This window comes from Chelon labrosus, assembly GCF_963514085.1.
Source record: "Chelon labrosus genome assembly, chromosome: 5".
NCBI classification, from domain to species: Eukaryota; Metazoa; Chordata; class Actinopteri; order Mugiliformes; family Mugilidae; genus Chelon; species Chelon labrosus.
Window position 1 is genome coordinate 28,514,601 of NC_140341.1, and position 144,179 is coordinate 28,658,779.

General features: G+C 41.3%; 4 protein-coding genes across 6 annotated transcripts in view; 1 reads left to right on the plus strand and 3 right to left on the minus strand.

Moving 5' to 3' along the window:
* Nucleotides 1-14,458: 14,458 nt before the first annotated feature.
* Nucleotides 14,459-87,871, plus strand: gli2a (GLI family zinc finger 2a). Of its 2 annotated transcripts, XM_084545160.1 has the most exons (14): nt 14,459-14,892; nt 29,707-29,846; nt 55,998-56,103; nt 63,969-64,174; nt 67,454-67,666; nt 74,290-74,491; nt 75,128-75,323; nt 76,762-76,872; nt 77,348-77,488; nt 80,142-80,291; nt 81,215-81,379; nt 81,635-81,913; nt 82,973-83,339; nt 83,537-87,871. In XM_084545160.1, exons 2-14 carry the CDS (start codon nt 29,732-29,734, stop codon nt 85,840-85,842), a joined length of 4,557 nt encoding a protein of 1,518 aa, XP_084401286.1. In that variant the 5' UTR covers nt 14,459-14,892; nt 29,707-29,731; the 3' UTR covers nt 85,843-87,871. The 2 variants fall into 2 exon arrangements, with proteins under 2 accessions (XP_084401286.1, XP_084401287.1); XM_084545161.1 differs by lacking the exon at nt 14,459-14,892 and having other exon boundaries at nt 29,667-29,846.
* Nucleotides 87,872-104,548: 16,677 nt separating this feature from the next.
* Nucleotides 104,549-112,021, minus strand: LOC311488696 (sterile alpha motif domain-containing protein 9-like). Of its 2 annotated transcripts, XM_084545551.1 has the most exons (4): nt 111,874-112,021; nt 110,538-110,599; nt 110,395-110,459; nt 104,549-110,292 (listed from the first exon to the last, which is right to left on the minus strand). In XM_084545551.1, the coding sequence occupies exons 3-4, from the start codon at nt 110,416-110,418 to the stop codon at nt 105,778-105,780; spliced, it is 4,539 nt and encodes a 1,512-aa protein (XP_084401677.1). In that variant the 5' UTR covers nt 110,419-110,459; nt 110,538-110,599; nt 111,874-112,021; the 3' UTR covers nt 104,549-105,777. The 2 variants fall into 2 exon arrangements, with proteins under 2 accessions (XP_084401677.1, XP_084401676.1); XM_084545550.1 differs by having other exon boundaries at nt 110,395-110,599.
* A 1,871-nt stretch (nt 112,022-113,892) lies between these two features.
* tfcp2l1 (transcription factor CP2-like 1) lies at nt 113,893-125,089 on the minus strand. Its single transcript, XM_084544364.1, has 15 exons — nt 124,831-125,089; nt 124,234-124,382; nt 122,733-122,806; nt 121,376-121,481; nt 119,632-119,738; nt 119,401-119,553; nt 119,175-119,285; nt 118,164-118,294; nt 117,676-117,727; nt 117,449-117,542; nt 117,216-117,306; nt 116,889-116,971; nt 116,307-116,449; nt 115,668-115,719; nt 113,893-115,573 (listed from the first exon to the last, which is right to left on the minus strand). The coding sequence occupies exons 1-15, from the start codon at nt 124,887-124,889 to the stop codon at nt 115,536-115,538; spliced, it is 1,443 nt and encodes a 480-aa protein (XP_084400490.1). The 5' UTR covers nt 124,890-125,089; the 3' UTR covers nt 113,893-115,535.
* Nucleotides 125,090-125,788: 699 nt separating this feature from the next.
* Nucleotides 125,789-144,179, minus strand: part of clasp1a (cytoplasmic linker associated protein 1a) — a 71,998-nt gene continuing 53,607 nt past the window's right edge. The window contains exons 23-40 of the mRNA XM_084545277.1: nt 143,742-143,804; nt 142,791-142,894; nt 142,280-142,303; nt 141,416-141,660; nt 140,663-140,726; nt 140,167-140,330; nt 139,839-139,917; nt 139,597-139,740; nt 137,197-137,346; nt 136,931-137,037; nt 135,437-135,584; nt 134,776-135,022; nt 134,178-134,234; nt 132,983-133,176; nt 132,663-132,791; nt 131,637-131,843; nt 131,020-131,136; nt 125,789-128,440 (exon numbers count right to left, since the gene is read on the minus strand). Coding sequence (XP_084401403.1) covers nt 128,354-128,440; nt 131,020-131,136; nt 131,637-131,843; nt 132,663-132,791; nt 132,983-133,176; nt 134,178-134,234; nt 134,776-135,022; nt 135,437-135,584; nt 136,931-137,037; nt 137,197-137,346; nt 139,597-139,740; nt 139,839-139,917; nt 140,167-140,330; nt 140,663-140,726; nt 141,416-141,660; nt 142,280-142,303; nt 142,791-142,894; nt 143,742-143,804 — 2,330 coding nt within the window. The 3' untranslated portion in view covers nt 125,789-128,353. The remainder of the gene's footprint in view (nt 128,441-131,019; nt 131,137-131,636; nt 131,844-132,662; nt 132,792-132,982; nt 133,177-134,177; nt 134,235-134,775; nt 135,023-135,436; nt 135,585-136,930; nt 137,038-137,196; nt 137,347-139,596; nt 139,741-139,838; nt 139,918-140,166; nt 140,331-140,662; nt 140,727-141,415; nt 141,661-142,279; nt 142,304-142,790; nt 142,895-143,741; nt 143,805-144,179) is intronic.

Consider the following 144,179-nt stretch of genomic DNA (forward strand, 5'->3'; position numbering starts at 1 on the left):
ACCTATGAGCCTCAGCTGCTCTTGTTGTTAAGATGCCAGTCAGAGGCATTTAATTAAAGCTATGTTGTGTTTGTGAAAGAAACCACACCATAACCACTGAAGCTGTTTTAAGTTGATCCAGAATTCGGAAGTGAACTGATTTAGACAAATAGTGCAGGATTTTAACATATATTTCAAGCTCTTGCCTAATGAGTTCACGCAAGAGGATTCTAACAATCTCTAGGAATATTTCTCTGTATTTTGCAGTTTCAAATCTGGTGTCTCGGACGACACTGGCCATAATTTGTTTAGTGATGAGGACTGTGGTCGACAAGTTCAAGAAATGTTCAAGAAACTCCAGATAAAAAAGATACTTGCCATTCAGAAGAAGGATTACAATCTGAAAACCCGAATACCCGGCTGGCCTTAGGCAGATGGGTCCCTCCATATGAGCTGGGTTCTGCTCAAGGTTTCTTCCTGTTAAAAGGGAGTTTTTCCTTGCCACCGTTGCCTTCAGGCTTGCTCTGGGAGTTTCAGGCCGGGTTTTGTAAAGCGTCTTGAGACGATTTGTATTGTTATTGACGCTATATAAATAAAATTGAATTGAATTGAATTGAAAAAGAAAGCAAAAGTGAGGACAAATGCTCTGGGAAGCCACAGGCTGTGATCTGAAATAGTGATAGTTGCAATAGTTGCAGAGCTATAGTAGCTGTAAAAGCTACACAACTCCAAATATTTTACCATAACCAACCTACCCAAAGGCACTAAGGCAATATCCATGTCTGTACTAAGTCACTATGTAGCTCTTACATTTGTTCTGCCTAAATAATAAACCTCTCTGCTAATGTGTGACATGGGCTGGTGCATAATCAAACTCTCCTTTTATTGTTTGCTCCAAGCTAGGTTGGACAGTCCCACAGACAAACCTCGTGTCACAACATATACTGAACTGAGTTCACTTGCATACTGTACGTGATATGTATGTGTTGACAGTGCAATCACTCTCACAGCAGGAAGTATTTTCAGTTCTCAACAGAGCAATCTTTCCTGAGCTTCCACCCGCTGTTAGGAGCGCACTTAAGCATATTTCAAACTCAATAACTGCGCCTTGAGAGTTTTAATTGCCACCCCCCTTTGAGATATTTCGTCCGGTCTTGAGCCTCAATGAGCCAAATATCTTCTAATGTCGACGTTCATCTTTTGAACTGATGATTTACACTTCATGCTTTATGCCTTATGCCAGATCAAGCTGTAGAAGGGTTCCAACAGTCATGTAATATTGTATATGTCGGGAAATGATCAGGAGCAAATGCTTTTCTCATTTAGTTTGCCACTGCAGCATATGGAGTTGTATGCAATTGGTCCCGACTTGGGTTCACGACCTTAAAGGAAATCAAACACACCATTGCTCAATGCAGTACTTTTTGAAAATTAGGTAATAACTTCACTGTATCTGGTACAACCAAAAGCTTATGATGACTCATGTGGGCTAACTTTAGACGGATATACCTGGGTAACTTCTGCTACTGAGTTGGTTTGCTAACTTTTTTGACTCACATGTACTGTAGCACAACGTAGGCAAGGGTTAGGGTTACAGTCTTTTGGTGGATTTGAAGTGAAACAAGAAGGAGACGGAGTGTGCCTCACTGGAAATAATATGTGTTTCCTGTTTGGAGCCTTGTTCACTCACTCTCATTCTGCTCTTTTGAATCTGATATCTTTAAATTGGTTGACCCTTGAGTGAATTCAGCGAAATTTGCATAGTTTTTCTTAAAAACTCTATGCAGGAAGTGCTTAAGCTACTCCAGATGATCTAGAAACCTTACTGTCAACACTTTCTGCTGATGAAACAGTCCTCATAAAACCTTCTGACGCTTAGGTCTGTGGATTATCCTGCCATTAGGGGAACATTTAATTTCTTTGACATCCATAAATAAGTAGCTGTCTCCAGTGTATTGGGTGTCAGGAAAAAATATCAGAGACAGGTATGTCCAAACCTCTACAATGAGATCTGCATGGCTAGGCAGCAGGAGAGGCAAGTCAGAAAATACTTACTGACACTTTCAGGTTAAACACAACCTTGAGCTACAGCTGGCATCAAGCCAGACACACATGCACCCATGGCACTCAGGTGAGCGACTTAAGGTGACTACTGCCAAGTAAAAGTCTTAAGACTTTTAAATGAGGCCATCCAGCTTCCCATGTCCTCCTACATGTTTACTGGCCAGTCCGTCTTCCACGGCAAAGATGAGGTAAACCAATTTAAGACAGTCCAGACGGTCACTTGGGAAATGACATAAAGTCCCAGACAGTGCCCCAGTCTGCTTGATTCACATTAGAGATGTCTATGTCCTACATGTCATGTTCTGGTGTGAGACCTGTTTACAGTATTTCAATAGCTTCCCATAGGCTATGGCTTCATACTTTAAGGGGAATAATACAGTATGTCTTTGCTTTCCAAAGCAACTGCTTGGCCAATATAAAAGATCTTTTGTTCTCACTTTTTTGTCCTTAAAATACCCAGTAACACACAACAAGGTAGATATGGGCTTAGGTAATGTGATAGTAGGCTTGTGTTTGCTTTGTGTACATGTATCAGATACCAATAGGGACTGCTTCAGTCAGTGCAGGCTGATCTCTCTCAGCCATCAATCAAAACGAGCCCTCGAGATATTTTTTCCACCTACATACTTCAATTGTTCCTCAAACAACATTGGTTAAATAACATGTCTGTACAGGTGTGCATAACACACCGAGTGACTTAAAGCGTGGTCATTTGGGACCTCAACTTAGGAGGTTTTAAGTGCACTCTTGAAGCAAATCCCCTTTGTTACTCCTCCAGATACTGAAGGATGTTTTTACAGTAGGTCTGAGACTGTTGACAACACAAGGGCTGTTGTCTTTCATCGTCACTCACCTGTCTGAGAGTGATACCCCCCCCCCCCGTCACCCTATGTCTATTCCTCACACATCTAATAGCAGATCAAAGCACCTTTACTTAATCACCAAAGCTGCAGCAAGAGACCACAACAAAAGCCAAGAACAGTGGGGAAACTCCCCAACCTCTGACCCTTTCCCTTATGAGACTCCCTATGAGGAATTAAAGCTCTCAGATGTGGCACACATGAACCCCTTATTTCAATCCCCAGCCACTGAGCTCTTGCCCCATGAGCCATACTTGCATTTAACTGTAGCCACCCCCTATGACAAGACCTGCAGCAGGAACCAAGGTGGGGTCAGTCATGGTAACTGGATCATATCTGCGAGAGAACAAATGGACCCTCTGGAGACAAGGGGACACAGATTTCACAGAGAACTTGGACGCATTAAGTTAAAGTCCAATTTCCTTGTCTGTCTTGACGCTTGAGGTTCCCAGACGATTTGGTCATATGAGAAAAACGACAAGGTCTTTCTCTTGAGAGGAAGCAACGAGCCAGCCAGTCATGGGGGTTACTATGTAATATATCACAGGCTGCCTATAATAAAACCAGAGAGAGGAAGACATGTCAGAAAAGAATGGGCTTGATCTTATACATCTGCACAGCGTTTCAGTAACTTTATTTGGACAGGTGTCTGAAAGCTTTCAGATGACGTTCACATTGGAAAAGTAGACGCTCTTGTGTGTGTCTTGTGTGTTATTGACATCACCCTTGCGAGATTTTTTTTAAACAGTTATACCAAACATGTATTGGTATCAGCTTTTAACTATAAGGGCAGCTGACCCTTTTTCTTTGTTGCGTATCATTATAAACTGAAGCTTTTTGACATTTGGACAGTTGGCTGGAACATTAAGCTTAGGGAGTATGTAATTTGGGAACCTTGTGATATTTTGGAGGGCATGTTTGACTCAGCGGACAGAGAATGTACAGCTGACTGATCTGAGCTTGCCAAACTAAATGGTCAGTGATTGAAAACCCTAAGCTTTGACTGAACTAAATGAGTAAGTCGACTGAAAACCTATGCTGATTATCAAAATAATTAGAAATTCTACAATAAATATGTGGCACACTTTAGAGCTCATAAAGGATGAGGCCATTGCAGAGGCAGAAAAGTCACAGGGTAACCAGAGAACTGAAAGAGTCACAAAAGGAAGACTGAAAGCAAGCAACGTGGGAGAGAGATATAGAGATGAGGGAGATTTTATGCCTTTCCCCTCATCTGCTGTCCTTTTCTTCCCTGTGGCACAGATCAGAGATGTGTATCTGGATCTGGGCTGCATATTTTGGACTGATCCCTCCCTGGGGTTCCTCAAACTGCTCCTCTGTGTTTGGGCAAGCTTGAAAGAGAGTTGATAGTATTCAAAGTGCCATGAAAAAGAGAGTGACGCACACAGTCACTGAGTTTTATCTTGACATCGGCAGCTGGGAGCGCAGCTTCAACGCATGCCCGTCGTCTCACGTTTCTGAGGCAGCAGTCGCATAACGAACCATGAAAGGCCCTTCATAGGTCAATGGCTTGGTGATTAATGAGACAGTGAAGTACCACACAGTGACAATACACTGCACTGTGTCACCTGAAGTGATGCCTCGAAGTCCTCAAATTTCATCCGCTGCATTTCTGCCATACATCCTAGCCATGGGTAGATAAAAAGACTTGACTACAAATCGCCAACTCTTGCAGCTGATACGTCAATTATGTTAATGTGGCCAAGAGGTTGGTCTAATTTCTAACAGACTGTTCTGTTCATAGAACAACAGGATGTAAGTTGTAATTTGGACCAACCAATGCCTTCCTGCTTTGCTGTCAGGAAAGCTGGCAGAGAACCACTGCCATGTTGGAATCAAAGAAGTGAGCGGATGTCACTAAAAAGGCCTTAAGTAAAGATGTGTGTTCTCTTCCTGGTTCATATCAGCACCACAGATCAGAAGATTGCTGGGAGGTCTTTCACATACAAGTTAGGCTATTGCTTCACTTGCTGCAGATTTGATGAACGGTTTGTTTGATAAGCTCATCTACACTGTAAGCATAATAATAAGATTATTCATGTCTATATATAATGGTTTAGTAGTTATTTTAGGGTTGCTTGCAGTTGTTTTTTTAGTTGCTTTGTCTCTCTTTGTGGTCAGTTTGTACCTCTGTAGTTGTTCTCTGTAGTTGTGATTTTTTTCTGTGCGGTTATTTTACATGTCATGGACGTTTTCCTCTATTTTGGGTTGTTTTGTGTCTGTCACAATTTAAACGTGAATCCTGAGTCATTGCTTGTACAGGGTAAGCCCCTTCCAGTGCTCTGTTTTAATGTAAATGTTAACAGTGCTCTTGAAACTAATAACTTCTCCAGACACTGACATCATTTAGACAAGAACTGGAGTTTCATATTCTAGTTTATTTTAGTGCAGGATATCCTAGCAGGTTAATCAAACCTTTAATTGGTATGACTGAGAAAACATACAACGTCACATTATTCAGTTTGTGGAGTAAAACCTCTCTTCCAGGATATCAGCATAGCCTAGGGGCCTGATACGATATATGTGTATCTCACTCTATTATATTATTATTATCCTCTTAGCCTTCATCCACACTGCCTGTATGGCCCCAATAATATCTAGGGGAACATAGTGCACACTGCAGTTAGCTCAAAAAGGTGAATATATAAAACTTGTGTCTCAAGTATGGTATAATACAGCTGATCTTAATTTGGCTTCCCGTTTTCATTACTCTCCAGGTGATGCTTTAAAAAATGCAGAAGATATGAATGATTGAGCAGTTGTATATTTACTACGGAGCATTTATGTACAAAATGAAACATTAATCCCATGCAGAGACTGGTCCACAGACTGGTCTGATTATATTAAAATCGTGTTGGGTTTAAAAGTTTCATTTCTCATTGTAATACTCTTAAATCCAAATGGTTTATTGATACCCTTCTATAATTTTCGGGACTCCGCTGGAATTTGTTCCTTAAGTACGTCACTGTGCTTTTGGGCAATAAGACAGAAAACCTGGCATGTCTTTATCTTTTTAAACCTCATAAAAGTTGCTGAAAAAAAAATAATAATAATCACCAGAACATTGAAAACAACGGGCAGATTATTATTGGAATTCTTTAAAATGTTGCCATCGAAGGACTGCTGGCAAAAACAGATCACTGGTTCCTCCTAGTGGTCACTACTGGTAATGCACCTGACCCTTGTATACAACTTTAAAGTGAGCATCTAACTCAGCACGAACAGTAAATCGCATTTACTACTTCTATAAAAAAAAAACACTGGCTCCAGCGGTGAACCTTTCTCCAACGTGAGATTTTGTTATTCCTCTTTACCGTAACAGCAGGGGAACTTTTTACAGGATCATTTGGAGACATCACAGAACTCCCTCACTGATTCCTCCCCTGAGAGAGACTGTTAATGTGTGATTAGTGGTCAGGGTGTGTGTTCATGTCTGATTCTCTTCCACAGGCTCTTCGCCGCACGCTACCATGAGCCAGACTGGGCCGTGAGTCAGAGAAGACGGGGCACTTGCGGCCTGCTGCGCTGCCAGCTCGCTCAGCCAGCTGTGACTCCTGTGGTGGGGCCTTGCCTGACAACTGCTGTATCTGCAGCAATCCGCGGTCACCGGTTTGCATCTCAAGTGACCAGAACTACTTTCTCATGGGCCGCAGAGGGGGGATGAAGGAAAGTCCCAGACAAAGTCATATCCGAAAGGAGCAGTCTTGTAATGTTTCCTGTTAACGAAAGTAAAGTAGGATCCGCTCGGTTGCCATTTGAAGTCTTAAAACTTAGAAATGACTTGTTCCCACCTGCTGAACTCTCAAACCTCAAACAATGACAGCTCCTTGACCACTTCTCCCACTTACGCCAACAAAATGCCTGGGCCGGATGTTATAGAGCGGGTCCTTTGAGGTTGACCATGAGTCACTGAAAGGGGACAACACCCCCCCATGCCCCCCCTTCTCCGTCCCCTCCCACGGCTTTGAAGTGGTGGCAGATTGTGCACAAACAACATAAACCTCCCTGCGACAAACGCTGTGATTTACCACCCAAGGCAAGGAAATGGCCACTAAGACAGTTCCATTCAGTTTATAGGGCTGTTTTGTAGCTTTCGTACCTCCGGACGGACGCTCTTTTGTGATAGCCACTTTGAGAATGCTGGAAAAGAGGATTCCCAAAGAGGAGCCAGAACAAATGCCTGGACAGGCACCTAACTGAGGCTAACAAGCTTTAGGACAACTTTGCCACAACTGAACTCACACTCTCACTGCTGTGGTCAAAGCATCCAAAGGCCAAATGTCAGTGAATCATGGAGTTAGAGGCTGCCCTTTAAGCTTTAGGATTATCACATCACTTGGAGTGCAACACTGGAGTCTTCTACAACTCTTATACTGTAACGCTTGTCAGTTATTGGACATATTTTGGACATTATGACAGGCAAAGACTTTTTAAATGACCATTGAATTTTTACTTTTATACTCTTTTGTTTGTTCTTGTCTATCTGTGTGTACATACCACACGTCATTCAGTGCCTACCAGTGTTAATACAATTCCTCATTGTTATATTTCAGTAATACAGAGTTACTGACCACTTTCATATTATATATAACATATATTATTAATACTGTTTCCACCATGTCCACCACTATTACCATAATCGCCATAATTATCATTAGGATTAATATTACAATCCACAAAATACCCAATCAGCATGTTGTCTCTTTCTATTTTTGTCTTCCATCTCCCCTTTTCTTCTTTACATTCTTCTAGACTCAATATACACCCACACAGCACAGCACACCCTTACACCCACATCATTTATAACCTCCTATGTTTAGTAGGTGTCCTGTACTAATGGTTTTGAAAGGAAGAAGAAGGCTGCTTTTTGTCATCAGAAAGTGTTTTTACAGTGTGATAAAATTACTATTACAGTTGTTTTCAAGGGTAGGCTATCACTAATTGTGTAATACAAACATTTTTATACATATTTTTTTTAAAAAGATAGAGGAAGAAAGAACAGTTTTGACCCAATGCTATGTAGCATTTAAGTACATAAATGAGAAACTTTGTACTTATGCTATTTTGCACTTCTCTCAGAGACAACTGTTGTACTCTACAATAATAAGAATTACATTTTAATAATATCATTCATTCATTCATTCATCTTCTGTAACCGCTTGTCCTGTGAGGGGTGGCAGGGGCTGCTGGAGCCTATCCCAGCTGTTGTCGGGCGAGAGGCGGGGTGCACCCTGGACAGGTCTCCAGTCTATCACAGGGCTCACACAGAGAGACAGACAACCATTCACACTCACATGCACACCTACGGCCAATTTAGAATCACCAATAAACCTAACCAGCATGTCTTTGGACGGCGGGAGGAAATTTTAATAATATCTTCAGGTGTTATGAATAACTATACTGTTGATACAGTGAAAACAGTGTGCACAACATATTGACTGAAGTATGTTCCCTTTTAGATGACAGATAACTGTATCCTAATGCCTCCTAATACAAAGTAATGAACTATTGTTGCTGTAGAGTATCATATATTGATTTACGCTAGTTCAATTGTGAAACATAATGATTTCAAACTCTCATTCAAAACGCAGCTGAGGATTTTCCCCTGGCCCATATTCAGACAGGTGGATGTTAAGGTACTGAGTGTAATTTGACAATAATAACTTATACGTCAGTGGATTTTAAATGCAGGCCTTTTACTTGTAATGGATTTTCTTGCCAGACATTCTGACTATCAGGGAAAGCAAAGGTGAAACTAATTTCATTAACAAAGTGTTCCAGTATGCCACGACATAGCACTGGCGTACACAAACAGGACCCTGGAACTAAACTGAATGAAATTTGAATGTTATCTGTCACGCTTTTACTGCTGTGACACGCTAAAACGCCTGCTGGGGAAACATTCGACATTTAAATTGTTGTGCTGCTGCTGAATGTTTTCACTGCTGCGGCTTGACCAGGTTTATTAAAATACCACCCATGAATGTGACACACCGAATAGAGAGGCTAACTTGACTAGAAGAGCTGTATGACTTTGGTAAATTTCAGCTGCATCAAATTGGGTAGAGTTGCAGCTGAGAACAGGTTAGCATTAGCATTAGCATGTACAAAATGTCTTTCCGGTGGTGGGGGTCACGACTGAAGACTGGTTCTGTCTCCAATCCGTAATGCTATGATGAACTTAAAGATTAGGGGCTGTTTGTAACAGAATGTGGGATGTTTTTTTCAAGTGGAAATTTTAAATAATAGCAGAAGATTTAAGGGCCACAAGCTGGGAATGAAAGTGATGTGTCAACAAATCAAGTCAGTCAGTCAAATCTGTCAGTGTGAACTTGAACTAAGGCAGCCTTAATACAATCCTGAATGCATCTGACTATAGTGTTTCCAGACTAGTGACACAAATGATAAAAAATGAGAAACTGAAGAGAAATGAAAAAACACCATAAATCATGGGCTGTATTGTGTAGTGATCCAAAGGGATATACTGTACACAGTCACTGCAGAATAAAGTGACTTGATGAACTGGTTTACGTACAGTACATATGGCCTGATTAGCCTCACAAGCCTTAGTAAAAAGTAGACACGAAATTGTTCAGTGGGTGTTTCCTGAACACATATGTGCATATGAAGTGAGACCTTTTGGTTTTGAACAGGAACTGCTTTCTAACTTCTCCCATTGTAAACCAGAGCCACGTCACTCTTAGAATTCTGTATTTTTTCATTTTGGATCATTGCCATTAATTAAACTATTCAGTCATGACAATGGAAACACTGTTTGAGGCCAATAGAATAACACTGTAATGTTTTTATCTTGAAGTAAATTCCTCCTAAAGTACTTTTGTAAACTTTACCCATTTGACAAACAAATGGCAATGCTCTGAATGATCACTAGAGGGCAGCATTTTCAAAGAAATTCAAAGCATGGTTTATTCTCAACTCAACTCAACTCAACTTTATTTATAAAGCACTTTAACAACAACCACAGCTGAAACAAAGTGCTGTACATAGGTAGGACAAACTATTAAAAACAGTAAAATAATAAAAACAATAAAAACACTAAAAGGACTAAACAAAAGCACAAAAACAGGGTCTCATGCTGGGTTGAAAGCTGAGGAATGAAAATGGGTTTTAGAAAGTTTTAGAAACTAACACACTATGACTGAGCGCTCCTTTGTTAATGAGTAGAAGGTATGGAAGTGCATCACAAACGTAGCACTAGACTCTACACATTAATGACATGGTCTTTGATGAGGCAACACAAGTATATATTTTATGCACAGCATGCAAAATAAAGTATTTAATGTCTCCTTCTTCTTCTTCTTCTTCTTCTTATGCATGTGTGTGTGTCGGGGGGGGGGGGGGGGGGCAACCTTGTTTTATCAGGAGAGTATGGATAGAGTTTGATTGAGTTTTTCCCTGCCACCATCGCCTTCAGGCTTGTTCTGGGGGATTCAGACCAGGTTTCAGACTGGAAAAAAGCCTCTTGTGACAATTTGTATTGTTATTGATGCCGTATAAATAAAATTGAATTGAATGTTTTACATACTGTAAAGCCTTTAGAGACTGTTTTTTTGTGATGGTTCTCAGTCAACAAGCTCATGATATATCCAAATATACCATCTGAGTCTAATTTGTGATTTGAAGTACTGAAGTATAGCGTGTGTATATATGTTCCATTAATTTTATGAATTGTAAATGTTACTTCTGTTGGTGATACACACACACACACACACACACACACACACACACACACATATATATATATATATTCAACACATTAAATTTGAATTAAAATCAGTTCAACACATAGTATCCAAACTTTAAGGGTTCACATCTAATGAGTAACGATACAGCTGGAGCTAAACATAATTATGTAAGTTCTTTAACTTTTGGCATTCAGGTGACCTGAGGCTGTTCTCTGATTGGTTACCTTGGATACTTTGTTAATATTTATCTATTTTTAAGGTCAGGAAGCCTTGTCTTGATTATTGAGAAGGAAATGCCTACGTGCTGGAGATCATTCTTGACATCCCGTGTTCTGCAGCATTCAGATTTTCCCTCTACCGCTTTACTCCTTTAAAGCTGGCCTGTAAGCTTACATGGCTAAAAGATGAGAAATATTTTTTATTATTGCACATCAACAGCTTTAATAGTTTATGTCATGGGCCTTAATAAAGCTTTTATGTTGCGTGCAAGCTATAAAAAGCCAGGGGAAAAAAACATGACACAAGACACTAAGAATTCAAACCTTAGAATACAAAAAAAAATTAAAAAACAACTAATAATGAATGAACAATTACTCAAAATAGTTAAAACAGGAAAAATCCAGTCTGTTAGTGGATTCATCATACCAACATGATTCAGCAAAGTCACCAGTCTACCAATATATCTATAACAATGATAAACACAAGTTGATTTCCTGTCATTTAGATCATTACCACCAGAACAAATTGAACTTTGCTTCTAATTTTTCATTTAAACAATATCTGACCGATAAACATTTGGCTAAATTATGAGTTCCACTATCACATGCTGTAGATGTTATGACAAAAGAATGCATGAGGTAATACGACCAAACCATAAGTTCCAAATCCTTGGCATGTCTTCCCCTTACTTCTTTATCCCTTTTCGCTCTTTGATTCTTTCTCCAAAAGCTTTAGTGTCAGTACTTTGCAGTTACACTATTGCAATCAGAAAAAAAAAAAGCCCAACAAGCTCATTAACATTCCTGCCTGTAAGACTGTAGTAGCACGGGAGAGAGGGCCAGTGAGCCTGACACTGGCATTCACCCTCTTTTGAGGACATGCACAGGCACAGAGGCACAGGGAGAAGCAGAGGCCGCCTATGTGCAAAGGCTGGTTTTGAGAGTGGGCACTCAGGCATGATGCAAGCTCAGAGAGAGACAATAGGTGGCAGCACCTCGAGCCCTGAAACCATCCAGGCCTGACAATTCCTCTGTGACTCGCTCTTTTCATCCTCTTCATATCCACCTCTTTTTGTCTCATGTCTCTGCTGTGGAGCTGAACAGGTGGCATGGGCCAATCTGTGTGGGGTTTTACGTGTGATTTCCATGTTTGTGTGCAGTCCTCCCGCGTGTGAAAGAGGTCCTACAAAGATGTTGAACAGCCTCCTTCATAGTGCCCCTTTTTCTGTTTGTGTGGGTTTGTGATTGACAGGCCTTCTGAAACCACGGAAGCCTCACAAGGATGAGCAATGAAGAATTAATGAATGAGTCAGCTTCATGCACGCATGCTTTGTTCACTTTATGCTGCTAATTTGCACTATTTCAACTTTTGACATTATTTCCCAGTGGTATATAAAACACTTTAAATGAGCTCTGCCATGACCAAATACTGCTGACCAGTGAATGGACATGAGTTGAACATTGCAGGTACTGTTTGTATTGTCTCTCTATGTGAATCTTTCATTTTTTACTTTTGGTTTATTTATACCTCAGTCTTTATCGGGAATATGAATGCTCACTACTACAAATCCACCCCTTAGGTAGAAAGTGCAGATTGTATGGACCATAAAAGCTGAAAAAAATAATTTTCTTCATGCATTGTATACACCTCTTATACTGTAAAACACAGGACTTAAATGTCCTTGATGTGCATACAGTATATCAACGGTAGTATTGCAAAGCGGGGAGCCACTTAGCTTCTCGGGTGCAGGGGTCCCAAAAGCTCCAGTGTTTCAACTCAAATGAATTCAGCCACATATATTCATATACAATGGAGAATATTAGAGCAAGATTACAACCGGAACTAAATAAAGTTGTTTAAATATGGACACCAACTGAACTAAATTCTACTTTGTAAATTTATTTCTGAAGCTTCTGCAATGATTTTGGTTTTACCATTTTGTTTTCATTTTGCACCTGAACCATATTAATTTTAAACGGGTTGTACCATAGACTAAACAAATCAGTTCAGAAGTTGGTGAGGTAAATGTGAGGTAAAATTACCACACATTACATTTTGGGTCAGGCAGTATTCTAGTGTATAAAATCTCACATAGCACAGAGAGTAAGAGAAACGGGAGGTTCGACTTTTCCTCTTCCTTAAGCAAAGAATCCAAATACTTGCTGACAGCCAATACTAATAATATCTCATCACTATGATCCACACACAGTTGCTGTCTGGCTAAGTTCTTATCATGAAGTTACTAATAATTTCTGCAGCATAACACACATTTTTATTCATAATGATCGTTCGCCCTAATCACTTTATAGGTCTGCAATTACTTACAGCATGTCTTCTGAGAGATATGGATAAACCAGTGTAAAAGAGAGTATATAACACTGAAAAGAGTGTAATAACTGAGCATGATTTGAATCCTCCGAATAGACATTGGTCTGGTAAAAGATACTGTACACATGAGACAGCATGACAACATTGGAACGTAACATTTACTCAAGGGCTGTAAATTCGGATTGGATGGATTTACATTTTAATTCAGTATTGCCATTTTCAGTGTTTTCAAACTAGTAAAACTTTATATTGTTAGATATTAAACTACCAGGTAGTATCAAAGTAGATCAGTTTCCCAAGAGCCAGCACAGCGTGCTGAGCTGCCTTGCATTGATCGGCTATATTTTCTACTGAAATGCGTCATTCTGCTACATCTGGAGTACTTTTACTTTTGATAATTAAGTGTTTAAGTCATTTTTAAATGGTGGTTGGTGTTTTTCTATTTTGTTTTTAAATTTAATTTATTCCTTAGGTAGGTTTTTAAAGTCCGGCTGAGTGTGTATTTTATGCGACATGGACTTAGCTCCCCTCAATTTCTATCTTCTCTTTATATTTGTCCTTCTTCTCTCTCCTTAGAAATGACCATTAATTGCAAAAACATAAAACAGGCCTGTAAATACTGTACTTTCACTCAGACTGGAGTGTCTGAGGTGAAATCTATACATGCATCACATGTATACAAAAGGTTCCAGTGAAAGGGAAAAAACTTGGGCGGGTTTAAAAAAAAAAGCAAGAATTGTGATAGTTTGTTGACTAGACAGACAGATAGATAGCTTGGATGCATTATTGAGTATGCATTTGTTTTGGACAAGATAAGAGAGTTCTTTGATTATTCGTTCTCTGGCTTCTCATAAGAGAATTATTGCTCTTAAAAGGAAAAAAAAATACAACTGTAGCTCTAAGTGCTGTTTTAGCAACCATAAGAAACCTGATGAAATCATTTCAGCTAAAGCATTGATTGGTGCGCTGCAGCTGCTGCTGCTCTGTGTTTCATACTGATGACCACAAAATCCCGGACAAAACTGGCTCCAATTGACATCCTTAACTGTACTGGCCGTGAAAAATCGAACCATAAATGAAACTTTACCTAACTTTTTTCTCCCGACTACAACTGCTGGATTGAGTTAGCCCGGCCCATCTGGTGCAGCAAATGGCCCAACTCACCAGGGAGCAAGGGGAGTGAGAGAGGAGGAGATGGTAAAGTGGGGGAAGGAAAGGGGGGGTCGGATTGAAAACAGATCAGCAGCCTGAAGATCTCAACACCACCGCATGTCTCTGCAACAACTGCCGTGAGAGGCCGTACCGCTTTTAGTTCCAAACTTTTACGCGCACGACAGAGAAAGAAAAGAAAAGACTATAACGCATCATGTTAGTTTGCTGAAGAAAAAAAAAAAGCGCGCAAAGAACGCACACAAGAGCGCACCACTCGGAGAAGATGGATTTTAAGAAAAACTTAGACGCGACTCCAGCTTCGCACTGAGTCGCTCCCTGGGATAGAGGAGGTGTAATGCAAACTTTGCGCGTTTCAAAACTTTTCTTAACTCGGTACATGGCGTTTCGCGTCAACTCCGGAGAGGCTTGTTTGCGCGTTTTGCGTTCAGCGGCGGTGCCAGCTCAGTTCTAGTTTACGGGAATCAGACTCCTGGCAAAGTTTTCATCGGACAAAAAGACGGGAGCAGAAGAGGCTTCGGCTTCGAAAAGTGACGGCAGCGAAGGTAGGGAAACTTTGTGGTGATGCTGACAGCGGCGGCTTTGGGAGAGACCGCTTTAAATGTAACAGTGTTTGTGATTGTCCGTGTTAATGTCCTAACTCCAGGGTTGTTCAGATGTCTTTTACTGCTTAGTTTCTCCGCCTCTCATCTCTATTTTTTTCCCCCTGCTGCCTTGCGTGTCAGCGGCAGATGAGGCTTAGGGCAGCTTCACATCTCATTTGCACTTTGAACTTATCTGACACAGGAATCCAAAAAATTTTTTGTCCTGCAACTTGATCCATATGGGAAGAGATGTGATCAGAATACTCGGCGCCAATCCTTCCACATACCCTTTAATAGTTAATGTCTTCTTCTGAAACTTCTAAAACTGAATTGACATATTTTTTTGTTTGATTGTTCTATCCAATATAAAATTCACTTTGATAAAACTTGTGAAATTTAACTCAGAGTACATTTTCCAACACGAGGAGAGCATTTTCTACTTTATGTGAAAAACTACTTAAACAATTATTTTGTTCCACATCACTAAAGAAGCCACCTAAGCATTCCTTTTTAACCTTTGAACCGTCTCTGCTTTTTTAATCTCTTAATGCTACAAAGCAAAAGGACAAACATCAAGCAGAAAGTGTTAGGAATGCAGTAGCAGCATGGACACATTACTGTGACAGGGCTGTGGGAGATGTGTACTTAATGTTGAAAGATTCAGAGTTTACTGTTTGCTCTCCAGACTGAGCAGTCAACAAACACTTCACGCCTTTGTGGGGCCCTTTAGCGGCTATATTTGCTGTTGGCTTTTACTCCATCTAACAAGCGCTGCTAATGATCTCCAAACTTATGTGCGGACTTGAGTCCCACTTTTTTGTTAGTTTTCTGGCCTACATATTAGTGTAAAGGAAACTGCTTTTGGGGTTTTGTAATTTTTTTTTTCTCCCACCATATAAGTCGCATTTGAAAATCAAATGGGCTTTTTGAATGTTAATGAGACACAGACCTAGAAAAGTTGGAAAATACTTTCGGCTTTAGGGCCGAGACGGGATGATTTAAGGAATTATTCAAGTGTGTGAACAATTCAAGGTGTTAAAGCTTCGGATAATACCAATATTTGTGGTCCTTTTTTTTTCCGTGCCCGGTTTGTGCATGTGTGTTTTCTGCTTCACATGATGACAATGCCAGTCAGGGCCGAGGTGATTTGCATGAGAAAAAAAAAGAAAAAGTTTTAGTGCGTTTGCCCATTGTGAGGAATGAAGAGTTCCAACAGTTAGGGCCTACAGAGAGTGAAAGGAGTGAAGAATGGATGAGCCTATTCAGCTCATTCAGCCTCAGTTCGGGGGCTCCGCTCTGTAGCGTTCAGAGACCCTATAGTGGCCATGTCACTTTCATCTCCACAGCCCCTGCCCCTGTGTGCTGTTCTATGTATGCTTCTGTAGCCCCCATTTTCACACATAGCTTCTGTGCACAGGCCGCACTTTATTGATCTGGTTCTTTTTTTTTTTTTTTGAGCCTCTTTTCTGGAAGTCTGCAGAAAATTTAATGAACCAAATACTGGAAAAGGAGTGACTGCGCTGTGTGTGTGTGTTGGAGCAGCATAGGCCAAGGAGGAGGGGGTAAATATTTTTTTTTTAAAGCAAATACCGATGAAGTCTAGCGTACAGGAACGAAGAGGAGGGTTGGAGGAGAGGGTGAAGAGGGTGAAGTCTGAGTGACTCCGAGAAGGGGGAGGAGCACCGCCCCAGCACCCCCCAACACAACCCTGCTCCTCTCCACCACAACCACCCACTCCCGCTGAGTAAACTCAAAAGTTGAAAAGAGACCGAGAGAGAGAATGCCTTCAACCTCAGCCCATCCCGCTCAGAGCCTCATTTCGCCGAGCTCAGACACTGCACTGTACCAATGAAGCCATTCAGCGGCCTGTCACCTCGTGATGGCAGCCGTAAGAAAATGTGGCCTGCATGGGGATGCGGTCGGTGGGATGTGGGGTGTGGTGGGGGGCTTGTGGGGCCTCGGTGGTTCGGCGGAAAAATGTTTGCAGAAGAATTTAGCATCTGTGGATTGAGGGGTAGCTGGTGCTGTTTCCCTTAAGCACGTTTTAAACCTCTGATTTGCTGCTGTAGTCAAGAGTCATAAGCAAACATGGTTTCTACACTAGATGGGTGATTTTAAATCCTCATAACCATTTAGTGTTCTTTAGTGTGTGTGTGCCTGGAGATGTTTTGTTGCTTGTGTGACCTCCAATATTTCCTACACACCTTGATCAAGAGACTGTTTAGAAGATTGGATGCCTGGTTGATCAAGCTTTATTGTCAGTTTGACTAACATACATTTGTAATGCAGACAGATTGAAATGGGACTTCTCTCAGAGATCTGTGCACACTTAGTTGAATAAGCTGAATAAGTAAAAGAAATGTGTGTATTACACACTGATCCAGAATAAAGTATTGCATTCATTTTAAGGATGAGTGTAGCGGTTGCAGTTAAGATATAGAGCAATGTTTTCCTTAACAGTTTAGTCCATAGTCATTACGAGTATTAATTAATTTCACAGTTTTAGAATTAGCTGCTCGCTGCACATAAACCTTTATCTGAACCGAAGGTGATTCATTTTAAATTTGAAACACTTACATTTGGAAATGATAAAAAAACAGTGTGTGTGTGTGTGTCCAAGTTGCCCCAAGCAGAGAATGAATGAATCAGGTGCGGGGATGAATTGATGAGACTATAATGTCCATTTAGGCGGGCTGTAAAAGGCTGCTATGTGTTGAGCGACACCGCTGCGATCTTTCGCAGTCAGGCTGCACTTCACATAGAGGGGAAAGTGGGGAAACGTGAGAGAGATGGCCACTTGCATTCATCTGTAGAGCCCTTCACTGAATCCCGTCTCCTTTGCTTTTGGCATGAGGGACAGCACGGGACAATCGGCGCTTGTTTTAAACGCCTGTTGTTTCACTCCCCTCGAGGCGTCCTGTTCATTCTCCCTCAAGTGTGTGAGGTTAAAGAGGCTCACATCATATCCGGGTTGAAGGTGGCGGGGGCTGTAGCACATTTTGCCCTCTCCTGTTTCCCCCTCTTTACACTAGAGCAGCTATGAGTGGGTACTCGAATCCCGGCTCAGAAACCGAGGTCACACCGGATTGTAGTACCTTCGTCAAAAGGACACACACGGCCTCTTTACACATATGGGGGTGGAATAATACAGGAAAAGCTGATGGACATTTAACAAGCCATTTTGAGGCCTGTATGGTAAAATCGCAGACAAGCTCATTACAGGCCGGTTGACCTCATCAATCACTGTAGTCATATCCCTTCATCTTAAGCAAGAACTTACAACTGTTGCGGAAATAGGTTGTTTCAGGAAAACTGGATTTCCAAGCCGACAAGGTCTAACGATCCTCTTCCTATGCATGTGCCTTTGTCCTGTAATTTTACCTTGGATAGTTCCAGCATCACCTAAATCGAAGGAAACCTGAAACAGATTCGGCCTTGTATGCAGCATGCTTTATGCGATGCATGATGTGTCATTTTTTCCCAGCTTTTCCCATCACATCTTGGCCGAACTCTTGACACACTCCTTAACTGACTCATCGGAAACCCAGGTTCCCAAAAGCATTTTAGCAGTAACATCATCATTGTCTATCGGCTTACAAAGGAACAATGGTGGTTGCAGCTCTGGGGTCTTGTGGAGGAACCCTGCCCAGGTCGCAGGAGGTCAGTTTATTAGTAGGAGGGGGATGGTGAAACTGATTTCATTATCTCAACACAAGATAAACTCTGGACAATGGAAAGTGACAGGTTGGGTTTTTTTAAACACTTTTTTTTGGAATGCTTTTCTTTATCTTTGCATTTCACAACACATTTAGTCTTGGGGTGAGGTGTTGTGTTTGTTAAGCAGACGGACGTGTGTATTAAAGAGCATTAAAATAGTGTAAATCTTTGCTTGAAAACACAATAAAAGCTCAATTTATAAATTGGCTTGTACAACGAAAGGACAATCTTCAATTTAAAAGAAAAACAAGGAGAAAAATGATAAAAGTATAATAAGTACATAGAGTGTAATAGACTACTGAAACATCAGTTGTTGAAAATATGAATTGAAGACTTGATCAACTATGGTGTTTTTTAATCAAAGATGAACTGATGCCACACAACAAAGTCCATATCAAGGCCTTGTGGAGTACTTGCATATATATATTGTATTTGCAAAAACAGTATAAAGTCTATTATGTATCTTCTGTCTACTATTGTAACTAAACTGTTAGAAAGAAGTGAGCTTACCAGAGCTCTGCAGTCCACTGCTAATCTCTACTTGAGACTAGCAGCAGGCTGCATCAGCCAACAACATACCAGATACTCTAAACAAATTGCATTTGACAACATATTAATATGAGATAATATCTGGTCCATCTTATGTCCAACAGTGTTATTGGAACCCAAGCTAAATCAGTAGCGTACGGTTCTAGGATTCGTCTCAATTGTAAAGATTTCATTGCATTTCTTTCTTTGACGGTTGACGTCTTACTTTTTGATACAGTTAGTAACGTTTCTGGATTGTCACACACACACACACACAATCGGAACAGCATATACCAGACCATGGCTATTGCAGTTGTTCTTCATAGTGACTGGAAGGCGCAAAAACCACAGGCAGGCAGAAAGTAAAATAAAGCAGAATTTTATCCGAAGTCAAAGATGAATTTCTTGTTATGTAGTCACAAAAATGTCCAGGTTCTATGAAATGGATATCCAGCTTGGATCAAGACTAACAGCTTGTTGCCAAAATATGTAATTTTAAGACATCAGTTTAGTCTGTAGTAAGCCCCTTGGCTGGCTGTGAAAAAAAAGACTGTCAGATGAAAGTGTCATCTGAGAGAAGGATTATGATTTCTCTTCAGTATCACTTCCTTATCAGACACCCAAGAGGCTTTTCTGTGTGGCTGCAAGCTGTTGAGGTAGACTAACACAGTCTGCCAGACAATGGCATATTGTCTAGTGTGTTTGCCACCGGCCCTAATCTGATGCAGAGACAGAGGTTGGGGTCTATGCAGAGGCCACCAACAACAAAATGCAGCCATCGCAGAGCGAAGGAAGAGGGGTAGTGAAATTAGTTTCTGCTCTTAACTCTAGGGTTTGTGTTAGGATGAGGAAAGGGCAAATAGTTTTTAAGTTATGATTTACAATGGGCCCTCCCATAGCTACAAAGTTGACGCAACCTCAAGGGCTGGGCGGTTGGGTTTCTTTTCTTATGTTTCCATATGATGGGAGATATTAGATTCCAAATTGTGCTGACTCAATGCCAGGCCACTGTCTCCTCTAAGATAGAAGCCAGAGACAAGAGACAGAGAGTCAGAGAGACTATGAGCGGAGCTTGGATATAGAGACATGTGGTTGTCTTTAGCAACTTACTCTGAACCTCCCCTCCCTCACAACATGTTGCTGCCATCATCTCGCTCCCTCTCTTCTCTGTCTAAATCTCACCGTGGCTCTGAGCCAAAATGAGGTTTGCTCATGTTTTGTAATCAGCTCATTAGAGAGAAAGTAGGATGAAAACCATACTGGTTATGTGCAGGGCTCATCATTGTGCTCAGTTGTTTCACATGCGGGCTGCTCTCAGGGTGAACTCAGCGACGTCAACAGGTGGTCACATTGCAGCAACGCATTCCAGGAAAATAAAAAGAGCGGTGAAAGCGGCAGAAAATCCACATCAAGTCGGTTGTTAAGCAGCAAAGTACACATTAATGTTTGTACAGACTTATGTTGCACGATAAAGAGCACATCAATATGAGAGTTGTTTTAACACTGAAAGCTGTCTTTGTGTTCAGATGTGGGTAGGATTGCAGTATGGCTCTTGATTTTGTAAGTCACATTGAGATGCACATTTAGTACTTTTAATCCAGAACACACAATTAAAGGGACACGAAAGCTCAGTTGGCTCATGGCAAAGCACACTTCAGCTTGTAAAAAAATTCCTTCATTGGTGCAGTGGTGCATTGCAGTATTACAATGGCTTCTATGGCTCTAGAGGATCAGGAATATCTGATAAAAGTAACCCTGATGATGCCAGGAATGAGCATAACAGAGACATTTAACTGCAGCTCATACTACAGCGGCATGATCAAACCTCACATATTGTTTGATCCATGATAGGCGAATTTAAAGTGAGTCATCGCATAGGGGGTTTGACAGTCTGAATCTTACAGCCCGTTCAGACCTTGCGTTAAGATCCGATCTGGGCTATCCGGCTGCAAGTGGCCAGCTTTAGGTGCTCATATTCAGACCTGGCATTAACGTGCATCTCCTAAAGACATTGGTGATTAAAGAAATAGTAAGTTAACCACACATGGCTCCTTACACATCAACATGCCTGCGTCGATAATTAACACATAATCACACTCGTGTACTCATATTAAATACTTTCATTCGTAAATTCTTGGGGTCTTGGGGGTGTTCAGACCTGTCTTTTACGCCCAGATCAGATGTTAAGGCAAGGTCTGAACAGGCCCTTAAGGTCACGTTTGTTGAATACAAAGAATAGCAGCGTACATTTGACAGAGGGACATCTTGAAAACAACAACATTATATCTACTGATAGTTGTAAGTCATTTCACAGTTAACAGTTGTTACAATTAACACAAGACCTAACCTGGCGATGCGCTTTGACAGCTGCCATAGATGCATCCCCAGTGAACACACATACACCCCCGGCCAACTTCAAGGGGAGTCCCCCTTCTTGTCTGACATCTAACAAGGAGGTAGCAGCAGCTGGCTTGAACGAGCCAGCAATGCATACCCACAGACGCACAATGTCGGATATCCGAATCACTTCTACTGCCGTGGTGATTCGCCGCAACAATGTGGAAGTTGCACCACAACCGAACCCAACTGCAGCAAACGCCAGCCTTGATTTGGCCAAATCACTGGCTTGTGGGCATATCCGCTGTGACTGTGCACAGGAACACACATACACAGTGTCAGCTTTTCTTAAGTAGTTGTCGGGGTTATTGACAGCTGAAGCAGTTCAGAGTGAGTGCTAACAACACATTTAGGATGAATGACCCAGGCCAAATGCTTAAGAGAGGAAGCCGGCTCAACTCTGCAGCGGGCAATGCTGCACCAGTGACAGCTGTGAGTGTAACACACGCAGCCAAACTTTAACACAGTTACAGGGCCAGCTCAGCGATCATTTAGCTGTGATTTGCAAGTAACGAAAACTTCACAGATTGTAGTTTGAGAATTTCTTTTTGTAATTTAATCTGTTGGGCTTTGGTTAATTTTGTAAAATGTACAGTGTTTGAATGTCTTGAGAAACCCCCCTTTGGAATTTCCTAGTCGTGTAACATAGGCTACCCTGTCATTTCACAATTAAACATCTCAGAATGCTGAAACCAGCTTTGTTTAGCATGTCAGCAGCGCGTCTTCAGAGCCAGCAGTGTCGGATGATGTCCTGGCTGAAAGGTATTCATGTTCCCCCTCAGGATGAATTCTTATCATTTTGGCCATCCCCCCCCCCCCCTCCTCCACACTAAACAGAACACGTTTTTTCTACACATAACTTCATGATACTAAAACGACAACCTTGTAGTTGGGTTGCAAGTTTGCAAAGAAAAGGGATCACGACAGTAAAAATGACAGTATCTTTGGTTCTATACAGAAGACGTAGGTCAGTGTTATAGGCATGCAGTGGAATGTTTGTGGAGTACTATTCTTTACCCTTCATCAGTATCCAAGACAAAAACCCATGTTGCATCAATTCTAGATTCCTCCCACTTGGGGACTATGTACTGGTCATGAGCTCCACATCTGTTTTGTGTTGGTTGAGGGAGACAAAGAGATCAACCACAGGATATTGCCTTTACTAGCAGGAAAGGTCAGGTTCAGGGGTGGGGTAAGAACTCATCCGCGGAGCTTTTCTCTGCTGTTTTAGATGCCTTTTATATTACATCAGTTGTTAGTGTCTCATCTCTGTATCATCTGAAAACCACAGGTTGGTTGGGTTTTGATAAGGGACTAAAGTCCCCAAGTGCAGTCTGCAGATTATAACAGAACGGATAGATTTTTAAAAATAAAATAATTAAAAGATGGAGAAACAGTTTGAGAAAGAAAGCACTAATGTGCGTGGCTACACATATAATAAAGTTGCATACAAGTCAAATTGCTTAGAAAAGCTTCTCCCTGGTATGAGAAAGCCTACCGCGGCTTACATGCATGACAGCCTGTAGTGATGAGTGTTTCAACCTCTGAATCCGACTAATGGATAATGTTCTGCTGTCAAGCCTTTCACAGTCTACTTCATGACCTTTCCGACCTGAGCTTCAAATTTTCACAGGGAGACGTTTCTCCATAGACAAGTGATTCACCCACAGAGAATGCGCCCTGTCCTAGTCTAAACTTGTCTTCTCTCGGAGGTCTCTGAAGCTTGCCGTCCATTTTAGTGTATCATCTGTCAACAAAAACATTCCTAGTCTGATATTCATTGCCTTGCACTGATAACATACACATTTTTCCCACATAAGATAATTTTATGGAGTTGCTTATGCTGTAAGTGCCAGGTTTTTGAAATGTGCAGATCTTTAAATTTGCCCACCTTTTCTATCCCCAAAGGTGTTTCAGTCTGCAGTAATACATTTGTGGCTACATAGGGCCATTTTGGTCTCCCCCAACTACTTGAATGACATTTCTTGCTGTGGCTGAAAATCAGGCTGGTATGCTTAGACTCAACCAACACAGTAGTCGTTCGCTATAAAACCAAAACACTCTTCAGAGCTGACGGGGCCAGGATAATTGGGTTAATTATTTTTCTGTCACTCACGCACATTCTCATTTGTTCACACACTGTCTATTGTTATATATAACCCACATTTATAATTCCTGCTTTAAAAGTGCATAAGTTTAACAAATACTTATGTTGGCCACATAAATCCAAGATCTGGTACATAAAAATCCCATTTAGGTAAATATTGTTGAAGAAGTCCACATTATGAAGGTGATTCCAGAGTGATTAGAGCAGAGGTTTTCCGTGACTTTTATTTTACACTGCCATGACCCAAGGTGCCCATTAATATGTATTTATCCTGGCCCAAAATTCAGAGGAATTAAAAAGTTAAAACATTGTAATGATGGAAGTTGGCAGGAATACAGTCTCAAATGTAGTGAACCACCGCTGAACGCCTTAAAATCTGTTTTTTTATAGTGAATATTTGACTGCACCGCAGCAGCCAAGAGTAAAAATGAACTGAATAGTGTAAAGAAGGACACGTTTGTTAAGTTAAAAACACTTTCATGGAGAGAACATCTGGTAAGTCAAATTAAAGGTTCCCTATGAAACTGTTGCAGAGTACTGGGGAAGGGCCGGCCGAGGTGGTTAGGGCTGGCTATGTGAGGGGAAAACCATGTGTTCTTTTTGTGTAAATTATGCGAGGAACTCTGTGGATCCGGATATAGTAGAGGTACAACTGAAGCGTGGTGAAAGATGAAGCCTATGTGGAGCCCGTCACCACCATCTTCTACACCTGTCTACCTGTAAATTAGATCTGATGTTTGTAGCATTCCACCTTAGTGTATCATTGTGTTTAGCCTTTTGCCCGCTGGAGCGCAACGAGTTGTGTATACACTGGTTGGTTTTCTGTGAATAGGACAAAGCTTGAAGAACGGACTGGATTAACAGCTGAACTAAGCAGTAAACACATATAACATATAGAATTAACATGTTCAGTGCTCTGAAAGATCTCTCTTTTTTTCTGTCTCTACCCGGCTGGCCTCCAGCAGATGGGTCCCTCCATATGAGCTGGGCTCTGCTCAAGGTTTCTTCCAGTCAAAAGGGAGTTTGTCCTTCTCACCCTCGCCTTCAGGCTTGCTCTCTGGGTTTCAGGCTCTGGGTGCTCCTTGTTATTGATGCTACATATATAAATAAAATTGAATATTGACTGCAACACTCTCCGCTGTGTTCACAGGCAACCGCTAACTTTGTCTGCCGTTACAGTGTTTTTCGTTGTATGCTGTTTGGTGCATTTAGAGCTTTGCTGCAGCTATCTGCAATTCCTGAATCATGCTCAGAAGTGAGATTCTGTGTCAGTGTGTCCATATGAAGAGGTGTTTTCAGGTAGTTTATCATTTGAAGTACATTTAATATAAAAATCACAATTACAACAGCTTTGCTACTCACAGTTCAAAGGAAGTTGCTCAAATGGATCATTTTGGACAGGTTTAGTGCACTATATTATAATAGCATAAGGAGAAAATGCTACATGTCATTGGGTCATCTAAACAATGCATTATTCTGAAAATAATAAGTAATCAATTGAAGAAATGATTGAAAATGAAGAAATGATTGAAAGGCTCTTTCACCAGCATGCCTATAGCTGCCTATAGCAGGCTGGCGAAAGAGCAAATCAAAGTAACGTAACGTCTGTGATGAAGACAAAAATATGTAAAACAAGATGGTATTTTGGCTTTTGGTGGATGTTATGTTAACCTGCATGAGTGTCACCATCAGAAACCTGAGTAGAGAGGTCTGCAGGTGGCATAGGGGCAGAGACCTTACCTATCCATCTCTCTTGAGTCTGCCAAGTGAGCAGAGTGTGGGACAGCAGTGGGTGAGATTCTCATTGAGTGTGTGCAAAATGACTCTGTGCATCCGTGTGTGTGTGTGTGTTTGTCTGTGTGTGTGTGTGTGTGCTGCCAGGAAAGAGCGCCTACCAGCATACGGATCGCATTTACTGAAAGATAGGAAGGAAGAAAGTAAGAAGAGCAAAGCCTGGAAATCTTCAAAATGAGAGGGCCTCTTTTGATGTGTGTTTGCATTCCTTTCAGTGTTGGTGAAAGGGGAGCTGTTGAACGGTAGTGGAGGAGAGGAACACTTGAAACTGAACGAGGCGCTAAGAAAAACACACACTGGGTCTCATAACAAAAGTCCTGCGAGTGTGAGACAAAGGGGGTAGAAGCTAAATTAACAGAGAGAGGAAGAGGAGGTCAGAGAAGAGAAAAGACAAGATTTGAAAGAATCTGCAAATGGAGCAAGATAATGGCAGACCTAAAGTATAAACTCATTAGTCAAGTGATTTTTTTCGGACTCATTTCTTTCAAGATACCTGCTCTGTTTTTTTCTGCTCTGGATACAGTTGACTTTCCCCATTACCTCAGTGTTTTTTTCCGGGCGCCTCATGTGGTGAAGTGCCATGTCTGGATGGTCAGTGACAGAAAGAGCTCGGTGAAGGGAAATCTAGATGTAGTATCTCTTTTATAAACTGTATTTGCCACCCTGCTCACTATACCAGCCCAGGTCCCTTTATGCTACCTCTTGTAGCCATGAATCATTAAATAAGTCAATTTGATATTCAGCCAGAACATATTCAAAGTCCGGGTGTGGGCGGACTGTGATTGAAAATAGCGCTGAAGAATTTGTTGAATGCATTAAATACAAGTCATGTTTCTTGGCATCTGAGCTCACTTCAACAACAGTTAAACCCGCAGTCTTCCTCAGGGAAAAAGAAAAACACACAGTTTCTTTGCCCCAAAGCAGATTATTCACTAAAGGCAAAGACATTTCTCAGTGGAAAAAAACATCCAGTTTTGTGGCTGTGTGGCAGGAAGGAACAAGAACAAAGCAGCTTTAATGTAAAACTTTTAGGGTTAAGGTTTCGGATATGGTTAGTTCAGACTCACCAGTGAAAATGCAGCTTTGAATTGAAATGAACCAAATAAATCATTTACACCAGTAATCTGCCCAATTCTTATTTTTGGACTTTTCTGCTAGACAGCAATTTATGTGGAGCTTTTGTATTGGCACTTCCCAGAATATATATATTGTGGATCATCTGAATCCATTTATTCCAAAAATACCAGATGCAGAAGATTTAATGAGCGGATGTCGAGGTTAAAGATGTAATATAACGTGGTGATATAACATATTATAACATATTTCCAAAATGACAAATCATTATTTGACTACCCTGGATGTAGGTGCCTGTTTTAAGTGAGGGCAATGCTGCTCTGCTCTCTGAAATCTCCAAGCCTGCGGTCACATGGCACCAGAGGGTGGGGTAAGATCCCTTATCCCGTTCGTGCCGCAGTGGGCTGCCCAGCCAACCAGAAGATGAGAAAAGAAGTGCGCCCTTGTTGTTTGTTCGCCTTTGGCCCTTGCCATCTGTCCTCTTGGTTCTTGACACCTGTACTAGCCCGTCAGAGCTGGGCTTCCCTGTCATTGGGGGCAACACAGGTCTAGCCTTTCGGGAGACATTGGCTAACGGGGGTAATGTCACAGCTCCATGAAATTAAGGGAGGGGGTGAATTTGGGGCCACAAATGTACTAAAATATAGCTTTTCATTAATATGTTTAATCTTACAGCACCCTAAACTGAACCTGCTATTTTTTTAAGTGAATGACTTGTGCAGGTGCTTGTACCCAAACTCTTCTTCATCAGAATATTGGCTCAAGCTTCAGAGGCAATAGGAAAGCAAATAGCTGGCATGCTGTAAAAGCATCACAGCTATTAATGCGATGCCAGATGTTCATCAGATGGTGGTGTTAAGGGGAGGATTCTCAGTTATTTTTTAGGGGTCAGCCTGCTTGAAAAGCAAACACTGTTGCTCCAAGCGCCGGCGTGTTCATGGACACTTCTTATCTGAGCCAAAGGGGTTCAGCACCAAAAAAGAGTCTGCTTTCTGGCCAAGAGTGAACACGATAAAGGCCCATGAAAGAGCATGTTAAATTCTATCGCTAAGGTGATGTCAGAGTGACGGAGTTCTTCAGGACAAGACGGCTCGCTGGCTAGCTTGGGTACGTTTGGCAGGAGAAAAAAAGAAACAGATGCAGCCTAAACCTGTTAGTCGCCCACCTCTAATCGGCTTACATTGGCTCAGTGACAGGCGACTGGCACCTCCAAAGGGTCACAGACATGGTTGCTAGTACACACATCGCACAATAGAGGATGACATGTTGGAAATCCACATGAAACCAAAACCAGTACTTCACACATTCAGCTAGCAGTAACCAGATCACTGAACAATTACGTTTTCCTTTTAATGACAGTATCATTCTCAGCATGTGCAGTTGTGTGTTTGCATTTACATGGTCTCACACCATCCAGTACGGCAGGATTTTTAATAGGTTATTTAAATCCTTTGGACTTTGGTGCTTTTATGTCGAGCCAAAATTACATTTCCCTTAGTCAAGTGGAATTTAATTTCTGTTTCAGTCTCCTTTGGATACAAGTCAAGCCATAAACACATTTAGCTTATTATACCTTACAAGAAATCGGCCTTTGCTTCTTGTGTAAAGGTTTTAATCAACTTTTCATAGCTCAAACAGGTGTGAGGAGAAGACTAAAAAGCGTCATTTGGACACATGCCCCAAAGCTCTTGTAAAATATTGAGTTTTCTTAAACTTGCAGACCCTATATGGAAACATTTCTCTTCCTTGCACCTGTGAAATGTGAAGTCACCTCCTCAAATAACATGCAGTTGTTCAGTCTTGTAGTAACGTCCTCTCAGCATTCTGTCAAAGCACACACAACGTTTTCTCACCAGCGTCTGAAAGCAGGTGGAGAAGCGATGACCACAAGTTAGCCAGAGAGTGTGGAATGACTTTCCCCTTCCAGGCTGGTCAGGGAAACCGGCTCTTTATTTGCTCTCTGCACAGGATGATCTTGTAGGTCCCACCAAGTCAAACAAGTGGCATGTTGCCAAGTCATCGAGCCTTTCACGCAGACATAAGGGGGTATTGACACAGCGTTTGCAGCTAAAACCTAATAACCTCAGCGCTAAGAGCCACTCACATTTACAATTGGAAAAGAAGAGGCGCTGTTGACTCATTACATCAAACTGAGAAACCTCTGTGTGTGTTTAGGGCCCTGGCTGACAGAATAAAAACATGTGCACATCTGAAAAAACTGTAAATGCTGTGATACGACTCAGATGCTCATTCTTTTTCATTTAGGATGGTTATTTGACTCTAAAGTATAATATTTTTAATATTTTAAATTGTAGTCAGATTTAATGAGAACTACACGAAGACAACAGACAATAAATACTTATTTCAATTAATAATTTTACACCGTGGTATATTTTACTCTTATACCATGGTGTGTTTTTGCCCTGCAAATCAATGCCTGTGTAGTGCAGTCTGCAAGAGTCTGAGAATAGTCAAATTTCTCTTTTGTTTGGTTTTTGTTAATTCCACAAAAGTCGTGTTTTAATTTGTGGAAGCTTTTCAGTGAGAACTTAAATCCTGCTGTTCTACTGGCTTCTGTAACTTACCACAATTGCTGGGCTTTTCCTTTATTTGAAAAAGGTGAAACTTGGTATTGGGGTTTGCGTTGTGACAGCGTGCTGTAGCACTTGTGCCTGGACAAATCCGCTTGATTTGTTAATACACAAAAAACTACAGGTCCTAACATGTGTTGTATTAGGGTTTGTTTTTTTTGTTTTTTTTGCTCTGCTTGCTTGTTCCATAGTAACTTAAACCCTTTTCGAAATTATATCTATGTCTATGATAACTGGCACAATTTTACTCGTGTCTTTTTTTACTTTAACCATTTTTGGTTAGAAATATCCTTGAACTCTTACCAACATTATTAATAGACGGCTCTCATGACTAAAATAATGTTTGAAGGCTGGCTTTTCAAGAATTTGTTTTTCCTCTGGCACAGAACAGCTTTAACTTTCTGTAGGTGCAGTTTTTTTGTTCATCCATGTTTATCACTGCTAACTGTTCAGTACCAACATGCCACTGTTTTCACAGCTGTAAATGTTAAATGTACTGCTTCCTTCACATCCACATGATGTTTTCCCACATCAGATATTACATTATTGTCTCTCTTTTCTTTCCAGGTTGTGACGAAAATTGAAGAGCAGCATGGAAACTTCGGCTCCAACAGCCACTGACAAGAAGGAGTGTAAGAGCTCTGGCCTGGATGGAACCAGCTTCTCAGAACTCCCAAAGAAACCGTCGCCAACCACTCTGACCAGAGGTACAGCCCTTTTCAAATGCTCTTTTCTCGCTTACTTTTTACATTAGATGTTTGTCAGGATGGACATACAGCAGTAGGCATGGAACACGCTACAGTATAAAAGTAATTTGATGAGTAACTGGCAGTACCATAGCTGTATCCATTTCATATATTAGTATGATATCCTGATGTGTTTCTGTAGGATTTTGTACTCTGCAGTGCAATGAACTGTAACATTAGGGCTACTCTCATAAGTAGCTGGGTGGCACATGAAAAGAGTTAAAACCAGAGATGGGGGCTGCATGTTGCAGAGATGTCAGAGAATGGGTGATGAAAAAATGTTATAATGAGGTCGAAAGACCTTGTTCTCACCTCCCGAGTGTAAATTTCATGAATTACTAAAAAAGGCTGGCATAGCAGTGGACGACATGGTGTATCAGAGGCCTCGGATAAAGGCTGGGAGGAGGGAAGCACCTTTGAAATGCTAACAAGATGTCGTATGACATTGTGGCGTTAGCGCTATTTCTGCTTAATGATGGGCTTGGTGGCCTGCCATGAGAGGAGCCATGAGCATTAATTGTTTAGGGATGCGTGGCGAGAAACTAGGGCGTTTCTGTGCGTCCTCCCTGGCATCTCCACAAAGGGGCCACAAGTTTTTCGAACCAGCAAAAGAAAATATTGCTCTTGCCATGACATGAATTATTCAGCCACTTACACAGTTATGACCCTTGTGTGCCATGTAGGCTGTGCGGGTTGAATTTTCATAACCTTGCCCTGCTGAAAAACAGTAGTCTGCACCCATCAGAGGATATTTGTGCTTGTGAGGTAACAACGAGGGAGCAGGATGTGCAAGATTCCCTCTATGAAGGAGTCATAATTAAAAGATGAGAGCTCATGTTTTCATTAGTGAATGTGTGATGAAAACTCCTCATAACGAGGTTGGAGGACCTTGTTGGGGCCTCTGTGGTACCAGTGTTATAAATTACTAACGCCTGTTGGTGGAGTCGGCTGATGGACACTGAAACCCCTCAGGAAGACGCGCTGGCATCAAGTGAGGGCCCACTGCAGGAACGTATCATTCAAGTGGTTTTACTGTTTAATGAAGGGCCTGGTGGCCTGCCATCACAAAGCTTACTTTGTCATGCAGGAAAACAGTGAAAGTAGGACATTAGTATGCCATTAGATCATTTTAATGCTCGGCTTCTGCTTGAAATTTTGATTATTCCTTATTTTTATTTCAGAAATCAGTATGCATGTGCGAACAAAATATGGGCCAAATGTGAATACATAAAGTAGCTTTGTAAGATGTCATGAGCTTGTTTACTTAAAGATCCTCATTTATTCGACTTACTTATGTTTGAAATGGAACTGTAAAGTACTCTGAACAATCCCGGCTACATAGTGGTGTCATTTAGGGAGAAACATTTTGAAAACATCTTGTTAATCATAATTCGTTGTGTCATCTGGTCACAAATCTCCTAACTTGTTTCATGAGTTCTCGCTTTGCTCTTCTTTCATGGAGACATGCTGCCCAGTTGAACTTGTCTGTGTGTGAGTGTAGAAACGCGACGTGTGTCTGATTTCTAATGGAGAGCGTATGTCAGGGTCCAAGGGGGAGTAGAGGAAGAAGAATAGACACTAGGGATGTTGGCACAAAGGCCTAAGCCATGTTCAGTTCATATGATAGGAATCAGGCTTGTTTCTCAATGCCTTGTTAATGGTTTTAAATGGGCGCCCACATTTTGTGTGACAGCCTGCATCTGTCTTGCTACAGGGTTTGCTTCCACAGGCCTGGCCTTTGCAACCTGACTCTGAGGCCCTTGGATTTATGAGTCTGTGTTGGCTTGTGCTTTACCATGTCAGAGTAACATGTGTTCAGATTAGGTGCCCGCTTCCAGGACTGTAAAACATCTCATGATTTCAAAGGAATACCTGTGATTGATGCACCCCCCTTCATTCCTACTTCACACCAAAGACTACAGGCGCTCAGATGCATGGTGTTTTGCTGCTTTCCCCTGGCCGCGGCTGAGGAAGAGTGACGGTTTAAACACAGATCTGCCAAACTTGTTTTACGGCCCTTATTATATCCTGCAAAAGTTTGCCAACGAGAATTTTTCCATCATCGCTCACTTTGGTGTTGACTGTACGAGGCCAGTGGGGCATACATGCTTAGTTATTTCTGCCTAACTGGTGTGTTATATTCATCTTTCTTAGAATTTGGCCATAGCTTGCGAAGTCTGGGCAAAGATTGATGTTCTTCAACATAAAAAACACACTGTCCACAGATAGTTATTCATGGCTTTGATGTATCTAAGGAGTGTCCCAATGAGAGAACAATATCCTCACCTTTCTCAAAACTTTCTGTCTCTAAATACGAATACAGTGTTAAATCATCCCACCTCCAGCATTTCCTCATGAAAATGTATCAGCTGCAAGTCTTACTTGTCTGACTCGATATTTTCATTGTGGTTCACTGTGGCATAGATGGATGATGAAGAGAGGTCTGGTATAATTAGTCTTTCTGGGAGTAGAGCGTGGATTTGCGATAAGGAGCTGGGTGTTAATCATGGCCATAGCAGGTAAGTCTTAGTTGCAGCTCGAGTCTGAAGGGTCTCCACCAGGGTCTCCCCACTGGCCCCTGAGCCTTTCTTGGGAAGGTCCTCTGGAGTGGGTCACAGCCCCCCTGGCAGAAAAAAAATAGACCCCCCCCCCCCCATCACTCCCCATCCATAGGCCTACTCCAAAGGGACAGCCACTAATCTTCCTGAGAAAGAGATTTCTGCCTTTCTTTCTATGCTCCTAAATGAGGCTCTTACGCCGCTGTGGTTCCACCGGTCGGCTAAAAGGTGGAGGAGGGGGTGGGGGCGTTCAGTGGCTAGGGTTATGCAGGGATGACTGCATTCAACCCTGTGCTCCCTTTGGATTTAACTCCACAGCCCTCATTTGAAAGAATCAGAGAATTCATCTCCTGATGCGTGAAGTGTTAGACTCAGCTAAAAAAAGAAAATGCCTTCCCTCACAATGATCTCGCATCCATGTGTCTTTCATTCATATGATATTCCATTGAGACTCCAAAATCAAAAAAATCAAAACATGGGAAGAATTACTTGTTTTTTCATGATTAAGTTATGAATGCGAATGTCTACTCTAAGCGTTACTTGGTAGTTCAGACTTGGTAAGTTTGACTCTGAAGTATAAAATCTGGAGGACTGGCGGTCACAGCACGGTCCTTCTGTAACTGGAACAGCAGGGTACTTGACGATGTCACCGCTTTAGCTCATCAAAAAAGGAGGAGGATAGAAAACAACCCTGTCTCTTTCCATTTTCATTTCTAAATAATTAAAACATCAAATTTTGTCATTTGAAGATCTGTAGCTCAATGAAGTTCAATGGAGTATAAAGTAATGAATGTTTTAGAGAGGTGTAGATTTATTTATTGCCTGCCCAACAATGAAACAAATAGAAACGTTCTCAAGCATCAGCACGCACTTGACGAAACGGCTCAGATGTTGGAGAAAAAATGTATTCTGGTAAACCTCACAAATGAACATCAGAGAATTGAAAACCAGCTGAATAAATTGTAAATGTTAAACCCAGCCTTCAGGCAGCTGCCACAGCGTTAAACCCCATGGATGTAGCCATAAAACCGTAAGCACTGACTGCAGCTAGCTGGCAAAGCATGCCAGGTCCTGAAAGAAAGACATTACATCTCTGAAAACATCAGAGCAAATCCTCAAGTAGCCACTATCTTGGTAAATTGATCTGCGCAATTAACATATTGCTAATCTTAAAGCTTAATCATTCAAAATGTAACCCACAGTTTTTGATTGAAGAGTTCTTTGACCAAGCCAAGCTAAGCGTGCAGCACAGTGCAGCTCAGTGTTATCTTTTTCATCCAAAGAAGTGCTTTAGCTCAAGTTACGTGGATGTACATACAAGAAACACCTCCCCTGGCTCCTAAAGCCACCAAACATGTCATGGATCTCAGTTTTAACAGTCCAAAGTATATATTCGGATCCCCAGTGTTGAGAGAGAATCAGCTCTATCAGGTGTCATCTGCAGTAACATTTTGTAACAGCATATCAATAATGCCTTTCCTGATACACGAGAAGACATGCAAGCAACAAGCTTACAGGAAGGCCTATTGACCAGGTCCCACTGTTGTTTATTTTCCTGTCAGGGTCTATAGCGGCACACTATCAGGAAGTCACTGCCGTCCAAGAATGACTTCAAAAGAGATCGTTTCTGTCCCGGAATGACTTTCAGTTTGTGGCCATGTATTCGCAAAAATATAGCTTCATCATCTGCAGAGTCAGTTTACATCTGGTTAGGTTTTGTGATATTGTCAGTATAGCCTTAAGTTGAGATGAGACACATTTAACCCACATTCGAAGGCACTACAGAGACTAATCTTTCTTGTTTTGAGAAGGAGAATATCACAAGACAAATGTTTATTTTAGTGATTGCTCAGCAGGATTCAAATTATATTTTCTTAGTTAATGTCTATTGTACATTGACTCAATGGAAGGCGACACCATTTGGCAGGTCTCTAATGTGGCGAGGAAACATAAATCAAACTCAAATGAAAGGACAATTCTGATATTGGTTGTTTCTTTGGAACACTCCGCCTCTGCTTCAAAGCCTCCAGAATTAAAAAAAGCAACATGGTATGCTTTGGGCCATGTCTGCGAATATAAATCTCTCTGTACCAGAGGCGTCTACACGCACAGGGCCCAAAGACAACATGTTACATTCCTCGCCATTTACAAGCAGTGGGAGAGGAGGTGGAGGCAATATATGGATGCTTTAGGGGATTAGCCAACACCCCGTCAACCAGATTTCTCTCCCTATCCCTCGAGTCTCTCCCTTCTCCCTTGCTTGTACTTCCCTTTCTCTTTTTGTGCTTCATCCTCTCTTAAACAGAAAGCCCTTTCCCAGCATGCACAGTGTAATCCATGCCCCCACCTCAAAGACACTTCCTGCCTGTTTTGTTTGTCGGACTGATGGGAATCGGACCAATAAAGTGCCAAACTCGTTCCACTTCTTTAAGGTGTCACACCAGGCAACCGCTTTCTTTTAACAGGAAGACGTTGCATGTTATGAAGGAGTTTGCTGAGAGCCCATGCCTGTGCATTTGCATGCTGTGAACTCTCAGTCCTTCCGACTCAGTGTAACCCTTGGTATCCATCAGACTTGAGCTCCCAGACTGCCAACCTCGACTACTTTCATCTGCTAATGTAGCCCTAACACTCACAGTTCAAGTGAAGCAAAATAAACGTCGGAGGAGTTTGGACGTGGTAAAACAAAAATGTGTGCTAGCTGTAAACACAGGCAGGAGGCGCTTATATAAACAGGCCGGGTTCCTATTGCTGAGTTGGTCTAGAGGCGGACAGTTTGTGGTCAGGCTCTTCCGGCTTGTCACCCCGAAACCCCTCCACCTCCCCTCCTCTCTCCTCTCGTGCAGACACAGCTGTGGTCCGCCCTCAGAGAAACACTGCTGGAGGAAAAGAATCAGTTACAGTGCTACACGAAGCAAGGAAGCCCACTCATCCATGATCAGACACGCATGTCTACATTTATGCAGGCCTCACTTGAATGCATACGGAACATACTGTAGACCTCCTCTGCACACCCAAATGTTTGTACCAACATCTACTTCTATAGGGACGGTATTAGCCCATTTTATGTTTTAGACGACTGCTCTAAAAACTCCTCAGAGAACGGGGTTTAGAGTTTCCACACAAAAACTCTTTCCAATTAATGCCTGATTTAACTGTGTTTTAAGTGCCTCAGATAGCTAGAGGAGTAAATTGATTTTTGCCATCGGTGAAATCCCTCCTGAGGGGAATATTGCTTCTTGTAATTACCGATCTAAGGTTTCAACACTGCTGCTCGTCCACCTCTGCTAGCGTTTAGCAATTAGCCTAATCACTCAGAGCTCAGGCACACAATGACTTGTTTTATACATATCACCTGGCAGTCTTTGGGTTCAAACTTTAAAAATAAAATGGACGGGCCCAACAATATCCAAGTATCCTGCCATTCAGCAGCTGGGTCTCAAGTGGAGGCAGAGGAATTCTATAAACATTTATGGAAAAATAAACTTTTACAATATGTTTTCGTGGTCACGTCCTCCAGCCACATCACCAACCTTCCCTAAAACTGATGATTCGCCCTAAACTAGATGACCAGCAGAATAAGCAGAGGAGGCTGCCTGAGTAAATAGTGGACAAAGGTATAACAAACAAAAGCTGTCCCGGCCACAATTCACCGCCTCTTGGACCATGTCCTACAAACAGGATCAGAAAGAAAAAACTGAAAGGCTTCCCAAACAAACATCACGTGTTGAACTTCCTGCAGTTTAATTTGAATTTCTTACTTAGCATTCAAAACTCAAATTTCAACACACTCAGAGCTTTTTGTAAGGGTAATAAAAAACATGGATATTAGTCTCATCTCTGCATAGTAAGCTAGGCGTTATTTAGCATAGCCTAGCATAAAGGCTGGAGACATGGGGAAAAGCTAGCCTGGTTCTATTCAAAATATACACTCACTAAAATGTAACAAAAACAACCTGTGTTTTTTCGGGGAGCTCTAAGTATTTTTTGGCTGCGGGGCACAGTAACTGCTGAGTGAGAGAAGACTTTGTCATCAGTTTGAGATAGCTTAGATGGAGAGAAGTACAAACTGTTGTTTGTCTTCAGGAAACAAATATATCTAACCTTGGGGGTGTCAGTGAGTGTAATTTGGGTTGCTGTAGAGGTCCAAGTCAACTGTTCTATGTCTCAACATGGAAAAGAAAAGTGGAAGAACTACAATTGTTGGTTGGTTTTCTCACACAGTTCCTCTTGCATCATTTGTTACCCCTGAATAAAAATAACTGTTATTTGGAGAAATTTCTTGACAGTTATCAGCAACATGGTGGTAAGAAGAAGACTGGAAACCAGACCAATTTTTTGTGGCAGAAAGTAGTGGTCTGGAACTGCGATTTTGCAACAAAATGTCTCTGATTGGTTGTAAGTCTAACGAAGTGTTTCCAGAGGTATTTGTTTCTCTGCATTGGTTGAAACTCTCCCCACAATGAAATTCAAATGGCTGGTCAGGCTAGGTAAGAAAAGGAGAACCATCTTTGTAAGGCATGCTAACATGTGATATTTGGTTAAAATACAGCTAAACAGAGAATTAATTCAGCTTCCAAACTAATGATGAATGAAAACCAATTCAAACCCACATCTGCCCAATAAACATCCATAACAGCTGAATTAAAGTAAAAACACTCTTACGACAAGGTTCACTGCTTCACTTAAAGCTTCTGACGTAAGTGCCACGATGCCGCTGTCTAATAAATAGTCTGCGAATGAAAGAGGTTTGTTGAATGAAAGCCTATAGGTGTTAGCATAGCGTGTAAGCCTGTTGTGTTTTGCTTGCCAGGTGATTTCCCCAATGGTCTTAGCTAAGCCTGAGAATTCCTGGCTTGGCTTCAAAGAAGAGCGCGGCCATCCAGTGACAGCAGCGAATACAGACATGTTCGTGGTAGACATGGATCTGATGTGCATCGTGCGGATAACAGTTTGTTTGTTTGCTTGACCACCTTCATCATGATCATGGTACATGTCCAATGATTTGTAAAAGAAGGACTGTGGATTTGTCTCAGCACAGTAATACTCCAGTTGAACTGAAAACTGTCCCAAGTGTCCATAATTACAGCCCATATAATCTGTTTACATTCTTACCTTTACTTTGTAAAACATCCATGGAGTTTATTACTGAGTAAGAGGTTGTTTCATGCACACTGCACCACTGTAGTATGCAAAACTACGCACAGTTATAAATCTATCTGAAGCAGGTTCAATTTGAATACATATCTTTTTCTCTAGATTTGGGAGTTATATTCACTCTAAGGCTGAAACTTCCTTCCTAATTTAACAAACGTAGACTCAGCAGAACTGAGGTGTTTTTATCAAAACAACCGCAAAGTTCTAGCGTGGACATGGAGTTTCAAATTTAGTTGTCTTAGTGTAGCCTTGCAATCACATCACGTCCCAGTTGGTTTAATACGGGCTGTCTCTTGATCATTGTCTAATCAGAGATTAGACAATCACCTGTGCCTGTGCTGTCTTGTTGTGGCATTGTGCTTCTTCATTACTGCAGCGATTTTCTTTCCAAAAGCACAGGAGTCAATCAGCTCCACTTTTTCAACCCATGAACATTCTGTGGATAACGCTAGGTTTGTTTTTTTTGGTCATCATCCTGGAGAGGTTCGTACAGGCAAGAATATATGTGTTTTTCGTAACAGTGCAGTGCAAATGCAGTGTTAGCTTTGGCAAAACAGGTTTGAGATGCTTAAGTGATAAAGGTACTGTAAATCCTCTTTATTCAGTGGAGTTCTAGTCTTAGAGAGAATCTGGCCCATCTGAAATTCCCACGGAGCAAGGCGGGGGAGAGAGCGAGAGAGAGAGACAGAGAGAGAGAGAGGGAGGCTACTCAGCTGAAGAGGGGGTATTGTTTACATATCAAGACGCTTCCTCTAACTCCCAGGAAAAGCTGTAATTTGCGTTGCGAGGTTTTACAGTTTAATTTCTCCATTGTGCAGGGGGATAACCCCTTAATTATAGAGGAGGAAGTAGCCCTAAGCCTCGGACAGAGGGTGAGGCCTCAGTGAGTTTTAGACCCCGTGTTCTCCTGCTCTCATTCCAGGTTTGCTGCGGCCATTTTGATTGTTCAAGAGCACACATGGGGTGTCTGGGGTCTAGCCAATTGGCACTCTGCTCCAGGTAATATTTCCGTTTGTGAGGCTATGCTTCAGTCCAGAGAAGGGTTGGGGATCCTTACCCGGAATGGGAACCACCTCATAAAATCATCCCAACTTTTGGAAAACTGAACGCAAAACTCTTTTTTATAACACGCAATGCAGTTGACATCCAGGCTGGGCGCTTACGTTGAAAGCCAGTGACAGACATGAGCAAATATTGACGTAAGTCATAAATGTTCCAAGAAGTACAGATGGTGAAATATATGGATACTGCAAAACTATCTATCAACACATCATTAAGCTGTGTATTTAGTCTGAGGAAATCGGCAGACAGTTTAGTTTTTTTCCTCCATATTTTAAAAGCAGTTTAACTTGAAGTGAAATGTTTTCCTGACTTTGATGGAAGTTTGTTTCTCAAGACATTTTCAGTTTAGGAAATCAGTTTGGGTTTATATTATCTGAACATGTTAGCTGAAACAATTAAGGGCTTCATCATTAATTAATTCATCTGTGTTCTAATATTTTATTCATAATGTGTAGTCATTCTTTGTTCTTTTGGCTTTTTCTGGCTATAGTTTAGCGTTCTGTTCCATATTACACAAATAAATGGCACGCATAACTGGCAGATTACCTAATAGTGAAAATAATCAGCGGTTACAACCAGGAGTAACCATTGCTTCATGTTTCACATATATCTGTCCTGAACCCTTAAAGAAGTACACATGTGACCATCCCAAATAATCTGACGTTTTGTAGAATCAGGCCATTTTGAGCATAAAACAACTGGGAACATTTTGCCATCTTGTTTTTGTGAAAGCCTTATTTAGTGTATTGTGAGCTCATCCTGTGGCTTCGTTTGGGTACACTGACTAACTCATTCAAAGGAAACTGCTGTAAAGCTGTTTTTACAGGTGTGCATTAAATTAGACTGAGACCTAGACTGATGGTGATTTTGTGAAATGGGTCTTGTACACATATCAGTGTGTGTGTTGTCCTGACTGTTTGGCTTAGGCAGCTTGTCCTAGCTGTGGAGACAGTGTAATTGCCCAGAACCTGGCCTCAGGGCAGATAGAGTAACAACAATAATAGTAGGCTTTCACTTTGGGTGACTCATTTCTTACACAAAAACAGGTAATCAGAGCAACTTTACAAAACGTGCCTAGTTATAAATATTTCTTGCTTTATGTTTTTGTATGGTAGAAATATTTTGAAAAAGTATGCTTGTGTCAACTTAAAGGTGACAGAGAATGAAAAAACGTTTTTACCTTGTCTTAGTTGAATAACGGTAGTCTGCCCGCATTCACGAACATACGAAAAGTGCTAGACATTCTGAACATCTCCGTTTCATAGAAATTCCTCCTTTAGAAATGTCAGCCAGAAAATGGCCCAATCTGAACAACGGATACATATTACGTAAAATGCATCTCACTGCCCCCCCACTCTCATTCAATTCCCTCCCCTTCAAAATAATTTGCATACATCCGCCCTCTCGCCTCCAAAGGGAAGTACATTGCAGCAGTGCTTGCGGAGTTCAAGGCGAAATGGCGAGTCGCGTTCCGAGGTGTGCTCTTCCAGGCTGTGCAAGCGGTGTGCAAACTTTCCATTACATTCCCACCGAAAGAAATGCACGAGATGCGTGGCTGCTGTTCATTTATAATCGGATTCCAACTACATTCAACCACAGACTGCTACTTCGTTTGTGTGTCACTCCGAACCTATTCCAACTTTTCTATACACTTTCAACTTTTAATACAAAACAAGCATCCGCCTTTGAGCGAGCCTCTGTCTATTTTGATGCTCCTATTGTTACAGTCCAGTTGAAACGGTTCTATTTTCGTTCTGCTCGAACGGTAGGCTACCGTCAGCCCAAGACCCAAACAGCCTCGGGCAGGTTTATGCAGTAGAGTAGAATTACTATTTATTCTCAATGTAATGCTGCAAAAGGATTAGGCTAATGTCCAAATGGTTAGCCCGTGCTATAACTTCGTTAGGACACTTTGGGCAAGGAATGTATTACGCTTGAAACAAACAAAAAAAACATTCAAATAGAAACGTTTAAATCCAGCCTTTGCTGGACTGGTTCTTCTTCCTCCGATTCAGTGTCCTCTTCGGATTCGGGCTCAAACATATAAGGCTGAATCTGTGAATGTGCCATATCTGTAAAATTTTGGTCTGTCCGTGTTCTGAAGATAGCGAAGTTTACATTCTTTGAGTGGCAGCAAATGCAGCCAATCAGCGTCAAGTGCTTGCATTTCATAATGAGGTTGCCAGTTAAGCCCGAAGGGGCGCCAAATAGGTGCAAAACCACGCGTTTAAAATCCCCCACCCTAATATAGCTTTCTGAGAGAGGTTTTTAGGAAGCTTCTAAGGCATTACAGACCCAACCAAAATTTTGTTGTCTACATGTCACATCACAGATCAAGGATAAATACCCCGTTCAATCATTTTATGTCACCTTTAATGTTACCTTACTATTACACACTGGTAACTTTGTGTTGGCCATTCTTAATTCTAAAAGTCTACACTGGAAGATGAAGGTGGAGGTTTTCTGTAGACACATGTTCAGCAAAAATTGGCACACACAAATATATATTTTGTTATTGGTGAATGTTAGACCTTAAACCCAAGACATTAAACTTATAGACTTAGAAACATCTGTTCTCCAGTCTTCAAGACATTTTAGGATAATTTCATTTAAAGGTCCCATACTTCGCAAACTGGTGAGAATTACCAGTTTCAGTGTAGAAAATGGACCAACAGTGTCCAGATAAAAATTAGCATGATCCTTCCCCCTCATTACCTGCTTCTTCTCAGGTGAGCAGAGTGCAAAGCAGAAATGGTAGCCATGTGGAGCAGCTTCTGCTTAATCTAAAATGTATACCAAATGGTCTGCAATGTGTGTGCAAAAGCGAATGCAAGAGTTTTTGTGCAACATCGGCGGAAGTGAAGACCCAGTGGATTTTTTATGGCAAAAATGTTGACGTCCCTACAACAGTAGGAAAATCTCTATATGTTTAGTAAGCACGCTGCACAGCTAATGTGGCTAACATTATTATTAACTTTGATTGTTTGCACACTGTAATGATTGGGATCAGCTTTATGCTTCAGCATACCTAAAATGAGCTCTTGCCAGCCTTGTACATCTGGGGAATTGGGCAGCAGCATCTCATTTACATTAAAGCTAAAGACATTGAAACAGATCTGTGTGTAACAGGGTTAAATCATTTCGGGAAAATGTTCTGTATAGTATTTTGAGCTGATGCTTGACACAGAAGTTTCAGCTCCCAGTCACAGAAACATTTACAATCTTACCTTTGTCCTTTGTTCAGTGTTTCAGCCTGGCTTGTAATAAACATTACAATAAGGCTTATCTTTGTCAAAGATGAGTGTCTGTATGCACATTCATCTCAGCCTTTCCCTTCCAGTCTCTAAATCTGTCCTCCTCCTCCTCCCTTCCTTCACTCTCCTGCCACGCAGTTACTAGCACCATTAGGCTGTCATAACACGGCACATATAACCTGAGGTGATCCCAGAACTGAGTGAACCAAGTGTCCCTTGGGGCCAGGCGTTGTAGCAGCCAAACAGGATCGCTACCTCATGGTCTGGGATGATGGGTACCACATGTAAGCAGGGGCAACTGCTGGCCTTAATAGGAGCTGACAAGTGGCGGTCTGACAGGGGGAGATCAGATGGCTTGGACTGGACTATTGCTCTATAGAAACCGAGCTCTGTTTCCATAGGTCCTGTGGCAGAGAGATTTGCTTTCAGTACTGCCTTGTAGAGGAGAAACACTCATCTCATGGCTTGCTTGGTCCCTCAGTTATTGTAAACCTACACTGGCCTGGTAGACATACATGCTCCTATTCACATGGTTTCTCTTCTGCTATTAATGGTTTCCACCATTTCAACAAAATGAAAAAATCTGCACCGGAGTGATCACAGCAAGTTTGAATGGAAATACAATCCCTGCTGTGCTGTGGCGTTAAATAACTGAGCTTTGCAGAGTTTCAACACACGATCCTCATCTCTACTTGAGACTAGAGGCTTGCAGCTAAATCATCTACCAATCTCTGAACTGCATAGTGGGTAATGCAGGTGACAGATTGTCATGGCTCTGTATGGATTTATTTCTCTTTCTTTAACTCTTTGGGGGACTAATTGTGCAGTTAAAGCGCTTCTGCGCAGCCATGGTTCAAAGTTAAACGTCAGACTGAACCCGAGCTACTTCATTTTCAAGACATAAGAGATCCTTGGCTGGGAAACGTAGCTCTCGTTGGACAATTTAGCAAGACTTTTGCTTTTACATTGAAGATCTGTCCATATAACGCCAATAAATGTTTCTTCTCAACCGCTGTGACACTTACAACACCGCACAAGAAGAAGCGCCATCACCAATACATGGGGGAAATATAAAAAAATCACAGCTTTTCTGAAGTGCCAAATTGGTGCTGGATGGACTGAAATAGGACAGTGGTGTTTCGCGTGTGACATGGTACATCTCAAGAATGTATGCCTCGACGTCACCGGTGTGTGTGCTCATGCCGAAAACACTCATATGTACAGCAGTGTGTAGGGTTAGGTATTATGAATACTGCAAATCCTACAAACCACTTTCTGTTTAGACTGCTGAGTCATGATTCTCTCCCCTCTCTGAAGCCACAGCAGACAGTGTAACTTCATATGGCAGTTGTTGTGAACGCTTAATGTGGTCCATGGAAAGAAAAGATTAAGAATAATACAGTGGCAACATGTGGTACCCTTTCCTCACACAAAGAACAAGAGTTGGTTGATGAAGATCACAACTGTGCCACATGTGGGTCATTACCAAGAGCCAGGAAGGGATTGTTAAAACTTCAATGTGCTCCGAGATTGGAGCTTTGAAGCGGGGCTAAGAGAAAAGAGTTAGGGTTGCTTCTAATCAAGGCGATGTCAAAAACAAAAGCCTCAATGACCAAATTCTAGGAAGACCATTTCTGACATAGCAAGAAGAAACAAACTAAATGGTAAAACAATATAACTGCTCCATCAGTTGTTGTTTTTGTTGTTGCTGTTGTGCTTTAGATCAAATCAAGATCAGTGTACATTACTCTGGATTTGGTCTGGAGTCTGGAGTTGAGTTTGGCATGAGTCCCCACTGTAATTGTTTCACTGTGTCGCTATTCGATTGCACCGTGTCTAAGATTGACATCCCATAAGCTCTCTACTTTAAGGGATCTTATTTTAGCCTTCAAAAATATCATATTTGAAGAAATCCCACTCTTATAATCAAAGTTGTACTCTAAGCAAAAACATATAACTGCCAGTGTCTTGATTTTTTCTCTGAACTATTTCTGTGGCAGTGATTCAGCTCAATGACTCCATGTTCAATGAGTACTCTCATATAATCACAACCTCAATAAAAGCATATGGCTACAGTGTTGTTCTGATTTTATTGATAGAATGTTACTATGGAGACAGTGCAAACCGGCTTTGCAGTTAGCTAACAATTCAGCTAACTAGGTAAGTAGGTAAAGTAAGTTGGCAATTTAACCAGCATGCTTAAACTTTAGCTGAATAAAAATAAAGCTTGTTTCTTAAAGTTAGAAGTGGTATCAATGAAACTGCATTCTCCTTAGCTTTCTGTGAGTGAACTTTGGAGCTTTGTTTTAAATCAGGAACATATAAAACTCTGGATACCATCTTAATTTTCAAGCAAATGATTTAAACTTTCAAGCATTCAGGTTAAACATGAAACTGTAGTGTGATTACCGCCACCTATTTGATTTGTAAATGTCACTAAATACCATTAAATTTGTTTTGCTACTCCCCAATAGTTCGTGTAGGTGTCGCTGCAACTGGGAAATTGGCTAATACGTAACACTGTATACGTGTATTACAGGGCACCTTTAACGAAGGGGTGGAAAGTTGGTCTTGAGTTGCTCTGTTGGGAACTGATTATGCCCTGGTAAAGATCTGCCAGGCCAGTCAAATAATTTGGTTCGGCTTTATGAGGTGATGATTAGTTTACAGCAAAATTATGTCATAAAACATATTGACAGTTAAATTTTACTTTAAAGGGCTGTTAACAGTGATTAAGGCATTTGTTGAGAATGATTGGCTCGGATTGGTTGTTGGCTTATCCACTTGCATGCAGAGGTATTTGTTTTCTATTCATCGGTTGAAACACATGCCATAATGAAATCACTACGGGGTGTTACCAGACTCGCATTCTAAGAAATGAGAATTGCTGCACCACCAAATTACCACACTCGCCTTATTAATTTCCCATTACTTACCGTTTTTATTGGGATTTTTGTAGAAACACCAAAATTGTGTTTTCAACCGTCTCTAAAAAGGATTTAACTCTGTAGTCACAGCTTGACAAGCGATACAAAAAGGTCCGCCCTTAATCAGAGCCTGCATGCTTTAGCTACTTTTTCAGCAGCTTGATTGTGTCACTGTCATTGCCAATTCTCTGTAGAACTGGATTCTTTTATTTTGACATATTCACTGCGCCTGTAGTTTACAGCAAATGAACGCGCAATGCAATCCAGATGCTGAGTGAAAGTATGGGCCTGTAGGAATTTAGTGGATCGATGTTAAAGTCATTTCTTTTTACTTTATACTTAGGAACAATGGGAGCTGTGAAGTTAGACGTAACTTTTAGATTTTTCTGGTGAGTAATTTCACCTGTCACTAATTGTTTAATCGCCATATTAAAGTGTCTGTTATAAAAAGATCTTTTGTGAACACTAATGGCCATACATACCATTGAAAGAATACGCTGAACGCTGAATAACACATGACACTTAGGAACACATTCATTTCCAGAAACCCAATCTAAGCATAGCCCATCTATGACGTGCCAATGCCCCAGTCTAGTAATTATCATAAATTGGGACATTATAATGAAGCTCTATTGGGAGAAATTTTACAGTTGAATTGCGTTCTTAGACTTCAAGGAGAAAATGTAGAATCACTCAGTCAAAGAAAATTGTATCTAAGAGTTGGCCATTTATAGCAAATGATTAAAAAGTTGTCAGGAAACGTCCTGCTCTGGCCTTGCTCTTAGAGGCAGAACTCAGGCAAAATTTAAGGAGCAAAGCTGGAGTTCTAGTGGGCGGACTAGTACCCTCTCAACAAACACATATATGATCAGATTTAATGTTGTAGATTTTCAAGAACGACGATTGAGTAAATGTGCTTTAAACTGCTGTTCATGATTTGAAGGGTGAACTTAAACTTTTGTGCATCTGTTGAGAAATAGTATCAAAATGGATTTGTGCCTGTTTGTTTGTTCAGACCTAAATTTCCAGTGTGTCTTAAACCACTATTACTCTTCGCTACCAAGAGAACGCAGTTCACCCTCTCTTCACCCTCTGTCATGATTTCTTTGGGATCAAGTTTAAATTGGTTCCTGGGCTTGTTCCTCCAAACATGGCAAGCATGGCCCTCGTGGTACACTTGCCAGGTTTGGAAGCGCGGTATCAGCAATTCCAACATGGCTTTGAATGGAGCTTCCTACTTTTAACATGATTTATTACTTTAGTTTGCTTGTTTTGTATTCATATATGTTTTTTCCTTGAAAAGATATTAAACGCTGTCTTCATTTTAACGTTTGAGTCCCGAGGCTTTCTGGTTAAACTTGCTGGAAAGCGATTTCTCTTTCACTCTTTCAACAGTTACTGCTGAAGAGGTTTTGAGCAAGGCATCCACTGAGGGCCAGCTGCTCCACTAGGGTTGCACCCTCAGCAGAGGCCTGTGGTTAAATTGGGCATATCCCGTGCGGCTATGTTTATAACTACGAACTGAGAAAACAGGGTTTACATGTCAAACTGAACAAAGAACAAAACTGATATCATAAAAATCTGGATTTGTGTAAAATGTGTAATTCTATTATTTAAAAGTTTAATGTAACATATATTGCAAAACCCTTATGAATGAAAGTGACATTACACAATTGCTGAGCAATTTCCTAATGATTGTAAAGCCTTTCCTGAGCGTATCCATAAAAGTGTGAGATAAAGGAGATTCCCCCACAGGCTTACCCCGCAGTGACTCAACCCTCGGAGTGTCACACAAGGGAAGTGGCGTGTCGGCTAATTTTATCACACAATGCATGCTGTTTGTCAGTGCAGCTCCAGTGACAAACGATTCCTTATCTTGAGGGCTGTTGTTTGTTGTTGCTGAGTAATGTCCTGGCCACTCGCACCATTCTCTGGAGCCTTCCGAGACTTCGTGAGCCCTGCTGCTAGCTGTCAGGAGCCATGCTCACATCACAGTCAAATGATTCCAAGTACATCTTCCCTTGATTTGTACACATCTCAATTGTCATTTCTCTCGTGGGCTAACTGTTCTCTGTGTTTCCCATTTCCTTTTCCTCTCTTAAGCTTTCCACCACTCTCTGCGATGGCCTTTCCATTTGCCTACATATTTTCTAATGAAAGCAAACATGTAGACTAACACAGATCAGGTTCCTTTTCTTTTTCAATGTTGCAAAACCCTCTCTGTAAACAGATCGACCCTGTTGGCATCGAAGGCCTGATGAAAGCGACATGTGTAGCTCATAGGGCGCCTTGTTTATTTGACTTCCATGCTTGCATTAAGGCAAAGTAAACATATCAATGGCACTCCAGGCTGCAGAACAAGCAGAAGGATGCAAGCGCTGGTTCACCGTTTGATCACTTTTGCAGCGCCATGCTTACTGCAAATTGTAGCTACAGGGAGGAGGGAGATCCCCCTCTTGGTAAGTGAACCAATGATTAATGTCATCCGGCACCGGTGGTGTTAAAACCTTTGTTTTTCACTTTTTAAATTCAAAATGTTTTTGTCTGTAGAAAGAAAGTATCCTAAAATCATATTGCCACATCTGGCCTTATTGCACATAGAGGATGATGTGCAGACTGTTACAAAAATAAATATTATATATATAGACAGTGTTGGAGTAAAATGAGGTTTCTCTGCCGTTGGGCCCTGTAGTAATTGTGTTACCTTCAGGCAGAGAAGCATTCGAACCATACAAGAGGTTACGGCCTCAGTATTAATACCCTCTTCTGCTTCTTCTTTCCTTTCCTTTTTACTACATGAGCCTACTTTCTTCCTTTAGTCTGAACCCACTGTGTTTTGTTTATTGTGTTCACTCAGTTAATCCAACTTTCTTAAGCAGCACTTAAACTGCTCCAACATCCAACAAACAGATTGAAGGCCATGGGAGCTTGGGGCCAGTGTGGTTGGGAGATGTTCTTTTGTCTACCTTTGACATCCATTTACTCTGTCCAGCTAGCTAAAACCTCATTAGACAGACAATAAGTCCGCAAGCGTGTCATAACTCACAGAGGAAACTTGCTGTAACAATGAATTTCATTTCATTAAAAAGAAAATGACCTGTGTGTCGCTCTCAGTTGACCAGTCATATTGCACATTATCTGTAATACTCTATTCAAAGCAGATGATGTGTGTACTATTTCATGAATGGCTCTAACTAAATTGCAAAATAAACTCCTGTTGAAAGGTAATTTAATCCAAGAGGGTGAGGAGATTTTTCTAAAACTGAGCCGACAAGACAGATCACTCTGTAAGGTCCAGAAACACTTAATCCAAGACGTCTTCTGAAACAAGATATTCTGTTTGTGTTTCGCTGATTATGCTATCCAGAGCAATTTACAAGTTTTCGAGAGAGCCGGCCAAGACATTTTTCATGGGGATGCAGGCATTCGGCTTTGTAAGGTTCAGTCAAACTAAGAGGGCTTTTAAAAATATCGGATTGATAAATATATTTCACATAAAACGGCCGACATCAGCTGCATTTTTTCCCCAAAATGTCGGCCACCTCGCGAAAAGAGAAAGAGCAGGTCAGCATGGGGAGCAAAAAAAATAAAAAATCACCTGAGAGCCAATCCATTTGGTTGAAGGCCCTCTGACCTGCTCCACAGCTGTTTCTTGTTAGCGGTTTAAAACCAATTCCCAGAGTTTCCACACTGAATCCTGCCCCGAAGAAAGAGGCCAGACAAGAAGGGGGTTTATGAGATCCTGCAAGTCTCTCTGTGTGTATATAAACAGTGCAGTCTTAATGTTTTATCTTATCGGGATAGCTGACCTGAGAGCGCAGGGGCCTGCACTTAAGATGCTCTGCCCTGTGTTATGAACACCACCAACAGTCAGCTGTGTTGGCCTCAGTTTCTTCACGGTCTTATTTTTCTTTAACATTATTAACCCTCAACTGAACCTCAGCGACACGCAGAGAAGGGTCATTTAGAGAGAGCCGACGTTTGTTTTAAATATTGCAGATAATTAAGTACAGGCTATTATACACTGTATACCACAATACAGTGTATTGTAATGTACTGGCTTCTCTGAATGCTTGTATACAGGCTAAAAAAAATAAAACGCCAGATTGCACTCAGGTTCAGAAATATGGTAGACTAAGTGTTTTTGTCAGTATGTTCTACATGCAAGCGCACAAAGTAGAAGAATATTTGCTGTGTCTGAATGCTAAATCTTATCTAATTAGTCATAATTAAACAAATGGATATCAGTTGTTTATTTAATCAAATTCCCACGCTGATAGGTAAAAAGATTTTTAGGAAGACAAATAGCTTAACACATTAATTATTTCCTCTCAGGATGAATTTATGCCCATAAGTCCATCTGTGTCTCAAATGTACCTTCATTGTTCAAAGGGGAAATGTTGTGTATCCCTCTGTTAATACCATAGACACATCTAACGGATTCAGTGTGGCAGTTTGATGGAGACCAGGCTAGGTCTGTCCACGAGATACTCCCCAGCTCCTCGTTGGGGCCTAGAGAGCCGTCTCCCCGGGGGGTGCCTCACCTCGGGGTGAACCCCAGCTGAGACGGCTTTAGATTGATGTGCGCTGCCTCCTTCTCCCACACATTGTGTGCTGTTTTGGGTACTTCCTCTGCCGTTCCCTTCTTCCCTTTAAAGAAAAACGCGCTGTTTACAAGTCGGCGGTGGTGGGGGGTGGTGGTGGGGGTGGGGGTGCTGAGCTTGCGCTACGAATGCCGTCATAGGGCGCTGAGGACGCTCTTTGTGTGAACTGGCAGCTTCTCCGTCAGCTGTGTCTGAGAGGTTAAAGGGCTCACGGGAGACAGAGGAAAGCTCTGAGTTCCCGCCGTTTGAAGTGACTTGGCTTGATTGGTGCATTTGCACTTGCCAGAAAGTGGCAAGCAAATGCAGTTCGGACCTGAGTGAAGAAAATGATGAGATTACACATAAACAAATCAGTTTTGTATTGTTGGGATGAGTGAGAATAACGCATAAGTTGCTGAGACAGCTCCCTAGATAATCCAGTACCCGTACGGTGTTCAGCACATCTACAGCTCAATGTAAACCCCAACTGGGCCCGTCCTATTTTCCCGTGCATCCTCATAACCAGCAGTTTTTCTTGTCGTAACCACAACAATAACAAACCCAGTGCATTAATTACTTGATCAGCCTCACACCTGTGCTCTAAAGTGGCCAGCCAATAAATCAGAAGTCTGCACAGGAAGCTGATTTTCCTGACACCTCATCAGTCTTCACAGAGAAGCCCACTGCCTGCCACATGGTGAGGCTCACTAAGCCAAGCTACCTGTACGTTTACACAGAATCACACAGAATACACCCCACCCAATTAGGCAATAATTCCCAGGTGCTTCAGCTGGATACTAGTGGTTGTATTACTACTTGAAATCTTGAAACTCTAATTTTGGCGTTTTTAGTTATTATTACGCAGTGGGGACAACATTCTGCTAGTGATATTTATCAAAAAGAATGACAGAAACATAAATGTATTAGCAGTTAAGTGAAAATGCCTGACAAAAGCAAAAGTCTCTAGTGCCTTTGAGTTTCCCTTGGTAGTTATTTTACACTGAGGGGTCGTTAGTACCACCAGCTAATGGCAACGTAGGTGAGATAAGGTCCTGGTAGCACTCAGTCCTTAGAACAATTATGGGAGGCGGTGCAGCACCTTGTAGCCCAGGTGATGGATAGTTTTGGTGGTGGGTTCAAGGGGTTGACGCTGAGAATAAGGAGTGATTGGCTGAGGCAGCCCTCCAAATTTGACATAGACAAATCACAGAAGAGAGAAGCCAGCTGCGTCTGAGTGGGATCTGTAAACACGCCGGGACAGGAACTGAGGCAGCAGAGGTCTGGGCAGCAACACAGCAGCTCTGCGAGATGATACAACACATATGGGGGTGTGGAGGTAGGAGGAATGAGGGTGTCATGGCAACAAGATATTGTAAACAGGCCCAAGGCCTTATACTTATAAGATTTTAATCATGCACTCGCGTATATTCATCAAGCATATCATGAAAAAATCTTACTCAATGTAGATCTTACCACAAAAAAAAAGACTGTGCAGAAAAGCTGTACTAATTTTTTTAAATTAACACATTTTCAATATGAAAATTCAAAAACAGAAGTTGGTGGAGACTAAAACAGAGCTAAAAGACAGCGAGTGCTCCTCACCTCGCCAGAATGTTTTTATTACCTAAAAAAAAAAAAGCATTTTTCCCCCCATATGTTCCATGTTATCAAAACCCAATCTGTAAATTAAACACTTGCAATTGCATGATCAAAATGCTACATTATGATAATCTGATCATGCATCCAAGCCGAGTTGATATTTAATACCATCTTCATTGGACACATTTTGGTTTGTACTCTAAATGTATTGAGTTCCAATACTGAGCTACATTAAAAATATAAATATCTGATTTCCTGACTTGCCAAATAAAGTTAAAAAGTTGAAGCACCATGCCGTCTTTCCAGTGCTCGCACAAAACCCCTGGAAAAAAAATCCTTTGTTAGTGTTCCCAGGCAGTGAGTGTTTGATGTGTACATCATAACATATACAGACTTAGCCGGAGTTCACAGGGACTAATGAATTTCCGCTCAAACCATCTTGTGTCATTACGAAGACCATTGCCCTAATCCACTTACCTTCTGCCCAGAATCCTCCTATCAATAAAAAAGGTATCATTTTACTCTCCCTGAGGGCTGTTAAAAGTAAAGAGCCATCCTGTTAAGACTTCCTTTCATAGAAGGCAGTGGTTTTGTGCTCTTTTGTAAGCCTCTAATCCCTCTGTCGCCATCACTCGCCCATGTACTGCCCTACAGGAAGCGACGTCTTGCAAACCAAACCTGCAGATTTCATGTTGTGAGTGTAGTGCAGGATTCCCGGATTAGTCTAAACACACGCTTGTTTTTTTTTTTTTTTTTTTTATTAACCTTGGGTATAGCACTTACTGTAGCGTGGTTTGTGTGTGTCTGTGTTTAAAAAGGCATTTCTGTTCAGCCTCCAAGTAACACGTTTGTGTTTGTCTGCGTTTCTCTTGATGGTTGCTAACTGAGACTGAACTGCAGAACAAATCAGTGTCTGTGTGTATAATTGTGAGTGTGAGTGTGTATGCAAGCACATGAGCATTTGTGTATAGCCGTTGGCACAGTGCTGTGTAGTTAGGACCCAGGCCAACTTCTTCTGGTGGAATTTCCTGTCTGAATCTTGCACCCCCACCTCTCCTACTCCTCTGCTCTTCACTTCCTTATTTTCCTCCGTGCCCCACAGCCCCCACCCTCATCTCTTTCACTGCCTCTTTCTTTCAAGGCACGACAAAGTCTTTTTTCCCTGAAAATTATTCCTGGCCTGGCCTCTTGGGGTATTATTATTATTATCATTGAGTACTTCCTCGAAGTCATGAGCCCACTCTGCTCTCCACTTTAGCATGGTCCTAATCTGGGCCTTCATTTGGACATAATGAGAGAGTGCTTTTCCTTCTTCTTTCTCTGAGTCATGAGACTCGAAGGGGCCTTTGTTAACATTGAACACCTGGCATTGTCTTTAGTGGGAGATCAAACTGGAGCGTTAAGATGCAAACTAAAAAGGATGAGATGTGGGACTCTTCCTGCTGCTTGGCAGGATGTTTGGCACGTCTGGTGCGCCTCATTATGGGGGCTAGGAGGCAAAGATATGTTCAGTCTTAAAACAAACATGTTACGGGAGATCTGAGCAGATAAAGTCCAAAAAAAGGACCAGTTAAAGGTCCCTTTTGACTGGACTGATTTATGATATAGGAGTTAATGATAAATACAGAGAACCAGTGGGCTTAATAAGTTAGTAATAGTTGACTAGTCTTTACAGGCTCTACAGGCTCAGTATACAGTATGTATTGTGTAAGATGTTTGTTCAGGTTCAAAATAGATAATAAAGAATATGTAATACAGTATATTATAATAATAATTACAATATTTAACTGCATGGTTTTCAAAGTTTAAGACTTCACCAGTAAGGGTGAGCTGTTTCAGGTATTTGAAGTATGTTTCAGGAAGTCAAGTTTGAGTAGTATATCCATGATTAAGGGCTTATCAGACAAGATTTTGCAACTTGTTAAAGCCGTAATGGTGACCATCCTATTCTGTGTTTTAATGCGCATTGCACTTGAGACAAGCTGTGCTAATACCATCCAACTGTTTTTGACATAAGAAGCCCAGGGTGGAGTAACCCTACATGCCAACGTACCCAAAGGGGGCGGACTGGCAGTAAATCAAGAAACCGAGGCGTGTGAATCTTCCCAGCCATGTACCTGTTGGTAGTTGTCCCTGCAGCCCACAAAACAATGCAGCTGTCTTGGTGATGGAAGGTCCTGCTCAGCCCTTATCACCCCCACATTCAGCAGCACCAACCTGGGAGGGAGCAAGGGGAGAATTCAGCCTCTGGAGCTTCTGCTTGGTACTGTTTGTTTTAGTGTGTTTGTGTATATGATTCACAAATCGATTGACCATCAGCCCTTATTGAAAAAACATTCACCCACTGTCTGCTGAGACTGGTCTTTTCATTATCCAAAAATACTTGGAAAATGAAAACGAAAAAAAAAAACATCAAGATGGAGCACTTAGCACAAAAACCTGAACTAAAGCAAAACAGCATGGTTTGAAGCTTTACTTTACTTTACGGTATGTCTTAAAAAAAACTATTGAGCTGGTCTGACTTCCAGCAGAACCTTGCTGTCTGGTCTAGTGTCCTTGTCCTGTACCCTTCCCTCCCTCTCTACCAGAGATGTGCCAAGCAGCACAAGCAGGGGCCACCCCTCAGACAAAGCCAGAACTTCTGGCTCCACTTGTGAAACAAAGCTCAAACTCCTTTTCCCAGCTCTCAGTGCCCCATACTCATTTACTGGGTGCCTCTTTTGGCTTTGCAACACACAAGCTGACTCCGAATTGGCGGTCTGTCGCACAGACAAAAGGGAGGGAGGGTCACTGGCTGAGTTCCAGCGGTGTAGATCTTGATAGAAACCCAGAGCATGGGCCTTCTGAGTTCAAAGGCGAGATGAGACAAGGAGAAAAAGGAGGCATGAGACCGATTTTTACAACTCACTTTGTCTTCATGGTCAGTTCTCACTGTTCTCATTGGGTTTTGTCAACCTTTTTGCTATCTTATTTTTCAGTTATTTGTAAAAATCTCAGAGTGTTTAATACCTACCATGCGAATGGGCAAATCTGCGTTATCTTCTGTAGTGCACATCCCTGTAAAAATGATCCCAGCAAGCCCTTTGGTGGCACAAATCGTGTTTTAAGCTGAATTTGAAATGTTGAGGTTTGATGGCTAGTGTGTTCTTTCAATTTGCAATCTAAATGAAAGTTTAAATAAATAAATAATTTTGTGGATGTAAAAACTGTAAAAACCTTCCAGAAGAATATTTTGAGTAATTCTGCCGCAAAAACCAACATAACAACATCTCAGCAAATGTTATGGCGATGCCAGGCCCATCTGAAGTCAGAGGTTTCAAAGGCAAAACAGTCATTGACGGGTAATGTCTGCTCTTAAACAAATTCCACACCAGTCAAATGTTTCACAGTTCAGAGCTGCCTTCAGGGAAACTCTTTTTCCCAAGTCACGTGTAATCCCATCAGAATTAGCTAAGGACAAGATTGTACAGCGTCATGGTGATTGCCCCAGTCACAGTAACAAAAGGCTCAATCAGGGTTAAGTAGCAGTAATGACTGTCTTTGTATCTGGCATCGCCTAAAAACAACATCCAGCATTCTATCATAGCCTGCAGGCACGGAGTCCTGTTACACCTTGTTTTCACGGGCCTGACTGCAGTGAATTAGACAGGACGCATTTCAAACAGGAAGGTGTTTTTAAAAATGCAAACATTAAAAGAAAATCCAATAACTAAGCTGTGTCCTAATTCCGTGTGCTGAAATTTATAACAATAAGTCATTTGATGTCTTGATGAATTCCATATAATTTTCCTTCTACTCAAACATAGCTTAATAAAAACAACATTTGATCCACTGCGTATTTTCACTTGCTTATACTTTTCCCCCCCATGTCATCAGTGAAACACACCACTTTCTACGCAAATGTTTCACATTTGAAGCCCCCCAGTGGCTGAATAGGCTTAATCAGTCCCTTTCCTGGCAAGCTTTTAATGTGAAAAAAACAAAACAAAACAGTAGATTGTGAGTTTGGTGTGGCGACAGGATAAAATGTAAAGTGGAATTTGTTTAAAACGTTTAGTAAATCAAACAGAAACTTAGGAAGGACTGTTGTTGCTCTGATTAAATCAGGGATTTAGAAATGTTTAGAAAAGGCTGGATTTAAATACTCTCAATATGTTGGCATCAAGTTGGTATGAAATAAGGAACCTACCACTCCCCCGATACCAAATGGTAGTGTTCCTCTCATATGGACCTAATGATCCATTCTCTCTGAGCTTTGACTTTCGACCTCCGTGGTCCCAGGTCTGCTGGTGTGTGTACGGTCAGAATAGAATAGAATCCTAATAGCAACTACAGATCAACCCAAGGGAGCTGCTTTGCTTTTCTCTCTCTGTCTCTGTACCCCCACAGTGAACACACACAACCAAATTTTCACCATCAAGACAACTGCAAAGTCATCTGAAGCAGTGGCTTGTGGTTTATTTTTCTGCATCAAGCATCACGAGAAACTGTGGAGAATTACCACACACTTCATCTATGATTACAGTTCTCCTCCTCCTTAAATCAAGACAATAAGGTCCCCCACTCACTCGCTGTAATGACAATAATTAATGATAATCCACTGTGTTGCACTAATGAGATATGCCTCAAGCCATCAGACTATTTATGACAGGAAATGGTGGATTTGGGCATTCTTTGTCTGGCACATAAAAAAACAAACAAAAAAAAAACATTCATGGTTGTGTAAAACCTGCTTTGGTCTCTTGGACACAGAGACCATTAATGAACATACAGTTCTTGGGGCAAAAGCCACAGACAGTGTAGGTTTCAATTACTGGTGGATTACGGGAACTGTAAAATGGTAGTTGGATCTCATACTGCGTTTAGGGCACTAGTCAGTAAACTACATTTAAAGTGTATTTGTCTGTCTTATACAACTCTAAACAATGCAGTTCTCAACGCTGAAACTTTTTTCTCTCCTTTGTACTTACAGGTGCCCACCATCTTTTCCCCACTTTTCACACACCTATCCCGATCGACATGCGGCACCATGAGGGCCGGTACCATTATGAGCCACACCCACTCCACTCAATGCATGGGTAAGTAGCCATAGCAATATTGCAATATTTTATATTATTATTTATATTATATTTCAGTTATTTAACAAGAAGTTGCCCAACAGTGGGTGACTTACATGATAAACTCATCCTGTGGAACAAAACATGAATCAAGCGGACAGGACTTTATTTTAAATTACCGGAGATCCAAAATGTGTAGAATTTGGGGGAAATTTATATACAGAGACAGAAGCCGTCTTGAATATTGGCATTTGATGGAATTTGGTGCTCGATATAAAATATGATGTGCATGACAATTATTACTATAGGACAGTCCTTTATTCATCACACAGTTATGTGAGAAAATTAGGAATCTGCATGTTTACAGGTTAATAAAATAAAAGAACATCAGCTACATTTCTGAGCATCAATACTCCAGAATTGAGTTTAGATGTGTAAATTAATTTGTAAATTTAAAACAGTACATTCACAAACTGTGCATTAGTAAATAATGTCTTAAACATGGAGACAAGTCATTGTGACTTGTCAGTTTCACTGGTTTCATTGGTTTGTCTCTCTGAGAATTCTCTCTGAGAATTCTGAGAATGTTTTGTCCTGTTGGTCAGCGCTCGAGGCTTTTTCTGAGGTTTTCTGAGGGAGTCTGATTTTGTGAATCCATTCCTTTCAAAAGACTGGCTCATTTTGATATTTGTTTGTTTTTGAGATGTCAGCCTGGGGGTAACTCATTTTATCTGTGAAATAATCACTGTGGGGAATGATAGGGTAAGATAAGATTTGGATCAGAATCATTCAAACTCCTTGCTCCTCCCCTCGTGACATCTCTCCGTCTTGTGTGTGAAACACAGCAAAAAAATTAAAAAGAACGGCTCGCAACTGCGACTCAGTTCCTATCATTCATTTTAAAGAGTTGATCAGTATATTCAGTTCATTCGTGAACGTCGCAACTCTAATAGACAGAGCAAGAGGCAGAATGAGATGAAGAGAGACAAGCCACATTTGTACCAGTACAAGAGGCTGTTAACATTACCGCTCCTATCTCCTTTCCAGATATTTCATGGTTTGGGCCTGCCAAGAAACATTGTCTGTAGTAGAACAACTCTGCTAAAAAAAGCCAGTCAATGTCGCAAGAAGTTTAAAAATTATCTGCTTGAGAATGAGTTACAGCAATAAATCTAAAATTCTTTTACGCCCTACAAGAGAATAATAAAGAACATCATCTTAATATATGGTTCGGATTAGCATGTTTGAAGTCCAGTGGTGCGCTTAGTTTTGCAACTTGTATCGTGACCTGACCTAAAAAGAACACATTAATTTGTTTTCTGACTTATTATTGTAGCATTACCATAAAAGACTGGCCTTCTTGACATAGCCAGACCTTCATATGCTTTTTTAAAATATTAGAACCCAGGAAAAGAACCAGGGAAAGAGATCAATAGAAGTTTGGTGAGAACTCTGCTGTTACATTTAAATTCAGCAAGATCAGGTGATACACAGTGCAGGCAGAGCTATTCATCACCGGCATAGCGAGGGAAAGGAGTGTGGGGGAGTGTGTGGCTGTGCACCCGGTTTGTTGTGATTAATGTGATGTGACTCTGACAGAGTGCTCCCCCTAATTCATCAAGGCCTTGATCTAGCTGTCTTTTACCCAGCGCGTGCCAAATTCACCTAATTACCGCGCCATCGCGTAGAAATGGAGCAGGGTGTCGGTGCGGGGCACTTGGTGGCAGCACTTTGTCAGTGGCTGGTTGCAGAATGCCAGGGTCGCCCTTCCTGTCTGAAGGATCGTGTTGACGCCTTACAGAGCCCGCTTCATTACTGTTTGCGTGTAACATAATACATTCTGCAGGTTATTCTATCACAGCTGTCATAATGCAGACAATGCAGCACTATTCTTTGTTACCCGCCGTGCTTCTTGGCAATATATCGCAGCAAGCTAGTGTGGCTCAATGGGCCAGGGTATCTCACTGGATTTTCATTTGGCATTAGCGGTTTGTGTCATTGCAAGCTCCATGGTGACAGTAAATACTCAAATAACCTTAGCTCTAGTCTTATGCTCTACATTGGCTACACTCCTGGTGGTTGCCATTGAAAACCTCTGGGAAACAGCTACATGCTGTGCAGTGCAGGTGAGTATAACCAGATGTACATTTGCAAAACAAACCTGAGTTGTTCTTACAGAAAGAGAAGGAACTGTGTGAAAAAAAAAAGGACTTGAGAGAGTTGTTTAGATCTTGGAGGATTTAGACACTGGCCATTTGGCACAAACGCAGCACCCAATATCAATGCTGGAACAATTTCATGGCAGGAAATGTCAGACACAATTTGATGATCGCTATCTAAAAGGGGGTTCCAGATCCTGACAAGTAATCTAAATATGAGGCCTTGAAGAACAAACTTGGAATGTTTAATGGTTCAGTATGCATTAACAATCTTGTCAGTGTGACTTGTACATGTTTTTTCAAACCTGACTGTGGAGAGGTGTTGGCTGAGAATGGCAACGCGTCTGTTCAGATTCAGTTCAAAATCACTGACACACATTGAATAAACTTTAGTTGCCCAGCTTTTACCAAGGTAAAACGGAGAATTTTTTGTCACATTTCAAAATGCTTGATCCAGGATCTCAAAGTAGCAACTTCCTGACTGTGAACCCCTAATCTTTCACAAATTTAGGTTTCCATTGAGGAGCAACATGTCATATCCAAACTGATTCTGCAACACATTAGAAAGAGCCTTTCATGTGATGACAGTAGAACTTAGACTAACATACTGTACTCATGCGCTGTCTGCTGAATATTGTGGAGTCGGACATTTTCTGTGTGAACCCACAAGCAAGGAAAGCCAGCCACTGTGCCAGCATGTTTGGCTGGGTAATTAGCATCCGAAATCCAACCTTCCGTTCCCAGAACCTCAATGACAACGCAACGGATGAGAAAAACAGATCCCCCGCTCATTCCGCAGCACGTATTTATGCTTTTTGGGAAGCAGTCGGGGGCAAATTGCAGCACTGAAAAGTTGAAATATGCCCAAGGTTTTTGTGTGGCAGAACTGTGGCCTACGCCGCCCCTGTACACAAACAGATGTGGTCCTGCTAACCAGGCAATCAGCCTGTTCAAGGCCCACAGCCCCACACCACAGAATGTGTTGATTAAACACAGTTTACAGATCTACCATTTGGGTTGATGTTGTTTTTTCCCTTCATTGTTTTGGTTTGGTTAAAATGGGGAGGGGAAGGGCGTGGAAACAGTGGAGGGTGGTAGGTAAGGGGGGGGGGGGGTTGATTTTTGAGCCTGACGATTCGTTGTCGTGGTTTGACATTCATGTTGTTATCGTACGTTCTTTCTTGTTGGCTGCAGCCACTACTCATCGTCACAGCTAATGTTTGAATTTGGATGCTCCCTTGAGTTACAGCCAGGAATGTGCTGCTCAAAAGACAAGGGACCTATCAATCAAAAGACTGGGATGTTGCAAATCAATGGCCTGAATTTTTCACGGTTTATCGCATGGTCTCCACGTAATTTTCTTGCACTCAAAAAGACCAAATGGTATGTGACAGCAGTGGAGCTGAATAATGCGTAATTACCCCCTGTATAATCCCATCTCATTTAAGTATATTATCCCATCGTCTGACACAGTTCTACTGGGCCCCTCCTTTGTACACAGTCCCTGCTTCTCAGGGAGTATAGTATCATATTGTGTCCAAATCCTCAGCATCCTGATCAGGGCCCCAAAAACAACTATGGCAGGATCTTAGCATATCCCATGTGGGGTAGCCTGGTGATTTATCTTGATCGCATTGGCTGCCCAGTAGTACAGAAGGGAATGTGTTATATCATAATTCATCCCACCACGAGCCAGTAGGGAAAAAGCCAGAGAGGCAAATACTAACTTGTTGGTCAGTGAGGAGGGCAGGGAAGCAGGCAAATAGGGAACTTGAAGTTGGAGTGTACCTATATGACCTCATCTTGAAAACATGTTAAGCAATTAAGATGGATCATAGATCAAGTTAGCACTTGCAGAAAGAAAAAGATAACTTGTGGAAAATTTAAATTTTCACATATAGTTTGAGGCATTCTTCCAGATATATTAGATGTCTAGAGCAGTTAGCAAAAAGGTTGCCGTGTGGATTACTGCACACTCTTTAAGTTTCGTTACAAAGAACACCCATTGCAAAATATGCTTGTGGAACTGGGTGGAACTGAACTGGAACTGAAAGTCCACCAAAGTAAAACTTGTTTTGTTTTTACAATTTCTACTGCCTTCATTTTTTGACTACGTATTGGTTGTGTTTGACATTGGCTTAGTCTTCCATTGACTAGAATCTAAAAAGAAACGGTCTATCACATTTTTCTTTGCCTCACCACTGAGTGTAATGCACTCTGCCTCACCAGCAGTCTAATATACATTCACTCTGGTATGCGCTTACTCATAGGGTTACTCATATGTTCAACAAGCTGCACCTTGTCCAAATCACTTTTTCTCACAGCAGCGTTTTAACAATGGAACAACAGCATGTAATCACACAGTACAGAACACAGAGACAAATAGCAATTACTTGACTGAAAGCACATACTATACACATATACTGGCGCATACTGGCTTCTTCTGCATTGGCTTATTTTCTCTCAGTCTATCTTTATTTCCCAAGTATTATCAAATGTCAAGGCACCTTTATCTGTACGGTTTCCCATGTCTTAGTCTATCTCCAACAGGACAGCCACCCATAGTGTTCAGGTTTGATGGAAGTTTCTTTAAATGGCAACTACTGATTAAGACACGGGGCTCTCACAGGGCTCAGAGCCCCTCCAAAAGCTTTCTATTCATCTTCAGTGACTGAAGCCTCTGGAAAACACACAGACTTCAAGTAACATCTTGTCAGTGAAAGGGTGGACCGACAAGGCTTCAATAATGGTACCTGCCAGACAGGACTGTTATTTGCAGCGCCCTGACAGGCAACAGCAGTAAATTTAACCTTATTATCACAGCTTCATATACAATGTTTGAGTGATTTACTGCAATTGGAGTGGTGTGCGTCAACAGGCTGGTTTGTTTGAAGCCAAGAAACAAATAACTGTTGTTGATGGATGTAGGTTTAAAGTAAAATGTTGTTAGGTTTGGTAGTTTCTTCTTAAAACTAGTTCACTCTGCATATTTTCCTCTTGGTGATCATTTAACATTTAAGGGAACTCATATTACCTTATGAGTAATGTATATATATATAGATATAGCATATATAGATATATATATATCTTTCTTATCTGTGCAGTAGAGCTAAACTCCTGTCCACAGACCATTAAAATGTGTAAATGAGACACGCACTGTGTTAAAATGTGGGAAACAGGAAAGCGCTGAGTGAGGGATGAGCAAAATTCTGGACTGGGATCTAAAGATAAAATACAATTTTAAAGTAAGTATCAGTATCCTTTGCAAAGTATTAGAACCATACTTATGAAACCTAAATGAAATCTTACATCCGCTGTGATTCATTGTGAAATCAGCATCAGTGCTGGATGGAAGTAAAGATGAAACATGCTACACAGATTCTTGAACTGCCTTACGCAGGTGTTTCTAGGCTGTTTAGTTCTTCTAAATGCTGGGAATCCTAATATGCAATCACTCTGATGAGCTTTAAGTCACCTAGACTAATAAGAACAGTACCGGTGCCAGCTTTCCCAGGTAGTTCATCAGTGAAGCACCCGAGCACTAATTCGAAGAGGCAGTGCCAACCTCTCTGTATGCTGCTTAGAGGCGGACCAAACGAAGCGTGTTTTTGTGTATGGAGCGTCTGTTTCTTCTCACTTTCCCCTCCTGCCCAGAACAGAGAGCTCTTTATAGTTGTTTGTAGGGGAAGAGTGGGCCCGACGGCAGAAAGTTGGCCCTCAGACAAGGCCAGCAGTCTGCAGGCGCTTACTGGAAATGGAGCGAGGGCCTGGGCAGGGCTGTGCCGGGTGCAGGTTGGCGTCCACACAGAAACAGAAAGAGAGAGAGTCTGAGCGGGGAAGCCTTAGATGATGAGGGTGGAGGGGGTACATCTGGGTCCTGCCAGGTCTCTGGCCTACCTTTCATAGCCACAGACTCCTGACAGAGTTTTCTTGAGACGTATCAACCACTCTTCTACACACAAACTTGTGCTTTATAAGCTTGTCCCAGAGTCATCTTTAACTGACTTTAACATAACCGTATTGGGTTGATTAACCATTCTTTACAGTTTTCTTACACATACACACATAGCGTATCCAAGCTACAGTTATTTCTGCCAGGAATTTAAACCACATGCATAAACACTCATTTGTTCATAGCGTCCATTGAGCTGCTAAAGTGTAAACTTAAACAGCATTTGCTCTGATCACTCACAAGAGAACTATGCCTTTGTTTTTTTTATTGCATTCTATGTGGCTGTTGTGGACAGATTCAAGTAAAGAAGTAAGACAAAGAAAAGTGCTAAAGCAATCTTTGACAGATTTCAAGGCAAGCATAAAGTCACTTTACTTTCTCACTTTACACTGTAAAGCCGTGCTAGCTGGAGTTAAATCACCGAAAAAAAGACAGTGAACTGACCTTAAGCCTGTATTCCATTTATGCGCCTGTAATGTTTTACTCATTTCTTACTCAGACTCATTGTGTGAGGCCTTTCTCCACCCCACTGAGAGGATTATAGTTAGTCACTAGTCTGGTAAGGCAGAACCCCTCAGCCTTCATAGCTGACCGTACGTTTTACAGTCATTTCCTTTTGACTACCTGTGACTAATTGATTAGCAGTTCCTTGTGATAACAGAGAATGAAAAATGTTGTATCATCCCGTTGGACTGTAATCCAGTAATCCACTTTCATGAAGACCATTCGCTAATAATCAAATATGTCTTGCATATGTTTAAACAAGTTTCTTTATCAGTTCATATCTAACTAAGTGTGGTGTTCTGGCCATGCCATCAACAGTATTTGCTCGACCAGAGTGCAGTCTTAACTAAAATTGCCTAAATACGATTCCTGTAGATGTGTTTTTTGACACAGTGTTCATTTATAACTAGTATAACTAGGCTCTATTATTCAATTTATACAGCTTAAGTTTCTTACTGATGGCTGAATTTCTTGAGGTTTTTGCACCACCCACCAAAGACCACTTATCAGAGCAACATAAGTACCACTGCCCGTTCAGAGGGTTGTGCCAAGGCCGGGAGACGTTTTTATCTAGAGCTCAGATCCTTGGAGTTATCAAGAACTACAACACTCACGTCTCTGTGTTTATGCAAGCAGTGTTGCCAATAACTGGCCAGAGGGGACAGATTTATTGCATATGCTGATTTGACAAGCAGGCTGACAGAGAACTTCAGACAAGGTTTGAGCCATAGGTGACCTTAGGCAGCTACGTAAGGTTTTGAGCACTCATCTGTGTTCTCTTATCATGCACCATGTAATACCTGAGTTAAGAGACCCTGCAGTTTTGCCCACCCAAAGAGACAGATACACTTTCTTGTAGCCTCACAGTTGAAATGTGGTCTTGACTTGTCTGTAGCTTTAGGGCTTAATAGAAGAAGGTGAACAAAAAGGGATTATTATGTACAGTATTAGCTGTGGGACTGGGGTAGGGGGAAGGGTGCAATTGGATTGTGTCTGCAGACACTTTTTTGGAACGACAGAAGTTAAGGCTTGTCTATGAACATACCACTGAAGAACAGTCACAATGATAATAATAATTGAGCACAATGCAAGTAATTAAAGTAAGGATGGCTGCCTCTACTGATCTCATACTGTCTGTTTTACTCTTCCCCTTAATCTTTGACCCTCCTCCTCCAAACCCTGCCCACTTATTTTTTTTTCCCACTGTCTGCTATCTCTCTACATTTGTACCATTTGTTGAATGGTTTCTAATTTTTACTCTCTCTCCACAGACCTCCAGGACTGACAGGCAGTCCAGTCATCTCTGATATTTCTCTGATCCGCCTATCGCCACACGCGGCGACTGGTACGGGTGAGTCGCCATTCAGCCCTCCACATCCTTACGTCAGCCCCCACATGGAGCACTACCTACGTTCGGTACACGGGAGTCCCACCCTCTCTATGATCTCAGCTGCCCGAGGACTGAGCCCCGCCGAAGGTAAGATGTCACGCACACACTTCACAGTAGCAGCACTAAGATGTTAGCTCGGGTGTAATATGTGCCATTATAAATTCATCAGTAATTGTAACTTATGGTTTGAGACATAATAGCATGGTGGCAACTTTGAACTTACTCTGTAAAGTACATTACGGCATCTCACTGGATTGCACTGTGGAGTCATTTTGTATTTTCCATTCTGGTGTGTCCAAAGGGTGGTTTAAGCCCAATAAGAAAAAGTTTATATGACATGTTGCCTGACAACATTAAAAGCAGCAAAAGCTTGAGAGAGAAGTTAAAACCCTGTGTCTTTCACACCTCAGCCAAGCACCTGGCCAATCACAGTGTGAAGTGGGTGTGAATGTCTTCTTGTCAGTTTCATTAAACTACAGAAGTGTTCGGACACAGCTCCCCAATCCACCAGAAAGAAAGAATGGGTTCCCCAAGATCTTTGACCATCTGACAAGCACTTAAGAAGAAGGATCCCAGTCCAGTAATTCAACCTCTCAAAGTAGAGGGCAAATTTTAGTTTAGAAACCTCTTGCAGTAGAATTACATATATACACAGACATGTAGGTACAGACATTTAAAGTACTCATCATTTGAAAGCTCTTGGAAAAAAAGTAGAAATAGACACAGATGTTTCTTACATGCCTATACAGATGGTTAACATGTAAACAACTTCCTGTTAGATTATAATCACCATTATCCATCTGCAAGATGGGAACACTCATGCCTTAGTCTTATTATGGTGTATGTAATGTATACAAACTGAAGGCTAAACTGCAAGTGATGTGGAAAATCTTTCAAATGGAAGCTATTCTGTAATCACTTTGACCAGCTAACATTAAGGAGGTGAGATCAGAGTTGAGTGAGTTTAGAATTTATGTATCCTGTGCACTATAAACCAACTCTGTATGCTTGGCTGCAGGTCACCTCAATTACACAGACTTCAGTTTACACAGCTGATTATTTAACCAACAGTGATAATTAGCCTTGCACCTTATACATTCCCCTGCTGGAGGTACTGAAGCATACCTTTCATCAAGCAAGTGATGGTGTTTTTGCATGTGTGCGCATGCTGGTGATTTGTGGCTGCATCAGGGACATGCTTTGCGGTGCAAGCAACTTGCCTGCGTGTTTGTAGTATTTGGATAGGGAAAACCATGAAAATTAGTACAGACAGACACTTGATGTGCATGAACTAAGTTCACACAATGTCCCAACTGTCCTCTCTACTACTGTTCGAACAAAAAGTTGAAGAGGAGAGGAGTCAAAGACCTGCCGTATGCACCAATAAATCACCAACAACACGCTGTTGGCAAGTAATGTCTCCTACCTTTCAAGAGAAGAAATGCGGAAGAGATGCTGTCACTGATAAAGTGGAAGGGCGTATGGCACCAAATGGAGGGCACTCTGCTGCACTGCAAAACATAAAGTCTGTGGAAGCATGGAGTTTAGTGGAGCATGTGTAAACTTCTGATAAGGATACCTGGGTGCCAGGCATGTGTTGAGGGTTATTTGTGAAACCCAAATTGCTTTATCTAAAACTTATTACAAAATAACTAAACTAAAACAAAAGCAACTGGACTTGTTGAAAGTTTTCTTGATGACATTTCCCACTCATTTAAGTGGCTTCCTCTGTTCAAAATGACTGGTGTGGACTTTAAGTTTTTCTGGATTGTGGGAGGAAGCAAAGGCATGGCACATGGATGAACTAAATTCTTACCAGCATAACGTTTTTCTGGTTTTACTGGGACAAATGAGAGTTTAGCTCCTATCTCTCAACCCTCTGTAGTCATAAGTAAGGTCACACATGCAACACTCACACACAAAATGCTTCTCCGCAGAGGTGGTAACGTGATTTGGCATCCATGGAGAGACCAAAGGAGCATGCCTGGGTCGCTGCTGCAGCAACACATAAAAAAACTGTCTGTGCTCTGTTACCGCAGCTATGGACTAATGGGTTCTGATGGATCCATAGTTTTGCTTTATGTGTGTGATTGTGTTCGCGGATATGTGTGCAGAAGGTGGTTGGCTGTAGTATTGCTCCCCAATTGTCCACAGTGATCCCAACCCCCACTCGCTCATGGAAACCACCATGCATATTAATCCACCATCAGCCCACACCCCTGTCTCCACCAAACACCCACTGGGGAAAGGAAGGGGAGGAAGCAGGAAATGGGGGGAAAGGGGGACACAGGCACACTTAGATGTAGGAAAAAGTAAAACCATCCATCTCTCACCCTTATGGTTCTTGACATTTTTAAATGTGGCTTTACTGGGTGCAGGTGTTAACACATTTTTATGTCAACATTAGTTCTGCTCATGCAGTGCTTAAGACTTCCTCAACATTATGAGTGAATATAACTGTGTGTGTGAGTGGAAGTTTACTTATATCAGAATTGGGGACTTTCATCAGCACACACACCAGTTGATTGGGGACGCCTTTCCCTTTGGGGACCAAAACCACCCTCTCCGATTAGATTTAATTTCATTTGAATTCAGTACGCTCCAAAATGCACTTCTGTCTTAAAATCTCCACCGTCCCTAAAAGGGACTTTTTCAGATTTTTGTGTATGTGTGTGACCCCCTCTCCACCCCCTCCAAGGCAATCTGTGTGTAACTCCTCACTGTCCTTAGTGTGTGTGTGTGTATATGTGTGCGTCTACCTCTGTACCGTTCACTCTGCATTTGACTTCAGCCTGTCAAACATAATACATGCACAACACTAAATAGGTGCAGAATTGTGGTGTTCCTTCCCTTTCTAGCCTGCCTCTGCCCCGTTCAGTCTCTTCCTCAGCTTCCTTTACCCTCTAGAGATATTTTCCCATAACTCAGAAAGCCTCAAAGACATCAGACATCTTTTATCAAAGGCCTCATGCCCCCAGGGCATGCACACAACCACAAATCTGTAAAGCAGGCATTCATGTCCTCTGTTGAGTTGTTCTTCCAACCTTTCTCTTCATGACTTTTTTTTTTTTTTGTTATTCTGTCAAGGCCTATGTCAAGTGCTGTCTGAATTTATTACTTCATTATAGGAACAGCAAAAGCCAAAATGTATTTTGCTCAGCTCGTTGTCAAAGTTACTTTAAAAGCCTTGCTTCACAGAGTTATTATGATCACGATAGTCTGAAGGATAAGTGAGAATTCTAACATGTTTTCCTTCTGGTTAGTCATTTGTGCAGTATTCTATTATAGGGCATAGCATTTTCATTGCTGTTGTTTATCATTTCAACAAGCAGCAAACTTCTTCTCCCCATCTCTCTTCTGCTACAGTCACCCACGAACACTTGAAGGAGCGTGCCCTGTTCAGCCTCCCCCCACCACCACCTGGGGCCAACCCTACAGAGTACTACCACCTGATGGCCAGTGCCAGTCAGAGAAGTCCTTATGGTGACCTGTTGATGCAAAGCGGTGCGGCAGCTGCAGCAGCAGCGGCAGCGGCAGCGGCTGCAGCTCATCTACCAGATTACATCAGCCCTCTCGATGGTGAGGAAAAGAATGTTTGCTATGTTACTAGTTGAAACCAAGATGTTCAGTTACCGCTGGGTATTCATAATACGAGGATTACTTGAGAGATAAAAAAATCTTTGTCCAGTATCATCTGTTTTAATTAATTTCCATATCAAATCTACTTACTCACATGCTCCCAAATAAATGCAGCATATTTGGTTTTCACTGGTAGATTCTGACCTCTAGAACTGAGCAAGATTGTTGAGAAGAATTCTAACTGTTGGTCTTGCTGAAGACCGCCCGACAGACACTAAACTTCACATAAGTTTTGTTTGGACTTTGACAAAGGTTTGGCCTTTTATTAACCTTGAACCAGATCCAAATCTGAACCTGTGAGGGTTTAAAAACAACCAACATTATATGTCAGTATGATAGTTACATGTCAAAAATGATCTATCTACCATGCTTGTGACTTTACAGCATATGCATGACTTTAATCCCTGGTATACATAACAACCGAACTTAACAACCGTCTTGTCCTTTGTTCTCAGCACCAGGCATGTTGATACCAACCTCTTATTCTTACTCTTGAGGCTTTTTCGTGTAAGGTTTGCCCACATCAAAGGGAGTGATTTTTACACTTGGGGGGGTCAAGGATAGTTGAGGGTGCACAAACATGAAATGCCTGAAGGCCAGTAGCTTGTAAAAACACCTTAAAGTCTGTCGTTCTGTTGGTTTATGTTGTGTTTGTACTATTATTATGAGTCACATCCTACAAAATAAAGTTCAGGGTAACCATAAAAGGAGCAGCATGGAGGGAATTTGGCATGAGAAATATCCTGATAGCTTTATCCCTGCTCTGTATCAGTGTCATACTCTTAAAGCAGGGATTAACCTCACGGGCTGCATGCAAGATTAAGAGCTGGGAGTGGTAGACCATTTTACCAGCTGCAGGTTAACGGTGACACACAAATACACAGAGTGGCAGACAGAAATTTAACAGAAATTAATGCTCACAAACAAATTCACAAAGGCCAGCCTATTCTCCCAAGCTGGTTAGAACTTTAGTTCTCTATCGAAATGATGGTCAGGCACCGGAATGTAGACTTTGGCAATGATACACATCCAAGAAACCTTCAGCCCTTATGAATATTGTAGGAAACAGAATGTCCACAAAGCAGAAAACTGTCCATGAATGTCAACCTTTCGATGACTGGTAATCAAATATCCCGCTTGGCAAAGAGACCCACTTCGCTCAAGGAGCTGGCTATTTCATTCAACCACCCACCCAGAGAAAATAAAAAAACTACTCCACTGCTTACCCTGCTGCAATGTCACACAGGTTGAAGACACTAATGCAACCATCTGCACAGGTAGGAAAACACAACTGAGAGGAAAAAAAGGCAATCAGATATAGGATTTCTTGGTCATTAATCTTTTAAATTGCTCAAATCACTTAGTTAAACACAGCAGTACTGAAAGGGAAGGGTGAGGAAGGTTTGCAGAAGCTATAGACCACCTTCTTTTTTCTCCCCCCTCCTCCTCCCCGTTCCCCCGTTTTTCTCCCCTTCCTTCTACCACCTCAGTGACCGCTGCTGTGCTGCTTTGCCCGCACTTGTTTGGGATGGTTGTTTGCTCATGTAACCACAGCCCCCACCTCCCTCACCCCCACCGTCTGCTTCAATGCAGTGTACACACTCGCTGCCACTATCCTACCAACTTTTATTTAGTGTTCTACCATCTTAGGAGTGATGTGGTCGGGTTTGGGTCACTCTGCCAGTCTGAAGGCCCTTCCATCGTGGCCTCCAGGCACAGGCACTATATTGACCAAGGCGGGCGACTAATGGTCATTGCGGCCAGCCTCCGCCTGAATCAAAGACCTTATTTACTACCAGGGCATAGGAGGACTAGAAGCAGAGATGGCAAATATGTGTCTTATCCCTTACCGTTAGTTTTGGAAGGCAGCGCAGATAAAACCCATATTAAAAATCAATTTATGCACTAATATTCAGTAGACCTACCACAAGAACTCAGAGCCCTGAGTGAGTCCATAGTATGACTTGTGAACCGACTCCCCCTCCTATTCCTGTTTTCTCTCTGGATAAGTGAATTGCAAGGCTCAGGGTTAAACCAAGAAACAGTGAGTGCTGTTGTAAGAAGTGTGCTGGTGGAAAAGTTGTGGACACATGCACTGGTAAAATATTATTGACATGACTGCAGGTCTTTCTGGTCCACTAAAGAATTTCAGGATTTACTGTTGGGCATACCTCAAGCCAGACACTTAAAAACAGGAATTTCTCCCTAGACAATGATGAGAACCTTTCAAGATGCTGCTACAACTATCGGCATCTTTTCTTTTACACGACTTAAACACAAACCCCAAAGCTTTTGGTCTTATTGTCTTCACACCTAACACGTTGGTTTATTACGTTTTTACTAGTTTCATGTAAAGAAAGTTCCAAGTTGCATAGAATAAAATAAGTCATCATTTTTGACTGACTAACTTTTGTACCAGATGCTCCACATCTGTTTAGGCTGTCAAAGATGACATTCCATATCCCCAGAGGTTCTGTGTGACAAATAGTCTTGTGCTTAAGGTTACTCTTGATGCTGTTTGGGGTCAATGCCGTGCTCCTGCAGTAGTCTGAGCCCAGGTTAAAACATGGTATCTGGAAGCTGATCTCAGCCTCCACAGATGGAATTAAAGTAAGATGGAGAAAAACGAATTCCATGACATTAAAACAGACATGAAAGTGTGATCAGAATTAGCATTGGTACACTAAGACTGTTTGTGTGAGCAGGTATGGAAGGAGTTGGTGTGCAGAAAAATATCAGTTTGCAGGAAAACATTGACGCTCCCATGACAAAAGCAGTGGCCAAAGTAAATGTCTGCCATGCTGAGGAAAAAAAGATTTCACTGTTAATGCAGCGGAGGGAGTCAAGGTGATACATTTTTGCACTGATGTGGTGGTGAGGAGAGAGGAGGGTTGGAGGGAACTGGTCCCCTCAGACTGCATACACAAACACTTAACTATATGTTGGTTCATGAGCACATGGGTGGAAGTGTGTGCATAAACACGCTGGCAAACACAACGGTGGCTTTAGGATGCACACTAGGGGCTCATAGAGGATTCAGCGCAAACCTCCTCACTAATAAAATTCACAGTGTTAGTATTAGTGAGATTTAGCAGGGAAAATAAACATTCTCCCACTCTGGCAGGCCCGAGGGGTGGATGAAGATGTGGAGGCCTGGGGCCCTGCTGGCACAAACTCAACTCTGGTGTGGTCGTGTAGATGTGGGGGCGCCTAGCATAGTGCAGCTCTCACTTCACCTTACTCAGGGTCAAGGGGGTTATTCACTAATGCCATTTTTTTCCCATCTAATTCACACAAAAAACAATAATCAAATATGAGGCATTAGAATGTTTTTAGGAATGAACTTTACTGTGATTTCAGCTTTTATTAAAGTTACATGATCATCTCTGAACATTCTCTGATCTGGCTGGCTTTATACTTTTGCAATGTCTTTTCACCAGTAGTGTTGTGCTGTAGGGGATATAGCGTATTGCTGTTTCGCTTCTCTTCCTTGTGCATACAAGTACTGCAAAACCCCCAGCAATGCCCCTTCCCTAACCTCCTTAACTCAGAGTTAGTTATTTAATTTCTGTGAACAATTTATTATTTACAATTTTTTCTAAATGCTAAAATACATACCATGCATTGAACTGACCAGCTGCTTGTCAAAAGACCTTGAAACAGTGTTAACATAGGTCCGAGCAGTATTAATCATCAACTTGTGTCAGCCCTCTCTTTGCCCGTAGAAGCTGATGTAACATTGTCAGCTAACATAAGGTAGGTAAATGGCCTTGTTTAAGGTACCACTACTTTCAAATTTTTAACTCATAGGACAAAACACATTAAAATGCATTCAAATGTTATGCATCCTCTTGACTTGGCTCTGTACCCGGTAAGAGGAAATGCTAAGATTTTTTTTTTCTGTTAGCAGAGACAGTTTGTTCACACATTTCAAGGATATTGAATGGTTTGCATTTCTCACTACATGTTTGAGAATGTATTGGCACAGAGCGGAACTCTTGGCTCTGTGTTTGTGTCCAGCTCAGCTGCGATCCAACTCCTGCTAGTCGTTCTGTTGTTGGCGTAACTGTACTGTCTCTGTTAGTTCCACTGTCTCCATGGACTTGCGAAGAGGCCACTGGATTCTTAGAGATGTGGAAACTGGAAATGTTTTCACTCATAAAAATGGCATGAATAAAAACTTTAAGTTGTAAGTTTAAAATGTTAACTGTAAAAAAAAGGATGATTTTCTCCAAGTTTAGAATCAATATTATGAGAGTAAAGGTTACATATCAGTTCTTGGCAGAGACTTATAGTGACCCTCCATGAGCTCAGGCCATGATGACACTGGGTGCTAGCTGAGGATTAGCCTTACCCTTCAATTAAAGCATTTTCATTTTCCACAAAACCATTTCAGTTAACACAGCACAAGCAAGTCCTTAAAATAATCACACACAAATGCACACACACGCTGCTCTTTTAGTTTTTTTTTTTTTTTTACTGTATCAATGTGCACTGGAGTGCCTGTAATTATACCTCTCTATATAAATCCAGATCCCGCAATTACAACCAGCCCACGACTCAGTCCCACAGAGCAGTGGCGCACACATAGACACAGACTTGCATATTTACACGTACACACGCATGCCGTACTACCACACAGTGCTGCTTCGCCACAGCCTGTGCAACATCTGTTTTCTCACTCCCTGCCGGAACCTGCTCACCCTTTCAATTATAACCACCACCTATAAAACTCTTCTTTACCAAGTGGTGAGAGTGGTGCGCGTGCTTGCGTGTGTGCTTGCGTGCATATGTGTGCGTTTTAAATTTGTTCCAGGTAAAATTAGGTTAGATCAAGTACGTGCGTTGGAACAGCACTGAGCTAAACAACACAAGCTTGTCTGCGCCTCAACTCTAGAACGCTGCCGAAACTTAATGTTTGTGGCTGGAGGCATTAAGAATTCTTTTGAGCTGAGCTAGATGTATAGATTGAGGGGGTGGTTTGAAGATGAAGGTAGAGGGCGGTGTTGTGGGCACTGTGCCCAGAGGGGTGAGGCAGGCGCCAGCCTACTAGGCCACCAGGTTGTGAGGCCTGTTTCCTGCTTCATAAAGGGGAATATTAATACACTTATCTCTTATTAAATCTGTTGGCAAGCCTCAGTGTAAAAAATAGCAAATCCTAGCAGCTTCACGACCGGTTTGGAGCAGTGCATAGCTTGTTTGAATGAACTCCCCATTCATGACGATCTATGTTCCCAAGTGGAGGATCGCCTGCACTCTAGCTTTTTTTTCCCCCTCTCTTCCCGGCTCTCCTCTTTACTCCATTCCCACCCCTCTACATGGTTGACAAATGCTGACACAATTATTTATTAACCCCAAACAGATGCATTCCTGAGGACCGTTTGTTGTTTTTGCCAAGTCTTTAATGCACATCTATATCATCTCTTGCATAGTTCTTTTTTTTTTTTTTTGAGGTCCCTAACTACTGTTGCTTGCCATCTGAAGTTCCCAGGGGCCTTTTAACTGAGTGCATATGCCTCTGCTTTACGACTCGCCACCTCCAAACATAATAGCTTTGTATGTAAGACCGTGCTTAATGGCTGGAGGTCTGGCGCAGTGATTATGGCGGTGCCTGGATTCATTTGGCTAGAGGAGTTGTGAGTTCCACCAGCACAGAGTCGGCGATTGGCAACATATTGACAGCAGTGGGGTTGACATGCAGCAAATGTGTGTGTATGTACGTTTGTGTGTGTGTGTGTGTGTGAGAGAGTGTCAGATCACTTTGCGTGTGCTTAGGTGAACTGTGATGGGCCCATTATGAGTTTCCTGCCTCTTGCGCCTCTGATGATGTCTGCAATAAGTCCTAATTACACAAGAGCGCAAACACACACACAGCCTGGCTTACCCCCTGATACTGGGAACCAGCACCTGTTGGTCCCAACCAATAATTTGTTTTTGTGTTTGTGGGAACTACATGCCTCAGAAATTTCAAAGAAATGAATACACGTGAATGAGGGACTATCAGTACATGTGGAAAAATAAATAGCCCTCTCTTCAAGTTCATGGGAAAGTAGTCAACCCCATTATTTTTTTTTTTTTTTTTTTTACAAGAATAAGAAAACAGTGCAAGAATCAGGTCTTGCAGGAGGCCATGAACTCTACCTTTGTGAGTCAGCCTTGTTCTTTTTTAATGGTATTCTGAAATCAATTTGCTTAAATTGCCTCCATTTGACTTGCCCAAGTACAGCAGTCTCAAAGAGATTGCTATCACAGTAATTACTGAGAATGATTGGGGCCAATTCATTATGCATAAGAGGATGTGAATGTTAAATAAGGGAGCTGTGTGTGTGTGTGTGTGTGTGAACGAGAGAGATAGGAAGAGAGATGCTTGAGATAGAATGTAGTTTAACATGGCTGTGACCTCCACTAGAATGCTGGGTTAAATTGTTCTTCTAACATGGTGCGTCTAAGCCCAGACAGAGTTTGAACTGAAATACAAGGAGTTTGCACCACACATCTAAAACTGTCGAATATCAAATGGAAAAACAGATGACAATGTTGCGTCTCATTTTGTCTGCATCCAGTGTCACGTTTTTCGAGCCCAAGGCTGACGCCACGACTGAGCAGGAAGAGGGCGCTGTCGATCTCGCCTCTGTCAGATGCCAGCATTGACTTGCAGACCATGATCCGCACCTCGCCCAACTCCCTAGTGGCCTACATCAACAACTCCCGCTCCAGCTCGGCTGCCAGCAGCTCCTATGGGCACCTTTCAGTCGGAGGGATCAGGTGCGTCTATGGTGTGCATGCAGGTTAGGTGGCAAGCACATGCGCATGTAGAAAGGCATATACAGCACACTCTTGAGCATTCATGCTAATTGCGATATCTCTTAACTCATATGGGACGAACATAAATGGTGTTGTGAATACTAACTTTATCTTTTAGTCACATAAGAAGCAGTGATGGTGAGGGATTATTTATTTATAAGTCTGTTTTCAGCAACATATGCAATGCATTTGTTGAAATCTGACCATAGGGTAACCTTTAGAAATGCTGATTCCCAGGTGCCCCATTCCAAAATGCTCACAGCTGAGCAGCATAGCTCTGACTGTAGACTGATGCAATGTTGCATGTGGTATTTTAATCGGATATGTTAACAAATACTACTGAATGCACGTTAGCTTGTAATAAAAACCCATATGCTAGAGGGCTGTTACAATGCTAAACGACACATAGCGTACACGCTATTAGCGTCTTACGGGAATACTGGACTTCTAGCACGCCAATTTCCCCAGTCACTTGGCAGTGGGGTCCTATGTGACAAAAACAGGGCAACTGATTTAAATGTGAGTTTAGTCTGTGCTACTACACAAAAATCGCTATATATTTTATATTAAATAAGATTTTGTTCTCTTCTCACACAGCCCCACCTTCAGCTTCCCCCATCCCATCAACCCAGTGGCCTACCAACAGCTGTTGTCCCAGCAGAGAGGTCTCAATGCCTTCGGCCACACGCCTCCTCTCGTTCAGCCGTCGCCATCCTCTTTCTCTGCACGCCAACACCCACTCACTGCTTCACCTATGTCCACCCACAACAACTCCAACTCCGAGGCAAATCAGGTAGGAATCAGCGAGTGTGTGCTCTCAAATGTACAAGGAATGAACCAAGGAACTCCACACAGATTAAAGTTTTACCTCAGATCCTTTGAGAGTTTCTCAAATAGCTCAGATACAAAACATGATTTTCACTGTTGGGTCATTCGAGTTTGTGTGAATGGAAATGGAAAAACTCTCTTTCTTATTGATTATTATCTATTGTTTGAGGACAAGGACAAAAACTCAGTGGCCCTTTCTGTAGCAGAAAATAATTTACTAGGGTTTCTCAGCAACATGCTGCCAGTCCAGATATAAGTTAGAATCAGTATTAATTGTTTCAGATAACCAATAACCATTCTCAATAGGACTGAAACTAATGATGATTTACATTTACAATAGAGGTGATGAAAACTGACAGTTGTCCTAAAACAACCGCAAATTTGAGGAGCTGTAACTGAGGCACGTTTACTTGACTTGGAGCCTAAATGTGTTATCATCAAGATTTTTTTTTTGTAAATTAAGTCTTAGGTCAGAAATATGCAGGAGACTCCCTCACAGTTCCATCTGTCTTACTTCCTGCTGTCTCCCCTGCTCCTCTTTATCAGCCCACTGTATACTCTGTGGCCACTCATAATGTAAACTTCCCACTCAGTGAATCACACCACCTCACACTACTATCAGCCGCCTACAGCTCTGTTTCAGCACAGTGTCTGCCAGCACACACCAACACTCTCCAAGTGTGCAAGAGTATAGAGTATTCTTTGCACACATACAAACAGACACACTCCCATTCACACACAGACATTTCAACAGTGATCAGAACCATATTTCCCTTTTGGTTTCCAGCCAACTGAATGAATCATCGAGGCTCCCAGAAATCTTAAACTGCACTGTAGTGTCTGGCTGGGATTAGAGGACCCCCACCCAACACCTAATGTTGGACCCGGTCCAATGAGGGTTGAATACACACACAAACACACTCATTATTCTCTTTCTTTTGTATTAGTCCATTAAGGCTTTAACACGCCTTCTGAGTATGATCTAAGCAGATCAAAGCAAACATACAGACTCCCCAAACCTCCTCCCCAATATGTAGTGAGGGTAATAACTCCTCTTCTTTCATATTTCCTTGTGGCTTTGGCGATCGTAAAGCAGTCTAAACTGTTTAGTCTCGGCGGCGGGTCTAAGTCTGACTTATGGGCCGTGGTGCCTGGTGCAACCAGGATTCTTCACATCTCTTTGCAGCAGAGCATCGAGAGAAAAAAAATTGTACTGTAATTTTGTGACTTGTATTCTTACTCTAGTGCTCCATGTGGTGTGTAAAGCAGGGGTGTCAGCTGAGTGGAATCTGTTGGTTTAACACATCTAATGAATAGGAAAATGATATTTGTTCTTTTCTGCTTCTAAAATGCATTCAGTATGTGTGTCTTGAACTTTGCCTCTTGTTTTATATCTGTTTCAGAACGCCAGTGGAGACCCAGCAGTTAGTAGCACAGTCAACCCATTGACTACTAAGAGGTCAAAGGTTAAGACTGAAGCAGAGGGTCCACTGCCCATTTCACCATCCTCTCAGGTGAGAAAATAACATAACAATAACAGTGGTAGAAAGAATTAATTTCTGTGCAACTAAACATTAATGGTAAGCTTTGCTGGTTTTGTTAATGACCTTCAGAAATCCTTCAACTGCTGCGTACATTTTTTCATGCAGCTTAGCTGTCCGTATCGGCCCCAGCTACTTACCATGGGACAAGCCCCATCTTTAGCTGTTGTTGCTAATTTGGCTCTAATTGATTATAGGTAATGAATAAAAATGTAGCTTTAATCAGTGACAAGAGGTGTTGTCACGAAATGAGAATGAGCAACAACACTACAATTAAGAAGTAGATAAGAGAGGTGCAGAACAGTACAGAATGTCTCTTTAACATATTGACCACAGATGTGTGTCAGAGATGCAGCCTGTGGTTTCATTCTAGCCATAGCCCCACACTTTAATAGGTACACACATCTGTACAGTTAGTCCCCTTCTAACAAATTGTGTCTTACTCCAGGATCATGGTGGAGGGATATTGGACCTGAGTGAAGATCTGGATAAAGATGAATGCAAACAGGAGCCCGAGGCCATATATGAGACCAACTGCCACTGGGAGGGTTGTTCCAAGGAGTATGACACCCAGGACCAACTTGTTCATGTGAGTGCTAAGCTTAGTGACAATTATATTTTCTTATACAACAACTTGTTAAGAGACAGAGTATATAGAACGCCACATCTCTCAGTCACATCACGCTAGTCTGGAGGCCATTCATGTCATCAGCATTATTGGTTTCCTTTCTTGTTAATGATGCTATCAGAACACATATTGTTGTGTGAAAAAAATGAAAAGTTCAAACCACTCTCCTGCTACTAATTAAATCCATGCTGATTGAATCCGGTCAGAAAGTGTCCAGTGACTGATCCGTTCCTCCTGGGTTGACACGCACAACGTTAATGAGCCTGTTGGCTCTTGCGAGATTCAAGCACGAGCCCCACAGCTGTGCTCAACAACACACACAAACACTGCATCCGTGACCCGTAACCCCTAACCTCTTACTCCCAGCTACACCCCCAGCCTCTGAAGCTCAGAGGGCCAGCAATAAATCCATCGTCATGCCAGCAACTCTGGAGTTATAGAGCTCTATGCTCCCCTTTTTTTCCAAGCCTTGCTTCCTACTTTCTGACTGTCTGTCAGTCATATCAGGCAAGTGGGACTTGTGTGGTAAACAGGTCTTAGTGGGTCCACTATGAGACCAGAATTACCTTTAGGAACTGTTGCCCCTTCACCAACTCGCTGGTCAAAAGCTCTTGTGAGAGCTTGCCAAATTTAGCAACACAACTAGCAGAGTTTGGTGGTCTGATCTTGGACATGGATGGACATTGTGAGGCCATAGCATTCCTAAATACTCACTACTTCAAACTTCTATAAACTACTATAAACTTTAAATAAATTCCACGTGTGCTGTGCCAGGGGTTCTCACAATATTAGTAAAGAAAAAAAACACACCTGTGGGTTTTTCTTTTTTCTGCTTGACTGAGTAATCCTGTTTCCGTGGCCCCAAAATTATAGATTTACTGTAGTGTGTAACCTGAAAATAGAGATCTCTGCATGGGCCACACACTTATTTTAGTCCTCCTCCTTCACCCAAAATAGATCTCAGCAGAATCTCCAACCACAGAGCTGTTTCACTAGTGGAATGGCCACATTTGTAGAACATTGCAGGCTTGGATGTTTTCAATACTAAAGTGCCTTTTACTGTAAACACACACCTGAGGTGGAGTTGGAATCAAGTCATTGTTCATATCAGTTAATCTCAATTAAGTAAATCACAAGTCCTGTCACACAAGTAGTGAATGAGGTCCCAAGCCCTTAACTTTGAGTTTGTGAGTTCCTATAATTCGCATTTTTAAACCATTTGTTGTGTAAAACTATTTTGTGATTCGTGCTTCACAAAAAAAGATGATTTGCTGCTCAAACTTTTAATTATTTCAATAGCTTTATTAATTATTTTTTAATAATTATTTAAGCACAACAACTATTCTGGTGGTGTCACCATGGGCTCTGGTTAACTGTCATAGTATTTCCCTATTTTTAGAATGTTCAAAAACCAAACATTGAATAAGTTCGCGGAGAAATGACTGCATCTATGACTCAATACATGGAATACATGGCAGAAATCATTAATTTTCTGTTAAGTGAGAAACGTTAACTTTATTTTACCTTGCAGTTTTGTTGCTGTAACATTAGCAGATTCCACAGTGTGTCCATCTAAAGACTCCACTGGTTATCTTGTTTGGGTGAACATCAAAGTAGAAGAAGGGGAGGGAACCCGCAACATACTTGTGTATTTAAACAGATCCTTTCAGCACAATGGCTCAAACGGAGCCTGTGATATGGAGAACTAGGTGGGGCCTTTGTGGTGGACGCAAGGGATTGCCTGGTATGCAATGTACAGCTACTTAAATAACATAGTATTTAATCTTTGGGCTAGATGGAAGGTTTAAAGTGATTTTAAATTAAAAGGTTCAACTCTGGGAGAGTATAGCAAAGTATATTTTGATTTTGGGAAGTCAAGTCTAGTGTCATCAAATTGGTGACTAGACCAGACCAGTTCCATCAATTCTGGTCTGAGGATACTCAGATTCTTCTCTAGCAGAGCAAAAGAATATGTTTTTATCAAACGTATAATGAACTTGCTACTGGAATTAATTTATGATGTATAATTCTGGAGATTAGATGAGTTTTTTAAGAGAATCCTCAGAGAGAGAAAATAATTTAGGTTACTTTTCATAGCACACATAATTACAGCTGAGTGCAGTCACATTTGTCTCAGTGTACCAGAGTAGTTAATGTGCGAGTTCAGAAATCACACAGGAAACACAGGACCCATCAAAAATAAGGAGAATGGAAGATAATGACGGTCGCAAACTCCTCTTCCTGACCACTTTTTACTAGGATCCAAGGAAGTTCCTCTTCCTAGAGAAAGGTTAACACAAACACACGCAGCCTGAAAAAACAGAGTGCTTTTATAGGTTTTGTTTCCTATTGACATAGGCATAATAACTGTCAACTCTAATTGATGGCGCCGTCTCTCACAATGTGTGTGAAAGTAACGATGCATGCGTAGACACATGACAGAAGAATTTTCTGGTGAGAGAAAGGCAAGAATTTGCTGACATGTCTTCAGAAGGCACGCACTTCTGGTTTCTAGGCACATTTATTTATTTATTTTGCGCATTTATGACTCTGTATCACAGACATGTGTTGAGATACGTCGCGATGATTGACTTGGATTGATTTCTCACTTCAGCACATCAATAATGACCACATCCATGGTGAGAAGAAGGAGTTTGTGTGTCGCTGGGAGGAATGTTCACGGGAGAAGAAGCCCTTCAAAGCCCAGTATATGCTGGTGGTCCACATGAGGCGACACACGGGGGAGAAGCCGCATAAATGCACAGTAAGAGCCTCATATTCTTGGAAATTACTGTGGTAGTAACTGACAGGTTAACTGATTAACCAACTACTAGAGATAGAAGTTAAGTATTACTCAGATGTACAAGACTCTCTTCGCCTGTGAAAGAAACTGACTTACAAAAAAAGTTGATCTGATTTCCTTTGTGCTTGTCATCACTGATATTCTCCATGTTGATAAATCATGGGGTTTCACTGAAGCCTTCATTTGCTGTGTGAAGATCAAATTGAGGCCTGTTTGCTTGGCTTCAAAGCTCGTTCATAGTCTCTTGTGAATGCATTAAAACAGATGACTTGTAAAGGAGAGAGAGTTAAGAAAGCTGATTGACAGTGTGGGTGTGTAATTAAAATCTGCAGACAAGCAGGGGGCCATGGGTCCTTATTAAGACCAAGCTGTACATTCCATGCACAAATCCCACATGCATCTTCTCATAACACTCTAGCTCCCCTTTAGTCTTGTCTTTTCAGGGAGAATCTTCTGACTTTTTTATTCCCTTTCTGAGCTACTCTAATTAGATTCTCTTTTAATTTCAGAGCCAATTACACTCACAATGACTGCACAGAAGGAATATCAAATTATAGCTTGTACAGTACAAGAGAATACAAAGGCTAAACACAGACTTCTCTTTGTTTCTACAAAGCACACCAGACAAAGAGCTCTACCTCACCTCACACAGTTTAGATATTTCACATAATAATCCTTTTTATCAAAGTGTAGCAGGGCCTTGCTTTTGTGTGGCGCGCCACAGTAGGTGGGCAAGAGTCCAAGAGTAGATTACATTTAAAAACTGAGACGCACACAGCATTTTATGTTGTTGTTAGCCGGCTCTTTTCTCTGACCAGCTGCAGAAAAAATAACACTGCACTCAGGCGGTCAGTCTCACCGTCTGTCCGTCTGTCTCTCTGCAGTTTGAAGGCTGCTCCAAAGCTTACTCCCGCCTGGAGAACCTAAAAACTCACCTCAGGTCCCACACTGGGGAGAAGCCCTATGTGTGTGAGCATGAAGGCTGCAATAAGGCCTTCTCCAACGCCTCTGACCGAGCCAAGCACCAGAACCGCACACACTCAAATGAGGTATGTTCTTGCATTTGCCTTTAATCAATTGGTGGGATTTCATGCAATTTGTTTGATTTTACTGTTGGACCTAGCATCAGCAGTATTAACGTCTTCACATTTGTACTGTTTGGTGTCTTATGACAGTCATTGTCATATGGGACATTCTGAAGATATATTCTGAAAAATCTGCCCAGAACCATTTTATTGCATGCTAATATTTTCCATCCACATCTGAATGCCACAATAAGAACCGTGTCAAATCCCTCTTGGCAGAAACCATACGTGTGCAAAATCCCAGGCTGTACGAAGCGCTACACGGACCCAAGCTCTCTCAGGAAGCATGTCAAGACAGTCCATGGGCCCGAAGCCCATGTCACCAAGAAACAACGAAGCGATGTTCCTCCAAGACCGCAACCACCCAAAGGCGGGGAGAATGAGTCAAACTCTAAGCATGGTTCCAGAGGCACCGACGGCAAGATTGAGGCCAACAGCACCTCTAGAGGAGTGGAAGACTGCCTACAAGTCAAATCTATTAAGACGGAGAACTCTATGGTGAGCCTAGGCCACATAAAACTATTAATGTCACCAGTTAATACAACGCGATCCTTGCACGACAGTTATACTGTTAAGAAACTGACAAAGATGGGCACACACATTTTCTTACTTTCCTCAACTTTACTAACATTGCTCTGAAATTAAATCTTTACTGCTAGTGCTGCCCTGCATCCTTTCTAACTCTCTTGTCACTTGAACTTACATTTCTCCTCCCTTTAAAACCCACCTAATGGACAGACTTCTCTGAGGTGAGCATAGAAACAGTCTCAGCATGGGAAATATGTTGTGTCACATGATACATCTGTGCAATTTTGCATAATGGAAATGTAACATGATTGCATGATTATCCATATCCATGTATTTAAAACACCCAAGTAGACGTATCCATGCACTAACTCACGCAGACTGCCATTAAACCTTTTTTCCCCTTTTTTTTCTGTCCATAAGATCACTGAAAGTAGCCTCCATTGTGAACGATAAAATGATAAAAGCCGTATTCACATTATTATTCAAAGGCTGGGGTTGGTTTAGCATGTGTGCTGAGCAAGTAGTGGTAGCATCAAGCTGTGAACAAGACTTTAGTTCATTTTAGGCCAGTGTGAATTACTGTCACCGCCGGATTGTTGCTAACAGATCTATTATCCACTTGTTTTCTGGTTGTGAATAAATGACACTCCTCTATAATTACTGAGATTATGGAGCTATTGGCCTGCATTAGTTATTACAAAATGCCATTACAATCAGAATTTTTTTGCTTTATTAATTTTATTCATATTGAAGAATGCCTAATGGCGTTCTCTAAATTTACCATGAGACACTAGTTTTTATCTTTCATTTATGTTCATTTCTTATTTTACATTTGACTTATTTTTCCCAGTTGTTTTTCTTGACATCATACTGTATATTCAAATAGCAAATTGATATCAGTGCTATGTTTTACAGAACATCTATTTACTAGTTGAAAATTGATTGACGTACCACTTCCATTTATAATCAGTCTCTTATAGTACGATTCATCACACTTACATCAAAGTCCTCCCTACTGTCCTCCTCCAGACGTATCAGTCCAGTCCTGGCGGCCACTCATCATGCAGCAGTGAGCCATCGCCTCTCAGCAGTGCCAACAACAACGACAGTGGGGTAGAGATGGCCATGCACAGCGGGGGCAGCTTCGGGGACCTCAGCGCACAGGATGAGTGCCCCATGGTTGACTCAACTGTTACTACTGGGGGACAGCAGGCAGGGGTGGGGCTTCAGTTGAGGAAAGCCGTGGGTCATGGTGGCGCAGTTACCATCAAGCTGGAAAACATCAAAAAGGAAAGGCTGAAGACAGTGAGGGACTCCTGCCCCTGGGTTAACTCCGCACCACAGCCACTACAGGGCCAACGCAACAGCATGAAGCTGCCTCCCATACCTGCAGTCGGTAAGCACAAAATGCTAATAAAATCTTTTAGTTGTCCAAAATATAATAGATACATGATAACTGAATGTCACAACTTAGAAGAGTAAGCCCAACAGCTTGAACGGTTATATCCAGTAATGCTCACTCTGTAATTCCTTGTGTAGATTTGCCATTAGTTGGGTTCATCATGTAATAATTTTCTCTTTCCTATCTCTTAGGTTCCCTGCTGGAGAGCTCCAATGTGATAAGTAACTTCAGTGGTCCGTATCCTGGTCAACGCATGGGTGACCTCTCAGTAACACTGCTGAATCAGCTAAATGAGCGCCGCGACAGCACCACCAGCACCATCAGCTCAGCTTACACCATGAGTCGGCGTTCCTCCGGTATTTCACCCTGCTATTCCAGCCGTCGCTCTAGTGAGACGTCTCAATTTGGCGGTAACCGTCACAACAATATCAGTTCAGCTGATTCCTATGACCCAATCTCCACCGATCTGTCTCGCCGCTCCAGTGAGGCTAGTCATTGTGGAGGTGGAGGTGTCGGTGGAGGAGGCAGCGGAGGCCTCCCAAGTCTTCTCAGTCTTACACCAGCTCAGCATTATCGGCTCAAGGCGAAATATGCTGCTGCCACTGGTGGAGCTCCACCTACCCCTCTCCCCAATATGGATCGAATGAGCCTGAGGACGCGCATGGCACTCTACAATGACTCCCAGGAAGGTTCATCACACCTATACCATCAGCCACCTCCTGGAACTGTGCCAAGGCGAAGCAGTGATATTGGATATGGCACACATAGCATGATGCCCCATGAAGTACCCACCAGCCTTCCACGTCGTGCCAGTGATCCAGTGCGTCGTCCCACACTGGACCCTCTCTCCCTTCCAAGAGTCCAGCGCTATAACAGCATGAACAGCATGAACCCCATGAATGCTCATTCAGCTGCAGAACGCCAGCAGGCACTGGCTATGCAGGGCTACACTCGATCCGATGGAAGTCTGCAACGCTATCCATTTGCTCCTAGACCTCCTAGTATTTCTGAGAATGTAGCCATGGAGAACATGGCAGTAGATGGAATGATGGCTGGGGGGGAACAGAGTGGAGAAGATGACATGGTGCTTCCAGATGATGTGGTACAGTACCTCAGGTCACAGAATTCTGGGCCTTCAGGTCACAACTTGGGGCAAATTGACTATAATTCTAGCAATCAGACTCAGGGCTACCAGACAAGCATGGCCCCTCCAGCATCATTTTGTGCACAGAGGAGGATGGCCATGGTGGATGCCACCATGGCTCAATCCGCTCAGGATTTGCAGTCTTGCCACATGGGTCCTAATGGCTCCCAGCAGTCTTTCTCAGCACCATCAGACAACATGAACAAGAATAACATGCCGGTGCAGTGGAATGAGGTGAGCTCAGGGACGGTGGACACCGCAACCAAGCTTTCAAAACAACCACAGCATCCTCTTAGGGGGAACCTAGCTGTTGTTCAGCAGAGGCACACCTTTGGTACATTCCAGGCACAAGGTCAAGGCTTGAGCGGCAACCAGCAGGTTTTGCCTATGAGTCAAAACATATCTATGCAGGGGTATGCAAACCACGGCAGCCAGAGACTGATGGACATCACTGCCCAGCAGCAACAGCAACTGAGGCAATTCAATAATGTAAATTTTAGTGAGCAAATGAGTCCTCAGCAAGGGTTTGGCCAAGAGGCAATCCCAAATTCTATATCTGGGAGCACTACCATGCGACCTACCTGCAACAGTATGGTAGATCCAGAACTGCAAAGTCACAGAGCAAGGACACAGAGTGATGGGTATTCACATGGGAACCAAGTGGATCAGCAGCAAAATTACATTCTTTCCCAACAGCAGCACATCCCAAATGGAGGCAGAGGAATGTTACAACCCAGACCCCCCACAGAGCCCAAGTCTATGGTCAGGCAGCACACAGGGTCTAGCATGACACAACCGAGCCGAATACCCAAGTCATCGGATTTGGGCTCCAGTCATGGTAATGACACCTCTGAGGCAAGTCCAAAGAGGCCCAGTGGGTCAGTGGCACACAGCAGCAACTCAGAAAATCAGAATGCTACTGTGTTCTACACAGGTCAGATTCATATGTTTCAGCCAACCACTGTCAGCTTTGATGCCCCCATGTCCCCGTGTGCCAGCCAGGCTCCTGTGAGCAACAACACTATTGCGGCCAACATGGCCTCGCCAGGAGTGAACCAGGTCTCCAGCAGTACGGTGGATTCTTCCACTGGTGGATGTGGGAACACAGAGCATGCCCAAATTGACTTTGACACCATGCTCGATGATGGGGATCACTCCAGTCTAATGTCAGGCACCCTGAGTCCTGGCCTACTGCAGAGCCTGTCCCAGAGTTCCTCACGCCTCACCACCCCCCGCAACTCTGTCACCCTTGCATCTGTACCGGCAGGGATTGGCAACATGGCCATTGGTGACATGAACTCCATGCTCACAGCCTTGGCTGAAGAAAGCAAGTTTCTCAACATGATAAGCTGAGAGCAATTAAACACCTCATCATCCATCCATTTTTACCATGTCTATCAGGAATACATGGACTACACCAGAAAGCACTGATTGTATTATTCAAAACTGATCATTTCATACACTCAGTCATTGTTCAGTAATATGCCTGTCTTGTAATATTTGCTTCAGATTATAATATGTTACATTTAAAACGTATAATAAATATAGCTAGGGTTAAGGACCATTTTCTGTCATTCTTTTTTTGAAAGCCATACTTTTTAGCTACAAATCTGTGACGGCCCAGGGTATATAAATGCATCAAAACAATTGCCATTCAGTATTTGCTGGTGTAATAGGCCTTTAGAAAGTGGTGCACTGATAGCAGTCCGCATAGTGCCTTGCTGAATACCATCAAGGTTGAACATCTGAGCACAGTATGAAAACAGAGTTACCAGAAAATGGACATGATATGTAGATATCAGATAATATTTTCTCATGAAACTGTTATGTGTGTAGATTATACTATATGGTACTTTTGTTTATGCTATAGGTTTCTGACGTTTAAACTAGGGCTGTCAAAAGCACCTTGTAATATGAACACATACGCATATGAACCTACCAATTAATAAAAGACAACTAAATGATGAAAGATTGTATTATTTTTCAGTTACAGCTTGTTTTTAGACTTTTTTGCAGTGATGCAGTAATGAAACGCATCCTGTTACAACCATGTATGCTGAATTAAAAAAAAAAAAAAGTGCACCCTTTTGGGACTGAGTTTAAAACTCTATCACATACCCCAAAAGGCTAGTGTGTGCGATTTGTAGCAGACAGATTCTTACAGAACTACAATGTGTTAAATGGAGTGCTATACTGCCAACAGGTGAGCTCTGATATTATTGAACAAAGCCCAGGCTGAACAAACTATGCTTGAAGTAACGTACACATGTCTATTTTGGAAGAGAAAGAAATATTAACTGCTTCGCATATGCACTTAAATCTATTACACTGCAGCACAGGAAATAAAAAGAAATGTTCTATTGTTGCTACCTGTTCCGTGCACAACTTTTATTGCTAAGTTTTAATTGCATATACATTTTGGAAAAACATTTCTTAAACATGTATGTTTTTTAAATAACTAAATTTCATTAAATTTAATACATAATAAATCCCATTCAGTGAGATCGCAATTAAAAAAAACTAAAGCATTGACAGCCCTAGCTTAAACACATGGTTGTTCAACGTCACGAGCCACAGATATTAAGTGCTTTTTGATCATGGTCTGAGCTCTCGGGGATGGTTAAATCAGATTTCCTTCTTTCCTCTCTGGATCAGAGACATAAACTCTGCATGGTCCATCTCACAAGGGTAAATGATTGAAAAGGACAAGGATATGGCTGTGTGTTAGTCTATCAGGGCACGTGTACCCTTGTGTATCTGATGAGGAGCATTCTCTAAAAGAATATACAAGTACCTCTGTGTGTTCTCAGTAGAGATCCAACTCTAATTAACACATTCATACTCCCCCCTCATTGCACACCATATCTCCCCTGGGTTCTTGATGAACCGCAGAGTGCAAGAAGGGACTCAGACTTTGATAATGAAATCCTGTTTCGGACAGGATTGGCGAACTAGGTCTGCAAATTCCTCATTTTTATTATGTTTGCTGAATTTCTAAGTAGCCTTTCAAATGTCTGTGTGTATGCTACCATCCACTTTTACTATGCTCAGTGTGTGTGGGTTTGTGTGTGAGTGTGTGTATATAGCTTTTGTACATTTCAAATAAAGTATCATCTTTTTTTTTTTCTGTTTAAATTCCTTCGTTGTGTCTTCTTTGAAATAACATGTTCTGTGGTCCCTCGGGGCCACATGAAAGTAAGCCTAGTATGATACTGGTGTAATCATCCTTGGCATGTTCTGAGTCTGCTGTCGAGCATTGCGCTGAGGGCAGAAACCAGTAAGCTGGTGCACTGTAACTCCAGTGATCATCCAGTGCGTATAGAGCAGAAGGTTCGTATTAATGACAACAACTTGTGCTCAGACAGCACATACAAAGTGTATCGCCTACAGTAGACAAATATAACAAGGGATAACTACACGAATCAAACTGCATGTAAGATATGTATAATCACTTGTCGTACTTACTGCATATTCATTTCCGTCAGTGTCAAAACAGGTCTCTGGTAGCTGAAGTTGACCTTTCTTGTGTGACAAATAGCAGAAAATTACTAAATAGTCCATCAGTATTTTACAAATAACAAATAGTAACTTCACTAAAGAGGCAAATAAACTGAACAATGCATCATCAGTCAATGGTTATAATCACAAAAACTAATTACACATGGCATGATGCTTTTTTTATACTGCCAGGTCTGGGGGTTGTGTCATTCTTGGCATTTTTCTCTCAGCAAAAGATCAATTAAACCCATTCTACAAAATGTCTTACTCTTTATTTAAAGGAGTATGATGGCTATGCAAAACCACACGCAACAATGTCATGGTATTGCACCTCGAACTGACCAATTACACGGGTGTGATTCTGTCATTAAATACCGTATCAGCATGTGGTTAATTATTGATGGGGGACACATAGCATTTGAGAGATCAGATCTCTGACCAGATACAATATACTGCAAAAATTAAATCAAGAATGAACTAATGGAAGTATTTAAAGTTTATCATTTACATTATGATGACAGGGCCTTTGGGGAATTCTTTTGGCGATCTATATGTGTTTGTTTTCAGTGCATTCTTAAACAGATTTCAGAAGTCTCGCTGCAAAATGCTGATTTTCAAATTAGGCATTTAATTTCTTAAATGCATATATTCTTGCATTTCACTTTGTGTGTCAGATTAAACAAAAGCATCATAACTGATGTGGTGTCACAATAAACCAATTTTATTTCACACTAACATATTTATTTATATACAGATACTTACTTATTTGTATAAGAATCAGGTTGCAATGATCTTCAACAATAGAGGGGCAAGGTTTTTCCTGTGCGTACATCAGTGTCTTTCTTGCAGCTCTGTTAATAAAATGAGAAGCTTCCTCGGTACATTACATATTTGTGCTTTTATCCCCAATTCTTCACTCTGTATATTAGAACAAGACCGGAGTGAAAACGGGTGAAACAGGATACTGCATACATGGAAAATGCATAAATTGCATTATCTAAAGTTAGATGGCACACTGTCCAAAATGAACAGTGGCAAGCTGACCCTGAAGAAATGGGTCTGAGGAAATCAGGAGAAAGAGTGAGCTATTGTAGACCACGACTAGCCAGAGGTGGGCAGCAAAAAGAGACTAGACATTAGGGGTTGAGTGTGTAAGAGAAGATGCAAAGTGCTAAAAGAGAGGAAAGAAATCACTTTTAATTTGACAGCAAATTCAGCTGGGAACCGCTGAGAAACAGAGCTCACTGATTACTTTTGCCACTGGAATTCCTTATTCTCTTAGAGAGAGGATGGGAGAAAAATAGCCCCAGGGTAAGGAGTCTCAACTGAGAGGAGAACAAGAGGTTAGTGAGGCAGAAATGGATGATTAGACAGATAGATGAGGAGGGCTGGTGTGCTCTGAAGCGCACAGCTTCATATTGTAAACAGCGTGGTGTATGTACAGCACGGTGAAAAGTAAAGGGGTCGCCACGATTTATTCACGCAAAATGTAAAGACAGCCAAGGGAGACCTTTCCAACATCACATCATATCACATGTTCTTATCTAACTGACATGCAGTAAGACCAATATTCATTCCTTTTAGATTGGACTTCACTGCAGAGCTGATTGCCTAACAGTTACTATGGTAAGTTGTGGGGCATAAACCACAATAGCAGATGAAAAAATGATAAAAATCTCTGTAGAGTTAACAGAGGCTCCAGTCAGTGTTAAAGGGAATATGTTTATTACCAAGGTATTGATGTACTGCATTGCTGTTGTCTTTTAACACCTGCAGCGCTCGTAATCCTGAAAGCATGTGAAAATGTCCCAAAAAAATTTAAATAAATTTCTATATAAACTTATCTAAGTTAATAGAGGGACTGGCCACTTTGAATGACCACTGTGTGTCATCAGCTCCACTCACCATTTGGATTAAGCAAGAATTAGAGTCAGTCAGTGCCATGGTGACATCAGCCAAAGCAACCACACCGACCTTCAAATCCACTCTGGGGTTTGTCCGTGTGAGTGGACAGTCAGGAAAATAACAGCACTTTGGGATGAAGTTTTATGTTCTGGCAAAGATACAAGATAATTTAAAGTCTATTTTAAGTAGAAGGCTTTCAGAGGAAGTCAGCTGTTGGTTGGTGACATTTGCACCATACACCGACGCTACCACCAGACAAAACAACATGCTTCAGAGGGGCAGAAGGTCATGTGGATGAAAGATTGCCATCCTCAGTTGACCCACATGAAACATATGCCTTGGAAATAGCCCCCCAAATATAGTGGTAGTAGTAGTAGTAGTATTAAGACCAATGTACACTGAAGACTCATGTTCAGATCATGAGTCTGGAAACACGTTATTTGGATTTCATTGTTGGCATGTTTCTACCGATAAAGAAGAAAAGGTATACCCTTGCTTGCAATTGGATACAACTAACTTTATTGCTTTACAACTTCCATGCTTTAAATGACAATTAAAATAAAATATATATATCCTTCAACTGAGTAAAGAGTAAAGCTAAAACATCAGTGTGACAGTCAGTCAAAGAGTACTTATAGGAATGAACGAAGGATCATGGAGAGGACCAGGATGCCACTTCACTGCCACCTTAATCCTTCTTAAGAAGGCTGTGGACTAGAAAGATTTTGTGGAGCCACTGTGGAGGCCTGAGCTGGGCCCAGGGTGCAAAAAAAAAAAAGTCTTCAGGACTGTGAATGTAGGGATAAAACTAATAGTACTAGCTCTTAAGATGTAGGTTATATAATGTATACCCTCTGGATGGCATGAAATTTGGTATAGATTTTTTTAAGTGCCTGAGAATAATTCAAAATGTCTTCATGAAAGTTTGTGTTTTCTTTTTTGGCAAAATGTCATGTATTTATTGGATACTTACATTATTCTGTACAAGTATATATGATTCCCATATGATGGTAATTCTCATAATAGAGAGCTTGTGTATATGTAGTTTAAATTGTAATGTATCTGTTCATTTTGCTGCTTCATTAATTCATCTGGACATTGCCGTAAAAGAGCACATAAGTTAATAAACAATAATAAGAAATGGTTGCTGGCAACTATACAAACTGCAAAATGATCAGTACTCCTATAAATATATCAAACAATGCTAATGTAAAACTGTAGTACAATTGGTTAAGATTCTGTTTGAAATGCTCAATATATCTGGGCGCATTTGAACAAGTATTGGAGTGTGTCACATTTTGCTCTTTGACCTTAGAGGCCAGGTCATCATAATAAAGCGATTCACCGGCTGGGGCTGTTGTGCCTTTCTCCCCAGGCTTTTGCTCATACTCTCATCAAAGGTTTCCTGCACTAAGCTCTGTGCCTACTAAGATCAAAAGGGCATGACCCGTGTCTGAGTCAGGGTTACCTACTGCTCCAACAAATCTCCGGCCCATCCTGCTGCTGCTGGCCCGAGGGCGGAACGTGCCCCACTAAACTCTAGAAGTGCAAGAATTATGATCAACTCTCACATAGCTATGTCAATGTCTCTGATGAAGGCTTGCATTGTGGCCTTCCTTGGGGGTGTAAGAGTCCAGGGTCAAACCCTAACCCAGATCATGACCTCTCCTAGGTTATCCTGTATTGCCAGCCAGACAGGAGGTCAGATGCTCTGAGAGCTTCGTCATGAGTGGGCCGATGAGGAATGCCATAGTTTGATTGAAGTTAGGGTAACGTCTCATTAAAGCCTTATATGAGAGAGAGAGAGCAGAGACTGAGTGACCTTGTCTTAGCTCATGCTCAGCAACGTTTTCAACTCCTCTTGATGCTTTCTAGACTTTTCCACTTCCTGTTGAATCCGGCACACCCACTCATCTCCTTCAGCCACTGTGCCTTTGAAGTGAATGGTATGCCAGTGCTCACAAGTCTGATTATTGAGGCATAGCTGAACATTTGTCTCCTGAGTAACACTGCCATTGGACTAACCCGTTCTTTAATATTCTTGGATGCATTATGAAGTTAAAGATAGATCTGTAGTAAAGAAAATATACCGGGTGAACACCACATGGAAAGTGGGCAGTTCTGTTATTTTTACTAATATTCCTTTGGTTTGGCTGACTCACATTTTATCCAGGCCACACTGACCTAAGCACCCCTCCTAACCTGTGACTGTGTGGAACCAAGGCACTAATAGACCACGGGAGGATCTGCACACTGAACTTGAACTCTTAACCTCTTTAAGGGCATCCACAGCACTGTAATTATGTAGTGGAAATGCCATGCTGAGCTGTAGTTATTCCTCTGTGTCTCCATGGCTGAGACACAGTGGAATGACTGGCCTTCAACGTGAGCCCTCTACAGCAGAATTTGCTATTACAACCTGCAAACAGATATTTTAACATGTTTGTTTTTCTTAATCACATAGACTGGGAGCCACTTAAAAAAGATCAGCACCGAGATACTCTCCATACCATCGTAAATCAGTGGAGTAACGAGGAGACTGGTGCCATTAAGGCATTTCAGAGAAACCAACTCCAGCAGGTTAAGCTGTGGAGTCAGTTTCCTTTAAGTCCCACCTCCCACCTGGTGCCTTGCGTTTAGAACAAGGGCCGAGCATCTCACAAGTATCATATAATCAACCTTCTTTCCCCCAGGGCTGGAGGCAGGAAAGGGGTTCTGATGCAGAAAAAAAGTCTGCCCAGACAAAACACAGATTGTTTCCGTCCATACAATGCACAATGGTCCACTTGCCAAATAAAGTTACTCTTTTTAGCACACACAGCAGGTTTGTGTGGAATGAGAAAACCCTGTGGCGCTGTTAGAAGGAAGGAACAAGTGTTGCATATATCCTGGACAAAATGCCGACACGTGGGATTTTGTCTATTTAGAGGATCCCCTCGTTCATTGTGGGTCATCTTCTCGCTCAATTATCAACCACTGGAATTTTGTTAAACTATGTTTAAAAATGTACTGAATGTTGCTCTGTCAATGGCCGCTAACTACTGCCAAATAGATGGTTAAAGCCTATGTCACTTTGATTACTTAGTAAGCAAAAAATATTTTGACTGATTAACAAGTGAAATTCCAAATGGCTCTCATATCACCAGATTGAAAACATTTTATCACTACAAGTCATCATCAGTGAAACACTACACAATGTCCCAGGTGATGTAAAGGGATTAAATACCCAGTGCAGCCATAAGGTCAGTGTTGTTCATCCATCCAGTGAACTGTATTACTGTGTTTGCTGATAAGTCTGGTAAAGTTCTGCAAATTTCTAAAAATCCTGTGAAAAGCTCAAAATAATGAATGTACCTACTAACAAGTATCATGGGTGTATCCAAAGCCTGGTACAGTACGTCATTCCTCTGTGCCATGGTGCTCCACTGTTGCCCAGAACTATTAAAAACACATCCTTGGGCCGCATTGTTGGTCACATGGCGATGAAAATATGTGCCCACTGGATTCCTCCATTACCGTGTAGTTTATTTTTGCTCAATCCCACATACAGCTTCCTGCTACAAGAAATACTACCACATCTTACCACAGCAAGAAGTAAGAACCAAAATGAAAACTACATTTTTTGTTTCAGTGCAGCATGCTGTTAACCTGATATAAAGATGCTTCTTACAACATTGTTTTTGCTGGCCATCACTGGTTTAAACTTCTCTCACTAGGCATATTGTACCATGCATGTACCAAGCAGTAGAGCACTATTAGTGCAAATTCTAAAAGATTTCACCTAACGTGCTATTTTGCAGCTGTTAGCTTAGCAGTTACTAATGGCTTATCCCTCCCTCTGCTTCTCCTTGGCCCCTTCTTGAATAGCTCAGATTTTGACTGTGAAGTACAGCCAGGAGGACAGGAGGACACAGTTCGGTCATTCTGTAATTGCAACAGCAGCACACTTGAAATGCATTCGGGGATAACATAAAATGGGTAGGTAAAGAACACATCCCTTCTCTGTCTCAAAAAAAAAAAAAAAACAGAGGCAATGGGACTTGTTTGAGTTTTCTTGAAGGCGTTTTTTATGTCCCTCTGCACCCCCACTGAACTTGTAGCAGGTCGTGCTTGTAACTGCCTTAACCAGCCACACCTGACAAGGTGTAGAGAAAAGGCACGTCTGCAGAGGCCTCAGGAAACAGCCATCTGTTGCTGGAGAAGCTCACCCTTTCTCATTTGCTGCCTGTTTTGTCTATTTACTGTAATTTATTTAAGGGTGCATTCACATTATTTAGTTCCAATTCAGAGAGTAATTGATAAAAAAATTACAGACACAAAGTTCTGACACACCCTCAAAACTATGCAGTTGGAAATAGTTATATGGGTGGTTAGAATTTCTTGCAGAAAATATTTCATTTTAGGAACTCAGTAAATAATCAAACTGAAAGTGGAGCATCAGCAGTGAGCGTGGTCACTGGCGTTTATTGCTGGTCTGTAGTTCGGATTTTCAGGGTGAGGTAGGACCCAAATGCTGTACACCAGGCGATGAGGCAGGAGTAGGCAAAAACAAATTCAATCAAATCAAAAGAAAACACAAAGCACTGCATAAGGCAGGAGATCCAATAACAAAAATCAAAACCTTCAAAAAGACAAGAACGTGACATGACAAGACCAGAGCTAGAAAACAAAGGGAACACAGAGAAACAGTAGCAAACAGTATGACATGACAGAGGACAAAGGGAAAGGCAGGACTATATATACACAAGGACAGAGGAGACACAGGTGAAAAAAATCAGGACGGGGCAGACAATTACAAAGGCGGGAAATCACAGGACAGAAAGGTGACGAGAAACAGGTGAAACCAATCAAGACGGGGAAGATGATCACAAAGGCGGGAAGACACAGGAAGAGACACAAGACAGGAAGCCAAGAACTTAACAAAACAAAACAGGAAACTGAAAAACATGAAACATGAACGAAACTCAAAACATGAACACAGGAAATCAAAACGCAGAACCATGACAACCATAGACATATATAGATAGACGCGTCATTGAGCGCTGCCGTCTACTAGAGCGGCGTGCCTACAGGGTGGCCATCTTGGAACAGGGCCACTCGCTCCTACAGTGCATTACATCTATGGAGGAATGGTGTTTCTACACAATAAAAGTGATCATAAATCGCTCAGTTGAAGTCCGGCATCTTTTCTTTACAATCTTCTGTCAGAAGCTAGTCTGCTGATAACATTAAGTAAAATTTGTATTTGGGTAGTAAAACCATATTTTTATCATATCTACATGTGTGACGTTTTTAACAGATCATTACGTTTGGAAATCGGTCCAAAATTCAGCGAATAATTCTACTTTGAGATTGAGGAGTACCTCTTTCCTTCGTATGTTCATGCACCGCTGCCTCTGCTAGCCCTGTACCAAGATGGCGGCGCTTTAGGCACGTCCCTCCACAGTCAATGACGCGTCTATCTATATATGTCAATGCGAAACTCAACATGAACACAGGAAATCAAAACGCAAAACCATGACAACAACATGTTCACCTTAATCAAGCATCTAGGCTCTGCATAGAAATCAGTATTTACGTATATATGAGGTGAAGGCGCACTGCTGCTGCCAGACTGTCGGATGTGTCCTCCTCTATCTTTATGAACCCCCAAATATGTACCTTGCAAAGCACCTTGAGTGAAATGCGTAAGGTAATATGGAAACTGGTGAAAAGCAGTGGTCATCAGCTTCATTTAACGATGCACAACCATAAATGTGCATGGTGACACCTAGCAGTAGGCCTCAAGCACTCACAGACTTGAAAATGATTGTCTGCTCCATTTTTTTTTTGTTATAAAACTTTGATCACATCTTAAGGAAGTATTTGACATTTAAGAAGGCATAATGAAACATCGTAACTCATAGATAAAATACCTGTTAACACACATTTTACAGATTACAGATATAACAGAAATGTTACACTTGTCTGATCAAACCCAACTGCTTGCATCAGTGACCATCAGAGGTTTAAAACGCTTTCCAGCCAGGCAGAAATCACTCAAAGGTCATTTAATGAGCATGGTAGAAATTATTTGGTGAAATTTAACATTATCCCTAAGAGCAAAAAAACAGTGAGCTGAAAGATGCTGCACAGTGGGGTGATAATTCAATGTTAGGTAGTTCAGTTAAGCCCTAATATAAAAATATACTGCTTAGTTTTCTGCCACAAGCAGAGAACAGAAGAAAAAAAATCAAGAAAATATTGAAAGTAAAAGAGAGAGAGTGAGAGAGATAGAGAGAGCGAGAGAGAGAGAGAGAGAGAGACTGACAAATTATTGGTAAAAAATATTAGTTTTAACTTCAGACTTTTTATTTAAAACCTAATGTATCGACAGCTCCTCTTCTATGTTCCCTTACCTTTCTGTAATTCAGTTTTGTTCTCACCGAATGAATGTCTCTGTTGTCCAATACGGAAAACATTTCCATCTGTTATATCACTGCTAATGAAAATATTCTGTTTGATGAAAATTTCCGTTTCTGTCAAAGACACAGCTGAACTTCATGGGATATGCTCTTACAGCATTTTAAATGTCCGTTGCCTCGTGCATGCCTTAAACACGTCTCAGTTGATGATCACTTTAGCAGTGTATAGAATACCACATGAGCTGAGACTCTTCTCAGCTTCTACCATTTTACCAAGCTGTAGCATCAAAACTGTAAGTTTTCAAGTTATAAAAATCTACAAAGAAATGGAAAGAAAAAAAAAATCGGAATCTCATGAGCTCTTTGTTTCAGACTCTGCCGACTATGTCTCTGTCATCACAGCGACCAACATGAGAAATTAGACAAGTAAATATTGTGTAAGTGTACAGCACAAAAAGGGAAAAAATGCTTCAGTTTTCTACAAAGTGGTTAGTTAGTTAGTTAATGTGCTAGACTAGAAATTGTACTTGCATGTAAATGTAAATTTTAAACTTTCATATAAAACCTCCTTTGAGGCAACAATAATGAAATCATCCATCACAGTGGCCTGATGGTCACAAAATCAAGTTTCAAGTTCCTGAATGTTTTTCAAACCATGAAATGAATATAAACCCCTGGCTGCCTGGATAAACACAGCACACACTTAAGGAAATACAGCTCAGATACTTTTCACCTCCGTTTGCTTAGGTTTTGGCACAAAAACTATTTGGTTAGGTTAGGGGAGAGATCAGTAACAGAAGACTTTTGTTATTAAAGGATATAGCGAGTTTAAGGATATGGAACTGGTTGAAAGGAACCTTGATTTGAAACTGGAAAGGGAAAGCAGCCTCTTGTGAGCGTTCAGTGTTTTAGTAACCCATCCATCCACCAGACCTCCTTCAACACCACTTCAACGCTGACAGAAGAAGGACTCATGTTCACTCAGGAGGTAAGGAGAAATAGTCATGATGTGGGACATATGCATTGATAACATGGAGTATTGTTTCACAGGAACAAGAACATTAGGAGTACAGTCATTTATTTTAATTCCTCACCACTTTGTACAGAAGCACCATAAAGACCATACTGAAGCAGAAGCACCATAGAGAGCATACTGACAGACTCCATCTTCGTCTTGTTTGGTAGCTGCTGTGCCTCAAACCAGAAGTTGGTGCAGAGAGTGGTGAGGACAGCTGGATGGACCAGGACACTGCAAAAAAATTAAGAAATTCCCCACCTGCCTCCACAGGTTCTGGAACAGCTTTGTCGCACAAGCCCTCAAACTCCTCTCCTTTTTCTGTTACATACTTTTTTTTCCTTTTTGTCCCAGAAGTCATTTTACCTGGATGCTTGGTGACAAGTAACTGCATTAGTGAGAGCAGGGCTTGAAGGAACGCATCTAAACCTTTTATTTTATGGTATCCAGGTGGTACTCTTGCCCAGTGAGAGCTGGGATAGGCTTGTTTCTGTATTTAGGGTTAAAAAAAGGTAAATTTCAGTAGTTGTTCCTGTTGTGGATCACCTGAAAAACCAGTGGCATTACATGTATAGAAAAATGCCCCAACAGGACTGTCCTTTGGCATCTTTGCATTAAAGGACATTGACTTATTAAGTCAAATAAGAAGCTAAACATGATTTCTCCATAGAGAAGTAATCCATATGTTCTTCTTAGTTGATTGCCCAATGACTGAAGGAAATTGACTCACTACTTGGCTTTTAGTAGGCTATAACTCAGGTACAGTGCTAGAGTCCTCACTGATATGTCGGCTTTTAGCACTCCAACGTGTCAAAGCATCCCATTTTAGGTGACAAAGCATTATCACACATCTAATATCCAGCTACATGGGTGGGGGTGACTAAGAGCACCATTCTGACTGACAACAGGACACCCCTGCTAAGTACTTAAATATCCAACACAACCCAGCTGCTCAGCTATTTTGAGCCAACCATCAACCACACTCGAATGTGGATCAGAGAGCAGTGATCTACACATCAAACATCACTCTAAAAAAAACAGCTATTATATGCTCTGACTAGTTTGGTTCCCAGAGTCCTCTTGACTCTTTGGACTCGTGGAAGAACACACACCAGACTGTTGGAATCAGTGCCCCACACTTCTTACTCACATGTTTATGGCGTCACAGGCATTTTCGACTTTTCTCAACACCAAGAGCCTCTGTAGCAGACAGTCATGTCAAAAATGCAATGACTGTTCAGTTCAATGACTGGGAAAAACACGAGTGAAAGATTGATCTTCAAAGTACAACATTTTGACATAAACGTATTCCCACCCTGCCCTCTCTGCTTTTTTTCTTTTTCTTTTGCCGTTTGTGTCAACGCCTGTGTGTGTCTTTTTCACATATTGCAAGCCAGTGAGAAGCTTTTACCTTTGTAATAAATGTAGGGGAAGACTTTGAATGAGATTTGGAGCCATTACTTTGGGAGGTGGCAGCAGACTACTTTAACACAACAAAGTCTGCAGTTTTAACCTCAAAAGAGGACATTTTCCGATGTCATCCGTCGGAAGACGGTGAAGGGAGACCATTTCCATGAATTTTGTGCAGATCTTTATATCCGCTCAAGGGGATGTGGAATCATCAAAAAATAAATAAATAAATAAAATTAAAAAAAAATACAAATAGTCGGGTTTATGATAAAATACTAAAAAATGCACTCACTAGCATGTTGATATTAGCATGTAGCTTCACACTGCCTCCTACATTTGCCTGGTGACTTCATGTGGTCCTGCAGATGCAGAGCAGCTTCGTGAAGGTTTGATCTTGGTCCCAATGTTTCCTCTCTGACTACTGTTTGAGTGGAATCTTTTTGGTTCTTAGTCAGACATCCACAAAGATAAACATGGACAGAGGCTTAATGAGGATGATGGTCTTTTAAATGCATTAGAATGTACTCACCACAATAAATGCCTACAATACCTGCAGTTCAACCTAACACCACTTTGGGCTTGGAATCTTTTTACTCATCACATTTAAAATAAACCTCTAAATAAACCAATTATCACCCTCATAAGTGCATTTTCCTCTATCAGATTAGCACGGTTCAAAATCCATGCTGCCACCGAGGTATAAAAGCCACTGACTGACGGTCTGGATGCAGACATCATGTGAGCTGGCAGCAGTACAGGGCCCCTGAGTATAAAAGCTGTTCCCTGGTCAGAGTGAAAAACCTGCTTTGTGCTGAATCAAAAAGCCCTTGCTGCTTTTGCTTTTCTCATCTGGCAGCATATCTCCGACAGCGGTTCCAGGAGCCAGACTCTCACCACCGCCGCGCTTCCCAACCCTGAGCCCCCCTTACTTCCCCTGCTCATTTCTGTCCATTAGAAATCCAGAGAGGGAGGTTTAGCTGAAAACAAACAACAACAAACAAAAGACCAAAGTGGGGCGAGGAGTGCTGAACGGGGGTGCAGAGGGAGAACTTCTGTGTGAAATAATTGCGAGGAACAATTTCAAACAGATGTCTGTTTGGACTTGGCCCTGGACTCGTGTCCCCGTTAAATATAGTGATTTGATTGGAAAACAAGCAGTGCGAGATGGGCTGGCGGCCAGCCGGACCATTCGAGGGCTCTCTAATGACCCCCGAGGGTCGCGGGGTCGTCAGAGTAAAAGCAGATCAGAGAGGATGTGGGGCCAGTAGCCAGGACAGGGCCCATAAATCTAGTCCATTCTCAGAGGAAGCTATCTTTTTTCACTTCACCATCAGAATTAAAATACAATCACACTCGTCACATTGTGCTCCCTCCAGTGTGCGAAGGTTATAATTCAAAGCTAGACAACAACAAGCAGGCAGAGATGGGAGGTTGGGTTGGGTGGTAGTGGACTTTTGGGAGGAAGGTCAACAGGGTTGTGTATTTTAGGCTGATGAGACCCACTGCTCATGGGGTTGTGGGAACAAAACTTTAAATATAAATTCATATATTACAATGTTTACAATGACCTAGCTGAAAAAGCTTGAAAATAGCATGAACTATTCAGTGTGATAATGTGATTTGTTCTCACTGTTGTCTACTATTCTGAAGTTAAGAAAATGTTTATTCCAATCCTCTAAACCCAGTTTATGATTGCTGCAGCAACGCATCATGAATGGGACGCATTATGCGAACGGCATTTGTGGCGGCCAAATCTCTGATGGCATAGTTGACCACGAGTTGTTCTTCCAATTTTCAGCTGGCTCAGCTTTTCACAGATGTGTTAGTGTAGGGTGGACAGCTGCACTTTATGGCAGTACGGTGCAAGATGATCAGGATCATTTTCATCCAGAACGGCCACGGAAGGAACACACGTGCTTTTCAGTTCGTCAAAAATAAAAACTTCATCGGGCTGCCAAGGAAACGGGCAGAGAGAAGAGGTTTTCTTCCTGCTGCAACAATGGCCTCAGTCAGAGTGAGCTGTTAACTGAGATCAGCGTCACACAGCTCTGATACGCTCTCTGCAGGGGAGGAAGCAATTTGTCAAAATCACTCTGAGACAAGTCACATATTGTGCAGCATAGTTTTTAGTGTAATCGATATCTTGACTCAATATCCTTTCAATTCAACATATAAATGATAAAAACAGACAATACTATCTGGTTTGTCAGCTATACTAAAGATGCCTGGCAGCAAATAGATGATGTTTAAATATTAAGCTTAATACTAAAGAGAACTGTGGTGTTTTATTATTAAAAGCTTGGCATAAAAAGCAGCTACTTTATAAATAATGTGACTATGGGACTATTCTTTCATGTAAGGATAAAACTGGCAATAGTCTATATTCCTGTCAACAAACCTAATGAATTCCCTTGGGATACGTCCTGTATAAGAGTGCGCTTCATAGATGTGTTTGGTCGAATAGTTTTTGTGTAACAATGAAGATCTGTGGCACAAAGTTATACATGTCAGACTTTGGACACATACAAGACAAAATTGTTTGTAATAATCTTTATGTTTTGATCTAAAAAAAATGAATACATTTATCTGTAATCCTGGCCCATCAACCTGCCCTGTCTTCATGGCCTACAGTTATCCACTCTCACTATTAATTCTAACATGGTATTTAATCAAATAAATGTTGTGGCCCTAACTTAGTTTTGGTCAACTTGTTTTCTACACTAACTAAAAATAGGTTTGCAGAGACTTGGGATCGAACAATTGGACCGGCTCAGTGTTTTTAAATTCAGTCCCCGTAGAAAAAGTACATTTCTGGATAAAGAGGTTTTTTTTTAACATCTAGACATGTGCTGATCAGTCCACTTCTAGTTGCTGCCTTTTTACTTTGTTTCATTAAAACTTTGAGAAGAAAATGACAAATTTATTAAAAGAACTGCGTGACTAGCGAGAGCGTTTTTAATGATTTCTTTTGATGCCATGTTAAATGACAGAGTAAAGCCAATGCTGCTCTTCAGTGGTTTTCTATTGTCGAAGGAACAAACTTAAAAAAATTATGTTGTGCTATATATTCAAATAGTAGTAATTAAGTATTACTTGAACAAAACAACTTTGCCCTAATTCACAATGTTACGCTTACTTTTTGAGCCAATGAATTGCATTTAATAACATTGTCATTAAAGTAAAGTCATTTTATTAGATTTTGCAGTGCAACCTAAATGCATCATTCTCCAACCTGCCTATGATATCTCTTATATTCAGTCATTATACCAGATAAATCATATGTAATAGAACAACTATTGTCACTAACAGCTTCATCTAGATTCATTCTGTCATGTAACATCATTGTATCACTATCAGATTCTACATGTACGCTTTAGTCAGATGTGTGTATCTATGACAGATGTATGTTTATTTCGTTCCTCCTGCTGCTCTCTTCTCTCTTTTTCTGCCCCTACCTGGTCGGCCTCAAGCAGATGGGTCCCTCCATGTCAGCCTGGAACATTAAAATCATATGCTGTGGAACGCTATTGTACACATCAAAGTATACTAAATATTTCGGGGAATACTAATGCATGAGTCAAAATGTGTCCAAATGAGGATACAATATTATAGGAGTGCCTTTAAACATATACTTAAACTGCATAAAGTAAGTACTACTTTAATGTGAACATTCTGTATGTTCTCCAATGAAAATGCTTTCAATTTTTCTCAGTCATGCACTATGAAGATGTAACTCGACTTTCTGACAGGGACAAACAGATGCATGTTTAACAGCCACTAGGACCTGTTGACCCTCAGTGATCTGCTGCCACTCTGTGATCTCACACCAACGTTTTCACTTTGGTGTGAGTGGCCACAGATCACAGTGACACACTTCAACTACCCTAGGATTATTAATTTAAATGCTGTGTAAAGCATAACACTAACAGAAAGTGAAGTGAGTATACTTATGTGCATTTCATGTGGGAAATTTTTTGGGCATAGGGATGGCTGTGGCTCAGTACATAGGATTGTCCATGAACCAGAAGGTTTGATCCCTTGTATATGGACCACATGCCGAAGTGTCCTTGAGTAAGTCACTGAACCCAAGTTGCTCCCAGTGCTGGAGTGTGAATCTATGTGAATGAATACACATAATGATTTTCCTCCTGAATCTACTCTCCATCTAGGTTACTGGTCGCACAAGCTCCCTTTCACTACAACATGCTAGGGAAAAGACACTTATCACCAGGATAACCTTCTGACCCCAATAGATGACCTTCTGAAGATTCTTTTCAGCCATGTGTCGCAGTGATACTAATACTTAAAGCTATCATGTGACTCACTCCATCTTAGAGAGAAAGACCAACACAGGGCACAGCCAAATTCATTTGTTATTGGTATTTTGTAAACATCCAAAAACAGGACAGACTATGGCCTTGAGTTTTCTTGTTCTACCAAAAAAAACAAAAAACAAGAATTCACTTTTTTCTGTTCTTTTTTGTATTCTTTCTCATCTCTAATTTAGACGTGCACCTCTTGCCGACGTTTGTCACTTGTTGAGCCATCTGCTGCTTTGACATCCCTGTGACACAGTCTAGACACGTCTCTGGAGGCTGAGGACCTGTGCCACAAAGTAACATACATATTCAGCGACACGCTCCACACCTCACTTATCATCGTGACCCACATGATAACACAACATCTGTAGAACTCCAGATGCTTGTGTGCGCGCGGGTCTCCGTGGAGCAGAAATAGGTAAATGAGAAAGAGATGAAAGAGAGTAGTAGTGGCCTGTTGACCACTCAAACCTCTGGTAGCACAGCAAGTCAGACTCTCCATTGTCCTGGGACTACAGAGTTCTTCTGTGTGGTGACCCTGCAACTGCAACTGATGGGATGCACCATCCTCCTCCAGCCTGGGGTCCACTTATAGCCATCTGTCTTTTTGTGTGCTAAAATTTATTAGCAATCAATTAACCACTATTTCAAAGTCAGTTTTACAAATGTACGCATTTTGTGGTTGACAGGACATCAAGGTTTCCAAACGGCAGGGCAAGACACTGCAAAAGTACAAGTTAGATACAAAATAGAATAAGGTAAGAGAAAAAATATATACTCTGTTGCCCATAGGTTGGAATAAAATAATTTTTTCTCATGAAATGATTGTGAAAATGTGATTCATATAAATAGGAATAAAAAGAGGAATGCGTCTAAAAACAAAACTATTCCTACTTTATGGGCAACAGTGTATATAAGAGTAAATATATTAAGGGTGCAAACAAAGTTAAGAAAGTAGGGTTAAGTTGACATTCATGAATACTATGAGTAATGAACTCCAACAGGAGTAATGCTCTTGAAAATAAATATTGCACAGAAGTCACATAATGCATAGAAACAATACCTGAGATACGTGTATTGCACATAACAAAGACCAAAATTTCACAAAATAAAATGATAGAATGATAAACAACTACATTTCCTAAGAATGAAGACAGAGCCACAGTAACAGGCACCTGAAGTGCTCCAGTACGGTCATATGCTATGTCAAAAAATAGAATTCAATGTGTGGATTTAATTGCACTTTGAGATAATTTATTTTTTTTATGGCATTTTGTGTGTTTTATAATTTAAAACTTTTTTTTTTTTTGGTTTCATGTGACTTTTTAAAACTGCAAAATGTCTTCGATAAGTGCTTTGTAATGTTGATTTGACTCCATTTACCTTTTTTGTCCACGTTTCATTCAGTGGCTCATGTCACATGATTAGTATTAAATGGAATTGAATTCAGGTTTTCTTTAATGGTAATATTAATATTTGTCTAAAATGTAACCAGCTATTCTCATCTTGCCTGAGGGTGCTGAACACTGGAACATAATGCCAAATGTTGCATCTCCCCTAAATGCATTTTCTCATTTCTGAGCTTGTGGCGCCCTCTTGTGTACAATGCAGGTAGAACTGTATCTGGTATAAAAGCGTAGCCTGGATACTAGACTCTCTGACTTCGCAGAGAGTAGGGAATGCAAATGAGCGGAGGTACGTAGGCAGGCGGAGCCAGGCTAATAAAAGCGAACACATATTTGCAAAAAGTGGTATGTTTAAAACCGGACTAGCTGTATGAGCCATGTATTTCAACTGACTAACTGACTGCAATAATGAATTCTCAAATACTGTAGTAATGTTACAATACAACTTTATTAGAAAGTAAAGGAATTAAAAACAAGTCCATGTTCACTGAAGCTTTTCATTGATTGCAAAACACGCCATAGTTTGAACTAAATTACAACGGTACTCCATCATGATAAGGTTAAAAAGAATTGTGTTTCAAACATCAAATTACTTTATGGATGAACAAAACAACAGAATAGCAAAAATGGCAAAATTTTAATATCTGGTTAAAAACAAGAGATATTTTAGCTGAATCAATGGGACTTGCTGAAAAATAGTACTGTATAATCATGATGCACTGATTTGCAAATAAAAGAATTGAAAAAGTCAATGATCATTACTGTCTCTTGTGGAATGCAAACACAAAAAAAACATTTTTGAACAAAATTACAAAGGTATTGGACTACATCACAATAAAGGTAGAAAGAACTGTCTTTCACTGTTGGATATAACAAAAACATTGACCTTTTAATACCCATTTAAAAAGTAACACACTGAAGATTATTTAAACAGATCAGCTGTATCAATAATGGAACATACTGAAATATATTACTGTATAATGTAAAAAGTTCAAAGTACACACATTTTAAAATTTCATTATGACAACAGCATCAATGTTTTCATAAAAAAAATGAATAAAAAGATCATAATATTACAGTGCCACATCAGCAACTGAAAAATGTTAACCTTATTGCCCCACGGATCAAATTTGACCTGTCTCGCATGTTTCTATATTACAGAATTTTTTATAAATGTGGTCTACAATCTATGGATTCTGCAAAGACGTGTCCAATATATAGTGATTAGTTGAGAAGAGGTTGGCTAAAAATGTGTATCACAGTTGATACATTATATTTTAGGCTTTATAAATAGTCAGACAGACTATGTTGGAATGTTGGAACGAACTCCGTCAAAGCTTTTGTTCAATGTCAAGGGCAAGAGGGCCTTTCATCGTGAAACCAATGAAGAACGTCACTTTTGAACCCTCACCATGCCCACTTATCTGGCTTCGGTACATTGGAGCAACTTCGACCTTTAGATCTGGGAAACAAGTATCTGCCACTATCAAGTTGTTCCTGACCTCGCCCGTGACCCTGCAAAGGAGCTCCTCCACCTTCTTCTCTTTCCATATCTTCCCATTCCCCCACAAGGAGGCAAACTGCTCCTGCCCAGCCGTGATGCATTTTTTTATCTCACCAATGTGCACCAGTCCTCCATAGCCCTGCTTCTTCCCTAAGAGAAAATGGACAATGGGGCTCTTGCCGTTGTACACTTCATTCATCGCAGTGTAATAAGAGTTCTTCATCTGTGAGATGAACTTCCCCAGACTTCTACATTTTGAACCGTTTGGCTGTGGCCAGAACAGCACAACTGTGATGAACAGCCATGACAAATTGTCACCAAGTGGAATTTGCTCGGACTGAACTTTGTTGAGGAGATCAATTAACTTCTGGTATGGCAGAACTTGTTGTGATTGTAGTTTGATACAACTCAACACAACATTGACATAGATGAAGTTGATTTTCTCCTTTGGAGTCGGGTCTTGCTCAGGTGCGCAAACAAAGGAATACTGTCTGGCAATCTTCTCCACTGTTTCAGTCAAGATGTCATTTGAAAGACAATTCAGAATCCCAAAATAAGTATCAGCTTTTTGCTTCTCTAGGAACTGTCTTGCCTGGTGTAGCTTCAGCTTGTTATGAAGAATCTTATTCTTTAAAAGAGATGCAGAATCTGTCTGGCAGAAAAGCTTTGCATACTGTCTGAAACATCTGAAAAGCTCATTTTGGGAAACTTCGTCACGACTGTCCTTCATTCCAAATCTGGAACCCAGGTTCACATAAAAATTGTCAAGGAAGTCAAAGTGTGTTTTCATCCTATATTTGAGGCTGTAGAGTACATCCTCAAAGTGATTTAGAATAACATAGTAGGGTTTGTTTTTGGTGCGTCTGGGATCTTGTCTTTCTACATCCTGAAGTTTAACCTCTCCAGAAAGAACCTGGCTCATTAAGTCATGACGGACAGCGTCACAGGAAAACACAGGGGTCTTTTCCAGCACTTGAATGACAAGTACTCCAACCTGAATTTCTCCCAGACAACCTGCTGTATTGAAAGGGCAGTTATCTGTTTTGATTTTTAATCTCTTAAATGACTCCTTCTTTGCAAGGCTGTGTGTGTCCTTGAACGCGTCTATAGCTGACTGAGCCATTTTGAGAAATGTGGACAGTTTGTCTGCACTGATGGGCTCTTCTTTGTGGTTTGCAATGGAATTTTTGAGCTCGTGCTTAATAACTTGTGCTGATGTGTCAGCAATATAGGAGCTGTCTTTGGAAAGATCTTTTGCTTTCTCTGCCCAGCATTTTGCTTCTGAGAAATCCTTCTTTTTCAGGTAATAGTACCTGGCCAGTAACTGACTGACAATGGCATCTTTCTCAAATCTTTTAGCGGCATTTTTTAGCACTATCTCTTCCAGTCCAGGTGTTTCATTTGCAATGTCTTGAATGAGTGGAGAGAACTTGGATTCCTCTTCTGTGGAATAATCTCTCTTCACTAAAATGTGGTGAACATCTCGCAGGAGATTGCCTTTCCCTTGTGTGCTCTCATAAAGCTTGTTTGTGGTCAGTAGAAGGTCAGTAATTTCAGCTTTCTTCACATTGTGTGTCGTTGTAAGTTCCTGCAAACACTGCCTTGCAATACTTGAATGAATCATTTTCACAGCAGTAAACACCACGTTGCCCTCAACTGAGCACATGGAAATGAAAGTGGAAAACTTCCCAAATCCATCTTCAACTTTGTTGGTTCCACAAAATGGTTTTGGTTGAAGTTCAAGAAATTCCTCACACAAAGAGACGGAGAGAGTGGCACCCTTGCAGTAAACATTCAGCAGAACTAAAACAGCCAAGAGTTGTGCATGTTTCTGGTTCATATTGAAGCTTTTGAGAGTGTTGCGGACCACACCCTGAATATACTCTGACTTAAAGTTCTTCTTCATGATCATGAAACCATAGAATGTTTCAGCATTCTTGTGTGTTTTCTCTATTTCTACAAGTTTCTCCTCAAACATTTTCTGTTCCTTGTCAGAGAGATTATTTCCAATGAACACAGTATCCGCTGTTGGTTCAATCGATTCAGAGGACTCAGATCTCATGCAGTTGAGGAGAATTATCTGTGCCGTCTTGGACTGAACGTCTTTCTTTGCACATTCTTTTTCAATGAGCTGCTGCAAGTCAAACACTTTTTCCATATCATCGAAGTCATCTATCATCAGCAAAACAGGGATTCTTATTAACTGCTCCTCATGGTCATACAGTAAAAGTCTGACCACTTGTTCAGCTACTTCAGCAAAGTCAGCATTGTTGTTCTTGAGCACAGCACAACGGAATCTGTCCCGATGAGCCCATAATGTATGCATGGCCAAAGCTGTCCCACCACATCCAGGTACATGCATGAGGTTGAGCAACACACAGGCTTTTCTCAGGGTGCCCAAATCTGGTAGGACTGTGTTCATGATGTAGTCAAACTTGTCTCGTTTGATGAATGGTGTTGAGCCAGGCTGCTCTGAGAAATAGAAATTCCACCATGACACTTTTCCTCCCTTGTAGAAATTCTCCTCTATGACAATTTTGTCCTCATTTCCTCCTTCACACTGGTTCACGGAGAGAACTCCTAAGGTATTGAGGCTACGCTCCGCTTTCCTCTCAAGAAGCACTCTGCTTCCTCCACCGCAAGGTAGGAAATGGCTGGATCTACGATTTTTTGACCAAAGACTAAGGATAGTACCATTGACTTCTGCAAAACTGAGTTCATATATGCATCTACTAGAGATGTTAACGCCACAGCGAGTATCAATGAGGTCCCTCCAGGACGTAAATGCTTTCTCATTGTCACATATACAAAGGATTTGCTCTGTGCCTCTGAGCTCTTGCCAGAATGTGCTGAATGTCTCAACAAGGGGGTCCATCTTCTCATGCACTCTCGACAAAAGTAAGAAAACGACAAGGAATTTCTTGTTTGGAAGCACATCTTTCCGACACAAGAAAGATATCACATCTCGAACCGAGGCTCCCTTGTCCATCAACCACTGGTCAATGTCAGAGGGCACCTCACGCTCAGCGCCTCCATTGCAGAATACCCAGCTGGTGTTTCGAGTTAGTTTTAACTTGTTTGCAATGTCCTCAACTCCTTCAGTAATTTTATACTGTGCTGGTATATGGACACTTACTGTGCTCTGCTGATCAAAGTAATGATGCAATCCACGTTCAGCTGATTCAGGATCAAAGTCTAAAACAGCTATTGGGTTGAGTTCTACAAGAAATCCTAGAGATTCAAACTGGCTTGAATGTGATTTATTAGTTACTATCACATACTGCTCGAAGTGAGACTTATCTAAAGACAAGGAGCCACCCGTTATCATCTGACCTAATCTAGAGCCTTGAGTACTTCTTCTTATCACACTGAGGTGCTTCTCTTCCGCTTCTTTTCGTAGTTGTGATCGTTGGGCCATACTATCAACAAACTGATTGTACTCTACCATGGGTTTGGCAAATGTGGTTGGTGCGAGAAGGTCTCTGCTACTACTGCCATCTCGGATAAAGAAACGTTTTGATGGTGGTGATTCCATTTCTTTAACTTTAGCTTTTTTCTTGCCTTTTTTTGTGTCCATGTTAATGTGGTAGATGTTTTCTTCACAGACTGTAGAATCAGGAACTATGTCCACTTCTATCACACATTTGTCAGATGACGTCATGTTCTTGTTGAGAACTTCAACAAATCGAGGAGGTTTGATGCACGTCTGAGCGGCCTGTTTGTGTTTGTGCTCAAAACAACAATTTATGGCAGATTTTAGTTCATTTGCATAAGCCTCTTTGTCCTCAACAACCACCCCCAACACCTGACCGTGGGTGAAGTTTGGTCTGTCTCCTATTCCAAAATGTATGGTGCCATTAGTGCGGCTATTCATGCAGGCAGCTGCAAAGCGAATAACCTCAGCAGTGAACTTGCTCATTTCAGTTTCATCTGTTGTATTGATGAAACCTTTATACTCATGGCAAGGTTCAATCATGTCTGAGGCACCTGACTCTGTAATATCAAGAATGCTGTTCTCCATGTATCTGAATGTATCATGGTATCTACAAAATGGATAAGGTTTGCATGGCTTCCCAGGTTGGTTAGTAGAGCTTGCTAGCTCCTCCTTCTTCAATTTTACTACCTCATCTCTGGCATGAATGATAATCTTTGCTGGTCCAAGAGTCAAACCAATATCCTTTAAGTCTGTTGCATCTAAAAGCAAGAGACTATGCCCATTAATGTCCTGCTGAAACAGTATGTCAGCAATCGTGTCATCCACACCATCCAACTTGAGGGCCCACTGTTTCACTTGATGCTTACTCCAATCCTTGATGTCAAGTGACAGATCCTCCTCCTGACACTAAAATAAAAAGTAGTTGTTTTTTTTTTCTTCTAATGTTCAGCTTACATTACTCCACACCCATCACCAATGATCATTAATATAATTTCTTCTACTCCTTACCTTCTTTGCACCTTGGTCTGCCATTGCAACGCTGGCTCCTTCGTCACAAATGTAAATCACTAATGCTGCAAACATTTCGAGAGAGTAATTAATGAAGGAATAAATATTTCACAGATATCAACAAAAAACTATTTCAACTTTACCTTAATACATCATGAACATCCATCACAGCTGGTTTATTTTTCACAAATCCTGACCACTAATGCTGCAAAAGAAAGAGGAAATATTGATGTACAAATACAGCATCTGAGCAAGCTTATAGAGTCGCTGTTCAAATTCAGTAGGCTGATCACTAAACTCACCTTTATCACTGTTCATGTTGATGAATTTAACATTAATGATGACTCTGCTCTATTGTCTAGATGCACACTAATGATTTCAGAGCACACTGGTTTGCTGGCACATCTTTTTTGGTCCTTTGTCACTGCTTCTTTCAACACTATTATTGATGGATTGTCAACTACAAGATGGCGATAGGATGGGCTTTCAGTGCGTGGTACAGACATAGGCTTTTATATACAAATTATTTTACTAGGCCTGCAGTACTAACTCTGGTCTGACACATAAATAGTTAAAACTGCTTCTTATCATAAAATGGAAGTCAGCCAAGAGGAAGGCTCATTTCTTTCTTTCTTTTCCCCCAGGACCAACCCTACAAACGTATGTGGCATCATTGTGTAATTAGCTAAACAATAAATGTGGCAGAGCTGGTTTGGTTCAGTGATTTTATTATAATTATTAACATGATAATGTTTTAACTGTTATGCCTACAAATGTAATAGTCAGATTTCGTCTCTTATACCATCCCAGTAATATCACAATCATCACCTATAATGGTAATACCTGTCTAACTGCATGAGTTTGCTCTCCAGTGCCATCTATGATCACAATAAAACCAGGAAGTAGCTTCAGTTTTAAATGCGTCTGCTCAACACATAATGTAAACGTACTTTTAGAGCTGATCTAGCTTTTTTTTTTTTTTTATGTTAAGAGCTGAATCAAACAGATATATTGCAATTGATGGATGCAAGGTATCAAGATGAAATAAGAAACACACTAAGATAAATTAATAAATAAATAAAAACTGCCAGCCAGTAGCAAAAACCACAAAAACTAAACTATGAACTAGAATCAGGCTTCATCATAACTGGGTAGGCTTATACATTTATATTGTATTCCAAATTGTATGGTGCCCTTGGTGTGGCTATTCATGGGCATCCATGAATCCAATGAGGTTATTTGCTTTGCAGCTGCCTAGCTGCAAAGCAAATAACCTCAGCAACGAACTGGTTCATTTCACTTTCATCTGTTGCGTGTTACCTTTATAATCATGGCAAGGTTCACTTAAGTCAGATCAAGAATGCTGTTCCCCATGCATCTATATCGTATACGAAATGGACGAGGTTTGCATCACGTAGCTACTGAGCAAATTTCCACACTGATAACAAAACCAAACCAAAAACAGCAAAGACAACTTACCCATCGGAGCAAAGACGGTTATACTGCGATACACGAGAGATAGAGATAGAGTTAATGTGACAGACTTTAGGAGAAAGGGACACCGACGTCCTTCGAGCTCGCTTTCACGAGAAAATATGGTACTGATGAGGAAGATGTTCTCTCTCGGTTATCATTCGCAGGAAGTGAAACCTACGCAGCACCTATTGCAAGACTGCTGACTTATTTCCGTGTTGCACATTTTTGGGGAAAAAAAAAAAAAAAAAAAAAAAAAAAGTACGCCGAATTCACTATTAGAAGTTCACCTTTGATAAGCACCACAGAGGGTACTGACAGCTGTCACAGAATAACTTTGACACGGAAGAAAACTTAAAAAAGCGATGATTCCCAGAGACAATCCGCAAAGCTAATAACATGTCTGAGTTGAGATTGAACTGAGAACTCACGACCTACGCGTTTTAAAGTAATAAAGCCTGACGACATAAACAACTTAATGTTATTAACACCTTCATGCACCTGTTCCTTTGATTTGCCCTAATGCCTCTTCTCCTTACATCTCTCACATAGGCGCTGCTGCTGTAAGTCACAGTCAAGCAAAATGACTCTTATGCACAAAGTTGCAATTGTACTTGTATCTTATTATATAGCACAACAATATAGCACACATAGTGAATAAAAATAGCAATACACTTACTGGAAAGAGGAAGAGGAAGAGGACACTAAAACTGTGTTCACAAACCACAAATCAAGTTGCTTGTCCTCTCTTTCATCAACATCCAGTCACAAAGAATCACAGTGTGCAGTGTCATAGCTGTTCCTATGACTGCACTCCTCTGGACAGAGATCTCTGATGTTGTTCTGGAATCTTCTGGAGACACTTTTCCAGTTTGCAGGTAAAGTGTCCCTGTGAAACCCGGATCTTTCGAGGGATTCGGATCATTCTGAGTCACTCACTGATATGAGCCGGGTTGTGAGAGTCACTTGACACAAAATGGCCCGATTGCAAAAGAAAGTGTTTCCAGTACATTCACTTGAGACATAATAAAGCATAGTAAACACCCAAGAACGGATTATTACAGTTACCTGTTATTGCCCTTTATCAGTTCATTGTGATCATGTAAACATAACCACTGAAAATCATAACAAGTAGCTTACATAAGCCTAAACCTAAAGCTCAAAATTAGGCTGTGCAAAAAAAATAAAAATATATCATAACATTACTCACAGTCTAGAAGAAAACAGACATTCTTGTCTGTGATTAATGGTCTAAATTTTAAAATATGGTCAGTTTTTTTCATCTTTAGACTGGCTAAAGGCGGCAAGAGATTAAGAGCATTTGTGTTTTCTCTGAGATTTCTCTGCCGAGATCTGAGAGGCAGGGCCTCCTTCCTGACAGACCCTGACTACACTCATTGAACCTGAAGACACAAATGTTGCCCTTAATGTAAATGTTGGATCTATGCAAATGCCGCACTGGCTTAGTGGGAAGATAAACCCCACACACATAAGGGAGGCACTCCAAGTGAATAAATGTCTCTCTACTCAGTGTTAACAAGTGGCCATCACAACATAAAAACATTAAAGCACTGTAAAAGATTACAAAGGTTAAAAACCTTGGCTTTCAGTGGCATGGGTGTGATCATGAGCTGATCTAACCCTGTCTTGGAATTTATGTCTCAGTGGAGCTACAGATTAAAGGCAATACAATGCAAATGCTACCTTGTGTGCATGGGGTGAGGTTAAAATGGACACGAGAGGACATCACAAGCTCCGAGTAATTTTCCACAAGGAGACATGCTCATAATTGTGAAGCAAACACAGCATATATAGTTAAACATTAGATATTTCAATCTACTCTGCTATGTAATTATTGCTGTTATTTTGAATTCCCGGCCATCTAGCTTTACCCAGGGTAGTGTTATATGTATAAGTCCACGGATGTTACACATGTTTAGATTTATTATGTATAAGTGTGTATACCAAAGATGTTGTTCATGTACGTATATAGAGGTATGAATGACTACACCAAGTGTACATAACATATATGTACAGTATAGAAGGAGAAACATTTTAATTTTCACAACCAGGCATAACATTATGACCATCTTCCTAATATTGCTAAGGTCTCCCTTGTGCCTCCAAAACAGTTGTGACTCATCAGAGAATGGACATGGGCCTTCTGAGGGTGTCCTGTGGTGTCTGGCAACAGAATGTTGTTAGTGGGGGCCTTTGGGTCCTATGAGTTGAGGGGAGGGGCCTCTGTGGCTCATCCCACAGATACTTGATCAGTTTGGGATCTAGTGAATTTGGAGGCCAGGTCAACACTTTGTGCTGTTCTTCATGTTTTTTTTAGTTGTTCCTAAAGTGTTTTTGTGTGTGTGTCTGTGTCAGGCTGCATCCTGCTGCGGATGACTGCTGCCATCAAGGAGTGTCATTACTATGGGGTGGAGGTGCCTGGTCTGGTCTAGGTGGGTGCTACATGTCTTAGTAACATTGACCGGTTAGTGTCAATTTACTTGACCTTGTGGTTTTAATGCTGTGGCTGACCAGTGTATACACAGATTTCTATCTTTTCTTGCTAGGTCCCATTCTATTTCTGTTTGAATTTCTTCTACAGGAATCAGTAAAAGTACTGTACATTGTATCTTGTCTATCTTAAGCCATCACATCTCTGGTGAAGTTGTGAACTGGTAACACTGCCAACAGCATCTATATTAAAAGTATTGAGTATTGGTTTGGATACATGGATAGAAAGCCTGATGCTGCTCTGTGATTTCAAAGACAGTTCCTCCAAATTTTCAGACATGGCCCCTACATACTTGAGCTTGTGCTTCCAAAACATTGTCAGGGTCTCCCTGTCAGGAAGAACCAATTCTTAAGAAGATATATCGCTCTGTGTTCCAAATGGACCCTCAGTCACTGAGGAATCAAACCACAGCATGGGTACAGTATATCATATTGTATCAAGTAGTCCACATTTCTTTATGCATAGTGTCAATAACTGTCAAAAGGAATATCACACAGCTAATTTTAATAAATCTTTACTGGTGCAATATGACCTTTTTCCAACCGATCTCACTTAAAACCAGCATAAGAGAAAACTAAATCTTTTTATTTTGAGCAGTATACAGAGCAAGTCAAAATCACAGATACCAACTACAGCCTGAAGTCTTGTTTAAACTATCTGTTCTAACATTCTGTAGAAGTACTATATGTCCTCACACTTCTGAATTGTTTAAAGTATTGCAATGTGTTTCAGATAATACAAAGCCTTATAGCTATCTACATCATATGACACACTAGAGGTTTTCTTTTGTGGGAGAGGAGCGGGGAACACTAGATAAACACACTTGTTATTAAAGCAATTGCTCAGTTTTGTTCATTTGTCTTTTCATTCTTTCTGCATGCTGACGTGTGTCATTTTTTTGTTTTATTGCCATAGATGAATGTAAGCCGATAATGCAGCACTGTTTACCACTAATTACAAAGGATATCAAACATGAATCAGTAACTGAACAAATAATACAAATAAAACAGGAACATTAGAGACAACAAAACCACAAAAGCAGAAGTAAACTTAAAGCTTAACATCCTAGCGCGCCACATACTGTTAAGAAGAGAGACTTATTTACAATCTGTACAATTCCCCTGGGGAAGCTCTCAACCTCCTGAGTTCCTGCTGGTCATTTCAACACCACGTGGTACCCATCAGTGTTTTCATCTGTTTAACAGAGTACAATGAAGTGTAAGATCATTCAACAACAGCGGTAATCAAGCTCAACAGGATGGATGGAAGGCCAACAGTTCAGTGTTACCTCTGATAGTGCTGATGATGAAGCTTGTTTCCTCCTTCCAGTTCTGCACCATCTGAAACAAACACGCGGCTGATTCGGGATCAACGTGGAAAAAAATCTCAACCTGAAGTTTGTCGTTCATAAAGCCCAGTCCTCCTTTATCGCCACTGTTGTACGGCTTTGGTTTAAGCTTCAGTTGACTTGTTTTTTCATTTTATTAAAAGGTGTAACTACAACGTAACTACACAAGATACCACATGGAGGCAGCAAACACTGGGAGTGGTCAGCTTTGGCTGCTTCTCCTGTTCCTGTGTTTTGTGCCTTTTGTGCCTTTAGCTTTGATTACAGCATGCATTCTCTGTGGCATTGTTCCGATAAACTTCTGCAATGTCACCAGATTTATTTCCATCCAGTGTTGCATTCATTTTTCACCAAGATCTTGTATTGATGATGGGAGAGTCTGACCACTGCGCAAAGCCTTCTCCAGCACATCCCAAAGATTCTCAATGGGGTTAAGGTCTGGACTCTGTAGTGGCCAATCCATGTGTGAAAATGATGTCTCATGCTCCTTGAACCACTCTTTCACAATCTGAGCCCCATGAATCCTGGCATTTGGCCATGCAGTGTATATATCCCTTTATGAATAGCTGAAATTCCTACCTCGTCAGAGACTAAGATATGGATGCCGGTGGGTCTTTGTCTGTAGATGTGTGTGATCTGCTGAGGAGTGATGCTGTATAGCATGGCAATCTTTTCAGACAGGTCCAACAGCGTCAGCTCCTCCAAGTACAGAGCATGGTAGACTGCAGGGAGGCCAAACCAGACAGGAAGGAATGCATAGATGAACTCCATGTACAATTCCAGGACTAAGTTAGATCTCTTTGTTAATCTTCAACGTGTTATTTGACGTGAGATTTTTTTTTTTTTCTATATATTTTACAGACTTCCTGACATTTTATTATCTTCTGTCATAGCCCAGATCAACCCAACATCCGTCAGTCAACAACATGGCAGGATTTACTGAATACTCCCAACACTCCTGTCTCTCTCTGTCTGTAAAGTGACCAGTGACGATGTTCTTGTGTTGTAGTTGGTTTCATTAGTTGACTTTAAGAGGTTGTAGTTTACTGGAGAAGCGTGATTCAGACAGCCTATGGTATGGCACAGTGTAGTTTTCTCCATTGTGGGCTACAAAGATACACAAGATTCACTTGTAACTGCCCATGCTGTATGCACACTTACTGTCTCCACCCACTGGCTTGATAGGAGGTTGATTTCTGGTCTGCTGCTGACACACATAGATGGTAAGACGGGGCTGTACAGTCCTGGAAAGTGTGAGCAGAGACTGTAATACCAGCGCTTGAAACACACGCAATACTGACACGTTTCAAGACGCCGCTGCGTTTGCCCTCATATCTAGTTAAACACTGAAATTCAAGACTGAGTGTCCCGTTTCTTCTAACTATGCAGTGAAAATCAAACATCTCTGTCTTTGCATTCCTTATTCATGAACAAACTCTGCCTGTGCCCTTTTCTGGTGTGACAGAGCAGCGAGGTTTAATGTCTCACCTTCCCTTCATAGTGTTAAAGAGGCGAATGCCATCCGCTGGGCCGCAGATCTGGATCAGATCCTCTCTGGTCATCCTCAACAAATCAGAACCTGTAACAAACCAGCGGAATACGTGTTCTGCTTGATGAACAGCTCTGGAGTATGTGTTTATGCCATCTGACGCTCTTTATTTTAATTTTTACTCTGAAAGCTTTGGCCAAAAAAAGGAAACTTTGACTTTTGCCCATGTTACCTGAGAAGCTGGAGAAGAGCCTTGAGAAAGGCATGAACCTGTGACGCTGCAGCCACTGCTGAGTGTCCTGCGGCGAGAACGACGGCAGAAGATGCTACATGTCAAAAAGAAGAAGAGCCCTTGAAATGAGTATAGCAGCACAGCATCCACTGTCTCCAAATAATGGCCTAAAGGGAATAAGAGAGCAACATTAACACTTTTGCACGGCACCGTTCCCCGTTACTTACATCAGAGCAGCCGGGCATGAACAGCTCCCCTTGTTGGTTTGGAGAACAGTTGCTAGAGAAACATGCACACGAGGAAGAAAGAACAGATTGGGGTGATTGGTTGAGAATTTTAGTCTGTTCAGAGAGAACTAGTTGTGGACGTTGAGTTAGAATCTGATCTTTGTGTGGCTGTCCAAAATCACTCATGTCAGGGCAGAGATAAATATATGTAGAGGTGCATTATAATGTGGTGGTGAACACACAAACTCAGAGTGGCCCATTTGTGATCAGATCACACAGGATGCATATTACCAGCAGGTTTGAACACGGTCTAAAACGCCGTCAAACCCCAATAATACTGTTTACATTTTTGGGTTTGTTAAATCGAAAGCTTATCTCACTTCTACCTCAACAACAATCTGCAGTTTCCCCACAGAGCTCTAATAAACCAAATGAATAAGGTCGGTGCAAAGCGGAAATGTTGACGCAATGTCTGAATGCTGACTCACCCCTCTGTGAAACTGCAGGACGTTGGGGAGCTGTGGTAAACTGGTGATGGAGTGCTGCTGCTGCTGTTATTGGTGGTGGTGGTGGTGGTGGTGGTGGTGGTAAGATTTACTGCATCAGGCCACGGGGAACACTTTACAGGGAGAAAGAGAGGCAATGAAGTAAGGAAAAATACATTTGCACATACACTTCAGGGTTGAAAATACCAGACTGAAGCATGAAGAAATATCACATCAGAGTTGCCCCAATGAATCCTAACGTGGATGTGCACACAGGCAACTGTTTGTATTTGCATGTAAGGTAAACTTGTTGGTGTGTGTAGCACTTTACAGCGCTCCCAAGTGGCCAAACATTTTAATAACATTTAGTAACCTTTTCTCTTCTAAGGCTTTTGATGGTACGAGGGAAATGTCTTGACTTTTTGCAATTCTCTATTTATAGCAATGATGAGAGATGAAAAGTGCACAGTTCTCCAGTAAAATGTGATATATTTGTGATGTGCTACTTAATGCTTGCATATAACACGTCAGGATATTCATTATTTAAATTATAATAATTAATATTGGCAAAATTAATTAGCATATTTATATTCTTGACTCTTACTTAGCACACAGTGTGGTTTTTCCTTGGACCAGCACTCATCACTTTTCATTCAGTTGAATAACAAACCATATTAAAACCAGGGCAAAATGTGCTGGATCACTTGATGTTCAAAAGCACTACAGTGACGCACAGAGAGCCCCAATCATTGACAAACCTCAGCAACAAAGCAGGACAACACCGAGCCAAGGAACGGCTCAAAAGCTGTAACACATTAACATACTCTGGAGTAATACCGGTTTAAACCGTTCCGTGTGCAAGGACGCAAAGAGAGAAGGAAAGGAGGAGGAAACTATTCTGATGGATCTAGTTCTGATGAGATTAGATATATCCAGGTGACCTAAGAATTTACCACTTGGATCAATAAAGTTACATCACTGCAGCACTACTGAAGGCAAACAGTCAGGCCTCACCTCTTTTAGCAGGGTGGACTCGTGGGACGGCTGATACTTCTCTCTGTCTTGAGGGGCCTTTTTATCGATCTTTTCCCTGTCTGTCTTCAGCTTGCGATCAGCTCCTTTAGGCTTAAAAACACAGCATAAGAAGTAAAACATTGATTTCTCAAGATTGTAGATTTGCAGTATAACAGCTGATGAGGATCATCCAAGCAGAGAGGCATCAGTAAGGCAAGTGTCATACCTTGAAGACTTTGATCTGGCAGCTGGATGAATGGACATGCTCCATATATTCTCCATGTTCGTTGGTGGTGAAAGTGTCCACCTGGATACGAAAGGGAACCCCTTTCTCCCCGCCGTGCTTTCTGGGGGTGAACTCAGTGCTGATGCAGTTGACCTGAAAAGACAAGAGATGAGCTGAAAAACAGTAATGGGCAGATCAAGCAAAGGCGCTGAGACATTTGGCTGTCTGTACCTGTATGAAAACAGAAGCATTCTTGACAGGGTCCCAGATGAACTCGATGGTGTTGAGGTGCAGAGGGTGCGAACGAGGCTCCACTATCCCCACTGATAGAGGGATATCTGCAGATAATGATCCAGTCAGTCTGTTTAGCCTTGCTTTAAAGGCCAGGCAGACATTCTGCTAAATGCACCAAGCTAAGAATGGGAACTTGGTCTGTAAGTTTGGTCCAGACCAAATTATGAACAGGTATGTAATGAACTGGGTAGTGTATTGGTTAACACTGATGATGTTTTCTCCGGGTACTCTGGCTCCTCCAGACTTTAGTTATCCCCTGACTTTTCCTCTAGCACCACCCTGAGTTTGATTTGAATTTGTGCTACAGAGTGAAATATTTCCATATCTAGAGGATGTACTGGTATAGAATTTGTGGAAGATCGCATCTAATAACTAGCACCACCATCAGGCTAAAATCTACCTGCCTAAAACTTTTTATTTATGTTTGCAGTCACCTGCAAAACTATAATTTTCATCAGCTTCAGCTGCGCTTGCTTAGTGCTTATTTGGAAATGTTAGCATGCTAACACACTGAACAACTGCACGCTGCACTGTTCCCCATTAAAACTTATAACCACTAAACATCAGCATGTTAGCGTGCTGATTTTATTTTAGCACAGAAGGCCCGAGAGGCAGCTGAAGACAATATCAGCTAAGGATTATTTGATTTCTGCTTCATTTAGACCTGTTGTCCTCATATGTAGACACTTTCGTCTGCCATCTAGTGGTAGCAAAGGGTCAATACACTAGTCGGTGTAAAAACATGATAGCAGGCATTACAGCCAATCATATATTAATTCTCAGGACAAAAGTGGACAAGTTACAAAACCATCTGATTTAACAGTTGAAACTTTATTTTCACTTTATTTATGCTTATAAACTTTTTTAGTTTGATATGACACGCAAATTTAACAAATTCTGAAAATAGTAACAAGCTACAACATCGCTAATTAGCAAGTACTCATTTGAGGACATTGGGATTTCATTGTTTGCAATTCTGTCTTTGCACAGCCATGCTGAGGCATGAAAATGAACAGTTTTGAACAGTTTTATATTTGAACAGTGGAAGAAAAAGGTGATTGTTTACGATTCTGCTTTTACTCAGCCATGTTCCGACATGAAAATGAGCAGTTCCAGAGCAAGGAATAGTGTTGGTGGTTGTTTGCAAATCTGTTAATCAAATAAATCGTTTCATAATTTGTTACATATTGGTGACTTTATTGTAATGCAGTGAAATAATCCCTGTGTCCACATATGAGGATTCAAAAATGAATTCCTATTCAAAGATGATGCATAAAAATGCATACCAAACAAAAGCTCTGGTCTCAGTAGGTTAGGTTCTAACTTTGGTTGTTACTTTTTGACTTGTGAAATTTCCAGGTATGAAGAGATACTAAATGTTAACCGAAAACATGTCTTGAGGCTAACAAATGGTCTGAAAAGTGTTTTATAACCAGATTAGTCTTGCACTTTCATCAGCAAGGGGAAGGTGCACTGGCAGCGTTAACAGGTTTTAATGGAAACTACTACTATTTTAACTTAGTCATAGTAAAATTAAAAACTAATCATCCTGCACTGCCGCTCATAGGCTAAACTTACTATGAGTGATTCTCAATGTAAACACCCATGATAACAAAGAATAGTCTTTGACTAGTCATATGAATGAACTATGATTTATCTTCGGTTGGTACATTTAACTCACCAATATCTAGGATTCGGTCTCCTGGTCTGTTCCACCTCCATCCCTCAAGCTGCTGGTGCTCCATATACTGCAGTCGACGGTCATGAAACACCACGCGCACAATACTCTGTGAACAGGCAGGATCAGGCTTCAGGCTTCAGGCTAGAGCACAGCAACAGTCGGAGGAGCACAGCTCGCACAAAGCTGAACAGCCTAACTGTTTGGCAAGTACGAAAAGGCTCCCCCCAACATTTATCCATTAAAAAAGTGAAACTGTTTCACTAGGCAATGTTTAGGAGGTGGAAATTCACTGGGAATTTCAGCTCCACTCATGCCCATCAGACAGTGACACTTGAAGGCATGTATCTGTGACTGTCCATGATCTACTGACAGTACATGTGACACATGAGACTTTCCTCCTGTATAAGAGGACCCCACACTCACATGGACAGATTTAAACATCCCCTGAAATTCACTGGACACTGGAAAACAGCGACCTCATGTCGCACACGTGTGTGCAACTGAAAAGACAAATTTGTCCATGTCTATGTTTTATTTTTGTCAGTGGCATCTATAGTGTATAACAACTGATCAACTAAAGGTTGGATAGATAGTCTTTTTTTTCCCCAGTTCTGCCAGGGCATGAACCTGCAAAAACACGTACATTTGAGATATTTATGGAGGGAGGCTCATGCATGGCCGAGCACCAGAACTCAAACAGCTCTGGATCCAGCACGTCATGTGTTTGCATAGATGCCACCTGTCCCATTCTTGTGTTTCTAGGATGCTACAGATAAAATTAGGGCCTCAAGCAATCAATGGCGGCCTGACAACAGAGGCACGTCGAGAGGATGCACTCACACAGAAATGAAACGGAATGACCCCTCCTCACTCTTAAGTGAGCGCGTTGTTAAATGAGTGCAGTCATTCCACTTGAAATTTAGTCAGGTGGCAACCCCCATTTTTGTGTGTCACAGGAATCCGTGTTATGAAAATGAATGGCCTGATAGAAATGATGGACTAGTAATGTTTTTTGTTGTTTTCTTTCCCCCACAAAGCATCAGATACAAAGTATACCTGTTAATTTTCACATTTCAACTGAGGAAACAAGTACACAGATGCCCAAGTCTGGGAGCGTGAAGTGAATCGAGGTGCATGTTTGTAGGGGGGTTTATGTAAGGCTCAGGAAAGAGGAAAGGTAAGTTTGGGTGATAGTACCAAGCTCTCCAAGGTCGACACCCCACCCCTGAAGTGGAAGTGAGGGTTGAGGGACCTGCGACAAACCAGGAAAGTGAGACTTGAAAAAAGATGAGAGAAGAAAGAGGAAGAGGTCACATGAAAATCAAAAACACAGACATACATAATACCTTACACCTACCTTCACATATTTGTTGCTTATATCAGTATACTCCACTAGTTTTCTGTTAAGCATACGGATTTCGTAGGACTGACCTACATTTTAAAACATTAAAAAAAAACCTGATTAAAATTGAAAAATGGGAAATCAGTCAATCAGAAAAGAGGGGCAGTGGAGATAGAAATGGAATCAAATTAGAAACCTCGTAAGCCAGATATCAAGGCCAGCCACTAGAAAACGGTTGCATATCTCAATCCTGATCAGATACCAGACATTAAGAAAATCACAAGAAAACAAAACAAAAAATAGTCAATGTGACTCACTAAAGGGCTAACTGTCAGCGCTTATGTGGCTTAAAGCTAAGTCCCTGATGGCAATTAACCTCTAATCAATGCATGCCATCTTTGCATTTCAATGTAATTGTTGCCCAGAGGTTGCATGTTGCAGAAAGCTCACTGTCATTGTGTTTTTACTCCAAACAAATTACTGTAGAGCAGGTAAGCAGGGCAGATGTAAAAGAGACACAGAGGCAAATAAGGCACAAGTAAAAACAATGTCACTGTTCAACAAGGAAACAATCAGAAGGTTCCAGTGGAAGAGACTGGTGTGAAGTAGAAGAGGGGGGGGGGGGGGGGGGGTACAAATTAGAAAGGCAAAAGGACAAAAGTAAGAGAAGAGGGTGAATTAGATCATTAGATGAAAGTTAGACAAACGAACACACATGTAGGAGCTCATGTTGCCTGGATAGGTTAATAACTGCAGTGATTGGATATCAATTTGTTGTCCAAAAAGGCTCAGAGGTTTAGTGTATAAATATATTTCTGTGTACAGGATATCCTACTCTCACAGCTCAGTCTATCTACAGACAGAACACTATAGAAGCAAAAACAGTTTAGTGACAATTTGAATTTGAACAGTTGTTCCTAATACTGTGCATTATTTTTGTCAATACAATATCAAGTTAGAATTACATGCTTTGAATTTTCCAGATTTCCAACTTCCACAATACAAAACCTTAATTGGAAGGTCTTTTAAAAGATTCACACATTCAAATAGAAAAGCCAAATAGGAACTATTCTTCAGTAGTTCAAGCTCTGATCCAAAAAAATCAAGACAGATTAAAAATATATATATATATATATATATATATATAATGTGGTTTTGAATGAATTAGATGCAGAGACCACCTCTAAAAAAAAGGATGATCTATCAAGTCACATGATCAGAAGAGATCAGTTGAGTTTCCTGAACCCACACTCAGTGACATTTTCTGAATATGTGAACCTTAAAAAAAACTTCAGAATTGCAGTTTTTGAATAAGTCTGGCTGATAAGTTTTTTTTTGGTAGATAATAGTGTCTATTAGTTGCTGAGCCCCAAACTGCAAGGGCATAGATTTCAATTATTTTAATGTAACCAGACTTTACCTAACCCTGCAGCTGCTTCTGGCATTTACATGTGACAAAATGAGCTCCAGTCCATTCAGTCGCCAAGGACATTCAACTAGCAGCACAGATAGCTACCTTGGTTGAGGTAAGTGAGAGTCTCCTCCTGCTGTTTCACAGCTGGCGAAGTGGCTGCACACAGAATGTACTGGAATGGGGTCCTCTTGTCACCACTTTCTGCCATAAACCTGGCTTCTTCGTTCTTCAAGAAAGGCGCCAAGGCCTCTCTGAAAGAGACCCCAAGGAGAGGAGAGGGGCTGAGCACAGGGGGACAATGAAGGCATTTGTCCTGTTCCCTCTTTTATCTAATCACTCAATTATGGGAGCAAAGGTGTAAACGGTTAATGATACAGAAGACAACTGTGCCATGTAGCATAGTTAACTTTTCAGTGTATGCATTTGAAAAAGGAAAGAGGCAGTCTATATGGCCAGTGTTTGTAATGTAAATTTTGAGTTTGTATGCAGTGCTCCTTCAAAATGAGCAGCTGGAATTAAATTTAAAAATCTGAATTTCACGTGTGAATAGTTAAATATATTAATGTGCTCCTGGAGGCAGAATTACTGCAAATCAGCACATTCTTATGCAGGTAAAGCTCTGACTGCAGATAGAACTCTCTGACAGACGTGCATGAAATCCACAAGTTTCTGAAGCTTCTCAACGTGGCTGTGCTTTACCTAATGTAACTAGCAGAGTGCTGGTGGTAGGACTCAGGCTGGGAGTGGCAGAACAGCATATTTTCCGGCTGCGGTGTCTTCTCGTATCCCGGGACCACAGTGAAGGTGTGGAGACAGATGGAGCTAGCTTTGCGCCTGCTGGCTTCCTCAGTGTTTTTCGGCTCAGAGAGGTTTGCAGCCCAGCCTCACCGCCCGCCTCTTATATTGTCCCAGTGATGTCATCAGGGTGCCCATTAGCATACCATGGGTGACCTTTGAGAAGCGGCGCGCAAGGCACACCTCCCTCCACCAGTGTCTGGCTTGGTTGATGCATTCGTAGCAGCTAGACCTGATGAGTTGTTGACACTGCCAACAGCAATGACCCAAACACAACAGACACACAACAGACACACAAAGAGAAAAGGACAAGTGGCTCTAAAATGAAGAGGAGTAAATAGAATTATCCTCTACGGCGTTGTGCGATCACGTCTGAGGACAGAAACAGAGGAACATTCCGTAAGCTGACATTTCCAGTTCTAAAAATCTATACAGAAGCAAAACAAATGATAAATTACACCTGACAGTTTGATCTCAAAATGCACATTCAACTTAAACACATGAGCAAACAAGAGTACAAGCCCCGGCAGCTGCTGTCCAGTCTCTTCAGAGCTTCTCAAGGGAGAGATTAGGAGGAGGTCATCTCAAAGTCTGCTCAGGGTTAATGTTTATACGGCGCTGCTAAGCACACCTCAGCGCTCGGATGTGCGAGCTTGTAAATGGATGGACAACCGGGCAAAACCGCCGCAGCACGAGGACCCCTGAGGAAGCCAAGGTTCAACCTGCGAGGGAAAGAAAGAAAGAAAGAGAGGAATAAAGGAGAAGGTGCACAATCACCGGACGGACTCTTTAAATCTTTCACAAGATTAAGTAACTTGATAGCAGTTGTGAAATCTGAGGTGAATGGCCAGACAACAGTGAGACCAGTTCTTAGCCTGTTTATTTCTAGAGCAAACAGTTTCTTTACATAGTTGCAAATCTATCACAGGTGGATGTTAACAAAAAAAAAAAAAAAGAAAAATACACACACACAAAAAAAAACCTCTGTACAATTTATCATGGGAGAACAAATAAAATAATATCAAATAAAATATATAAATACAGGTATGTATTACATGACCGACTGAGGCGAAAGACAGTGTACTGTTGAACATGCATAGTGAACAGTTTGTAAAGAAGACCATCTCATGTGTTTCAGTAAGAGACGGTGCTAACTGGTAGTTTGATGACCTCTCCCCTTATGACGACTACAGGTTTGCTTTAAGTGAGAGAAAGAGGCTCCATTAAAAACGAAAGTCAGCAGATTAATGGTTCAGACGCTGTTGAAGGGATACGTGGACAAAAAAAAAAAGAAAACAGAAGTCAGGCAGAGTGTAGAGAGGCATTTTACAGAGTGTGCTTGGCTGAAGTCTTTTTCAGTACCAATGCTCCAACAGCAAACTTGAACATAAACATGTAAATTCTGTACATTCATTTACTTAAATAACCAGAATTGGCCCATTCTCAGTGGATTCCCTAAATGAGAACTAAACGAAATCAGAAATATCAGATATTATTCTTAATTTGCTCAAAGTCAGCAAATGAGATAAGAGAATTAAAAACCAACATGACCCTCTCCTACAGTAAGTCAACTGTACCAGGATAAACCAAATCATATCCAATATTAAAAAGCTGACCAGATGGGGAATTCCCAATCAGGGATTCATTTAGTGTTCAATCCAGGAATCCAACATTTTAAAGCTTTTTGATACCTCAAATAAAGGAGTCGTGCCCAGAGGTATTTAGTTCATCCCCTGCCTGAATGCTTTTACAGACTTAAATATACCAAACACAAAGTTTTGGTCATGAGTAATTGTTGTACCTTTTACATATGAGCATGGCTAATGCGACAACCTCCTCTCCTCAAACATTAAATCAGAGATGGGTAACCCGATGATGTTACAAGTGCACTTCGACAGCCTAAAACCTGGGCCCTTCTAAACAGAGTTGACGTGTGCTGCAGATTTCATGCAAGCTATTTTGCTAACGTGCCAAAAACAGGATGAAGTCAACCTGTTCGCTTTGATTTTTCCTCATGTAAAATGTCGTGAAGCAGTGGTCAAAAACTGTATGTACAAAATACCTTTATTGGTGGATTGTGTGGTTATTGCGGAAGCCGTGTATACGCGAAAAGGGAAGTGAAGGAGATCAGAGGAAACAACGAATACTGTATTTGCATCGTCACAGGTCAAAACGCCGCGAGGCCGTTTTCTCCCGCAGATTCACATTATTTAAGAGCCAAGTGCTGTACATCGCATTCACTCTGTGCAGTCCCAGTCAACAAACGTAAGCGTGGATAAAGTGAATAAGGCCTGGTAACGTCTCTCTAATCGCTGGTCTCTCTCCCAAGTTTACATCTGCAGTATTTACAAAGGACTTCCTGTTTAGACTCAAAGCCACTGGGCGTGTTCAGACTGAGCAGTAGGTGGGGGAGGGGGAGGGGGGAGGGGTGGAAACTGGCAACAAATGGCATCTTCTCAAAAAGTACTGTTTTTGTAATTGATGAATAAGTGTGGCAACATAACCTTTCACACGCTCAGCTTCTACTTTGCTGATTGTAAATTTCAGGACTAAATTCAGACATCTTTAAGTGTCCAGCTCAACAGCAATCTCATCTTCTGTACCTCAATATAAAGACCTGCACACAAATTTAAGGATTGTCAATTCTGTCTGGTTTAGAAATGTTATCTTTTGCCAGCTTGTTACCTTGAGTGTAACAATGACTTCTTGAAACAGGGATTCAATGTATTAAGCCACTCATAATTATAAATAAGCATAAAAAAGATTGCAATCGATGCAAAGGCTCCTCTTAGCCTGGATCCTTGAATCTAAGCATTAACTAAAAATGCTCATACAGTACTTTTTTCCTATCACATTGCCCCATTATATATTACTTCTTTGTAATAATAGAAACCGAAATAGAATTCATCCCAAAGCTTATGGGCTTATTACCATCACTGGGCCAGCCATATGACATTTCATCCCTAACTGCAGATTATTATTTGACAGTGAATTCTCCTCCACTTTGATGTGAGTATTTCACAGCATCATGTATGAACTCCTTATATATGCTAATACATTTGAAACAGGCCTGAATTAATGAAACTCGGTGGGAAGCATGATGATGAGAAACTGCCATTTCCTATATGCAAAAGAAAAAAAAAAAACAACTCAAAATGTATTGATTAGCTCCCCACCATTCTAAAACCAATACAGCAGTTACATTCAAAAGTTTCTAGAGCAAAGGTGGTAGGATGAAGGAGCTAAACGCCAAACAGGTTGAGAGGATTCCCCCCCAAAACAGGAGAAAAGCACGGCATAGTTTTGATGAGGAAGGGAAGATCAGAGCAGGAGCAGTCTGAAAGAAGCGTGGCATTTTTCTGGAGTCCCGGAAATCCTTGAATGGTGTCCCCCCCCCCACATGCCTTCCAAATGAAACCTCCCTCCATTAACTGTGAGAGGAGACGTCCGAGGAACTGCTGCTATTGCTGTTGGTGGTTTGGGCGCGCTTGATGTACAGGTTCAGTAACTTCATCTGCAAACAAACACAGATAGTCATCTTAATCTCAGCAGAAGGGGTCGCAGTAAAATCACATCTGGCATCGACAGTTGTTTTACAGAGGCAAGACTTCTTGGCCATGTTGTGTCAAAGTGGGCTAAATTGACTTCATCCTATACAACAGTGGTGCCCAAACACAGTGGCTGACATCAGTTTAAAGTGATGCAAATAGATTTTAAACTACCCAAAAGAAAATACTATTTAATATTCACCTTGAGTATCAAAGACTAGAGTCAAAGGATCCTCAAGTCACAAGATAGAGGCGCTTTAGGGAAAAGTATGACTCTTTTGTTTAAATGGACATAGGTAACCGGTGTTGAACCTGAATTAGTTGGAAATCCATGTAATGTATCTACTTTTTTCCTTTTCAAACAAGAGATCTGTTTTATCTCATATGGGTCTATCAAATCAACAGTAGAATACGTCTTGTGAGTCATGGGGTGCATCCGAATACCCATACTAACGTACTGTTCAGTAGGCGAGACGCAGTACGTCACAGTAGTAGTACGTCCGAATTCTTAGTAGACATCGACTACTAGGCGAAAAATACCCGGATGGCCTACTACCTCCACAGTATACAACGGTAGCTCACTACGCTATCCCACAATTCAGCGGGAGCCCGCTAAGCGTAGAAGAAGACGAGCCGCCGGGAAAATCAAATCAGACAAAATGGCTGAGACCGCTGTGACAGCTACAGCTACGACGACCGAAGTTTATAAATGTAAGTATATTAGGATAAATGTTGGTTGTTGCGAAAATACTTCTCCGAGGTGGCTTTAAAATTTCGCGGCATCCGTCGGTGTGCGTCATATGTGTCGGCGTCACATGTAAACATCCAGGGCCAAAGGACAGGCAAGATGGCTGCCCAGTACGTCCGAATTGTATGCCTACTACTCGCTCGCATACATAAATAACGTACTAAATTGATGGTTGAGTAGTACGTTCTAACCGACGTTAGTATGTACTGACTATTCGGATGCACCCATGATGTTGCAATAATTAACTGCTTAAAGTCCGTGTAAACCAAATTCTGACATTTTCTTCTAAACACATTAAATAGGCCATAAATGTATTTCCTCAAAACATGTAAAAGCCATTCAACCATTTAGAATTTATTTTTGGAGCTAGGCTTCTCGAAAGTTTTTCAAGATTTCTGTGTCCAGGATTTAATGGGCGGGTCAGTAAGTGGGGCCGCGTTACGTAACGCGGCCCTCATTAGCATAAACCCGCCCCTGCTGCTGTAGCGGTATAAATACATTCAGCGCATTCGCTTCGGTGGTTTTCCCGCTCGGTCTCGAGTCTCTGATAGCATCTCTTACGATAGTTTGCAGCTAGCTAACGAGCTAACCAGTCAGCTAACCAGTCATGTCTCCTCGTCGTCGCTTGTGCATCTTTCCTGGATGCCACAGTGTGCAGGGTAACGGCTCCGTTAGCTTATTTAAGTTTCCGACGGAGGACAACGTAAGGAAACGGTGGATCGATTTTGTCAAGAGGAGCTACTGTGGAGAGTTCAAAATCACCACCAAGACCCGTCTCTGCAGTGTCCACTTTACCCCCGATAGTTACAACCAAATTCAATAAAAAATATTTTGCCTTTGCCTCCAGTGGCCCATGGTCTGCCTGATAAATGTTCAGGGCACTCTGCAGGGAGTAGGGGTTCAGGCAGTCTGGCTCAAGGCGTGGCTCCAGCGCCTCTAACTGACACGCCCCCAGCGTCTCACAGCAGAGAGAAGTGCTTATTTTTCCATGATTTTGACATCTAATTTTATATACTTAGCGATTTTTATAATCTTTCAAATTTGGCTCAGTGGTCAATGACACATGTTTCTGTGGTGTGACAAACTCATAACACAAATTTATTTTTGCTTTACACGGACTTTAAATAAAAAGGTAAACAAACGGGACTGAAAGTATTTACCTCTCAGAAAGTGGGATTTGACAATTCTTGATTAATAATGGCTGCACACAGATCATTTGCTGGAGGTGCTGTAGCATCACAGGAGTTTTTAGCTTTCACACTGTCTTTCTCAGAGGAGGCTCATTGCAGAGGTGTCAAATAATCAGGAAGGCTCTGAGTGAACTGAATTGCAGGAGCAGGTTAACCTCCTCATTTCAACAGGCAAGAAACACAGCTCCTCACTGAAGGAGGGAAGATAGATTTTTGCTGTGACTGTTCTTTATGAACTGGTGAACTGTCAACTAAGGTCTTCATCACATGCTCACATGTTCCTGAGCCCTGAGATGGCACCTTACACATAAGACTCTGTTGAGATAACCAGCTGACCATCAGATCAGAGGTGGAGGGTGGTCACTCCAGTCAAGTGAACGTGACCCTCAGACCTCAAGCCTTACATAACTCAAGGACACAAGCTGTAGTGAAAGTAGGACAACTATGACCCCGGCTTTATAATTGGACAACCAGCTGGAACCAGTTGAGAAACAACAACATGGGAAGATGATAAGGCTCTGCGTCTGTCAAACAGGTATTGGTAACAAAGTGTGTGGGTGTGTGTGCAAGTGTGTACATGGAAAGATTTGCTGGCGGCAGTCGGTACCTTGCTGCCCGTGAGCTGTGCCAGGTGGGGTTTGAGGTCCTCGCCAATCACAGAGTAGATAGCCACCAGACAGAACACGCTGGCCTTGCGAACGCTGCTCTCTGTGTTGTCATAGCCCTGCAGGGAAACAAGGCAGCATCAGGCGCCGCGCACATACCCGCGTGCACACACATACACACACACGAGGGGTCAGCAGGAACATGGGAGGAGTTGCAAAGAGTGCAGAGTACACGCAAACATTTCCAGGGACAAATAAGGCAAATATTTCCCACTGTCCAAATATGAACATTGTCCAAATATGCCTTTTTGGAGCCGACATGGATGTTTCTGGTCTTCTTGTCCCCGAAAACCCCCACTCTTGTTGTCATTTAAACTCTGTGGAATTTTTTAAAGAATATTCATTCATAATTCTCTTAAAAATGTTGTTTTTTTTTGGTTTTTTTTTGGTTTTGTAAATTTTGTTAAAGTTTAAGGCTCTAAGTGTCCTAGCAGAACTAAAGAAAAATAGGTAACATCATTGTAACTAAGATAATTAAAACACCAATCAAAATATATATTTATGTGCAAAATGACTGTCTGAACTAAGATCTTATATCTTTTTTGTTTTCAACTCAGACCTGCAGGAGTCCAGGAATAATGTCCGGCAGCAGTTGCAGTAATGAGTCCTTGGCGATGCGTTCAATGACTTTGGTTTGCATCTTAATGGCAGCCAGGTTGATGGGGTAGTCGGCCGTCTGCACAATAGGGCACAACACCTTGATGCATTGCTCCGGGTGAATTGATCCGGCCAGGGTGGATGCTGCCTCCTCAGCCGCACGCACCACCTAAAGCACATTCATATGTACATTTTAAAATCAATCATACAGTGTAGTTTAATGTTTGTGCCATGAAAATATCTGTCAGTTGGAGAGCTAGTTAGTGAATGGCACTTGGACAAGCTTGTTTGCATATTAACAAGTGGGCAAAAATATCTACTTCAGGGTTCAAAAGGCCTCTGCAATCGCCACGCTAGGAAATCAACTTAAAGAAACATTGTTCTTCACTTAACAATATGGTTTATTATCTTGAAATTTGTGTGTGTGTGTGTGTGTGTGTGTATTTCAATTAGTTTTAACATCAGATCTTTGTTTACCCCCTCTCTTAGAGTCAAAGGTTGGAGTTACTGCATTCAGTAATTGTTATTCTCATACTGATAACTAGACCATTAAGTCTTAATGATGGTGGGAGAGTCAATGAAAGCTGTTGAAACCAACAACTATCAGTCTCTTCAATCTAGACAGTTTTATGAATATTAGGCAAGCCATAAACAGGCACGTGTTTGTTTGTTTTTTTACCACTAAGGTTTTATTAAAAGTTGTCATTGTGTGTCACACGACTGTAAAAACAAACAGTACATGATAAAAATATGTGTTTCAGTGGAATATATATATAACATCCTCCATTATTTAAAGCTTTGTAAATATTTGCTTTGTCTAAAGCAAGAACTAATTTTTGGTTTTGGTTTTCCATCCTGAAAACTCATCAAACAGTAGAAGAAAGTTATCGTCTAGCTTGAGAACGTAATAATAGTGATAATAATAGCTAATAGAGCGCTAACACTGCACCATAGTATATTTTCATGTTTTTTTGCTGGAGCTCTGTACCTCCTTGTGAGAGTCTTTGTGAGCCTCTAGTGTCTTCATGATGGTTAGTTCAGCATAGTTTTTGAAGCGGGCCGGCTGGTTCCTCAGTATTTCTTTCAGCACACGCAGGGCCATGGCTCGGATGGTGTGCTGGGGGAAACAGTAGTATGAGCCATATCATACTTGAGTCAATTCTAAATATCCACACAAACCTATATTTCATTTATTGAGATTACCTGGTGTAGGAATCAATACCCTTGTTCACATCATTTCTTTGTATAATTATCAGGCTTCTAGTGTACATACACTCTGAGTCAATGCAGAGCCATCAGACAACATACATCTTTATCACCCAGTGTCTCCAGCAGAAGGAGGAGGATGGTTTTGAAGTGTTCGTCCCACACAGCCCTGCTGTCTTCTCGTGTGATCTTCAGTAACTCCACCAGGGCGCCTTTCCGCTCCTCGGAACGCTCGTTGTGATTGGACAGTTCTTTTAGCAGGTCGGCTACCAGGTCTGAGTGGTCCTGACCGATTGCTTACCAAGAGAGGACGAGAGGGATACGTTGAAACATCAAACTAAACATCAAAATTACAACCACCAACTGCTGCCATGGCCCAATAACAGTCCAGTCTTAGTGTCATCCATCAGTCATTTAATCTGGTATCAGTTTTCAATCTTGTTTCAAGACAAGAGAAACAGACTTCTGTAAATTTTAAATACAAATCTACTATTAATTCCAATTTAAAATATGTCTTAGCTTATTTAGAAAGAAACTGAAACTAACTTTTAAGACAATATGCCATGATGGGAACTGTACTGTTTTCTGTGTGAGAAACACCACTCTGAACACACAGTGCAGCTCACAGCTAGGTATGCAATGAATGCCTGAAGTTGCAGCCATACGGAAATCAAATCTGAATATGCAAGCTAAATTTTAAATTGGATTTTGACACAAAAGGAATAACATTTTCTGTGCCAGAAAGAAACAATAGTGCAAATATATAATGGAGAATGGATGTAAAACTTAATTCCTGTGTGTGATATAGTTTATTTCTTTTTTCATACTTTATTGCTTGTGCAACATATGCTACTGTGATAAAGCCAATATCATGCTATGTGTTCTGAAGCTGCAGATGTCTACATATTCAGTTGCTCAAAATGTCATAAACTAGATTTCTACAGATTAATAATTCGTTAATACACAGGATTAGATGTTACAATCCCTTGTGCAAAAGACAAAGTAATACAATCACAGAGGCGATCAGTTCATTATAAAGAATGTCACAGCTCTTACTAAAAGCATCAACCTGCCAGCTAGGTCAGGAAAAGCGGGGTAGGTTGGGTTTAGTGAACACACAGTTGCTAGGTGGAAAAGAAGTTAGAATGCAATGGAAAAATGACCAGGGGATTTAAAGAGCTGAGTGAATAATGCAAACGCAGACAAAAGGTGAGTGAGGTGCAGGTGCTGTCAGAAAGTCATCCTGTTTGTCAGTGAGATTCAGAAAGACAGTCAGGAAGGGTAGGCACATCTTTACCAGGAGCAAAGACCTTGGGGAGTGTCATCTTGTTTTCACCACTTTCCTGACGTCGGCCTGGAGGGGAGGGGGGTGGAGGAGGGATGGAGGTGGAGGTGGGAGATAAAGGGGACACAGGAGGGTGTAGAGAATAGGATGTGATGACAATAACAACAAGTGAAAGCACAGCCTGGCAGAGGAGCTGCACACCCAAACACCCGTGTTTGTGGTAAACATAATGCACACAAAGTTTCGGCTGTTTGGTCTTAATTTCGTGTCAACTTGCATGACAATGTTTAGCCAACTAAGCAAATTAAAAGCCAACCTGGACTACACATACTACTGCCAAAATTGTGGTGGAGGCAATTTCTTATATCTTGTCTCCAAAAATTAAAGACAAGGAACAGTTGTAACACATTTCAGTGGTGTTTAAGAGGCCGAGCCAACATCAAATCATTTGTATAGTGCCTTTGAAGACTGACCATTACAGCACATTTTGTGCATGTGTGAAATGTGTATGTGTGACAAGTCAAGTTAAGAAAGTCTTTCTGTTGCAAAAAAAACAGAAAGAAATAAAAAGGCAACACCTCCCTGCAGATATGTTATCACAGAAACTCACAGTCACGAAACTGCTCCACATCATCGTCAAAGACAGCCTCCTTCAGGGCGCTCTTGTCATAGGTGCAGATGGTTTCTCCGTAACCGTAAGGGGCAAACTCACGAGTCCGTGGTCCTGAGAAGGAGCGAGGTGATGGCGTGTTGAGTAGTGACGTCTTGTTGTCCAAAGCGGTGCGACCCCCTTCCACCATGTCTAAGCCCAGGCGGGCGTCAGAACCAGGAGACGATGCCACTCCTTCTCTGCCAGCCTGTAAGACAGGAAGATAGGTGGGGCGAAGCAGAACAGGAGAGGGACAATTATTATTCTTAAATTACTCGTGCACTTGTGCAGCAGCTGTTGACCAACTGGTTCAAAAGCAGCTGAACCTATTCTTCGGTGGTGGAGTGATAGTAACAGACAGACAGAGATAATTATACAAAGCAAAACCTGTCTCAGAGTTCATGTGACCGGCTGATTATTGTTTTACAACATACTTTTGAAAGTTGTGAATAAATACTTTAACGTATAGGCTAAGTTGTTAACATCTTTGCAATTCCAGAATGAACTGTCAGCGGTAGAGGATGTATTTTTTGTTGCCAGTTTTAAATGAAACTTAATTAATATGAAGCATTTAATGTAAACTGCTTTCCAGCTCCAAGCAGGAATATTCAGAACAACTTACTGCATCATCCCTCTTGCCTTCCCGTCTGATTGGCTCATTCAGGTCCTCCTGACTCCTGTAGCTGAAGCTCTGAATGGCTTCTGTGACGCCACGGAGAGAGCTGTAGATCTCTTCCGAGTTCATGTTTTCTGTATCATATTCCATCATGCTACAAGACACACAAACACAGACAGAAATACACACACGTTTATCTAAAGTGTGCATCAGAAGCAGATACACAAGCATGAATTTGCACACAGAAACATGCAACGTGCTTTAGCATTGCTTTTGATGGACAAACAGATTAGTTTTGAGAGCGAAAGGTCAGGACTGACATAAACCTTAACTGTGGCTTCTTACAGATTTCACTCAGCATAAGCCACATCACTGAAGCAATGCGGCATGATGTTTCCTTTTTATTACAAATGATAAAGTACTATGCATTCAGCAAGAAATACTTTAAAACTGTATAACACCCTCCATTGGTTTGGAATTAGGAAAGCTGGATAAAAAAAAAATAAAAAAATCAGGGAGTTTTTTTTGAGGGGCATAATCTCCTTTGTGTCACAGGCCGCCTCATTACCTGGGTGAATATGCTCTGCGCAGGACCCTTAGGGAGGGGGCAGCAGGGGTGGAGTGAGGCGGAGGAGGAGGAGGAGGGGCAGGGGGGTGCTTTGACAGTCCGTCGACACCCCAACCCCATAACCGACTGTTGCCACAGCGCGGCCGGGAGGGAAGGATGGACAGACAGGAGTGAAAGAGTGGGGCAAGGTGGATGGTAATAAACGACACGAGGGGACCACGAGAAGAGACAAGAGGGGGGAGGAGAAAGAGAAAAACAACAAGTGTGCAGAAAGAGAAAGAGAAAAGACAAAAAGAAACTAGTCTGAGCTTTAAGATTAGAGTTAGTGTTATTTTAGAGGAGAACACTGGAAAGCAGCAACAGAATCCCAGAAAATAAGCTTTTCAGAAATTTTAATTCTACTGTTGTAAGGGGCCATTTGTGTACACTTAAGGTTTATCCACAATAATTATGACCAAAGATACACTTTATAAGCAGTGTAAACGGGTTTCTGCTAGCAAACAAAAGAAATGTATAAGATTATCAGCTGAATGAGCAACTCATTCTGAGAGAATTGAACTATTTTAAGAAATTGGCCACATTACACTAGTGATGGAGCAAGTAAAAAAGTCAAAGATGGCCAAATATGAAAGTAATTGTGTCTGAGGTAGTAAATATCAGCCAAGTAATTGGTAATTGGTGTTTTGCATTAGATCTTTGGTTCATTGTGGGTGGCTTCTGTTCATACTATAATGGATGAAGAATTTGTTTTAATCTCTCAAAGCAACTCAGTCAGTACCATGCTTCAAGCATCCCACAGGTTAGGTTGTGTGTTAGTTTGATTACAAATGATAGACAGCAGCAGAATCCCCAGGGTTACACCACAGCCATGCACTGAAACAGTAGGTATGTTCAGCAGAAGGAATCATTTGATAACAAGTGGTGTCAGCTACCTTGGAGAAAGTCCTCCATGGGAACAGTTTGTTGGCGAGGTGAGGGGGCTGGTTCTGCTGGGGGTGTGCCGTGGCGGTGTCCGGCCTATGGTGTTACTGGGAGAACCCTGAAAATCAAGGAAATATGATTTCAATATAGCTATCCCCAGTATCTGACAGCTCCACTATTTGCATTACTATACGTCCACCATTTGAAGACTAGCACGTATTTGTTTATCCTAGCTGGGTGTCTGAATGAATGATGTTAAATACTACATTTTATTTACCACACTGCTGCTGGTATTGCTCGAGTTCTTCAGGTGGTTGTGCAGCAGTTTGGTGGCTCCATCCTGGAAAGTTTTGGGCAGAGCTCCCAGCAGCATGGTAAACTCTGGGGTGTTGAGCTCAAACAAGGCGATCAGCACCACCTGGGCTGCCTAAGGGCGGTGTAGCACAACAGGTTAGGAAAGGGCACACAACTGACAAGAAAGTTCAGATGGTTTCCTTGATTTCAGAAGCACTTGGGCTATGTGCTTCACATAGCAATTTTATCAGAACAAGTCAGATGAAATGACATTTAAATGGAAAAGCACAAGCTGTGGTTAAATTGCTGTGATATTTTACAATGTCCTACTTGGTCAGAATCAATATAAGAACGGAAGACTACCATGATTATTTCTAATAAATGCCAAATAAAAATCTGAAACCAAGGAAACCAATGTTTAACTAATATACTCATTAGCCTGTAGACAGAAATGTGTTAAAAGGTGAGTATTCAAAACTGCATTCACTGAGGAAGAACACAATCCATCAAGGGCATTGTTGCTATGTCAATGTTGAATCATGCAAGTGATTACAGATAAACTTTTATGAGTCTGTAGGAAGTACAACTTTGTTTTGGGGGCTGGGGAATAGATATTAATAATTAACAGTAGGTAATATATGATGTACACTAAAACCAGTAGACATGTGAAGACTACCAGTCAATTTGTGTGATATGTTATTGATAATGTAATTATGTAAATGTAATTATTAAGTATATGTTCCACCATCAGTAACTTCAGCTGTGGGTCATACCTGGGATTCTGGTTCTGAAAGTGAGTATGTGTGAATTAAAAAAAAATAACTTTATGTGGTTCTCTTGATTTGAGTGGAGGTCAAATTCTAAGCAAATGTTACTGAATCAGATATAGCCTAAATGTACTTAATGTAGGTTTCTTTGTACAAAAGCATTTCCACTAGTATCAACTAATACATTCATTTTGGAAAACCTTCTAAATCTCTCTTTTTGTAGAAACATAAAATGTTAAAAGCATGCAGGTATGCAGGTGGGAGGCAGGTTGTTAGAGTGAGTTAAATGTAAAATGTGTTAGAAACACAGTAGTGACAAAAGGAGCATACCTATCAATGTTGAGCAATCAATCTAAAAAAATCCATACAAAGCAACAAGCCTTTCCTGTAATCTGTAGAAATTCTGAGGTTAAATGTAAGTTTTCTGGTTGCACAACAAGCTCAATTTATTTGGTGAGTGATCAATATGCAAGGCACAGACTGTTTTAGGTTGTCACAGCAAAAGAGCTTGAGCGTAAATGGTGAGTGACAGATGCTAGACTCTGTTTTCAGTCTTGAAGGTTGGTGGTTAGGCACCGGGCAGGCAGGGCATTGCGTGCTTGTTGTGTTGAGACTGGCTACTGGAGTGGGCTCTACCTGCTTACACCTTTCTTCCTGGTTGCCCTCAGTGGACAGTAAGGCTGCAGTACTGGACCTGCCAGCTAGCTCCTCGCTCACCCAGTTATGAAGGGTCTGGGGCACAATGGCAAGGCAGAATGGGCATTACTGCATGACACAGGTCCTCTACCATCACAGTATAATGCAATACAGGACCAAACTTTCACACACACGTGTTCTAAAGTAATAGACTTATTTACAGCTCGTCTGGAGGAGGCTGTGATTTGAGCCTAGGTGAAGATTTCATTTGGAAGAACAGCCGTGGAAAAACAAACAGTAAGGGACACAGAGGGAGGACATATGACGCGCATACGGACAAGGGAATGATAATGGGCCGTTGACCCAAGGCCATCCACACGGAGAGTGCCAATTATCAAAGTTTACCACTGCTGCAAGACAAACACTGCAGGATGAAGAATGCAAATGAAGACGTGGAGTTGTTCAACAAGATATTGACTGTCAGCTAAATCCTCTGGGTAACCGTCAAGCCAAAATGTTATCTTTATCCGCAAATAAATATTGCACTTAAAAAACTATAAATATTCAAGCAGTTAGTTATGCAATAAGCTTTCCCATCAACTTGTAAGGTTACTGAAACATTGACATTAGGCATAAATAAGGCAAAGAAAAAAAATCATCTATAACTTTTAGCTGTAGATCAAATTGTTCTTTTCATTAAATATAGCTGCATTAAATTTTCTGTTCCATGATAAGTAAAGTACCCTCTAAGCCTGTATTACACTCTGTTTGACCTAAACCTTAAATAACACATTCTTAGTTCAAATATTTAAAAGAAATTAAATAAAAACAAACATAAGTAAAGAGGAAGGCAAAGCAATAGAGTCAATTTTATGTTTCTACATAAACAACATGATTTCTATCATCAGTGTTAAATAATACCACAAGTCAAATATGATGAGAGATGCTAGTCTTGGTTTTAACACAGAGGGCAGGCCTACCTTCCTGACATCTGAACTTTTGGGTTCAGTGGTCCAAGTAATAATTCGAGACACTGCCAGACGCGTCTCGCTGGAGTTGACAAAGTCTGTTGGGTCCATCTGCCGAGCGAGGGACTCTATGTACTTCAAAATGGCCACCTTTACCTGAAGGAAGAGGAGGTTTTGATCACATCTTAGTGAAGTTACATCAGTTACACTGATATATCAGCTTGCCTTCAAACAGAATTCTCTTTTAGTTTTACCTTGAGGTTTGGTGTCTGAGTCTGATCCACTATAAACCTCATCAAAATGTTGAACTGTTGGTCAAACGGGAAGGACTCCCTGACAAAGTTAAAGAAAAGGGAAGTCAGTTTAATCTGTGAGTGGCTGTGACATCTTTCAGACATACAGCATGTCACTTAGGAGTGTTGTTTCAAGTCGGCTCATTCATATAATTGACCACAAAATGATGAAGCTGATACTGGTTAAGATTTCACCAAATAACTGCAGTTTACATTCCATCCTAAATAGAGGATAACTATTTGCCAATAGCATGAAATGCCCCCAGATCTGCTGCTTTGCAATTCAGACCTTGTGACATCCAGTGCCTTCTGAACTTTGGCCTGGACTGAGCCAAGCAGGTCTGCCCCCATCTTCTTCAGCAGCTGGGTGAGCAGGACAAAAAGCCAGTCCTGCAGGTCCTCCTTGTGTACTGTGACGAAGTCCACAAGAGTCTCTAGAAACATGCTGAACACCTGAGAACATGTGGACAATTCAAACATTTACGTCAGAGCACTGCTTTTTTTAAAAAAATAAATAAATAAAAAAGAGTAAAATGTTGGTTAATGTCTGTGTGTGCGTAGAATATGGACTGAGAAGCACACTTACTCTCTGTTGTTAAATCCACAGCAAGGCAGGCCATGCAATAAGAGACACTCCATCAGAACCAAATAAGTCACAGCAAACGAGTATGACATTCAAGAGCTCCACGATTTATTGCTGTATTTTGGATACCATGCATTTACACTACACTTGGGTATGATTAGTAAAAATTGCTGCTTTAGTGTGTAGAGTTAATTTTCTATACCTTGCTGTGTGGATCTGCAAACATCCTTGTGAAGATTTCACAAAGTCTCTTGAGCTCAACTCGACTGCAATGGACAGTGAACACCAGACAACAAGTCAGGCTAGCGCTCCTCAATATCTATCAATCAATACATTTACAATACACAGTGTACAACAATTTAGAGTATGACAAGAGAAGACTGTTTTGTGACTTTTTTTTATTTCCATAAACGCTGGTCCCCCTAAAGAGCAGATTTTCCTTGAAACAGTTGTGACTCATCAAAGAATAGACATGGGCCTTCTGAGGGTGTCCTGTGGTGTCTGGCAACAGAATGTTGTTAGTGGGGGCCTTTGGGTCCTATGGGTTGAGGGGAGGGGCCTCTGTGGATCATCCCACAGATACTTGATCAGTTTGGGATCTAGTGAATCTGGAGGCCAGGTCAACACCTTGTGCTGTTCTTGATTTTTTTTTTAGTTGTTCCTAAAGTGTTTTTGTGTGTGTGTCTGTGTCAGGCTGCATCCTGCTGGGGATGGCTGCTGCCATCAAGGAGTGTCATTGATATGGGATGGGGGTGCCTGGTCAGGTGCCTGGGTGCTACATGTCTAAGTAACATCCACATAAATGCCAGTTCCAAAAGTTTCCCAGCCCACTGTTGTAAAATAAGTAAAAGGTAACTACACAAATGATGAAGTCCTCTTCGCAACCACAAAATGTCAAAGCTCTGATTTCTAGTCTGGCATTAAACTTCACACATAGTCATGAGCCCAATCCTACCTCAGTATTCTTTGGCTCTTCAGGAGGTTCTGCAGGCCCAGTAGGCCCTCCTTTCTCTCTGACCAGTTAGAGCTGGCACAGTGGTTCAGGACCTCTGCCACATCCTCCGTCTGGCGCAGGTAATGGGGGATGCCTCCGTTTCGTGAGCCATATGAGCGCTCAGAACAGGCGCTAGATGCATCACTGTTGGCATCGTCATCAGAGTAAATCCCCGGCGATTCGTACCTTCTCCTCAGCGGCTTCCTCTGTTGATGAAAGAAGAACGTGTAGGACATACTGTATAAGACACACAGGATAGCTAAATATGAAAACTCAGCTATGAGGTAAGAAACTTTGATTTAAGGTTGTTGCATCTGGTAGCCATGCAGTTTTCTCTGCTGTGTTTTAAATTCACATCTAAGTTGGATGTTAGCTAAATCTAATTTGTACATACACACATATCATTTGCAATTCTTCAGTTAAAACTTAAGAGAATCATTTTGTTTGTGTGTTCTAAAAAAGCCAGTCAAGCAGTGCCATGAGTAAGCAAAGGACTTGATAACAAATGCAGTGCAGTGGGGGACATGTCAAATAGAAGAGCATTTCATCTAATGGACTTTTGAAAACAACTAATGTATCAGAAAGGTTCAACACATTTACAGTGTATCACAAAAAAGTCTATGGTAGTATACAATTGATGCACACATCTGGGATGTGGCAGACATAAACATTTAAGGTGAAACTTAGCTTAATAACAAATAAATAAAAGGGTTTGTGGAGCGGTGTCATAAGTCAGTATCATAGGCCAAGCTGCATAATTGTTTCTGATTTTGATTAGTATGTGATGGCATGGATACAGGAACAGTATGTAAAATGACCAACTACCTTATTCCTGGAGTCTCCTAATAGCTGAAATGGTAAAAAAAAACAACCAAGAGGAAAAAAGGAAAGATGGAAGGTTTAAAGATATAACAACAATCCTTCTGGGGATGCATGTTCACATAATAACTGATCTATTTTCAGACAAATGCATAAAGATTAAAACAAAAGAATGTGTATAGTAGATATAACCATTTTTTTGCAGTGTAAAACAATCAAACATAAATTTAATCTAAACATTTGCACAATGTGTATGGTAGCAATTGCTATTTATAGGGACTCGTTTTCCCTATTTCAGCATTCAACAAAGTTGTTGAAAAAATCAGAACAATAAAACTGTAATGACCATTTTTTAACAATGCACACTGATAATGTCAAAAGCCTTGTATCTGCTACCAGTAGGAATGAGGTATTTGAAAAGCAGTTAAGCTAGCAGTTATGGAACTTCTTTCAATCTTCATGAAATTCTTCACTTGTGCTTCTCTTATAAACAACACATTTATTTACAGCAACATACCAGTGCATCAGCAACTGCTGCTTCCACCTCGGTGCCGGTGTTTAGGACCCTCATGGCATTAACTGATGCAGAAATTCTTGCTTGGTGAATCAAACCATAGCGGTCTGGACAAGAAGCAGGGGAGAAAAGGTAAAGGAAATCGATGAGTGACCCTCAATAACATGATGAGTGTGGCCACCATAACTTACCTGCTTTCAACCATAATTTATAACCACAAAGATAAAGTGTCTTTGGACACATTTAAACACAAATCGACATGGTATAAATAAGCAGCTGAAAAGATCATTAAAGGGAATGTTGGCCACCACCAAAAGCAAAAAGAAAGTAGAATTGTTGCAAAAGGAAAACCCAAATTGCAAACTTGGGCAAAAGCACAGACAGGCATTGCAGCAACCATGTGCTGTTTCCCTGGGAAATGAGCACCATCAATGCACCAAACCATAAAAATGGACCAAGAGGCACAAATGCTAATGTTCAAATGATGACAAAACCAAATGACAGCAAATACAGCCATGTAAATGTGAAGAAATAGCCTCCTGGGTGAAAAAAACCCTAAATAACAAAACTGCAAATAAATCACATGCCACTAGATAAGACAGACTGAAAAAATAGCGATCAAAAATTCACAACAATCTCAAAGTGAAACACATATAAGGCACTGAGCGGTGTTTAAGGAAACAAACAACTTCACGTGATTTTTCTGTTTACATGCTTAACAAATATAGTACAAACCTATTCCTTTTCTGTTGGACGTAACCCTCAATAAAAAAGCTCTGAACTATTATGGAATGAACATAAATTAATGGAAGATGGATGTTGCCTGCAGCCACGTCACCACTGAACACAACCACAGAAACAAGCTGGTGATCATAACTGAGTCTAAATTATAGAACATGGTAGGAGACTGCTGAGAGGCACGGGGAAGCTGTGAGGTCTGGGCATGCATGTCACCTGACTGGCCGTGGGGGTCGGCTGTGGAGAGAGCACTGGTTGAACGGGAGTGACGTCGGGAGGCTGCAGGGGACAGGAGAGTGGGGCAACATCCGGACCAGCGGGTTAGTGGTGCACATGAACACTACCGGTTATATAGCAGCCTTTGACGTAATCCTCAGAAGCCATTTACTGGCTTAAGGTTTCGGATACAACATCAAATTTAAGGAAAGATGACCCAAAGTTATTTCTTGTTTATAAGACAAAACTTTGCAAAATCCACAACACAGCAGAACCGCCATTGAAATTCTGTTTAGCTCAGCAGAGTGTAATTGGCCACATATAGGTGAATAACTGAATACTTTTGTATACAGTATTTTTAGAGTGTGCCATGACCTATACACACAAAGCACTCCACCTTGTGTCCCTTGTGTAAAATAAGATCTCAAAAATTAAAGA

What these genes read in the sequence shown, in the direction of transcription:
- LOC311488696 (XM_084545550.1), bottom strand. Translation starts at nt 110,469, where the DNA reads ATGTTTGCAGCATTAGTGATTTACATTTGTGACGAAGGAGCCAGCGTT. An exon ending in CAGACCAAGGTGCAAAGAAG is followed by an intron (nt 110,293 to 110,394) that starts GTAAGGAGTAGA and finishes TTTTTATTTTAG; the next exon opens with TGTCAGGAGGAGGATCTGTC.
- gli2a (XM_084545160.1), top strand. Translation starts at nt 29,732, where the DNA reads ATGGAAACTTCGGCTCCAACAGCCACTGACAAGAAGGAGTGTAAGAGC. An exon ending in GCCAACCACTCTGACCAGAG is followed by an intron (nt 29,847 to 55,997) that starts GTACAGCCCTTT and finishes TTGTACTTACAG; the next exon opens with GTGCCCACCATCTTTTCCCC. An exon ending in CCATTTCACCATCCTCTCAG is followed by an intron (nt 76,873 to 77,347) that starts GTGAGAAAATAA and finishes GTCTTACTCCAG; the next exon opens with GATCATGGTGGAGGGATATT.
- tfcp2l1 (XM_084544364.1), bottom strand. Translation starts at nt 124,889, where the DNA reads ATGCTGTTCTGCCACTCCCAGCCTGAGTCCTACCACCAGCACTCTGCT. An exon ending in GCCAGATCAAAGTCTTCAAG is followed by an intron (nt 119,286 to 119,400) that starts GTATGACACTTG and finishes TGTGTTTTTAAG; the next exon opens with CCTAAAGGAGCTGATCGCAA. An exon ending in CAAGCCAGTGGGTGGAGACA is followed by an intron (nt 116,450 to 116,888) that starts GTAAGTGTGCAT and finishes GCCTCCCTGCAG; the next exon opens with TCTACCATGCTCTGTACTTG.